At 42.8% G+C, this 141,491-nt stretch overlaps 8 protein-coding genes, 2 long non-coding RNA genes and 1 pseudogene across 12 annotated transcripts; 6 read left to right on the top strand and 5 right to left on the bottom strand.

Moving 5' to 3' along the window:
* The first annotated feature begins 1,870 nt into the window (after positions 1–1,870).
* On the top strand, positions 1,871–11,638 carry c23h4orf54 (chromosome 23 C4orf54 homolog). The gene is made up of 2 exons (XM_061031421.1): positions 1,871–6,408; positions 9,422–11,638. The coding sequence occupies exon 1, from the start codon at positions 1,886–1,888 to the stop codon at positions 6,386–6,388; it is 4,503 nt and encodes a 1,500-aa protein (XP_060887404.1). The 5' UTR covers positions 1,871–1,885; the 3' UTR covers positions 6,389–6,408; positions 9,422–11,638.
* A 2,267-nt stretch (positions 11,639–13,905) lies between these two features.
* Positions 13,906–17,235, top strand: trmt10a (tRNA methyltransferase 10A). The gene is made up of 7 exons (XM_061031413.1): positions 13,906–14,336; positions 15,000–15,168; positions 15,632–15,703; positions 15,999–16,073; positions 16,381–16,530; positions 16,615–16,720; positions 16,817–17,235. The coding sequence occupies exons 1-7, from the start codon at positions 14,182–14,184 to the stop codon at positions 16,987–16,989; spliced, it is 900 nt and encodes a 299-aa protein (XP_060887396.1). The 5' UTR covers positions 13,906–14,181; the 3' UTR covers positions 16,990–17,235.
* A 585-nt stretch (positions 17,236–17,820) lies between these two features.
* Positions 17,821–28,773, top strand: spata6l (spermatogenesis associated 6-like). The gene is made up of 13 exons (XM_061031412.1): positions 17,821–18,138; positions 19,590–19,727; positions 20,588–20,636; positions 21,325–21,366; positions 21,451–21,575; positions 21,674–21,766; positions 22,675–22,920; positions 25,076–25,175; positions 25,575–25,621; positions 26,554–26,669; positions 27,526–27,607; positions 27,941–28,028; positions 28,692–28,773. The coding sequence occupies exons 1-12, from the start codon at positions 18,091–18,093 to the stop codon at positions 28,004–28,006; spliced, it is 1,152 nt and encodes a 383-aa protein (XP_060887395.1). The 5' UTR covers positions 17,821–18,090; the 3' UTR covers positions 28,007–28,028; positions 28,692–28,773.
* Positions 28,774–31,680: 2,907 nt separating this feature from the next.
* Positions 31,681–45,923, bottom strand: slc1a1 (solute carrier family 1 member 1). Of its 3 annotated transcripts, XM_061032045.1 has the most exons (12): positions 45,613–45,921; positions 41,767–41,907; positions 40,172–40,264; positions 39,898–40,012; positions 38,827–38,869; positions 38,599–38,706; positions 37,093–37,277; positions 36,058–36,165; positions 34,746–34,868; positions 34,452–34,646; positions 33,053–33,187; positions 31,681–32,950 (listed from the first exon to the last, which is right to left on the bottom strand). In XM_061032045.1, the coding sequence occupies exons 1-12, from the start codon at positions 45,710–45,712 to the stop codon at positions 32,710–32,712; spliced, it is 1,587 nt and encodes a 528-aa protein (XP_060888028.1). In that variant the 5' UTR covers positions 45,713–45,921; the 3' UTR covers positions 31,681–32,709. The 3 variants fall into 3 exon arrangements, with proteins under 3 accessions (XP_060888028.1, XP_060888027.1, XP_060888029.1); XM_061032044.1 differs by having other exon boundaries at positions 34,452–34,868; positions 45,613–45,923; XM_061032046.1 differs by lacking the exon at positions 45,613–45,921 and adding an exon at positions 42,219–42,358 and having other exon boundaries at positions 34,452–34,868.
* Positions 39,377–40,013, top strand: LOC132958970 (uncharacterized). Its single transcript, XR_009666852.1, has 2 exons — positions 39,377–39,746; positions 39,781–40,013. It is a non-coding gene; the product is annotated as an uncharacterized LOC132958970 (long non-coding RNA).
* A 3,013-nt stretch (positions 45,924–48,936) lies between the features above and the next one.
* Positions 48,937–63,518, top strand: aco1 (aconitase 1, soluble). Its single transcript, XM_061030791.1, has 21 exons — positions 48,937–49,051; positions 52,170–52,302; positions 52,395–52,563; positions 53,685–53,822; positions 53,918–53,987; positions 54,394–54,577; positions 54,809–54,948; positions 55,058–55,229; positions 55,329–55,429; positions 55,612–55,728; positions 55,964–56,123; positions 57,062–57,197; positions 58,248–58,332; positions 58,493–58,649; positions 59,844–59,968; positions 60,066–60,170; positions 60,280–60,422; positions 60,750–60,897; positions 61,005–61,127; positions 61,943–62,128; positions 62,414–63,518. The coding sequence occupies exons 2-21, from the start codon at positions 52,194–52,196 to the stop codon at positions 62,528–62,530; spliced, it is 2,685 nt and encodes an 894-aa protein (XP_060886774.1). The 5' UTR covers positions 48,937–49,051; positions 52,170–52,193; the 3' UTR covers positions 62,531–63,518.
* A 4,335-nt stretch (positions 63,519–67,853) lies between these two features.
* paqr9 (progestin and adipoQ receptor family member 9) lies at positions 67,854–70,409 on the bottom strand. Its single transcript, XM_061031411.1, has one exon. It carries the CDS (start codon positions 69,550–69,552, stop codon positions 68,392–68,394), a length of 1,161 nt encoding a protein of 386 aa, XP_060887394.1. The 5' UTR covers positions 69,553–70,409; the 3' UTR covers positions 67,854–68,391.
* A 3,841-nt stretch (positions 70,410–74,250) lies between these two features.
* LOC132958794 (uncharacterized) lies at positions 74,251–74,601 on the bottom strand. The gene is made up of 2 exons (XR_009666834.1): positions 74,483–74,601; positions 74,251–74,440 (listed from the first exon to the last, which is right to left on the bottom strand). It is a non-coding gene; the product is annotated as an uncharacterized LOC132958794 (long non-coding RNA).
* A 3,393-nt stretch (positions 74,602–77,994) lies between these two features.
* LOC132958512 (leucine-rich repeat-containing protein 72) lies at positions 77,995–88,642 on the bottom strand. Its single transcript, XM_061031416.1, has 5 exons — positions 86,927–88,642; positions 82,945–83,198; positions 81,455–81,637; positions 81,304–81,381; positions 77,995–78,660 (listed from the first exon to the last, which is right to left on the bottom strand). Exons 2-5 carry the CDS (start codon positions 83,106–83,108, stop codon positions 78,468–78,470), a joined length of 618 nt encoding a protein of 205 aa, XP_060887399.1. The 5' UTR covers positions 83,109–83,198; positions 86,927–88,642; the 3' UTR covers positions 77,995–78,467.
* A 1,263-nt stretch (positions 88,643–89,905) lies between these two features.
* On the bottom strand, positions 89,906–119,732 carry frem1a (Fras1 related extracellular matrix 1a). Its single transcript, XM_061031354.1, has 37 exons — positions 119,534–119,732; positions 114,025–114,467; positions 110,727–110,821; positions 110,340–110,650; positions 109,544–109,740; positions 109,109–109,432; positions 108,891–108,999; positions 108,334–108,465; positions 106,914–107,258; positions 106,682–106,824; positions 106,152–106,348; positions 105,971–106,061; positions 105,726–105,893; positions 105,433–105,641; positions 104,955–105,048; positions 104,587–104,839; positions 104,274–104,477; positions 103,134–103,319; positions 102,842–103,038; positions 102,562–102,772; positions 101,665–101,809; positions 101,407–101,548; positions 100,665–100,860; positions 100,295–100,559; positions 98,860–99,280; positions 97,498–97,699; positions 97,272–97,416; positions 97,054–97,183; positions 96,898–96,970; positions 96,076–96,219; positions 95,102–95,307; positions 94,974–95,021; positions 94,713–94,892; positions 93,450–93,581; positions 92,448–92,563; positions 92,163–92,248; positions 89,906–90,453 (listed from the first exon to the last, which is right to left on the bottom strand). Exons 2-37 carry the CDS (start codon positions 114,265–114,267, stop codon positions 90,251–90,253), a joined length of 6,543 nt encoding a protein of 2,180 aa, XP_060887337.1. The 5' UTR covers positions 114,268–114,467; positions 119,534–119,732; the 3' UTR covers positions 89,906–90,250.
* A 3,391-nt stretch (positions 119,733–123,123) lies between these two features.
* On the top strand, positions 123,124–127,283 carry LOC132958908 (peptidase M20 domain-containing protein 2-like; annotated as a pseudogene).
* The last annotated feature ends 14,208 nt before the right edge of the window (positions 127,284–141,491 follow it).

Genomic DNA, 141,491 nt, shown 5'->3' with positions numbered 1-141,491 from the left:
TACTCGTGTAGTACGGCGGTTTAGAAAAACAGCCATTGTCTTGATTGAGACTTTAGACCTTTACGTACCTTTTGAAGGACATTTTAGATATGATGAGACTCAATAAGAAACACTTGATTGGCCCTTGAGGTGACATTTGCCTTGGGCAGTAGTGCTAAAGCTCTCTAAGAAATGGGGAAACAAATGTGAAACGGCCGTGCACAGAGATTATGGGATCGCCTGATTTTCTTCAACCGTTCCTGTTTCCATCCAGAAAAGTTAAATGAAATGTGACCTACTTATGAGCCACACACCCCCAGAGGCCCCTGGTGGCCCCTGGACTCCAGACCGGCCTCCCCTGACACAGACTAACCCCTGTGAGCGCTCCAGCAGTCAGCGGCGTGCACGGCGGCCCCCTCCTCGTGGGGGCTGTGTGTTGTTGAGGACTTGTTGTCACTTGGGTGTTTATTTGCCAGACGGTCGTCATCTGAGGTGTCACAAAAAGCCTGCGCGCATTCCTTCCCGTCTAACGTAGCTGCAATTTTCACATTTTGCCACGGTGCCTATATTTGACTTTGACGTGTATTTTTAAAAACAGCCAGTGAGCCGCCGGTCTGCAGGGAAACGTTATCCGTAGGTCAGGCAGAAACAGGTCGCTCGCTGTGCTTCATATGGACTCGAGTCTCCTACATTTGATAAATGATCAAAAACTTCTTTATGCAATGTTTGGCATTTAAAAAAATACCTAAAAACATTGAACCTGCTAAAAAATAATGTGAGAAATAGATGTAGCCTCTTGGTATCAGAAGCCCTGTTCAGTCTGATGTTTCAAGGCGCCATATTTACGCCGCTGGGACGTTTCTCCTTCAATCTGAATGTCGCAGAGGCGTATTGAGAGACGAAGTGAGAGATGAGTCACATACACACCCCTTTGTGATTCCAACACAAGCTGATGATTTGAGATGCAAAATACCAAGATGGAGAGGGTTAAATTCTAACGTGAGTCTTTAAAGTGATCCGTTGCCCTGCTAAGCGCTGCATTATTCATGTGAAAACCAAAGTGTGTCTATGAAAAGTCAACAAATTAAAAGAAAAGGAGGAATTATCTGTCTATAGGAGAGAAAAAAGAAACAGGAAATGAAGAGGAAGAGGCGTAATCGTCGGGACATGATGGTGATGAATGCTGGTTGAAGGGCCCCCAATTGATTTTAGCCTAGGGCCCATACAGACTCTAGAATCACCACTGGCAGTATGCTACCTGACGATGCAGAGTAACTGTCACTGTGAGTTTGATTTAAAGAAGTAAAAGTTCAGTATTTTCCTCTCAAATGTGCCGGAGGCAAAGTATGAAGTAGCAGATTCATACTCTATCAGACAAAAGTACAGAAGTTGCATTTTTGGACCTACTGTTCTTCACTGTTTAGAAAGTGTTAAATGTAATTGTCATGTGATGTACTAACATGAGATTATAACTAAAGTGAGTGTTTGCAGTTCATGACTCGTAATTAGCTGCACAAAAACAGTGTGAGTTCAACTTTCTATTTTCAATGGAATAATTTGAAGGGGAGTGCCCTCAGTGCTCCTATTGGTCCGCGAACCGCAGCTTGAGAACCATGTGGCCTAGACAGTAGTTGGTAATGTCTCTGGTCCTTTTTAGACTCGCGGCTCTGAGCTGCATGTCGCGGTGAGCTGGAATACTTGGAGCGCTTCCGTCTCATCAGAGTGTCTGTCAAACCGGGAGCGAGGCACCATCTCTGCCTGTGACTCTGAGGAGTGCCGTGGTTGGGTGGGTTGGGGGTATGGGAGGGTGGGGAGGGGGGGGGGGGGGGGGGGGCTGGAGGTCTCCATCTCAGCCGCTTCTCTGCAGTCACACACCGCATGTCCACTGAAACGTGCGGACTGAGCCATGAAGACTGAACAAAGCCGCGTGGCGGCACCGGCAGATCTCCGCGAGGTCAAAGATCTGCTCCGAAAGCGCGCGTGTCAAAAGGAGGATGCCCCGGAGAAGCAGGACGAACTCAAATATGTGGATTTGGACTTAGAGGACGTGGATAAGGGCGGAATAATTAGGGAGAAAGACTTTGGATCTAATGAAAGAAACCAAATGTCTGTCGGCGGCTCTGAAGCTCCGCGCGCAACAGAGCCAAACCACAAGTCATCGGTTAAAACTGAGGTTGAAACGAAGAAGAAAGACAATTCTGTAGTTGGTAGATGTTCTAAAGATCTCAAGGAGTACCCCTCTCATTCACAATCTTTACGAGATCATCCCTCTGTTACAGCAAAGTCAGAGGATTGCCTCAAATCTGAAGACAAAAGCGAGCGCGACATTGCGCAACAAGAGGAGAAGAAGAAGAAGACAGAGAGAGGAGAGGAGTTACGCTGCCTCCATGATGACGATTATCTGAGCGGGGGGAGTGAGTCGGATGATTTTGAGGAGGAGGATGATGTTAGTTTGGTGCTTTCGGACGACTGCGTCCCGTGCGTAACGGATGACGAGTCCCACTATATTACCACGCACGAGATCCAGCTCGCGGAGCTCTCTGACCATGAGGGGGATTACGATATCGGAGTGGGCTCCTCCGCCAGCTGGGACATCGAGGATGACAACCAGCAGGTGTACTCTTTTGTCGATTACGCCTCATTCGATGGTGATGGAGCGGCGGAGGGGCGCGCTCAGGACGCAGCAGCAGTCAGCACTCTGCTTGAAAGTGATCCGAGCGACGCGGCCAAGTTCACCAGCTCAGATGAGAGTGTGTCAAAGCAGCAGGGCAGTGGCAACGGTGCCGGGCAGATCCACCTGTCAATCAGAACCACTTCTCGAGCTATAAATGACTCCAGCAACGTCCAAGAACAGAAAAATATTCTTTATCATGCCAGGCGCGCTGGAGACATGAGCCGGTATGTGTTAAGGGGAGTTGATGGGAAGGCAGAGACGTTGTGTGACAGGGCGAAGTGTTTCATAGCCGCGCCCGGACGCTTACACTTTGGCCGCAAATTGAGGAGGGGAAAAGAGGTCACCGAGTACTCCAGCGGTGCGTCCAGTGCTGTCAGCGAGCTGGACGACGCTGACAAGGAGGTGCGCAATCTGACAGCCAAATCCTTCAAGAGCCTGGCGTACCCTTACTTTGATGCCATTAATTTCAGCACCTCCAGCGAGTCATCCGCATCAGAGCATGGTTTGGGGATTAACAGGTGGTCAACGTTTGTCGACCTGAAATATGGCAACATGTCACAGGGAATGGACCAAAGTGTAGTTTCACATCAGAACGCCACGGCCTCTTTTGAAATAGCCAAAAATGTGGGCAGCAGAGGGTACAAAGGTTTGACACTGGCAAGCATCAAACCGCCCACCAACAAGATCTTCACTCTGAATGGGACCCCCCACAGCGCGTCGAAAATCGAGCTGATGGGGAAACTCGGTCAGGGTCACAGTGGGGTGATCAGACTCACAGAGACTCTGAATTTTCGCTGTAATGTCAAATCGGGGATGTCTGCAGGAGAAAGGCGCACTAACTTTGCGCAAAATTCTGCAGGATCACGTTCCACAGATGAAGTTACCAACAGTTTGCCAAGCAGCCAGAGGAGAGGGGCCAGCAAGCCTGCCTCTAACGCCATGGAAGACACACACAAGAAGGCCATCTTCGCCTCCAGCTTGCTTAAAAATGTGATTTCTAAGAAGATGCAGTTCGAGCAGGAGCGCAAGATGGAAAGAGGGGAGATAAGTGAGCCGCATCAAGCGCCTTCCCCGAGCTTTGTGCACCAGGACAGCGACAGCCACAGGGGGAAGGGGAGCAGGGAGCTGCACAGACAGAGCTCCAGGTTTTCAGAGAGCAGCTCAGACTACACCATAATGTGCTTGGATGAATTAGGGGACATCATTGACAGCGGCTCATGTGATACTAAGAGCGATTCTCGGAGACGAGACGCGGCCGCTCCCGCACTAGAAACTAATTTAGAGCCGGCAAATGAAGCTGGAATCGATGCTAAAATAGGCGCATTGGAAGCTTCCAAAAGCACGCTGCTTCGGAGCCAAAATAGCGCATTCAGATGTTGGAAGGACGAGGAGGTAGAGTTTCAAAAGGATCATAAAAACCATAAAACTCCGGAGGAGAAGCTGCCTTCAGCTAACGACAAAGAAGGCGAGGGGGATCGGTACTCATCGGGCAGCAGCAAACTGATTAAAATGTCACATTTGTTTGTGCCAAGTATCCAACTGCTGCACAGTGACGGAGAAGAGGGGCAGCAGCTGCAGAACCGGAGTTACTCTCCATGTGAGGACGGAGGAGGAATAAAACCGCACTCTGACAACACTTTATTCATCGCGGACTCGAGGAGTGTGGCTACATCTAAATCTCCGGAGATAAAAATTAACTTGAGGAGCGTCAGAGACAATAAAACTGAGCCGTTCGGTGTCTCCAAACTGCGCGCTCCTAATATAGGCTGTAACCCAGCCAGCCTCGGCAGAGCAGACGACTCCAAATGCCAGGCCCTGGCTGCAGCTCTGAAGGGTGAGTGTTCAGACAAAGTGCCGCATTTCATGGTTAGAGACATTAGAGATAATAAAGGAAAGTTGCAGACGCCCATTCATCAAGTGAGAGACGTGCGCAAACTGGTGAAAAGCTCCTATCACTTTGTTTCTTTGGATAACAACGAGAATAGATCCGCTGCTGACAGCCACGCAGAGCAGAAGAAGCTAATGCCCTATCGGAATCTAAACTCTGTTTCCCCTATAGTGATAAAATGTCAGTCTGTGAATACAAACAGCAACGGGAAACAAGACATTTCTAAAGGGGAGCTGCTTGACTTCGACAGGTCGTCTCCAGAGGGCGCTGTTCTGCAAAAAGCAGCAGGGAGAGTACCCATAGATAACCCAAATAACTCCTCAGAGGGGGGCAGTGGATTGAGAATTGAAAGCAACATGGCTTCAAAGAGGCAGGAAAAACCATCAGATATCACAGATAAGAAACCTGAATCCAAGGTGGCGAACCAGGCGGCGTTCGACAAACTCCAGGCGGCAGTGAAAACCATGGAGCAGCTCTACGTGTTCGAAAGGAATGAGTGGAAGAGGAAGAACAAGCCCCGGCCGCTGACAGACAGCCATGTTCTTTCACTGCTCACCAGCGAGGACCATGAAGGACTGGAGGAGGAGGAGGTCAGAGGGTTCAACATGGACAGGACAGCCAGAAGAGACTCCTACCCCAACGCCGACAAGACGCCCCCGGCTGTAGCGGCGTCCCCAAGCCTGCCCAGGAGAGACGACAAAGTCTTTCAGACTCCCAAGTCCATGCAAACAACCGCCAACGCCACAGGTCACAAAAACATGTTCAGCCTCAGCTCCGGTCTTAAGCCCTCTGCGAGCACAAGGACGACCCATCCGCCGAATGCCGCCACACAAACGCCCTTCAACACGAGGAGTTTCACCCCAAAGTCGCCAAAGCTGCCCGTGTCCTTAAAAAGCAGCCAAACAAAGCGGAGTGGACAGGAAGGAGTCGAAACAAGGGAGGTAGAGAGGTCCTTGCAAGATCTCTGGGGCGCAGACAACGAGAACTACCTAACGATTCCGGTAAAGTCTCCCGCCAACACCAAGAAACCAGCGCCATCCGCTGATAAAACGTCGGTGTACACGTTCACCACCAAGACCAACCCAGCCACCCCTACAGGACAGGTGGGATCCACCACCAGGGGTCATGAAGAGTACAACCAGTCCCCAAAGAGAGCCAGCATCGTCATGGAGCCGCGACCGCCTGAGATCCCTCCTGCGACCATCTACCACTCTTTGCCGTTGGGCATGAATGCAAATCAGCCTCAGTTGTACTGCTTCTCCCCGGCAATCACTCCCGCTCCCACTCTGGACCCGTTCCAGGCCACGCAGAGGAAGATGCTCCTGGATCCCACAACCGGAAACTACTACCTGGTGGACACTCCCGTGCAGCCGACCACAAAGCGCCTCTTTGACCCAGAAACAGGCCAGTACGTGGACGTGCCAATGCCGCAGCCTCCTATGACGCCGGTTCCCATGCCTATCTCACCGTTGGCCCTCAGTCCAGGAGCGTATGGACACACCTACATGATCTACCCGGGCTTCATGCCGACGCCGTCCGTGATCCCGACGAGGACACTGGTGCAGTCGCAGATGTCGATGCAGTCGGAGGCCGAGAGCGTGGAGAAGGCTTCGTCGCAGCAGTTGGAAGGCTTGTACATGGAGAGTCCCTTCTACATGTCGACAGGAAAGTCTCCTCAGGTCGCCACCGGGTTTCAACCGCAGGCCGCCGCCACCAGCAGGCCAACACAGGGGTTCTCCACCATCCAGCAGCCTGTCATCAGCATCACCTCCCAGCAGGGTCCGCGGATCATCGCCCCGCCCTCTTTTGACGGGACTACCATGAGCTTTGTGGTGGAGCACAGATAGACGGCAGCCTACCTGGACAGGTGAGTAGATCCGAATGTTTATCTTTAAGGCAGGTTTGAGTGAACAGGGAGGATGAATGGTTGAAAAATGATCGTGTGATTTGTTCTTTGAGGTTTTAAAGGTCACATATGATGCAAAATCCACTTCTCCATGTTTCTCTAACTATAATATGTGTCTCTGATCTGTCTACAAACCCCCCAATGATGAGAAAAGTCCATCCTCTCCGTCTTCTGCCTGCTCCACTTTTCAGAAAATGTGTTCTCAAACAGGCCGTTTGGAGATTTTCCCTTCATGACATCACAAAGGGCAGTAACCCCTCCCCCAGATGGGTGACACTCCCACAGCTAGGTGTTTGTTCCGCCCTCTGAGTCTGCCTTCTCACCGTAAACAATAGGACATGGTGCGAGAAAGACACCCGAGCCCTCCCAGTGAGGGGGCGTGGTCAGACACAGCTCATTTACATTTAAAGGTACAGACACAGAAACAGCCTGTTCTGAGCAGGACTGAAATAGAGGGGTTTATAGACATGATCAAATACAGGATCAGAGTGGATTTAGAACAAGAAACTTCACAGACGGCAGAGTAATTTAAAATAACTCCACGATAAAATCTTGCTGATGCAAGACGACCGACTCTAACTCTACCAACTGAGCCACAGGCACAAATTTAAAAAACAAATCCTGCAGAACACTTAAAAAATACAGTAATTAAGAAATTAAAAAAACACATAATTAGACAACACAACTCTCATGCTGATTCAAAAACTGAGTTAAAAGGACTGCATGAACACATTTTGAAAAACGTATTCAAAAGTTAAAATGAGGTGGGGAGGAGCCGGGCCTTAAAGAGACATCAGCTGAAATTAAATGTTTCAGGCAAAGGCTGAAACGAGGGATTTTACTGACGCAAGTTTCAGATAAATAAGGAGGTTTTTGAGCTGAACATCTCCTAACGCTGCTCAATAGGTGTCCCTGACTCACATGATCGATGGTAAAAGTGAGTATAAGAGATGTCCTTTAACTTTCATCCCTCTTAAAACAAACACAGAAGACACATTTTACCTCTCCTCTAATTCTAGTCGTACTTCTGGGTTCCCTGATGTTGCTACTTTGTGCTAAAACTGCTGCTAATCTCTGCTGCTTAAAAAAAGTTTTCAAAAGTAACTGAAACATTAGATAATGCTCCCTCAGACTCTTGACGTAGCATGAGGAAGCTATTTAAAGTGCATGACAGTGTGACAATCCAATGTTCATTAAAGCTCCTTTAGATACTTCACTATTTACCTTTATTGCACCTTTTCAGAAACAAGTGGGTGATGTCACAGATAGTGCTTTCACACCTGCACAAAACCCCTTAGAGGACTCTGTTGCTTCATCCGCCACTTCTGCGTTGTTCTTTTTACATCACGTCTTACCTCAGGAGACCCCCCGGCCCCCTCTCCTGACCGACAGAGATAGAAGCAGTCCTGATCTAGAAATTTTCAGGAGTGCATGTGTGAGAACTGTTTGAGACAGCGTTCATGTTTAATACAGTCTATAGTGGTTACTTCTTTTCTCAGGGGGGGCAAATGCCACCTCTCGCTCCCCCTTTAGCTCCGCCCCTGAGTATACAGTGGATTAGTGTCACCCTCTTTACCATGTACCCTAAAGCCCTAGATGTCAGTGTTTTGTATTTTATTTATTCGTCTTTAGATGTCAGTCAACGAGTATAACAAAGGAGCGGACTCAGTGGGATTGTAAACTTTGTATGCAGTATACAAGTATGCATCACAGCGAGCTGGTTGGTGCATTCTGATATGACAGCGGTGATAAAGGGGATTATGCTGACATCTCTTCATTAGCTCGGTGTTTGAATGTGAGTGTGTGGCTGCATGTTGGACATAGCACTAGTGCGGGAGTAAAAAGGTCAAGCAATGGCAGGTATTTGTTATTGTATACACGGGGACCGCTTCAGCTGCTGCCGGACATCAAGAGGCCGCCTGTCAGGTCAGAGTCGCTGCAGGGTCGGCCGGCTTTTTATAGGAGCAGTCATTTAAAGACAGGGAGAGTGAGAAGCCAGGTTCCCATGGCCTCCGATCAGAGATTACATAAACACAACATGCAACCTAGCAGCAGGGCCTTTGGAGTTCCCCTTCTCATCTGAGCATGAGACACACCCCCTGGAATTGGAATGCCGCAAGTTTGAGAAATTAGCTTTTGAGTGGAAGTTATTCTCCCTCTTTTGTTGGAATAAACCGCAGACTGTAAATATGAATGTTTGAAGCCTGAGTGTCGTCACCCGTCTGTTCCTGCAGGGGGCGCTGGAGTCCCATCGATGGAGGTCTCCATGCTGGAAATGCTGTCTCAGTCTAACTTTCAGTCAACCTAACGACAGGCTGAGAGCTGGAGCTGAGGCGGGTTTTAAACCTCCAGACAAACCGTTACACCGCGCCCACCTGTCAATCAGGTCAGCTGCGCACCTAACTACGGATAACACGTATCATTCATGAAATCAAAATCGTGTCTTGTACCCAGCTCCTCCGCGCTCCGTGTCTGATTGGGGAAATACATAATCTCACTCCCGAGCACACAGCCAGCGCTTTTCTGCCCGGAAAAAACAGGGTCTAAGAGTCTAGACTCTTCTCCTCTGTCGCCTCCCGGTGGTGGAACGAAATACCAAACTCCATTCGATCTGCAGTGTCCCTCTGCACCTTTAAGAAAAAACTGAAGACCCAGCAATTCATGAACACCTACCTTCATGATGATGATGAAGATCTTTAGGATGGTTTTGATTCTGATTAGAACTCTCAAGAACAGCTGTCCATGTTGTGCTCTGCCTCTGGTCACTTCCTGTCAGCACCTGTGGTCACTTCCTGTCAGCACCTGTGTGTCCCATCAGACTTAAAGCTGTTTGTTTGCACTTCCTGACGTTGTATCCTCCTCTCTAGATCCTCGCTCGTGTTGTTCTTCGCTGTGGATAAAAGCGTCTGATAAATGAATTGTAGATTATTTGAAAGAAACTTATTGTCTTATTTGTTGTTGTTGTTCCCAACAGGGCTGATCTCTGAGTGGACGCAGGACATCTCTGCATCTTTGATCATGTACGTTTGTTTCTGTTCTTGAGCTGGAAGAGATGGATCAGAGGGAGGCCTCTTTACATCCTATTTCAGCTTTTCAAACTTGTATAAGATGTGTATAAAATGTGTATTTCCTGTTGTTTTTCAGAAGAATTCTTTACTTTAACTTGTTGAGTTTTTTGTATTTTGTTTCATTTTCATTTTTATATCGGCCTGATATCTTCACACATGAACTTATAATCATGAATTCAGTTTTTTAAAGATCTCCTGTGTTGGGGGATTTGAATCATGACAGCATTAGTTTGATCTGCCTGCTCCAGTTATAAGTTATTTAAGCATCTTTCTAAATATGAAACATGTAAAATGTGTTGAACATGTGTAGACGCAGACATCCTCGAGAACTCTCATCACGCTCTCTTCCTGCACATGAACAGGATTTTTATTATGCTTTAAAACTTGTTGTTACTCCAATCAAATGTATGAATGAGAGGAATTCGTAATGATTTGCTGTTACCGGGCAGGAGGGGCAAAGAGAGACCTCGAGGATGACTTCTTTTTACGACCTTTGTGTTTTCTGTCGAACTCTTTATTTTGACGTGTTTAAGTTTTGTACTTTAAATATTTAACGGACTCTGGATCTGCTGGACAGTCCATCCTTCTTCGATATTCAGTCGATCGTTTCTCTTTTTCAGAAACTTGATCCACCAACCCGACATGAAACGTTTATTTTTCATAAACACTGCAGTGACAGGAAATGACACTCGTGAACATTTTTTATGGATTGTCTAATTAAAAAATGTTTTTGCTAAAAGGTTAAAGTTTGAATTATTACAGTGGCCTTGGTTTGTGGGCTCTGCAGCACTTTGATAGTTTCTTTTTTTTGTTGTTGCTGTAGTTTTCTGATGTGCATGGGAGAGTCTGCAATAAATTACAAGAACTACGGTGGTCCTAAGCAGACGGATATCCAGACATTTTATTTTGTTCAGTTGTACCGTTGTTTTCTCATCTTGTTTTACTTTGTTACTTCACTTATACAGTTTTTTTTTCAATGCATGACAAAGAGCGAATTTATCGAGATCTCAAGAAAATGTCTGAGATTTACTTATTTTCCGAGGGACACCAGCGTTGTTATCCCAAGATAAAAAGATAAATAAGTGCCCGTCGTCTGGTGTTCTCCTTCAGAGTGTCTGCTTCTTTTTCCAATTGTTCCCAATGAGGAGAGGCCCAGCATCCAGTGTCCTTTTTCTGAGCGCTCTACCTTTTCCACTCAAAGCGCTTTTAGCTGAAAGTCTTTCAACTTTTCAGAAGGGCGCTGTTGAAGTCACTGGCGCTCTTTGCAAAAATAAATGATGATCCCTGTATTTTTGTCTCCTACTGATCGCGAAGTGTCCAAACATCCTCCTATCTCCGTGTCTGATCGGAGCTGTGATGGCGAGGCCGTCATTATAATCGAGCTCATCATCCAGACGAAGTAGGAGGGCGAGCATCCTCCATTTGATGCTCGTAGAGAAGGGGTAAAAATCTCAAATATAAAACATGCAGTAAAAAAGCAACAGAGCAGTAACGGTCAAACAGCGGCCGTTTTCATAGAGACAGGACGCACGTGCAGCGCTTTATTGGCAGCACACACATGCCACCTGGTAAAAAATCACCAGGTGGACACGGGCCCTTCGTCTAGATCTCGAGAAAACAACCGAAATCGACTAATCGTTGCAAAAATGAAGCAAAATAAAATGTATGGAAGCATGTCCACTTTGGGCTTCCATAAGAACTGCTTAATTTTTACAAGATGAAATTGTACAAAAGTGTAAATACTTTCTTCCGCAGGTCTCAGGGTTAGACCTTGTGTTGTTTAACGTCACCGTGTTGTCCCGGGACGTCTGCACCCGGACCGAGAGCGGACATTGTGAAGGTCACAGGAAGTAGATGGAAGAGAAAACAGGGAGGATGTTTTATGACTTTTATTTTGAAGGGACTTTTATGTGGAGTGAAACGGGGAATGTACAGATGGAGAAATGTTGGTTTGGAGAAACGAAAAGATGAAATATGGAAGACAAAGTTTTAATGTTTAACTTTGACGTTTTGTGCAAATGTACAGTCGAGGCTTACGTTGAGTTCAGGAACACTGCAAGGCGTGTTTCATGAAGTGTCCATGATTAATGTGTTTGTGAACATGTAATAAACCTAAAACCCTTTTTGCAGACCTCCTTTGTTTTTTCTTGTTGACTCAAGCGTATGTCTCACAACTTAAAAAATGTCAATATGTTGGCCTTTGTTACGGAAGCCCTGGATGGACATGCATCAAAAAACATTTCTTGTGATAACTTATAAACAAAGACTGTTTCTGCAGAGCGCTCCATCTCTGTGGTCTGACAACTCCCCAACAGCAGGTACTACATAAGTCTTACAACACAGAGAAAAATGCTCCGTGTCAAATGTGCTCTCCTTGTGATGTCACAGTGGGATTCTGGACAAAAAAAATCCCCTCCCCTCCTCTGGTATCTCCACCCATGGACTCCACCTCCAGACTAGAACAAAACTTTTGCACAGGTCGGCCATTTTTATTCTCACTAGTGAAGGAGTGATGTCTACCGGGAAAACTCAGGGGGGTCATTGCATTTAAAGAGACACATACACCACTGGTTTATACAGGGTCACAAACCTCCTCTGGTGCTTGATTCATGTTATATTTTGATCAAAGCACAGCACAGATGTTTCATTTAGACCACAGGGGACTGTTTGAAAAGTGGAGGAGGGGGAGAATATGTCCACTTTAATTGTTTGACAGCCCTAAAAACAATTTAAATATGTTTATGGTAAGCATCCTCTGCGTATCAGATTTAGCATTAACAAATTAGCCGCGTGTGTCTAAAACTGACTTAGCACCTTTAACGTTGGAATGTGTCCTAAATAAGCAGCCAGTGTCAGAGGCTTCTCTGCTGGCTGTGGGCCCGGAGGGTCAGGAGGGTATGTGTGTGTATGGATGTTTGCAGGATCGTGTTGCAGAGCTCTGACTGTATACATCAGAGGCATTTAATCCACTGCGTGTCTGCGATGCATATACTTCCAGAACACACACACACACACACTCTGAACTATGTAAATCATCAGCAGATCAGCATCAGACCTGCCTTCATGAGGAATATATTCAAAGCAAAAACTCAAATCTTAGCAGGTGTATTTATCTGAGTTGAGTCGTTTCACTTTTTATGAGCTGACAAGTCCAGATAAACATTTGATTTGAGATATTAAGAAAATTAGGCCTGCAATGCTTCTATTCAGTAAAAATGCCACTGCCAAAGGAGCCACAGGCCAGACCTGAACCCAGGGCGCCCATCCAGAGGACCACAGCCTATAAGCACATTGGGCGTGCCCACCAACCACCAGGTCACAGGCAGTGGTGATTCTATAGTCTGCTGGGGCCCTCCATCATAACCATCATGCCTGTGTCCCGACGCGTACTCCTCCTCCACTTTTTTCCTGTTTCTTTTTTCGCTCAGACAGTCATTAACAAACTTTGGTTTCCACATCAATCATGCATGCAACGCTTAGCAAGGCAATGATCTGGCCCCCTTAAGGAGTTTTTTTTCCCTAAATTGCATTTTGGGTCACTGCTTTGGTTTAAAGTTTGTGAGCCCTGATGGGCCCCCTACCGGCCTGGAGCCTCGAGCAGTTGCCTGTTGACAAGCAGCACCTCTGTTCACCGGCTCCCCATCACATTTTAAGAATAGGACGTACCTGTGAAGTAAAATGTGGCTCATACTCCATGGAATTAGAAGTTTTTGACTAGAAATTAGACAAATAGGCTAGGCTTGGTAAGATTTGAGTTTTTGCAGTGTTGTAATCATCTGCTCGAGATTCAAGAATTTACAGATTTTATGAAGAATTTTGTAAACATTTCCTCCCTGAGATAATTTGTTTTACTTTGAAAAACTAGACGTTTATGTTTAGTGTTATATTTCCTGTCACATACAGCGATACCATTTAAGATAAGATAAGATAAGATATGTTTATTGTCACTGTACAAGTACAACGAAATATTGTTGGAGCAAGCCTGTAGATGCCTAATATCAGAAATATACAAATATACAAATACTAAAACCAAATATTCAAATAAGAAATAAAAAGTAAAGCAGAAAGATAGCCCTACATGACATTTTATTAAATGAAGTAATCCAGAGGGAACAGATTACACTTCTGAATTGTATTATTTGAAAGGAAGGGTTGGTTTTAGAAAGCTCTGAGTTCATCCAAAACAGATCAAATGTTAACGATTTTTGGAATAACAGAGAGATTTATCCCCAGCAGGTATTTTATCACTACTCCACAAGAAAGTGTTATGAGAAGAAAAAATGTGGCCGAAGCAAAACCTCCAGGAAAGAAGGGACTGCTGCTGAAACTTTAGATAATGAAACAGGAAGCCTGTTATTCCGATTGTACGTGAACGCATCTGGAGCGGTCGAATGACGTCACGTCCGCGCCAGCAGCAGTATACATGTGGAAGTGTGTGTTGCTAAGTTGAACTGCTTGTGAAGTTTTATCCTCTCGGTTTGTGTGACAGTGTGTAGATAGATATCACCGCGTTGACGTCATTTAAAAAGTTTAATTCTTGATTAAATATAATACAAATAAATAACGGCGAGTGTCGTTTAAATGCAGCCAGTCAAGGCGAGCTAACATTAGCAGCTAGTTCATTTATCAACACAGCAGCAGCAGCAGCTTTGGTGAAGCCTCCCAGATGGCTGATGACACCGTGAGGGGTGAAGCTGCAGCCGGCGCGCAGACAGAGAGCAGTAACGGAGGAGCTGACGGTGAAAACCAAAGTCTGTCCAAAAGACAGAGGAAGAAACTCCTGAAGCAGCAGAAATGGGAGGAGGAGAGGGAGCTGAGAAAGTGAGTAAACACATGTGAACAATGTTTATCTAGTGGTGGTGATGCAGACCGGCTGGTACAGGGACCAATAGTTCCTACAGTGCAAAACTTCATTCAAATATTTGTCATGTTTTTCATTTTTCCAAACATAAAGGAGCAGTATGTAGCTCTGACACCTAGTGTTTAAAATGGGTACTGCAGTCTAAATTCTAAACATTGTAGAGAGCTGTCTCCCCCCCCCCCCCCCCTCCTCTCTAGAGTCAATGTTCATGCAGGTCACCATGTGGTGGACACTGAAGCTTCAGTGTTTATCCAGCTCTGCATCGGTCTGTAAACCTTTCTGTGTTCTAACCTCTCTCCATTTTTCAAAATCATCTCCAATATTGATCCTAGTTTGAGCACGTTTCTGCTCGTGGAGCTTATTAGAAACATGCAGAAGCTTTTTAGGTCGGGTACAATCACTTCTATCTGAACCATTTCTCTTGACCCGCTTCCATCGCTGCAACACCTGTTCACCTGATAACTGCTCTCATATCTGACAAACCGAGGGGTGTCCAAAATGGCCGTGTGTGGGGGGGGGGTGCCTTAAAACCGCAGACCTTCTCTGGTCCAAACAAATACCTCTTAGTTTAACTGTGCTTTAATAAAAAGAAAATGATAGTAATCGTGTTTCTCGTCTTGCAGGGAGAGACGAAAAGAGAAGAAGCAGCAGCGTCGTGAGCAGAGGCAGAATCAACCGGAGGAGGAGGGAGGAGAAGCTCAGAGCTTCAGGAAGCGTCCTCGCAGAGAGGTGACCCCGAGCTCCGTGAGGCTGGTGGTGGACTGCGGCTTCGACGACCTCATGCTGTTGAAGGTAAACGGCTCTCTCGAGGGGGATTGAACAAACTTTCAGCTGGCTGGTTTTACAAAAGTGCCATATCTAAGTTCATCTGTCATCACATTCTTTGTACGTTCATATTGTCTGCGAAGACATTATATTGGTGTCCCACTCTGTGAATGCACATTGTGATTCAGCGTTGCAAAAGCACGCCACAGTGGAAGCTCCCCCGCTGATCCCGTCTTGCCTCTCTGACTACCTCTGAAGACGGTACAGAGCGGGGATCAAATTGTCCGTCCATTATGTCTTACCCTAATTTCCCTCAGGGATTAATCAAGGATATGAAAATAAAAATTAAAAAAAATCAACTTTCTGATTGAAGGAGAAAACGTAACAGGGGCGTAAATATCACGTCTTGAAACTGCAGTCTGATCAGGGCTATAGAGACGTGAACTGAGGGACTCGCTCTCCTCACTGACGATAATCGTTTTGTGTTCAGGACGTCCGAAAGCTTCACAAACAGATCCAGAGGTGCTACGCCGAGAACAGACGAGCCTTACATCCTGTGCAGGTGAGAGACCACCCACCTTTTCTTTTCTTGAAATTCTTCAGGGGATTGTTGAGAACGTTTTACAGACAAAGAAAAGAAACATTTAAAAGGTATAAAGAAGCATGAAACACATAAACACTTACAAAGGTACTCGATATGGGGTTGCCACCTGTAACAACACATCATCTGTTAATTTCTCTATTCTAAGAAGTGTGGCTGTGCCTGACTCTTACATGAATCCCAGCTCGATCATAACTGAGTGACTGCAGATCAGAGGAAGTTCTCTGATGCTTAACGACTCCTCTTACGTCTCCAGTTTTATCTGACGAGCATCGGGGGGCAGCTGAAGCAGAGCATGGACGAGAAGGACAAAGGATGGGTGAACTGGAAGGTGAGCAGGATCCTGAATGACGTCTATGTTTGATTTTTTAATTTGACAGCTTCAGCTAAAAAAAAAAAAGTGGAATAATATTAAAGCAGCAGTGCCAGAGATATCGTCTTTTTCAGTTCTAAACGCTCGTCTCTTGTAACAACCTGAGTCCTTAATTACTGAAAATGCAACGTTACAGCAAACAGAGATTCAGGAGGCAGCTACAGTAGCCTGGAGGGTTCATCCTGCAGCAGACGTCTCAGTTCTTTTTCACCGTACTTCAACTGGTGTATAACTTTGTGTAATGTTCATGCTGCTGTGTGTGCAGGACATCCACATTAAAACAGAACACTACAAGGACGTAGTGGAGAAGGAGGAGCTGGTGTACCTGACGTCAGACTCTCCAAACGTGCTGGAGGAGCTGGACCAGAAAAAGGCCTACGTGATAGGAGGGCTGGTGGACCACAACCACCATAAGGTCCGTCTGCTGTCACAGCTGTAGCTCACTGTGTGTTGAGATCACTGCAGGCTGGTCGCTGAACTGTCCTTTTTTCTCCTGCAGGGAATCACGTTTGAGAGGGCGAAGGAGCTGGGGATCGAGCACGCACAGCTTCCTCTGAGCAGCTTTGTTAAGATGAACAGTCGGAAGGTTCTGGCAGTCAACCACGGTAAGGACTCATAACTCAGTCTGGGTAGCGACATCAAGATCTTCAATAAGCGCGAGAGACGAGGCTTCTGATTTTCTGTTTTCATTCCTCCTGCAGTGTTCGAGATCATCCTGGCGTTCCTGGAGAAGGGCAGCTGGAGGGACGCCTTCTTCACCGTCCTGCCTCGGAGGAAAGGGGCGGTGGCCGTCACCCAGGGTGAAGAAAATACTCTGAAAGAAGACGAAGAAAACTCTGACTCTGACTCTGACACACCAGAACAAACTGCCTGAGAGCCTCAAACGTAGCTCAACTTCAGAGTGTAGAGATGTTGATGCTGAGGCTGTTCTCTGACCAGAAATGTTTCTGTTCAAGCTTCTTCTTATTTTTTTTACAGATATTTATTGAAGATTTTACTTTGTGCCTCCTGTAATTACAGTAATATTTCAGTTTGAAGACATTTTTTTTCTTTTGATCAAATTGCTGCAAAATATTCAGTTATTACGCTAAAGAGAAATTAAATGTTTCCTTTATTTTTGCTTGTAGATGAATCTGTTCCGGTCGAATTCATTTAAAAGCTTTTAAGATGTCTGTTTCTAGATCATCTTTAACAAAATGGAATTATGCAAAATATTAATTAGAAATTTTCTATGAAGATAAACAGGGAACGTCTAGCTTTTTTTTGTAAATCCTGGGTGGAAACGGTGAAAATTAACAGAGACTTTCATTCTAGCTTTGCTATTGGGAGACAATCAGATAAAATGTATAATATTTTGAAGGATGGTGTAACAAAAACACAACAATAAAATGTTGTAAAAAGAAAGGAATTGGACCGTGGAGACTGACGGAAGTGAGGTTTGGAAGTATAAACAGATGTGAGGTTAGCAGGGAATCTCATGTTCTTCTACTCAAAGAGAACAAGGATATTTCATTTATCTTAAATGTATAAATGTTCCTGATGGAGGGTGAGAAGCCAGCCTCTTCCAAGAAGAGGCTCCTGCAGACGACCCTAGGGAGTCGCAAGACACAGAGAGGGAGGTTGTGAGATTCATTCCAAAAACATGAAAAATGACTTAAAATACTATATAATAAATAACTCTTTGAGTGAAGAAATAAAGTCATGAACTCCATCAAGGGGAAGCAGCTAACGACTTATAACCGTAAATGACTATAATAATAATATAATATAATAATATCTCGACCTAAAAGTTAACTTCTGTGTTTTGGTTGTGGCGGAAACGGTCTTCAGCTTCTCTGTCAACGAAACCCGGAAGTTGCAGTAACCATGGTGACACGGTAAAGTGACACTCAACCGGAGAAAATAGGCTGTAGGCTACGGTTAGCTTGTTAGTCCGTTTTACAAAGTTTGTTTTATTTTTTATTAAATTAATCAAATGTCCCGCAAAGCGCTGAAAGTTGTGGTTGAATTGAAGTTTAGAGCGGTAAGATTTCTTCTTCTACAGTTATTTTAAACCTAACCAGCTGATACAGACTGGGACCAACCAAACATCAGCAGACATTCATATCATTTTAATATTTTCTCACCTAGCAGTAAAGATAAATATCTTCTTGTTAAAGTAAATTAACAATGGTGTTTGACAAGTTATGGGACATATTTCGGCATGTAGATAAAGTACCAAATGTATAATTATTTAACAGCTTAGCTGAATTTAAATGTCAAGACGCTGTTTACCTGTAATTATTACCAGGTGGGTTAATTCAACAGCTGCTGTGCATAATTAGTCAAAAGAATGTATTGTATTTGATAATAGCTAACTGCAGCTTTGGTATTTTTAAGATTTTGTCATCTTTTTCAACAAACTGATGAACTTTTCACATAATACTCCAAGCACAAGCAGCATATTAAGATGACAAAATAAAAAGTAAAACAACCAAAATGACCAGAAAATAGCAATACAAAAATATATGACAAGTTGGAAAATATCAAAATTATATAGGCTACATAAAAAAAGGACTAAAGGGTTTTTTAAAGCCTTTTATAAATGCTACAAACTTTTGAGTAACTCTCAACAAATTCATATTTGTTAATAAAGAATGTACCAAAAAAGCTTCTCAGTTTTACAACCTTAGAAAATAATTTCCTGAGATTCAATTTCTATATGACAAATCGTGCATTCATTACTATCCAAATTAAATCTTACTCTTAAGGATGGAGAGACATTCTGTTTATTGATGGATAGCCTCTTGAGGTGAATCTTGTTTTTTGTTGTTTTCACTGCATGGATAAAATATTGTGAATAGTTTGGGAATTAACTTTTTTCGTAAACAGAGGAAATGACCGATATCTAGTTGTAATTATGGCCGAGATAAATCTTGAGAAGTTTAGATTCTGCTCCTGAATGCTCTGGATTTGTTTGGACCAGAGAAGGTAGGCGGGTTTTAAGGCACCCCCACACGGCCGTTTTGGACGCCCCTCAGTTTGTCAGATATGAGAGCAGTTATCAGGTCAACAGGTGTTGCAGCGATGGAAGCGGCCAAGAGAAGTGGTTCAGATAGAAGTGATTGTACCCGACCTAAAAAGCCTCTGCATGTTTCTAATAAGCTCCACGAGCAGAAACGTGCTCAAACTAGGATCAATATTGGAGATGCTTTTGAAAAATGGAGAGAGGTTAGAACACAGAAAGGTTTACAGACTGATGCAGAGCTGGATAAACACTGAAGCTTCAGTGTTCACCACATGGTGACCTGTGAGAACATGGACTCTAGAGAGGAGGGGGTGGGGGAGACAGCTCTCTACAATGTTTAGAATTTAGACTGCAGTACCCATTTTAAACGCTAGGTGTCAGTTTCATTTTTCTCCTTCAATTAAAAAGTATGACATGTCAGTAAAGATTTTGCGTCTAACCAATAAATGTTCTTCCACTGTTCTCAGGTTTCTTGTCCTGGAGTTCACCTGTCAGACAAAGATGATATCTACATCAGCATGTGCATCATGGGACAGTACCGTCAGTCTGAATGTCTCCCGGCCGTCTTTCCGCTGCTGTTTCATGAGAAGATGACGTTTGAAAAGGTATGTCTTTACGTAGGATGTGGGATGAAAATGCAGCGACACTACCGAAGATATGAATGATGAAGTTCTGGTTATTATCTATTGTCCAAAAGAAAATAGCGACATATCTGTATTATGTATTTGAATTTGAAGTTAACACAAAGTATTGGTAAAGACACACTTCATCCTAATAATGCCCCTATGCCTGACTAATAAGTTACATAACCATATGGCCATTGGTCGCCATCACACAACCAAAACAGCATTGTAGACCCAGGCTGTAAGCTCCACCCTATGGACCCCTTCTTGCCCCCACAACTTTACCCTGTAGACCGATGGACAGCACGAGCCAGGAGGTCATTGGGGTCGTCAAGTGGGAACCTCCATTGACTGGTGTTTCGCCTGATTAGTCCCACGACACCACAGGAAGGCTGGACAGTGAGCTCCAGCGTCCCAGATTCAGCCCCCCACATGCTAGCTCTCACCGGTGCCCACCCACTTCTTTATGTTACCTACCTAACCACACGGCCCAGACAGCGTTGCCACCTTCAACAGACCCATACAAGCTCCAGGTAGTGACAACACTGATACTTCCTACCCTAACACATGGCCTGTAAAGGCTGCCAAAGACAAAATGCAACTACTCCCGGTGCCAACGTTACACATGAAAAGAACGACAAAGAGAACACAAGAGAAAAGAGAAAGACACATGGAGAAGTCTGAAGAGAGATCCTTGAGAGAGGGCGGGGGAAACAGAGCCAGGGTGACTGCAAGTACTTACTAACAAGGATGTTAAATCCTACAGGGAAAGTCCACAAGCTGTTTAAAAAATAAGGAAGCTATGTTAGAAAGAATCCTAATTTGTTTTGTGCTATGTTTAGATTTTCAGACATGCAGTCGACCCTGGAGACATCGCAGTAATGCTCGAGTGTAAGTCACCTTAACTTGTTATAGTCATTAACATTAACCTTAACATACTTATTTTTTAAATTTAATTCCCAATGTCATAATCCTCTTAGACTTCTTAGCCTTCCATTCTTCATTTATACTGCCACATTTTATAAGATTTATTTCAGTTTTTATGATCTGAAATAATCATTGTGCCATGTGTCCCTGCAGCAACGTCCTTTGTGCAATAAAAAGGGAAAGTAAGTATAAAATGGGGCGCAAGTAGCTCAGTCTGTAGGGACTTGGGTTGTTAACCGGAGGGTTGGCGGTTCAAGTCCCAGTGCGGAGCTAGTCTGGAAATTGGTCTGGTAATTGGAGAGGTGCAAGTTCACGTTCTGAGCACTGCTGAGGTGTCTCAAGCCGCTTTGTAGAAGAGCAGACGGGATAATATGCAGGAAGCATTTTTGTATTCCTGGCGTTCCTGTCGTCCACACTTCCTTGCCGCTGAGGTGGAGGTCAGAGCAGGCCGTGTATGAATGAGGACGGCGGTGGTGGCTGGGCGTCAGGCGGTGGTTAGGGACGACACAGTCCGATGGTGGTGTCTGTGCGTCAGGGGCATAGGGTGGTAATCTTAAAAATAAAGAATGAAAATGTTATGAATCATAATGTTTAGTATGACTTTTATCATGTTTCTGCTGATGATCTTTTATTGACTCCCTTTCCTCTTCAGATGAGACGGTCAGAATTGATCTGGTGCAGCTGATTCCTCCAGGTAAACGTGTTTCATCATCATAGTCATACTTAATCGTTCCTCTTGTTTTATTTGTGTTGGATTATTTAATGATTGTGTTTGCAGCAGGCGACATTCTGGCCTGCTTTGAAGAAGACGCTCGACGTTTCTTGTTCCCGGAGCCCAAACTGCTTCCCTCGTTCTCCGGAGTGGATCGAGAGGTTCTGATGACCCGAGCGTCTCACTTTCCTGTTAGTGCTTAAGTATCTGCAGACACACCTGTTACCTGCTCTCATAGATGTTTGTAGTTTCATGTCTCTAAGAGGCGCATATTTCTTCTTTTTCTCAGGGTATCGCTCCCAGGCTGGAGTTTTCCAGCAAGACGACCATCATTGAGTGCTCAGCTGATGCAAAGATCAACGTTTACCCCAATGTGCTCCTGGTAAAGATTCACTAATGACCCTCCGATATATAGAGGTACTTATGATAGGACGGCAGTAGCTCAGTCTGTAGGGACTTGGGTTGGGAACTGGAGGGTCGCCGGCTCAAGTCCCGCTGCTGACCATGTTATGGAAGTTGGTTTGGTTGCTGGAGAGGTGCCAGGTCACTTCCTGAGTACTGCAGAGCTGCCCCTGAGCAAGGCATTTCATCCCAAACAGCTCTGGTGCGCTCCCTGTGAAGCAGCCCCACTCTGACATCTCTCTTGGCCACATTAAGAGGACCGGATTAGTTGCTACCTGTCCACTCCATGGATTCATATAACTCAAAGTGCCGCTCTTTTTTTGGCAACTTGTAGCTTTATTTTTAAGCACTTTTCAGATAATGTTTAAAATCAATACACATGAAATATTTCCTCAAATGTTTTTAGCTTATTTTTGTTTCTGCAAGTCAACTTTTTGTAGTTCCTGTTTGTAATATGATTTACGTTTGATGCTTTTCACTGGGATTATTAGATACTAAACATATGCGTACTGTATGTACTAGCCGAGATAATTGTTATTCTGGCAAACTAAATTTACTCTCAATCTGCAAATATGCTCTATGTTTCGTGTGCTAAATTATGCACAGGGAAGGATTTTTGAAACACAAAATGTCGTCATTAAGTCAACGCACCTTCTTTGCCTTTAAGAACTTTGGGTCACAGAGGCTACTTAAGCTAAAAAATGTATTATGGACGGGTTTTACATTAATCTCGTCATCTTAGACCTTAAATATGATCCAGAATTTATATGAAGACATAGCAAGAATGACCCGTAGAGAGGGTTGGGGTTATCACTTTTCATACCTGTGGTTTTATCAGATGGTCGATATATTAAGATATTGTTGTGAGATCCACTCTCTTATTTCCAGAGGCCAGTGATGAAGAGAATCAGGAAGCCCTCCAGCAGACCCAGGACCTCCTCTCCTCAGAGGAGACGAGGTGTCAGGACAAACAGGGACAGACTCAGCAGCGCCAGATCACCGTCACTCATCTCCAGATCTCAGTCCCTGTCTCCTCTGAGAGCTGGAAACAGTCAGGGTCTGACCCGGCTCAGTCTGGACTCTTCAGCACACAGAGGCCCGGAGACCTGGAACAGCACCAGCACCTCTCAGCCTGTAAGAGCAAACTACACGTCTTTATTTTCATGCTCTGCCAGCAGAGGGCAGAGCTGAGTCAAGTTTGTCTCCACACAGCTGTTACTTCACCTAACACCTCCTCTCTCATGCTTTGTGATCCTTCACATGTAGGAGCATCTGAGGGTCAAAGATGTGTCACATAATGTATCTTTAAATCTGTGTTTAGAGTAATACAGCAGATCTACAACCAGGTAACTCTCACATTTTCATGCAGCACTGGGGGCTGCCACGAGCGGAGGCATTATGTGTTAGGGTTGTCCCGCCACGCTGCTGTAGGGTATATCTTAAAACTCTGAGATTATCCTGTATGGACTCAAGGAGGAACTTTGTTAAGGGTTAAAGGTCCTTGTGATCGCTCGAAAAACATTTTCTCCAATACTTAAGAATTTATACACTTCTTACTACATAATAACACAGTGACGGTAAACATCATAACATCCAGGAAAACCACTTTTCTGGAGTTACCGTAGCAGCAGGTCGTCCCCACCAACAATCTAGAGGGACCTTCAAGACAAGAGAGCTGAGGAACGCCAAGGAAAATATGTGCTTAGTAACTGACTAAGTTCATGAAGATTTGCTGATAGTGACAAATATGATGTGAAAGCACAGAGAGAGAGAGAGAGAGATAGGAGCTCAAGGTGCCAGTTCCCCGAGTAGTCTAAGCCTACAGCAGCATAACTAGGAGCTGGTCTACACCAGCGCCAACCCTAACTATAAGCTTTGTCAAAAAGGAAAGTTTTGAGTCTATTCTTAAAAGTACAGAGTGTGTCTGCCTTCTGGACCCTGACTGGTAGATGATTCCAGAGGAGAGGAGCCTGATAACTGAAGGCTCTACCTCCCATAGTACATTTAGAGACTGTAGGTAGTGTCCCATTCTTGTAAACACAATATCAAATCCATTTTCAAATGTTGGCACAAACATTCACTTAAACTAAAGGTTAAACTAATTAGATGTGAATACTGAAGGAACGAACATTATTCAACTTTTAGCACCAAGCCTCTAACGACATATAATATCAGTAATATCACATAAATATAAAACTGTGTCACTGTAAGCACTGGTGTTTGTGAAAACTTCTTTTGCAATGTAGTATTTGCACATTAAGTGCTAACTTTGCTCTGAATGTCTGTATAATGAATAATTTAAATTCATTCAAAGAGCATTTGGGTTGCATTCAAGCTGTGATGGATTAGATTTTTTTTTTGTCTCAGTTGCCCAGGTTTAAAAGCAATACAAGATTAAAAGTTAAGCAATCCTTTTGTGAGTTTACCTCTCAGTCACCTGTCCAGAGCAGCCACTAGCATGTCATGTGACTGGTTTTATGTTTATTTGTTGTTACCTTGTAAGAGGTTAAAGGGATAACTGAGGCATTTATTATCCCTGCGTCCCACTCACTCTCTTATAAACCGTCAGCTGATTTTGCTTCTTTCCACTATCTTTATTTCCTCTCTTATGGCTCAGTCGTTAAAGCTGAAATCTTAGGAAACTTTAGAGGTCATCATTCTCCCTAGGAGTGGTACAACACTTATTTTAAAACCAAGCTAATGGCTTTTTGACGTCCTGATGAAGACTCAGTTGAGTGGAAACGCATAGACACATCCCTGGATTTTCATACTGCATCAGACTTTCAGTTTAGACGGTCTTTCTTCTCAACGATCTTTGTTTATAATCAGGAAAGTAATTTATTTATTAGCTAAATATCTTTATGCCTTTTCATGTTGGACCAAATGTTAAATATACTTTTCTGTTTTCTTGTAAGTCTTTTTGCAGACGTGCACTTGAAGGTTTGTTACTGTTTGAGTGTGCTCCTTTTCCCCCACACAAGCCCACCAATCAGCAAACACTCAGCAACAGTAGCAAAGAAAAACAGTCCTTTGAAAACGCAGAAACCTAAAGCAGAACTAGACTCACTGGAACAGCAATCGGCCATGACTGGATGGGGTGTGAAGAGGGGGTTAGAGACGGATATAGAGAAATTAATACAGACAGCCAGACAGAGTGGGGAACTACCAATAATAATAGTAGCATTATGCTAAATGCTAAATGGACTGTATAATGCTTTTCTTGTCTTCTGACTACTCAGAGTTGTTTCCTGTTTCCTTTCTGAATAATGTCTTCATGTTCTGCGTGTAGCTGATAGCTTCATGGCCTGGAGCCGGTCGGTCTGCCTCGCCCCGACGCTCTGCTCCGTTAACCAGCTCCTCCTCACCTTTGACCAGGTCTTCATCCACAGGTAAAATCATCCACAGGTTAACTCATCCACAGGTAAAATCATCCACAGGTTAACTCATCCACAGGTAAAATCATCCACAGGTTAACTCATCCACAGGTAAAATCATCCACAGGTTAACTCATCCACAGGTAAAATCATCCACAGGTTAACTCATCCACAGGTTAAAAAAAACTGCTCTGTTGCTTCTTATCACATTTTACAATGTCAAACAACTTCCCAACAAGTTACAGCAGCTTGTAATGTGTTCTGATAAAGTTATACTGCTGCTGATAAGACCAAAGCTGGTTAGTTTGATGATGATAACCTATATTTAAAGTTTCCTACTGTCCTCTAAACCTACATACAGTCAACTTTCTATAACCAGAGAAATATATCTCTCTGTGTTTTCTGCTGTTACAGTGAAAGATTCTCCGACTGTGAGAAGAAAATCGTCATCCAACGGTTTGGTAGGTATCATTTATTTCTGCTCTTTGGCCTGCAAAGTAAGGACTGCTTCTGAAATCCTCCTGATGTGGTCGTTCACACATGCACCTCTCAGCAGGAGACTATGGGTGCGTTCGAATTGTCATTTTCGGGTTCCTAACTGAGTGAAATGACCCGGAAGCATTTAAGTGGCGGCCATGATAAGAGCTGTTCGAATTCTCTAAAAGTTAAGGAAAGGTGGGTCAATGTTTCCTTTATAACCTCCTTTAGCATAGGATACACTGGACCATCCTTTACGAAAGGGGATGAGATATGACGCCCCACAATTCCTTGCGGCCGCAACATTTAAAGCGAGTTGCGCATCCGACCGTTCACGAACATTAACAATGACCGTAAAGGGGCTCAGCTCACGTAAGGGATGAAGGGATAAGAAGACATTTTTAGCCAGATGATGTTTTATTGAACATATTTCATTCACTTAAGAATGCTTTGTGCAGTTGTACATAAACATTAAAACATTATGTGTATCCTGCATAAATTTAACAATTAATTTCATTAACATGCCGATTTACTTCAGTCATACTTATTTTGATGTTGATTTCTGAGTGGACAGGAATGTGATGGTTTCACTTTTGTTACTTGTAGCCTGGTAGCCTATATTGCTTTTATTTCAATCACATTTCTCCTCAGGCAAGACATGACGCAAAAAGAGCGATTGCAAAAGTGGCAGATGAAGCAACAGAGTCCTCTATACGACGCTACAATGAGAACATACATTAATATCTGAAAGTGGAAGAAACAGAGAAATATTCTAAGGATAAGGATGACTATCTTAAATAAAATACAATTTAATAACTTAAATAACGCCCTTTAGCGAACTATTAGAAAAGGAAATTTCTCAAATGCAGCGCTGCAGATGCATCAATGTGACGATATCTCTGTTTTCATTTTGCAGGTTGGAGGGACATCAGAAGACGAGTCCAGCTCTTCAGACACACGGGACCCCCCGGACTACCACAAAGACCCCTCAAGACTGTGGCAGTCCTGCAGAGAACAGGCCAGGCAGAGGAGGTAAGTATAAGGAAGCCCCCCAGCAATGCACATCACTGCAGATATAGAGAAGGAAAAGAAGGCAAATATAAGATAACGATATATGCTGTATTTTTATTGGCTCAGAGGTCCATCATGGTCCAAAACATAATCTTTAATTCTGTACTTAAACAGGGATTAAAGGAGCAATATGTAACTCTGACACCTAGTGTTTAAAACTGGTACTGCAGTACAAATTCTAAACATTGTAGAGAGCTGTCTCCCCCCCCCCTCCTCTCTAGAGTCCATGCTCTCACAGGTCACCATGTGGTGGACACTGAAGCTTCAGTGTTTATCCAGCTCTGCATCGGTCTGTAAACCTTTCTGTGTTCTAACCTCTCTCCATTTTTCAAAACCATCTCCAATATTGATCCTAGTTTGAGCACGTTTCTGCTCGTGGAGCTTATTAGAAACATGCAGAGGCTTTTTAGGTCGGGTACAATCACTTCTATCTGAATCACTTCTCCTGCCTGCTTCCATCGCTGCAACACCTGCAGTGTTGTGGGGGAGATTTAAAACCGCTTACCTTCTCTGGTCCAAACAAATCCAGATCATTCAGGACCAGAATCTAAAGTTAGAAGGAGGACATACTGGCTACTGCATTGTTGTCAGAGAAGCCAGCACTTCAACATGTTTCCTTAATGTCTGATCATATAGTAAGATCACTTTATCATTTCACTCACTACACATCTTATTGATTGGACCTTTAAATAGATTTTGACTTTTATCATCTGACTAAGGTTTGACTACAAAGAAGCAGATTTAATTTCTAAAGAGAGTATTGATGAATGATAAATAAGTATCACTGACGTTCCCTGACTTTTGATTTAATGTTTAGTTCTCACAGAGAATGGGAGGAGGTCCAAGAGCGGGTTCGAGGACTCCTCACGACACCGAAAGCCGTACGCCGACTTGTCTATGTGAGTAAAATATAACATTATAGAAACCTCCGCATCAGCATCTTTTTATAATCTGGTGTCAGACTAGTTGCTGTTTCCAAGGCCACTACATGTCTCTTGATTGAATATGTAGAGTTTCTCCTGGCAGCCTCCTGGCAAGCCTAAGTGGGAACGCAGCAGGATATAATCAGGAGAATTCTCCTGGAGCGAGTGGGAGGGGGTGGTGACGTTTATTCCCTGTGATCGCTGCACGACCATAGACTGTCTGCACGCGATCTTTGGGATTTGTTGCACATGATTTCTTTTAATGATTCTAGAGTGGAAGGGACTATGCCTGTTTTCTTTCTGTTTCAGGGAGCGTCACACTCTGAGGTGGACGAGGTTTTATACAGGAGGTCCATCTCTCCAGGTCCACCATGAGGCTCCAGCCGGCTGTGGAGAGGTGAGGGTTTTTGTCCTGTTTGGTTACATTCTAACCCTCACTCTCTTTATATGGTACATGGACTTGATATATATTTCTTGATGATATTTCTTTTCTAGTCTTCTGACTACTCAAAGCTCTTTTACACCGCAGGTCCCACCTACACATTCACACACTGATGGTAGAGGCTATGTAAAGAGTTCATCAGTATTAACTCATCCATTCATACACACCTAGCAGAAGCAGCAGGAGCAACTTGGGGTTAAGTGTCTTGCCCAAGGACACATCGGGCATGTGGCTGTAACTCCTGCAGCCACATGTCCGTACGTCTGCGGTGTGTGAATGTGTATGAATGGATGAGTTAATGCTGATGGTCTCTTTACTCAGCAGCCTCTACCATCAGTGTGTGAATGTGTAGGTGTGACCTGCGGTGTAAAAGAGCTTTGAGTAGTCAGAAGACCAGAAAAACACTTTACAAGCTCAAGTCCATTTACCATTTACCTGGTGCCGAATATTAAATGGCGAACCTTTAACTATTTAATGGCTTTGACCAACAGGTTGTCACAGGTTGAACTTACTTCACTTGTAGGTCAAGTGTTTGTGCATTTACATAAATATTTTACACTTCTGCTTCTTCCCTGTACATGTGTGTGATGTCTGATTTCTGCTCCTTTCCTCCTTCAGGGAACGAGCCCCTCACCATGCCAACACAGCCCTGAGATGTCCAGACTCTCCTGATGTGTGTGTGTGTGTGTGTGTGTGTGTGTGTGTGTGTGTGTGTGTGTGTGTGCAGGAGAGAGGTTGGACAATGTTCACGCCCCCTGTGATGTCCGAGTAGCGTGTTGGATGTTAAATAAACCTTTTAGAACAGAAACTCAGCGTTTTATCTCAGGTTGAACAGTGAGACTTTCAACGACTTTGACGTCATAAGTCTCCGTCGTGTTAATCCATCAAGCTGACATTGTCGAGTCCTCGGGTAAATCAACCAAAGGCCATTAAAAGCTAATTGCGCCCGCGCCGATGCAGCTCTGTGTGAACTGCTGCCGTATATCAGAGAAATAGCTGCTCACTACTGCGGCTCTGTCAGGAACATTGTGACTTATCGCACACTGGCGCTGAAACAGAATCCTATTTTGGGTGTGATACTCCGTCTAAAAGAACAGGCGTTAGCGGCAGGGAATAATCTTCAGAGGTCTGCTTGGTCAGTTTTTACCAAAGTCTTTAAAGGGGACATATTGTGAAAAATCCACTTTCATAGTGTTTTTCAACATATACTTAGGTAACCTGAGTGTCTACTGACCCACATAATGTGAAATAAACCCATCCAGTCCTTTGTTTGTGGTCTACATAGTCTCTTTGTGATGTCACAGTGGGATTCTGGTAAAAAAAAAATACCCTCCCTTCCCTTGGTATCTCTACCCATGGACTCCACCCCCAGCCTAGAACAAAACTTTTGTGCAGGTCAGCCATTTTTATTCTTGCTAGTGAAGGAGTGATGTTTACTGGAAAAACTCAGGGGGGGTTCATTACATTTAAAGAGACACACACACCAAAACGGAGCGTTCTGAGAGAGCTGGTTTATACAGGGTCACAAACCTCCTCTGGTGCTTGATTCATGTTTTATTTTGACCAAAGCACAGCACAGGTGTTTCATTTAGACTACAGAGGACTGTTTGAAAAGGTGGAGAAGGGCTGTAATATGTCCTCTTTAAATAATGCTTTACTGTCAAAGGAGTTGCTGTCTCCAATGACAGTGAAGGTGTCACGAGGATGTGGGGATTTTCCAGAGGCCGAGTCTGGACTTCTTTAGCTGAGCCAAGCTGTGCTAACATGTCTTCTCTAGAATGTGTCGTTATATTAATCTAAGGGCGTTTCCACACCTCACCTGTTTGGTTTGCTAAAACTAACTCGAGTCTGTTTGCCAAGTTAGTACTGTTTTTTTTAGATAATCACAGTAATGATGTGGAAGCCTGTCAGTGGTGGTCCGCCCAGTCAAGACCGAGTCAAAATGCTTTTGATTCCAAGACAGAGACCTTTAAAAAGTGGTCTTGAAACCAAGACCAATCTCGAGTACTAAGACAGTAGTAGACACATTAGCTGATGTTCTGGAGGAAGATCTCACAAGTCTTCGTAGTTTTTCATGCTGGACCACTGACATAAACCGATATACTTAAGAAGCTGAATTTAAAGTGGCCAACCTTTTATGCAAAGCTTGCTCCTAAGAGTCGGAACATTAGCATGTCTACATAGCCGTCATTTCTTTCACAAACTGTGACACAAACAGCGAAGTAGAAGCGTGTAGTTTTCTCTTATAGAATGAAGATCATTGAGATTTGACCGTTTTGTTCTTACTGAATTATTCTCCTTTAGCACATTGTTTTACATGCTTCATTGAAATGTGTTTGATTGTTTTTATGCCAGGAAATTAGAAAGGAAAACCACCAGGAAAAATTATTTTACTGAAACAAAGAAACATAAGACCATTTTCTCAGGGCGTGACATCACGCTCAGGGTGGGAGGCTTCAAAGTCGTTATGGTGTCTTATCGTCAGTGTCCACATTAATGCTGTGTAAAAGCGATTGCCTTCATTTTTTTCTACATTTCTTTTGGGGGCCTTTTTGCCTTCAATTGATAGGACAGTGGATAGAGCTGGAAATCAGGGAGAGAAAGTGGGGTATGACATGCAGGAAAGACGCCACAGGGCCGCTCGCTTGGAGGACTATAGCCTCCGTACATGGGGGCACCACCTAACCCCTAGGCCATCTGCGCCCCCTGTCTTAATTTCAAAGCTCCCAGATTGATAAAACATTATACAGCCATTAGATACTGAAAATCTAGAGACACATCCGGCTACAGTATGAGCCAAAATTTTAATTTTAAAAACCTGCTGAATTGAAAACAAGTTGCTCAGATTTGCAATATCTACATTTTTTAAAGCTGGAACATAAAATTAAAGGCAGGGTTGGTAATTTTCAAAAACTAGCATGATTTTGAAACTAGCATTCCCTCAGTGCCCCGTCTGCACCCACCCCCTCCGCTCTGTGCTCCTTCATAGGCCACGCCCCCTCACTTACATGCACGAGCGCCGTTGCTCCAGAAGTGGACCTCAGCTCATCTCTTGCACTGTGTAGAAACTACGTCGTCTCGTGTCTCATTCAGGGGTAAGTAAACTCACAGTATAAACTCCGTCATTGGTGACGCGCTTTGAGTGTGGGCAAGAGGTAGAGAACGAGCAGGGAGACAGGAAGGCATGATTGGTTCATCAGATTGGTACCTCGTGGCAGACATTGGTTGAAGTTTTTACAGGCTTACAACTGATACAGATGACAGATTTTCTTTGTTCCTTTTTCAGAAAACATGAGTTATTAATGTCTGTCAAAAATCTTAAAAAAGTGGATCTGGAGAAAATTGCCAACCCTGCCCTTAATGCTTTCCACCCTGAGCATGACTGACATTATTGATTGTGGGACCATGCAGCAAAGGGGAAAGGGGACCTGTTGATAAATATTCAAAAACACTGTTTATGAATGGTGAAAGAGTACAAACAGAAACAAACCTCAGGGATACTGACGTTCAAGATGTAGCCAGACTGAGACATATTTCCATTTTATGTATGTGTGTAACTATCACATAATATAAAGTATATTCAGTGCCTGAATCACGACAGAAAGCGATTATTGATGTTTTATTTCAGCCCGACCATGGACCAACCTCACCGGCACAAAGCGTCTACACCATAGTTGAGCCCTTAAGCCGACAACACAGTGAAAAAACAGAAGCCAAACGAGAAGAAAAATAAATGATAAAACTCAGTCTTTCCAGTAATTACATTTTTATATCTATTAAGTTATGATTGAAACACAGTTGTTCGAGGAGGTCATCTCCCCTCCCCCCCACCCCGCCTAAACACACACACTGTTAATAATCATAAACGTCAAAATCAAACCAATGAATGTCGGTGATTCGGTTCTGAAAAATGTCCTCAGAGTTCACAGTGTTCAATGACTTCAGAAGCCTCGTTAACCGTTTCCCAGTCTCAGTGAAGTCTCCGTTAAAAAAACCTGCGTTCTGCAGCCAGCGGCGAGCATTTCTTTAACATATTGCTTCATGCATCTTCGTAAAAACGTTCTTTATATGTTTGGCACAGTTTAGACACACAGATAGATATACAAGCAGTGCATTATGGGACATAGACATTCGACACAGCCACACAGAGAAGATCATTTGAGAGAATAATAAAGGAGTAAATAAGTACTAAACTGACATTTCACATCAGGATTACAGTTTGAGTTTAATAGATATTTCTTCACACACACACACTCACACACACACGCACACACCTCATACACGCTACATAAACGTCCTCATGCACTCACACACAAACAGCTCTTCTTATGAGTGCGTCTTTGCAAGAAAAGCACAGCCTCACATAAAAGAAAACAGACTTTTCTTCATCTTGGCACATGTTGAGAGTAAGAAGGAAGCACTTTAATCTAGTCGTGGTTGTAAATGTCCGACATGAAGCGTGATCATCTTGGGTTAGCTTAATGGAGGCTGCTATTGCTGATGTCTGAGCTTGGATGGGAGCTGGATTTGGATGTTTTTTTTCCCTCTCACGTCATGGTGCTGATACATGAAGGAAGGGGGGTTTTACATCCGTAGCAGCGTGGCACTTTCTCTGCTCCTCTGAGCCGGTCGGAGGCTAAAACTGGGAGGTTTCAGTGAACGAGATCGCATCTGTCTTGTCGACGGTGAAGCCGCCGTTTACGTAGGATTTCTTCTCGCACTCCTCGTCGTCCAAAGTGGCTTCCAGAGCGAAGGGGTTGGCGACGTCCACGTCTGATGTCAGATCCATCCGCTCCAGTTCCCTCTTTGACAGTTTCTGGACAATTCCGGCTCCGTAAGCGTCGCCAAGAACGTTGATCATGGTACGGAAGCGGTCCCTGAAACACAACAATAAAACGTTTTTTAAAAAACTATTTCAATTTGACATTTTTAATTGGAAAAACTCTTGACTGAAGATTGACAAAAAGAAGACAACTTACAGCAGCCAATCCACAGCGACGATCAGAGTGACATCACTTGCAGGTAATCCAACAGCTGTTAAGACTATCACCATGGTAACAAGCCCAGCGTTGGGGACTCCTGCTGCTCCGATACTGGCAACTGTTGCTGTTATACTGAAACACAGAGACATCAATTTATAATCCGTTTTTTAAACCCAAACACATTAGTCCTGAAAGAAGCAGTCTTAAAATGTCTTGGTTTTGTTCTCTTTGGCACCCCCTGTGGTGGAATAGTCATTATAGGTTTGTTTTGTCACCTTGACTAAGGGCGCACTTATACTAAGCAATCTGTACCGTGCCTAACCATGCTTCACTCCTTAAGTCCAGTTTGTTAGTCCTAGTATGAGCTCGGTACACTTCCTTGGCCCTGGCACGCTTGGAAGAGGTTTGCTTCAGCACGGTACAGTTCATGCACGAGCACAGGCACGGGTACACAACGTGGACAGCCTTCATTCTGGAGAAATCCCAGAGTGTTTCTGCTGTATCTGACTCAAAATGAGACACTTAGTCAGTAAAGTAGCTGTCATGTTCTCTGTGTTGTTGTCCGATGTACGGATGCAGACTCGACTGCACATCCTTTTATTTTTATTTTTTTACATCTTTAAGTCCGTCTTTCTTGTAAACTGAAGCACACTTCATGATCATGTAAAGCCATGCATGTGTTGTATTATGACTTTATGTACAAGAGGAAACCTAGCTCAGGCCCGGTTAGTCCTGGAGCAGTGTGAGTGCAGGCCAGCGGGGGAATGAGGAGGGGGGACCATCGTGGCTCAGCACGGTACAGGACAACTTTGCCTAGAGTGAGTGCTCCCTAGAAGTTAACTGTGTCTCTTTCTTTGGTTTTAGAGGTCGTCTGCAGTTATCGATCCTCAGCGATGGTATCCATTAACTGTCAACTCACCAGTTGAAAACCTTAAACATTAGTGTCTGTCATGCCACAGGTCAAGGTGTCGTAAGACTCTTTCCAAAGCTGTCTTGTGTGATTTCATGGACTTTGATTCCTTACCTGCTCACTCCCTGGTGTTGTTTGTTTTTCTTGTTAGTTTCCTCTGCCTCGTACTTGGATTGTTGGACTTTGATCTTAACTTACCGTCATGTGGCAAACTGGTGCCAGCATCATTACACAATGTTCAATTATATCATTGTGTTATCTTTTTAAAGGTCTAAATGACTCGTCAGACGCCTACATCATAAACCTAAATGTGACCTAAATGTGGGCTGTTGACCTCATTCTTGACTTAATGTAATGTTTGTTTAATGTTTCTTGTTGTCATCAGTATTTCATGTTTCTATGTTTTCCAGTAAAGCAATGACTGGATTCAGAAATCTCAGTGTTGTGCTTTTTTTGTATCCTACATAGTTGTTCCTATCTCTGTACCTGATGGTGACGATCTGCCCCACATCTAGAGCGTAGTCGTTCAGCTGGGCGATAAAGATTGCGGCCACCGCCTCGTAGAGCGCTGTGCCGTCCATGTTGATGGTAGCACCCACTGGGAGGACGAAACGGGTGATCCTCTTGTCGATGCGGTTGTTCTCCTCGGCACATCTGAAGGTGACGGGCAGGGTGGCAGAGCTGGGGGACAACACAGGGATCGGTTTTAGGCCCTTATAGGTTTGCACACAAAATTGAGTTATTGATAACGTCGATGTTAAGAGTATTGTTACTGCTGACCTGGAGGAGATCATGAGCGCCGTCACCAGAGCCTGAGCCATCCCCAGCGTGAAGGTGAACGGGTTCTTCCTTACGATGATGAAGTAGATGAGCGGCAGACAGATTGTGGAGTGTATAGCAAGACTGAGAGACGAAAAACAGATTTTATTGAGAATTGTGTTCTTGCAAGGAATTTGATAACTTGGTTTTAAAGGGAATGTCTGTTGAACCTGCTTATATATTTCCACATGACAATGAGGCAGAGATGTGGCCCCAGTCACAGGACTTGGACTCGAGTCAGACTCCAATTCCCCAAATCTTCAAAAGGGGACATATTATGAAAAATCCACTTCTACAGTGTTATTGAACATATATTTGGGTAACCTGAGTGTCTACTGACCCAGAAAATCCAAAATAAATGCACCCAGTCCTTTGTTTGTAGTCTGCATAAGTCTTACAACACAGATAAAAATGCTCCGTTTCAAATTTGCTCTCTTTGTGACATCACAGCGGTATTCTGCTAAAAAGGTCTTTCCCGGGACTTGCCATTCTTTACTTGGTACTTGACCCGGGACTTGCCGGTCTTTACTTTGGACCTAGTAGTTATTTTGTTTGTGTAGTTGTGTAACTTTTAGTTGTGTTTTAAATATCCAGTTTGGATCCAACACAATATTTATGCAACTCAAAATGCACCAAAACATCGATGAAACACAGACCTGCAAGTCTGATATTTTAAAAGGTAACGTTACTGTTTTTGTTAATCGAGTCTGGTGGTTTGAAAAGAGCGATGAAACAGTTGTTTCTGGTTTTAATTAAGCATCTAACACTTTAACAAAAAGGTTTTTCTCTGTAGCAATACTTTCATTAGACACTTAGAAGATTAAAAATTAAAACACTTCCCGTTTACTATCATTAAAGTTACCATTATATGTCCTATGAAAATAAAACCACAAAAAACTCTTAACTTCACCTGCTGTACTTTCCAGTCCTACTTCATAAAGTGTATCGGGTTAGAGATGATGCTGCATTCAGGACGTTACAACAAAGTGTGCTCATGTCATCACAGGGACACTCAGAACCTCAGACTCACCCCGTGACCTGCGTGAATGGGATTTACTGTACGCTCTTTATTGGTGTCGCTCAGATTTAGAGGCATGAGCCCGGCTTTCATTACTGCATCTGCAGGTTGAGCAGTTTTAAATGTCCTTGGCCCTTATCAGCGCCCACACAGAGCTCAGATTTTTACTGTATCACTGGAGGGAGGACCAGCCCAAATGTCACCCATAAATCCCAGAGTGTGGAGCAGGCGGATCGGAGTAATGGGGCAGCTTACCCACTCAGCACCGTCACCATATAAAGACCCATCTTCCTGAAGATCTCCCAGTCCTCCACCTCGATGATCTTTGCAGCAATTAGGAACAAGATCCCCACCGGCATGTAGCTGGAAAACACATTCAGTAAGAGTCATTTTAGTCGTAAGACCTGAGATTCAAGCAATATTGAAAGCTTATTAGAAACATGCAGAGGCTTTTTAGGTCGGGTACAATCACTTCTATCTGAACCACTTCTCTCGCTCCGCTTCCATCGCTGCAACACCTGTTGGTTTGACCTGATAACTGCTCTCATATCTGTTAAACCGAGGGGTGTCCAAAACGGCCGTGTGGGGGTGTCTTAAAACCGCCTACCTTCTCTGGTCCAAACAAATCCAGAGCATTCAGGACCAGAATCTAAAGTTAGAAGGAGGACATACTGGCTGCTGCATTGTTGTCAGAGAAGTCAGCACTTCAACATAACATGTTTCCTTAATGTCTGATCATATAGTAAGGTCACTTTATCATTTCACTCACTACACATCTTATTGACTGATCCTTATACCATAGACTGTTTAAAACATGGACGTAGTCTTAATGACGTCGCCCATTTGTTTCTAAAGGAGACTTTTAATGCCCAAAGATGGCTGTGGCCATATTGGAAATGCTGTCCTAAACTCACTTTAGATCAATCTAGGAGCAGGCAGGTATGGAGCTGAGGCGGGCCTTAAGCCTCCTGATGGACAGCTCCAATGCGTCAACCTGTCAGTCAACTCAGCCATGCTCCTAATTATTCAAAACTCTGCTAGCTTAAATCATAAAAAGGATGCTATCTAAATTCATTCCAGTTTTTCCAACAAAGAAACAAGCTTTTGTACTAGGCTGTAAATTGACATGAAAGAAACCAGACTGGCTCTAAAATAGTGGGTACAGACTTAGTTTAGGTCCAAGTTCAGGACCATGTTTGCCTTGAAGTAGTTTAAAATCTTTAAAATATACGACCACTAATCCCCCATGTAGCTTTTGATTATCGTCCATTTGTAAGCCAATATACATACCACATGATGATCTGGACCAACTTCATGGTTGCTTCATTCAGGGCATCGAAGAACTCCAGGAGGATCCGTCCTTTTTCACCCATTTTTCCGATGACGAGGCCAAAAGCAACACAGAACACGATAAGCCCCAACACGTTGATTCCATCCGAATACGACCCGACGATTTTATATTCCTTGGTTATATTCTGCCGAGAGACACAACAAGGAATTGATTCATTCAGGGAACCAGCACCAGGCCAGGAAGCCACTCTCACAACCACATTATCTGCATCTAAGGACTCATTGATGAGTTTTTACAGGATGGCAGACCGCTGACCCGTGGCCACTTATGACTCATTATTGGGTCTTCTGATGTATTTAGATCGGATGGAGGTTTCCAGGTGTAGAAACATGAAACGTAAAGTGAGGCATGTGGATAAAACAAGGGAATCTTTGTTTTCATGTGAAGTGAAAGACCCCAACAGTTCATGCATGTTCCCAACAGAAGAACACAGCTGCAAATACCAATCCTCACTCCTAACCCATCCAAAAAGGCCGCTGGGTAAGCCACCCGAAGCCACGAAATATGAAGACGGAGTTACTCCTCAACCCTCAATTTTTATGTTAGAAACAACACATGTAATGTAAAGTTAGACTTTTTAAATAAGTATAAAAAGTATGTTTTGTACTGAACATGACACACGGCAATAGCCCCAAAGCCCCAAACTCATTTATTGGAGGGCACTAATTTTAGACCTTTCATATTTACATTGATGAAAGTTAAAAGATTAACCTTCTTAAAAGAAATCAGACGCTGACCTTTAATTTTAAACAAGAATCAAAGCTCTGTCTACTGAAAAAAGGTCAATTTGGGGGTTTTAAAGGTCACATATCCTCCTCCTCATCAACCAGTTTCAATAAGTCTCTGAGCTCCTCAAAACATGTGTGTGAAGTTTCTTGTTCTAAATCCACTCTGATCCTGTATTTGATCATGTCTATAAACCCCTCTATTTCAGCCCTGCTCTCGCTCCATGTCCTATTGTTTACGGTGAGAAGGCAGACTCAGAGGGCAGAACAAACACCTAGCTGTGGGAGTGTCACCCACCTGGGGGAGGGGTTACTGCCCTTTGTGATGTCATGAAGGGAACATCTCCAAACGGCCTGTTTGAGCACACATTTTCTGAAAAGTGGAGCAGGCAAAAGACGGAGAGGATGGACTTTTCTCATCATTGGGGGGTTTGTAGACTAGAGACACATATTAGTGTTAGAGGAACATGGTGAAGTGGATTTTACAGAATATGCGACCTTATACTAACCCTTGCACATGACGGCCATTCCTGATTTCTGACCTGATTTCAGCTTTGCATCCAAACAATAAGTTAGAGGATAGTATCTGGATTCATGCTAGAGGGGTATATAGATCATCACATTTTGATCAGGCTGCCCATATTTTGCAAACTGTGAGTTTGAATCTGTTGCTTTAAGGTGCTGACTGCTCTTGGTGAAGACTGAAACATGTTTACGGACCTCTACGACTGAGACGAGGGTGGTCGTGAGCGGGGGAATGGAGGTGGTTGTAGCGTTGATGTTGGACGAAGCTCTTGGAGGCTCCAGCTCTTTGCGCTTGGTCTTGTACTGAAGTGGAATTAATCACAGAGTTAAATTCACACGCATACCAAATAATAACCACCTCCTGATGGATGTTTGAATATCAATTAAATCAGAAATAAATAACGGATGTGAAAAGACTCTTACCTGCTGGAAACAAGCCTGCACCAGATTTTCTGGAAACATGTTTCTGTTGGAGGAAAAAGACGAGGCAGGGGATGAACCGAAGACAAAGATATTTATACAGGTTGCTTGATGGATCTTGCTCTGTGCATGTGGAAAGATGCCTTCCAGAAATCGAATTCAAGATTTTTCAGGGCAAATTAATTTAAAGCACATGCTTGACTTTGTTATAATCGAGGCTATTGTCTTTATTTAAGACGTGAAATACAGGATCAGACTCCACAATATGCTACAGACAAAGAAGTTCAGTTCACATCCATTACAGACCAGTTTGTGGTGTTTGTATTTATTGATTGAACCGGCTAGAAAAGGACCCGTTTGCTTAACTCGAGAACTAAGGCTGTTGGGGTGCCTGTGGTGAAGTGGTTAGTGTGAGGAGACTGTGGTCCTCCAGGCAGATGGCCCTGGGTTCAGGTCTGGCTTGAGAGTCGTCGTTCCCCACTATCTCTCTCCCTGATTTCTGACTCTATTTGTTTGAATTGAGTTATTTTGAAAAAGCTTTTATTAGGGTTTTTATTTTTAATGTTTGTACTATCCTAATCTAAGGGTATTTTCCTTCCTGTTTGAATTCAACCATGCTTTTATTTTGAAATACAGTAAAGCCCTTCTGGCAGATGGAAGGTTAGGACATGAAGTTAAGCACAGAAACAGGAAGTGGTTAGGGATCCCAAACTGAGGTCAAACAGCTCAAAGGAACGGTATCAAAGGTTAATGTGTGATGTCATAAGGTCAATGTGTGATGTCATCAGGTGGATATTTCTTTGGACTCGTCAGCTGAGCTGTCTGAGAGTTTGTTAAAGTGAAATGAGACATTCAAAGATGCAGCAGTGTCCTTCTTTTACATCACTGAGACTACAGGGAGACACTGAGGACGACTATCTACAGTGAGCCTGAAGGGACAAAATAGCATGCTAAAAGAAATGTAATGCTCTGATTGTGGATTGCGATTAATGCGTTAACCTGTTCGCTCAGAAAGAAACATGGCCTATAAATCAAAGATATGTGGTTCCTATGACTATGTGAGTCTGAGTTCACCTGACGAGGTCCAGGAGTGTGTCGACGGTTGTGACGTTGGGCGTCGTCCCCGCTCTGTCGATGTGATCGGCCGTCTGAGAGACGCCTGGTTTGATGGTCATCACCAAAATAATACCTGCAGAGAGGACAACACCCCTCAGTACAACACGTTACTATAACACCATCTGAGAGTCTGAACTGTAGAGGAACTGGAAGAAACTGTTGGGTTCTGTTCAGTAATTCTTAGAACTGGAGAAGTGAAGTGAGGGGAGGACGAGGGACAGAATCAACTCACCAAGAATAACGGCTATGATGGTTGTTGAGAAGTAATAAATTACAGCGCGCAGGCCAATTTTTCCTGACACCTCGGAGTCCAGAGCTGCAACACCTGTGTGGACAGAAACCAGATATACCCTATGTAAATATATCAGAGCGTTAAGAGAGTGAAGTCAAACTCCCTCTGGGTTTGTTGTTCTCAGCTCTGTGTTCACACTGACAGGAAGCTGCTTCCTTCAGCTTGTTTATGTTTCACTTAGAGGCTCAAACATGTTTCATACGTTGTTCTTTTTCTGAGTGAACCCGTCCTTCTGCAACAGTTGGTGGGGGAAGGAGAGAAGCCCCCGCCCACTCAAGGAAGCTGTGTCTAGAGGCGTAACAACAGGATGTCATCACAAGAAAACAATAAAAGGGGAACCAACAGACTTTCCAAAAAGAAGAAAATACTTTCTATGGAGTAAAAAAGGTAAAGGGACTTGAGCTTATATTGTTCTTTTCTCGTCTTCTGACTACTCAAAGATCTTTTACACCTCAGGTCACACCTACACATTCACACACTGATGGTAGAGGCTGCTGAGTAAAGAGTCCATCAGTATTAACTCATCCATTCATATACATTCATATGTTGCTGACAAAGCAGCGGGAGCAACTAAGTGTCATGCTCAAGGACACATCAACATGTGGCTGCAGGAGCTGGGGATAGAACCCCCGACCTTTCGGTTGAGAGCTGACCGACTCTACCAACTGAGCCACAGCCACCCATTTAAAAAGACAAACATGTAACAACCAAATCAACTTTGAGATGCATCATGGGGCGCCAGTGGCTGAGTGGTGAGTTTGTGTTCCCCATGCACAGAAGCTGTAGTCCACGAAGAGTCCGGGGACAGGTTCAAATCTGACCTCTGGCTACTTTCCTGAATGTCATTCCCCTCGCTGTCGCCCCGATTTCTGACTCTATCACCTGTCTTCCACGTATCGTTACTTGCAATTGATCTCAGAATCTTGTTTTCGGATTTTCAGATGGCACTCGTCTGCCGCTGTCGTTGTCCCTGCTGTTGAAACAGGACGGGGAGGAGGACTGTGGAGACGAGAGTATTTTAAGGCTGCTAAAGTCTGTCAATCCATCCTTCCATTTTTCTTCTACATATGGGGGGTCGGGTCACCTCGACAGCAGCCAAACATCTCTCTCTCCAGCAACGTTTTCCAGGCATTCCCAGGGAAGGGACGTACAATCCCTTCAGCAGACCTTGGACTTCACCAGCGTCTCCTCTCGGTTGGCGTGCCCTGGGCATATCTCCAGAGGACGCGCCCAAGAGGTATCTAAATCAAATGTATGATACGCTTCAACTGGCAATTCCTCTGGGAATCGCCATCTTAAAGTGGTGGAGGGGTTTTGGGATAGCTGTGAATGTGGGAGCTGCATTGTGGAGCCCCTTGGGTCTCCCGAGGCAAATTGGTCCTAGGGGATACGCGTTCCATAACCTTATGAAGCCATATAAATCGTGTGGAGGGCTACCCCCCTTGATCCAGACCAAGCAAGACATCTCACAGGCGACCTCTGAGACTAAACGTGTCGAGAAAAGGAGGAGGACAATATGTGACCTGTAAAGTTACCTGTTATCATGCTGGAAATGATGAGCGGGAGGATGACGAGCTTCAGCATCCTCATCAGGATCTCTCCTGGGAAACCAAAGTACTGTTTGTGGAGGTTTGAGAGTGACGCATACTCTCTGACCACGACGCCCAAACTGATCCCTGAAACATCAAGAAAGAGAAAACAGAGAGTTACACAGGCAACAATGATTGCTGCACATTTAAACGTCTGATGTCGATGCCCCTTCACTATTAAAAATATTCAAACAGGTTTTATGTCACTCAAAGGAATGAAACATTTCCTCTGCAGAGCAGTCAAAGTATTGCCGAGTTCAGTGAAATTTCATCTGTAGAGAATTAACGAAGCACAACACACACTGGTCCATATCTCACAGCTATAAACCAAACATGTATTCCACTCAATGATTTAATGGAGTCCACACCGTCATCTCTGTTATCACGCATACACAGACCCCCATTAAGATGCTTGTAAAAATCTGTGATGACACAGCAAACTCAGGTGGAATCAGTGTGTAGATTAAAGGTCCAAACTAACATCCCGCTGCAGATATATAAAGCCTGCTGTGCCTGATGTCCCTGTGTGTGACCCTGTATGTGTTCTCCTTCAGTTTACAGCTGCTGTTATAAAATAAAGACTCCCTCCTTGATTTTACAGTAGCAGACGGTAAACTGCTTCCTCTCAGCCCACTGACGATGTTTTGAAACTCAACCTTGAACTGAGCTGAATTAAAAAACAGTGACGGTGAGCCGGAAGAAATGTGGACCTCAGGGGAAACTGTCGCTGTTGTTCCTGTGACTAACTCAAGAGAGAGAGAGAGAGAGAGAGCGCAACCAGGGACAACAGGCTTTATGGCCCTTGTAAAAAATATTTATATATTTTCCTGCAGGTGAAGAGAAGAGGTTAAACAGCAGCCTCAATGTCTTAAATCTAAAAATGAATTTGTTCCCTCCTCCCTAACACCTTAACCCTCAAGCCCAAACTAACATAGAAACAACTGATTTTACTTCAATTGTATGAACTGCAAACAATCCAATTAGCTAAACCCTTTGCACAGCTTGTTCTCCAGCCTGAGGTCCTGCATGTGCACACTGGTGCTATTTCATTTCTGCTTTTACTTAAATGTTCTCTGATTGATCATGTGTCTTTACGGCAGGACATCAACCAACCAAGCACAGATTATTCTTTTTACGAGAAGACCTATGATTGGAGGACGAAAATGGTCAAAATAGGTAACGGGTGCAACATAAGACGTTAATTTTGGTAGGAAAAGAAAAAGACTTTCAATAAAAAGCAAGGCTAAGGTTGTGGTTCTTTTTGATCCAGTAGATGTCGCCCTTGAGCACCAGAAAAAAACCAAAACAAACTTCCTGTTTGGCCACTCCTCCTCCGTACTGAAGCCTCCGCTGTCCTTCAGAGACACACCTCCAACCCCTCTCCCCTTTGCACGAAGGAGTCAAGCGCAAGCGGCGGACAAAATTGTCCTTTGCTCGAGCTGCAATCCCCTGTGTCCTGCATTGTTGTGTTAGCATGCTAATGTTAGCTCTCTTTAGTTAGCTCGTAGCTTCACATTGCATGTAAATTGACACAGAATGAGCGTGATCTAAAGACTCTTACATGACATTTTAAATAATCAGTGAGTGTGTTCTTCTTCTCTCTAGTCCTTCACTAAAACAGTTTTTATACACAAGGGGAGGAGCCGGCCGTCCCGTCCATGTAAACACAGCTCTGACAACAACACAGCCAGCGGGACTCGAGCTTCTCACTCATTGTAGACAGTCATGACTCAGAGACACATTTACACAGGAGAGACTGGATTAATGATATATTTATGTGTCACATATTGCACATTCTTCCTTTAAGGCTGTATTTACTATCTGGTTGTGAAAAACTGCTAATAGTTCTGCTGTTTGCAAATATGTGAACGTGAAATCATAATAAACATTAATCAGATATATTCTTAAATACTCAGTTAAAAAACATTTTTTTTACTGCTTCGAAAAGAAACTAAGACTATTAAAAATCACAAACATGGAAATTCGGAATGAAATGACCCGTCTCATAACAGACCTCTGTGAGGAACTTTCATATTATGTGGATTTGGCGCCCCCTGTGGACAAAGCAGCATCTCTAATCTCTTTGCTGAACTTGTCTTGTACACATAGAAGCAGTATGCCATGTGTTCTGCATTCTGTGTTCAACAGTAGTATGTAGTATGACTGTCAGTCCTTGTGGTAATTTGGCAGTATGCCAGGCCAGGCTAAGCTGGTTTACTGTCATGGAATGAGGAAGTAAACAACAGTCACCTTTGGTCGATTCATCCCCAAGAGGAGCGCCCATTCATCTGTTTGTGGTGAGTCAGTTCAACTATAAAAGTTACACAGAGGCTTCAATCTTGATTACTTCAGCAGAAAACTTTCGGTTTGTTTTTCCTGCACACGCTAAATCCTGCTGATACCTGATACTGTAAATACAGCGCGGTCTACAAATTTGAAAATGGAAATCAGAACACTTCCCATGCTGAAAATCCAGTTCTAGATATTACATATTACTTTGTCAACAAGGGGCGCCAAATCCACACAACCAATTTTCTTGCAGGAGCTTTAAAGTGTTCCTTTAAAGGAGCAGTATGTAACTCTGACACCTAGTGTTAAAAATGTGTACTGCAGTCCAAATTCTAAACATTGTAGAGAGCTGTCTCCCCCCCGCCCCCTCCTCTCTAGAGTCCATGTGGTGGACACTGAAGCTTCAGTGTTTATCCAGCTCTGCATGGGTCTGTAAACCTTTCTGTGTTCTAACCTCTCTCCATTTTTCAAAAGCATCTCCAATATTGATCCTAGTTTGAGCACGTTTCTGCTCGTGGAGCTTATTAGAAACATGCAGAGGCTTTTTAGGTCGGGTACAATCACTTCTATCTGAACCACTTCTCTTGCCCGCTTCCATCACTGCAACACCTGTTGACCTGATAACTGCTCTCATATCTGACAAACTGAGGGGCGTCCAAAACAGCTGTGTGGGGGTGTCTTAAAACCGCCTACCTTCTCTGGTCCAAACAAATCCAGAGCATTCAGGACCAGAATCTAAAGTTAGAAGGAGGACATACTGGCTGCTGCATTGTTGTCAGAGAAGCCAGCACTTCAACATGTTTCCTTAATGTCTGATCATATAGTAAGATCACTTTATCAATTCACTCTCTACACATCTCACTGATTGAAGCTTTAATGTCTGTCTAAATATGTTTTGTAATACAGCACACAACTGACTTCAGCTGGATTAATAAAAAAAGACATGTTGATTTAAAGTTGTACGATGTCATGACACAGTCACAGCTATGGTGCAGGTAATGGTGATCCTGATAAACTAAACTAAACTAAAACTACATCGCAATAAGATCTGAACCCTTTTGAAGCCGTCCTGTTTTTAACACCTGCTGCTAGTCGGTACTTTACATCCTCCTCACAGAGCAGCATCAGCTGTCCCCTCAGTCTGGTCACGTTTGACTGAGACACATCCAGACACACAGGGGGAGAGGACAGCTAGGCTTTACACTCTGCACACAGCCTGCAGTATTTTTATGTTCATGTCATATAATCATGGATCAAACAGATGATTTCTTTAACACACATTTTGCTGTTGCAGTTCAGTCCTGCAGAGGGATGCAGATGCAGGAGAGGATGATTTATTCAGCAGTGACAGCAGCTGAGAGCAGAGCTGAATGGTGATACAGAAAAGGAAGGATGCACACATAAACAGCAGTGAAGATGAGTAAAAAAAAAAGGTTAAATCAAAGATGAGAACGTCTCATTCTCTCAGCACACAGGAGCAGGCGTTCAGCAGCGTCCACATACCGAGCAGCACAGAGATAATCGTGGCAATCAGAAGCCAGTTCCTCCTCAGCAAGCCTTTGAAATTCATGCCTCGTCGCTCTTTGTTCCCCATCATGTCCATGTAATTCTCTTTCTCCCTAAAAAAAGGGGAGAAATGACAACAAGGGCCCCCGTAGAGACACAAAGGAGTCCTGCAGCGGTCAGAGTGTCAGGAGCAGACGACGCAGAGAAGGAGGATGGAGGAGCCGCGGTGCTTCAGAGAGAAGAGGATGCAGCCGTCAGATGCTGCTGAAGGCAGGCAGAGTGTGAGGGAGGGAGAGAGAGAGTGTGTCTGTGTGTGTGCAGGGGACTGAGGGAGGGAGGGAGGGAGGCAGTCTCCTTCTCCCTCCTCCTCCACCCTTCCCCCACAACAAGGTGTCACTGACATTTCCTCATTTTTGAACACTGACTGCAGCCTGTGTGGTCGGCAGGTGCAGGAATAAGAGCAAAAGTAAAGGATGAGTCCAACATGTTTTTAATGTTGTATCTCAACACGTGTTTCAAAATCAGCACCCATTGTTTTCAGCCTTTCCTTCCAGTATTGATCAACTACCTTCACACTTTGCTGAGTCATGCATATTTGTAATGTAACATTTGTAATCAATTTTACTGCAAGTAAGCAAACCAAACCAATATGTAAGAAATCTACTAGAATAAAATCATAAAATGACCTAACTATATCACCAGACATTAAGGAAGCATGCTATGTTGAAGTGCAGACAGTCTGTGGTCTGTGAATTCTCCTGATTATATCCTGCTGCGTTCTCACATCAGCTCACTCTGACTTTCTGCAGAATCAACACGAGGAGGCTGGAGGAGAAACTTCGGATGAAGAGAGAAACATTCAGCTGTTTGTGTTCACACATGCAGCTCACCCGAAAAATTCAGGAGTTTTTTTGCACGTGTAAAAGCACTAATTAGTCTTCTTTTCTTCTGCTCTCTCAGGTGACATTTTTAGAGGACATTTATGAGACTTCACTCAGCCTCCTGCGGGGCGACAAAGCCTTTACACATATTTAATTTGTGTTTCCCTACACCTGGAGTCACATTTATCGTGGAGTTTTACGTGCACATTTTTAAAAATAAAATAGAACAAATATTACACCTGTTGGACTACTTAAAAAGCCTGGTTTCAGACCTTTTACTCACATTGAAAAGTGCTCTATAAATATATGCATTATTATGATTATTGTTTGAAAATTAAAAAAGGTTGCTGTGGACTCTCAAAGATCAGAGAGGGAAACATTTTGATATTACAACATTCTGCAATGCAAGACTGCTTGTTTTTGTAAAAAAAACATGAAAAAGGTGTCCTCATGATCCCTCTTTGGTGCAGTGGTTAGCGCTGTTGCCTCACAGCGAGGAGGTTCGATTCCCGTCTGACAGGACTCTGTGTGGAGTTTGCATGTTCTCCCCGTTCATGTGTGTGTTCTCTCCGGCTTCCTCCCACAGTCCAAAGACATGCTCGTTATGTTAACTGGTGACTCTAAATTGTCCGTAGGTGTGAATGTGAGTGTGGCTGGTTGTCTGTCTTTAATGTCAGCCCTGTGATTGGCTGGTGAACAGCCCAGGGTGTAACCCCCGCCTCTCCCCCAATGACAGCTGGGATCGGCTCCAGCCCCCCACGACCCTGAACATGAAAAGTGTTATAGATAATGGATGGTTTATGATGATGATCCCTCAGCTCATTTTTTAAACCAAAATTATTTGTTGAATATTAAACATTGAATCTGCTCCCTCTCCATCTCTAACATGTTTACATTTCTATGAAATGACAGAAATGAGGTTCCCTGAAGCAGGGCCAAATTAACACACCAACGTTCCCCTGTGCTTTCAAAGGCCCCTCTGGAAATCTGCCACCCACCAAACCCACTGACACTATAGCCCCCTCTACCACAGAATCAGAGAATGGGTATGATGGCTTGCAGTGGCACCAGCAGAGAGGTTAAAGCAGAGCGAGATCTAACCTGATTTTTTTGCCGATTAACTTACTGGTCTGGGACCTCTACAGATCTAAGGCCCCCGGTTTAATGGTTTATCCGGCCATGCACTGAAGTGACGAGCTTGCCATTATTCCTCTTCTTGCAGCACCTTTGCTCACAGGTTTCTCCTTAAGTATCTGTCGTGTCTCTGCTGCCATCTACTGGACCATCCTGGTACTGGTGTCTGTGACAGATGATCCCTCATGAAGGTCTTCTTGCTTGCGTATTTCTCTTTTCACTCCACTACAGAGGTTATTATACTTGGATGATAATGCATACATTCTTTGTTTTACACCATCTGTTCAACTTAAGTTACATGACAGAGTTATTCTGATGATTTTAAACCTGCACCCAAATTTAATTCTAAATAACCAAAAGGTGTAAAAAGATTTAGAATCACAGCAGCAGACTGATTCAGCCGACAACTTCAAATATTTGAGATAATCTGCAACAAAATCTTTCAAAGTATACCTCTTGAAAAGTGATCAGGCGCTAGTGTTAAGTGTGACAACATATCAAAAGCTCAGATGCTGTCTCTCTCCTACATTTACAAAACAGCGATTTGAGCTCGCAGAAACTGGTTTAGTTTTGTTGGTCATATTTTGAATTTCACATGAGATTTTTTTGTGTAACACAGATTAAACAAACTATTAACTATCAAGCGGTGAACTCCTGTGTTGAAAAATGAAGCCGATGCTGAAGTGCAAAGTCCTGCAGTTCCTCGAGTGTCCACTAGAGGTTGGCTTCAGAAGCACAGGAAGTCACATACACACCCATTCAAAAAAGCCTGTTTTTACAGCAGAGATTAACATGTTTACAGTCTGGTTAAAAAAAACCAAATAGTTCTGATTAGCTCATGTCTCGATCAACACACACTGTCATCATCATCATCATCATCATCATCATCATTTTGATGACTCATCAGTTTTGATTTGATGAAGGATAAGAGTTATTCACAATAAAGCATGTAGCAGGTGGGCGCGGTGTAACAGTTTGTCAGGAGGTTTAAAACCCGCCTCAGCTCCAGCTCTCAGCCTGTCGTTAGGTTGACTGAAAGTTAGTAGGAGACAGCATTTCCAGCATGGAGACCGCCATCATTGTTTTTTGGTAAACAGTGTTAAGATTTCATATTTTCTTTTTGGCATAATGTGCTAATTATTGTTAAATATTCAAAAAAGAATGTAATATAATAATGCAATACATTTTATATCTAAATATACATTTATATATCCACTACCTCTGACCATTGTTATTGTTGCGTTTACATTTGTAGTTTCTACTTTTATTTTGAAACTCTGACCGGTGGTGTGTGGTAATTGTAGTTCTTTGACGACGCGGAAGTTATTGCAGCTGCAGGAGGCTGTCTGTATGAGATTATCTCTGACAGTGTGTCGATAACACACGGCCGTGCTCTGCGGTGTCTCCTCTGCTGCTCTGAAGTAAGTCATCTAAATTATACCGAACTAAATTAACTGTTTTATTAATTATCGTTGATTAGCATGACGAAGCTAGTTAGCGTAGCAGAGCTTTCATGAACAACACTGAAGTATCAAGCTAGCTAACTTTGACTGCTCCTCTCATTTAAAATCTTTATTCTTTTACACTTACTTATGTTGACATGTTATACTAAATATCCGGTATTAATTACAGTCTCTAAGCGTATCCCAAGCTTTTAAGTCTCCGTACTAACCTTTAAAGTATGTTAATGTTGAAGTTTGACCAGGTTAGCTAATGCTAACTTACGTCACAACATCAGGCCATGTCAGGTTAAAGATTTAGAAATATCTTACTGGTTCCTCAACAGAAATGTTTTATTAGAATAAACACACTCAGAGTATTCGTAGTGAGGATGAATCAAGCCTATGGGATGATTTGTTAAAAAATACTTTACCTTTGAGGACTGTAATAATTATAATAATAATTGTATAATAATAATAATAATAATAATTGTATAATAATAATTATTATAATAATAATAATAATAATTATATAATAATTATACTAATAATTATAATTGTATAATAATATAATAATAATAATTATAATAATAATAATAATTGTATAATAATATTATAATTATAATAATATAATAATAATAACTGTAAACACATTTTATGAAATTCAACCGAACAAAAAAACAACAACATCCTGACAAGCAGAAAGTACGTTTAAAACATACAACATGGCTGCTAAAATTAAATGATATCACATGTATTTTTATTCACAAAATTCAGGAATTTTCTGTTGACAGAAAACGCCAACAAAAATAAAAATTTAAATCTCTTCCTTTTATTGTTACCTGATGTGATGTGCAGTCACTAGATTAATTTAAACTTTGCAATTTATACATGCCCCTGAGCTATTGGCATGATAATGTATAACATTAAATATTCATATATGTGTATCTATGCAAGATTACAAAGCAAATAGCATGTTACTATGTAGGATTATTTCCTCTCTTTTCCTGCATTAAGCATGTCAAAGTAAATCAAAGCTGCTGTTTGTGTGCATGTGTTATATCACAACATAGTAATGTCAGTATCATAAACTGACCTTTGAACTTTGCAGCCAAGCTTCAACCTGCCTAGTATGTGGATATTCAGGATGTGTGTTCCCCCTGTGAAGTGTTTCTTTATCATTGGTTCACCCTTCACACAGATAACGTCTCTCGAGGAAACAGATTTCACTTAGGCTTCTGATTTCCCTCTGTGTATGTGTTGAGCAGTTAAATGCTAAGCTGCATATTTTTGTGTTAAAAGTGTTGAGAGATTGCTTAAGAGTTGGTAGTTATGCAAGGATTGGAAAACGTGGAACAAGAGTTCACTAACCCTCAGGCGGGTCTACCAGCCCACGTGGACTGCAGCCATAAAGGTTTATCTATTTCATCACTGACTATGGATGAGCTCCAGATTGTAAACCAGACCTTTTTTCTTAAACATGTTTAGCCGATGTAAACAGACGCTACAGCCTCTTAGATTTTTCTGAAACATGTGCAGTAAACATGTTTCAAATTCAGGTAAGATTCTGGAGACAATTTTCTCGTTTTTGTTTCTCTTTTATTTACCAGTAAGAGTACCAGTACGTACAGGTCAAGAGAGAAGCATTAAAAAGTTTCACATAAAACAATAATGAACAATGAATAGGTCGTATTCAGCAACAGAACATGTGCATTCAGTCAGTGTTTAAATAATCCTTAATCCTGTTTATAATCTTCAATGCTTTTTAACATAATCTTGTTTAAAGTGACTCTGGAGCTCGTAGAGGAGGGAGGAACAATAACTTTAAAAGCACTTTGACCAAAGTTTGAGGTTGGACACACGTGATTGGTCCATGTGACTGAAGGTTGTGTCTCCTAGAAGTTCAGTAGAGGTTAGAGAATGTAAAAAAGAAGGGATTCATGTAATATGGTTTTATAAAAGAAAACGTACACCATCTTAACGTTGTAAAAGAAAAGCAACCGACTCACTGATGAATGAGACTTTTTTGGTAAATTGGTACAAAGTATCCAAAGTTTTAAGGGAGAAGATGTATACGAGGAATATCACCATAATAGGTTACTTGTAAAGTTTTGCTTGAATTTCTTTTTGTCTTGAACAATGTTACAGCCTCCTTAACCAAAATAATTAAATGTACATGTAGAATTGCATGACAATGTTTACATTTAAATATCTAAATTAATTAAAAATGGATTAAACCCATGTTATATATAGATTTTTTTTGTTGAGTACTTACCTCAAATATTTCGGACAGTTATCAACACCAGAGTAATCTGTAATTTTAGAGTCGTAACGGGACGTGTCTTGTCGAGGCGGCCGTCGTGATGAGCCGCCATGACTGACATAATGTTTATCGTTGACATGGAAACACCTCTACAGGAAGAAGTGGGAATTGCTACTGAAAGCTGCCGTACTGTTGCTGTACCTGTATGTGCTGCTTTGATAAAAACTTCATGTCAATTAATGGATACATCATCGGTAAACATATTCTCTTCCTCGGGTCGGTTTCACCTGTTCGTCTTTACTACGTCAACGCAGCATTCATTTTCACTGGGGGGGAGTCGCAGTCGCAGAGAGAACTCCCATGATTCCCCACCAGCCTCAATGCCATCTTTTGTTATTGTAGTAATGATTGAGAGCCCCCTGGTGGTGGAATCTTCATATTGTATCTTTAATCTATCGACCGATATTAGCATATCCAGTGACTATTGGTATCAACTAATTTAATCTTAGCTATGTGCCAATATTACTTGATTTATTCACCAGTCAGATATCATTTCATTTGAGTTTCATTGTATTACACTAGCAGTTCTCTGTCACCAGCAGAGGGCGCTATATGGACTACAACAAGCATCATCACTCTGCAGAGTGTCAAGCGGTGATGCACGTACACGCTCAGTTACTGTCAAGTTGAGTGACCATCTTTGAAATCAACAACATTTGAAACCTTCAGAGCAAGTAGTTGTCAAGTCATTTAGCAGTGGTTTTTCATTAGTCAACCTCTTGTATTTATTGTGTGGTATTAAAACAAGCTTACATTTGATCTTTTTTCTTCTTCTAGATTAGTTCTGACACATAGAGGAGGATGTCTGCGACTGTGAAGAATCCTTTTCAACATATAGTTGAGCATCTGGACCCAGATGAACCAAATCAGCAGTTTTACAATCTTACCAAACTTGGAGACCCCAGATATGGTGAGAGAACTTATTTTACGGTCTGTGTTTTTGAGTAGCTTGAGTGGTATTTTATTGCTGGGCGTTCACTAAATATTCTGTCTTTTTCCAAGACCGTCTGCCCTTCTCCATCCGCGTCCTTTTGGAGTCTGCCGTCAGGAACTGCGATGAGTTTCTGGTGAAGAGCTCAGATGTGGAAAGCATCCTTAACTGGAAGGAGACTCAGACTCAGACTGTGGAGGTCCCGTTCAGACCGGCCCGCGTCATCCTGCAGGACTTCACGTATGTCGATGATACATTTATTTACTTACAAACGTCAGAGTGTTGCTCTGTAGTTTGACAGCAATTGAAGAAACTTTTACAAACACCCTCTTTTACTAACAGAACTGAATGAATCAATTTCACACATAAAGTTCAAAGTCATGGAGTGTTTAATCTGTGAAAAGAGCTTTTTAATGTTTTCTGTGACTGTGGAGAAGCTTTATCTTGATCGAAAACCCTGAGGGTAGCCTCAACCTTCAGATTACAGATTTATAACAGGAATCTGTGTAACAAACAGGGAACTTGGAAGACGATAGCATTAGGCTTTCCGAGATCTTCAAATATCAATGATATTGAGGTTTTAATTGTGGGAAATATAGGAAAACCTTGTATGCAGGTTGAACAAGTATAGACATTAAAAGTCAGAATATATTTGTCCCTCCTCCTTTGATTAGGACTTTCATGAGCGAGCAGAATGAACAGAAACGTGCTCAAACTAGGATCAATATTGGAGATGCTTTTGAAAAATGGAGAGAGGTTAGAACACAGAAAGGTTTACAGACCGATGCAGAGCTGGATAAACACTGAAGCTTCAGTGTCCACCACATGGTGACCTGTGTGAGCATTGACTCTAGAGAGGAGGGGGGGGAGAGACAGCTCTCTACAATGTTTAGAATTGTGACTGAAGTACCCACTTTAAACACTAGGTGTTAGAGTTACATACTGCTCCTTTTAAATATGTATTTTTACATACAGTGTTGCATAACTATTTTCTTGAACTGAGCAGAGTGGCAGCAGTAAAAATACAGTTTTTTACCAGTGGAGTCTGGCAGCTTTGAAGAGATTGATGTAATAACTGTTTATGGTTAAATAAATGATCCTCCTCTTTAACAAAACAATCGCTCTCTGTAGGAATCCTTTCTGCATTGTTGTCTGTGGAAAAAAACATGAATTTGAAGAGGACAAACTTTGATTGAGCTTTTTTTTGAAAGATCATGTTGCAGCTTTTAAAGCCTGTTTCATGGATGCAGACTGAAGAAATTCCCTACCTTGTACATATGAGTCATTTAGACCACAATATATATATACAATTTTTTTTTTTTTTTAAAAAGCCCAAGTCCTGACTCTGACTCTCCTTGCAGTGGCGTCCCTGCTGTCGTGGACTTTGCCGCCATGCGTGATGCGGTGATGAAACTTGGCGGTGACCCGGAGAAGATTAATCCTGTTTGTCCAGCTGACCTCGTCATCGATCACTCCATCCAGGTGGACTTTAACAGAAAGTAAGAGCATGTTCAGATACAGTATGAACAGCTCACTTTGCTCTATGTGACCCTGCTACATTTTAAACTCACTGGCTCTTTTTTTCCCCCTTCAGGTCGGACAGCGTTCAGAAAAACCAGGACTTGGAGTTTGACCGGAACAGAGAGAGATTTCAGTTTTTAAAGGTATAAAATCTGAACAAACCCCACAGTGTGAGGCAGGGCTGGAAATTAGCACAGCAGCAGTGACGTGCAAAAGTAACGTCCTGCTTCTTCTGCTCTGACTTTATGAGCAGAGACAGGTAGTCCTAAATGAGACCCACAGGCCCCGCCCCCTCCTCGTCTCAGTCTTTACAGTGATAGGCTATGTGCTTAAATTTCTTTACTCTGTGTGTCTTTAATTGAGCGCAGCATGGATTACAATCTCTATTATTAAGTGGCAAGTAAAAAAAGAGTGACAGGTAGAGTTTTGAATCCACCAGTCACAGTGGCAGGTAGGCAAAAATGTTAATTTCCAACCCCTGGTGTGAAGTTTAAATGTGTGGAATAAAGAGATGTGTTGATCATGAAACATGTTGTCTGTCCTTCTCAGTGGGGCTCGAAGGCGTTCAGAAACATGCGAATCATTCCTCCGGGGTCAGGAATCGTTCACCAGGTCAACCTGGAGTACTTGGCTCGAGTGGTGTTCAAATATGAAGGCTTCTTTTACCCCGATAGCCTGGTGGGCACCGACTCCCACACCACAATGATCGATGGACTGGGAGTCCTAGGATGGGGTAAGAAAACAAAGTCTGTCTTTGTGTGCATCATCCTGTTCTGATTTATTTTTGGGGCTTTTTGTGCCTTTATTGGAGAGATAGGACAGTGGATAGAGTTGTAATTTAGGAAGAGAGAGTGAGGGGATTGACATGCGGGAAAGGATCCACAGGTCGGATTCAAACCCCACTCTGATCTCTAAAAGGTTTTTTGTGATCGTCGATTATTAAGAGTTTTGTTAAATCCTTCAGGTGTCGGAGGAATCGAGGCGGAGGCTGTGATGTTGGGTCAGCCGATAAGTATGGTGCTCCCTGAGGTGGTGGGATACAAGCTGAGTGGGACCCCCGACACGTTCATAACCTCCACTGACATCGTCCTCACCGTTACCAAGGTACTGAGAATCAGATTTACAAACTCTAATCGTGCAAAATGAGACATTAAGATATCAAATGTACACAGAAAACGTTTGACTTGACACTGTCTCCTCGCTCTCCTCACAGCACCTCCGTCAGGTAGGCGTGGTGGGGAAGTTTGTGGAGTTCTTCGGCCCCGGTGTCGCTCAGCTGTCCATCGCTGACCGAGCCACCATCGCCAACATGTGTCCGGAGTACGGCGCCACCGCCGCTTTCTTCCCCGTGGACGACGTCAGCATACAGTACCTGGAGCAGACCGGTGAGCTGAAAGCGAGCGTATTCATAACTTTATCTTAGACTCCTCTGATTTATCTCAGCATATTATATTCCAGGTTGTATGTTTGTTTACGGTCTTTAGGGCGAGATGCGGAGAAACTGGCCTACATCACAAAGTACCTGAAGGCGGTGTCGATGTTCAGAGACTACAACAACGTCTCTCAGGATCCAGATTTCACTCAGGTCACTCTCTCTGTTATGCTCCACTTTTAGAAACTGCTCTGACCTGTGAATGTGTGTGAATGGATGAGTTAATACTGATGGACTCTTTACTCAGCAGCCTCTACCATCAGTGTGTGAATGTGGAGGTGTTTTACCATATTTACAACATTTCAAAGTGGTGTGACTGTCTCTGTCTCTCTCAGGTTGTGGAGCTGGATCTGAGTGCCGTTGTTCCCTGTTGCAGCGGTCCCAAACGACCCCAGGATCGAATCCCCGTGTCCGACATGAAGACCGATTTTGAATCCTGCCTGGCAGCAAAGGTAGAAACGAGCGAAGATATCCTGTGGTTCACCACGCATCTCAAACAATATGTGAACTGATAATTCACAATTTAAGACATTTTATACACTAAATGGATAATTCATGAATCTAAAAAATGAGAATACAAGGGGTAATTATTATTTTTCTTTTTGGCCTTTTTTTTACATTTTTTGTAAAGACAGGACAACACGTCCACATAACAACTCACCTTCTTTCTTTCTGTGACATTTTCAGACGGGTTTCAAAGGTTTCCAGGTGTCTCCTGATCGTCACAACTCGTCCGTTCCCTTCCAGTTTAACGAAAAAGAGTTCACGTTAAGTCACGGCTCGGTGGTCATCGCCGCCATCACCAGCTGCACCAACACCAGCAACCCGTCCGTCATGCTCGGAGCAGGTGAGTGTACAGGTCATCTGTTAGGCTGAGTTACACCTCAGAAAGTGTCTCCTCCTCTGCTCTTTGTTCTTTTTACGCTCGCAGAAAAAACTCTGATGTTTTCTTTCTGAGCGTCACGTGTGAACACAAACAGCTGAATGTTTCTCTCTTCACCCGGAGTTTCTCCTCCAGCCTCCTTGTATTTATTCTGCAGAAAGTCAGAGTGAGCTGATGTGAGAACGCAGCAGGATGTAATCAGGAGAATTCACCTGGAGTGAGTGGGAGGGGGTGGTGACGTTTATTCCCTGTGATCGCTGCACGACCATAGACTGTCTGCACGCCACCTCTACCATCTCCGTGCTCTAATGAACCTGCTGCATTATGTTTCCTGTTCTCCAGTATGTTCTTCTCCACTCTTTAGTTCACATTGAGATTCTGTTCAACTACACGTAGCATTGATAGAAAGACACATATTCTCATTATAGTGTCGTATAGAGGACTCTGTTACTTCGTCTGCGTCGGTCATTTTACATCATGTCTTACCTCAGGAGACCCCGCCCCCCCTCCTGTCTGACAGGGTTAGTCTCCCGCTGTGAGGTGCATGTGTGTGAACAACCAGGTCAGAAATTTTCAGGAGTGAATATGTGAAAACAGCGTGAATCTGAAACGACCACTGCTGTTCTCTCTCTCTCTTTTCCTTGCAGCAGCTTTGTTGAAGATCTGTCATTTGTTTTCAAGTTTTTTGTACTTTTGGATACTACCGATCGTTAAAATAACTGAGACTATTCAGCTTTAAAAGACGTGGTATTGAAAAGTGTTTGTCAACCTTTCATTCTCAAGTCTGTGTGTCAAGACGTAGAGGAGCTGTGATCATCATGCTGGTGCAACCCGCAATCCTGAAGGAATATGTGATGAGAGAGATGCATGCTAGTTATTCACGGTCCGTGCTCTTCCTCCAGGACTCCTTGCTAAGAAGGCGGTGGAGTGCGGCTTGAGCGTGAAGCCGTACATCAAGACGAGCCTGTCGCCGGGCAGCGGGGTCGTCACCTATTACCTGAAGGAGAGCGGAGTCATGGACTACCTCTCCAAACTGGGGTAAGCTGCTCATCCTCAGGACAGACTGAAGGTCGTGAAAGTGAAATGTTGTAGATTTAAAAGAAAAAGAATCTTCTTCGCGTTTTCCCTCACGTCAGCAGGTGGAGTTTGCTCTTTCGTCTTGATTACAGCTCATAAAAACGGGCAGTAGGCTCTACTTCGATGTGATTTAAAAAACTTTAAGTCCTTGAATAAACAACCAGTCTCTCAGAGGTCATTAATACAGTGATACACGTTAATAAAGCAGCTGTGTCATACCTTCTATTTTCATAAAACAGCTTTTTTACGTTTTGCTCCGAGATGTAAGTGTTAAAGTGTGACTCTGTTGAAGTGTAAAATATTCTAACTGTCGAGGTGAAGAGGGAGCTGAGCCTGAAGGCAAAGCTTTTGACTTACTGGTAGATCCAACCCTCACCTGTGGTCATGAGCTTTGTTGGGTAGTGACTGAAAGAATAAGATCAAAGATACAAGCTGCCAAATGAGTTTCCTCCAGAGGGTATCTGGACTCAGCCTTAGAGAGAGGGGGAGGAGGTTAGACACTCAGGAGGAGCTCGGAGTAGAGCCGCTACTCTAGATCCTCCTGGACACCTCCCATTGGAGGTTTTCCGGGCACGCCCAACTGAGAGTGAATCTCGGGGTAGACCCAGAGCTCGCTGGAGGGATTAAACATATTCCATCTGGCCAAGGGGACGCCTCAGGATCCCCCAGGAGGAGCTGGAAAACGTTGCTGGTGAGAAGGCCTCTTGCCACCTTGACCCGAAGATGGATGGAACTATGAGATACAGTTAATCCCCGACTTTAAACTAGTGGAAAAACTACAAATATAGTGCAGCATAGTTTTTACTTCAGCATACTTCAGAGTTTCCTTGAGAACCCTTGACGAGCTGAAGGATTATTTCAGGGGACCGGGGGCGACCGCGGCACGTTTACTGAATGTCTGCTGGGTAGAAAACATCAGCATTCACAGTTGTCACAGCCCAGCAGTGAAGACACTACGATAAGATACTGAACTAAAAATGTAAACAATGTTCTGTCTGTGTCTCCTGTTAGCTTTGAGGTGGTCGGCTACGGCTGCATGACGTGTATAGGAAACAGCGGGCCGCTCCCAGAGCCGGTGGTGGAGGCAATAACACAGGTACCAACCAGCTGATCTTACATGTCTCCCCTTCATCAGCTCTTCTTCCTCCTCTTCCCTTCCTTTCCTGTCAAGCTTTAGACGTAAACATTAGACCTGAAGAATCATAAATCTGGTCTTTCTTCCTCTGTGGTGTTTAGATGTGTTTCTTGTGTTTCAGGGCGATCTGGTCGCAGCAGGAATCCTCTCAGGAAACAGAAACTTTGAAGGCAGAGTTCATCCAAACACCAGAGCAAACTACCTGTCTTCTCCTCCGCTCGTCATCGCCTACGCCATCGCCGGCACCGTCAGGATAGACTTTGACAAAGAGCCCATTGGTGAGAAGTGAGACACAAAGACGAAGAGCTTCTCTCTCTCACTGATGAAACGGTGATTCTATCCTGAATGTGTCCGGAGATAGTTCACAGATGACGAGAGAAAGTTCTCATGAAAGGGTTTTAGCAAGAGTGATAACAAAGAGGATCATGAAGTACTCCTACATTAACACTAGGGGGGGGGGGGGTCTATCACAAAATAGATGCAAACTTGCAGCATCAGAGAGCGACCTGATCATGTGTCTGTGTAAGTGTGAGTCCAGAATGAGTAAAGGGTCTCGAGCGTCACGCCGTGGTCGTCTCTGTGATGTCAGCAGCGTCTCCTGGATGTCTACATTTAACATGCAGAGACACACAGACTCTGCATGCACACTGTCTCTGTCACTGACGGTGATGTCAGTTTCAATTATTCGCGAAAAACGAGAACTTTCTGTTTGTATTAAACGACAGAAAAGTAGAAGCATGACGCGCCTCAGGTCTGATGAGCGCCAACCAACGTCCTGCGATGAGACTACTGCACATGCGCACATGTTATAATGATATATTTTGCAGCCATGCTCTGGATACTTCCAAAAGGAGAATCCTTACATATGCAGACTCACAGATAATGTGCAATTTTTTTTTATTCCGAGATCGGACACTTGGTAGAGTTAGAAATCAGGATGAGAGCAAGAGAGGGAGAGTGGAACGACATGCGGGAAAAGAGCCACAGTTCAGATTCAAACCTGGGCCGTCCACTTTGAGCACCTCAGGGTGCAAGCACTAACCACTAGGCTACCAGGACCCGCAGAAAGTTCACATCTGAGCCCTCAGGCACTTGAAGAGTTGATAATGGAGCGGTGTGTCTTTGGGGTTTAATGAGCGGTCGTGATGTGATCGAACGAACTCGACTTTTATAAAAACATCTCTCAGAAATATAAAAAAGACTCGGCTCAGACACAAGCTGTCTTTACCTCTGAGTATGGCAGGTTTATTCTTTGATCCTTAACTGTTTGATTTAAGCCACGTTTATCTCTGCATCTTCACAATTAAAAAAAAAAAAAAAAAAGGTTTAGTTAATTTTATCTGAACTACAAACAAACATACATGAAGGAGATGAGCAGAAGGATTCATAATGAAAGGAACAGAGATGACATCGTCCTGAGGATGTCTCACCCCTGATTAACTCGACCCTCTCGTCTTCTGTTTCCTCTGAAGCCGTTAACTCTGAGGGCAAAGAGATTTTCCTGAGGGACATCTGGCCCACACGAGAGGAGATCCAGGCCGTGGAGAGGACCTTCGTCATCCCGTCCATGTTTAAAGAAGTCTACGAGAAGATAGAGGTGTGTTGTGACCTGTCGTCTGATGTGAAGAAGTATTCCTGCAAGGGGTCATGGAGGTCATGTGTGTTCTGACCCGTGTATGTTTTTGTTGTTGCAGAAAGTGAACGAACGCTGGAACTCTCTGGTCGCTCCGTCTGATAAACTCTACACCTGGGACTCCAATTCCACCTACATCAAGTCTCCACCTTTCTTTGATGGTTTGGTAAAAAACAAAAACAAATCTACACATCTCATCTTATTTTAAATACAACAACCATCCAGATTTCCACTTTCAGAAACTCTGACTGGTGTTTATGTCCTCTTTGTTTCAGACCAGGCAGCTCCATCCTCCTAAATCCATACAGGACGCCTTCGTGCTGCTGAACCTGGGCGACTCGGTCACCACCGACCACATCTCTCCTGCAGGAAACATCGCCAGGAACAGCTCTGCAGCGCGCTACCTCACCAGCAGAGGGTGCTAACACCATTTTATACCTGAAGATTTTCTCTCTCAGTTAATTTAGAACGAGTCACAAGAGCTTCAAATAAACTGGAAGACCCAGACATGTCAGTTTTTGAGACTTTGAGACAGTTTTACTAAACAATCTGCTGTGATTGGTCAGTCATTTCACTTCAGTCATGAAGTCAGCTCGACCTTATTTGGATGTATTTATCTATAATGGGTATTTATGGTGTCCAGGACAGGAAATCACTTTTGGTTTTCTGTGTCAAGCTGTAACCTGCAGAGTTAAACCTGCATTATTCTCATGCTTTCTGCTTCATCGTTGTCTTGTTTTGACAGTTTGACCCCTCGGGACTACAACTCGTACGGCTCACGGCGAGGAAACGACGCCGTCATGGCCAGAGGGACGTTTGCAAACATCCGCCTGTTCAACAAGTTCCTCAACAAGCAGGCGCCTCAGACCATCCACCTACCCAGCGGAGACACGGTCAGCGCACGACCCCCTCTCTCCTCCTCTGATTATGTTTACGCTCCGTGCAGAGCGCTCAGTTCAGAGGCTAACGATGTCTCGCATGTTTCCGTCTTTGTGTGCAGCTGGATGTGTTCGATGCTGCCGAGCGGTATCAGCAGTCCGGGGTCCCTCTGCTGGTTCTTGCGGGGAAAGAGTACGGCTCGGGCAGCTCCAGAGACTGGGCAGCAAAGGGTCCGTTTCTACTGGTGAGGAGACTCTTCATGGTTATCATGAGCAGTAGATTTTATAAAGCAAGAATCACAATCATGTCTGTTTGTTTTGACTGAGAAGATGTTGATAGAGAGGAGTTTGTGAACACTTCTGCGCTCACTAGTTTCTTCCACCTCGATGAACATCATTCATGATGGACAATCTGCAGAAACTATCCTACTCCCCCTGATGATCAGATGTTTCCTGCTTTGGTCCGGTCTTTCCTTCTTTGCAAGACGAGCAGCTTGTAAGCCGTCACATTATGCAATTTTCATTTCCTTACTCCCCATTTCCACATACTGTAGTCCATGTTCGCTGTGGTACATCAGTCTTTCGCTGCCACTCTTGTCAATGTTTCCACATCACGCACCATCTGCAGAGCGTGCCAGCAGCGCCACTCATTGCTAAGAAAATTGAGTTGGGGGAGATGGGAAAAGATGCAGGGAGGAAGGATTTCTCCTTCGTATTCCTCTTGTTCCACCCTGAGGTGGAGGTCGGAGCAGGTCGTGCATGAATGAGGACGGCGGTGGGTGTGGACTCCGATGGTGGAGGCTGGCACAAAGAAACGCACAGAGCATCCGTCCTGCTCCATGTATAAAAACACAAAGTCTCTGTCACATCGGTCGTTGATTCGAGTCCGACCTGCGACCATTTGGTGCATATAATCCCAAAACTCTCTTTTCCCCAACATCTCCTGTCTTTCCTCAGCTGTCGTATCAGAGAGGGCAAAGGTCAGAAAAATAACTCTGGTAAGGATGAGAAAGCGACGAGTGAGAGACTGAAGCATGTGGTGTTCTGTTGTTGCCTTTAGGGTATTAAGGCCGTTATAGCAGAGAGCTACGAGCGGATCCATCGCAGTAACCTGGTGGGGATGGGAGTGATTCCTCTGGAGTATCTAACCGGAGACACGGCCGACAGCCTGGGCCTGACGGGACGAGAGCGCTACACCATCATCATCCCCGAGCCGCTCACGCCGCGCATGATCGTCGACGTCAAGGTGCGTTAATGACGCTGTTAAACATTGTTTTGTAATCTGATATGACATCTGATATGACACCTGAAGGTTTCTCTGTGTGTGTGTGTGTGTGTGTGTGTGTGTGTGTGTGTGTGTGTGTGTGTGTGTGTGTGTGTGTGTGTGTGTGTGTGTGTGTGTGTGTGTGTGTGTGTGTGTGTGTGTGTGTGTGTGTGTGTGTGTGTGTGTGTGTGTGTGTGTGTGTGTGTGTGTGTTGTGTGTGTGTGTGTGTGTGTGTGTGTGTGTGTGTGTGTGTGTGTGCTCTCACAGCTCGACACGGGGAAAACATTCCAGGTGAGGATGAGATTCGACACGGACGTGGAGCTGGCGTATTTCCACAACGGAGGAATCCTCAACTACATGATCCGGAAGATGTCCGAAAACTAAACCCAACAAACGTGCCGAGTTCAGCGGAACAGCAGGAGAGTCGGGCTTCTGATCCTCGGCTGGAGTCCAACACGGCGTCGCTGTTTTGAAGAAAACTGTCTGAAAATAATCCAATCGTTGTCGTGAGTTTGGAGCAGAGAGACATTTATACTGTAGCTGGATGACATCATTTCCTCTTTTCACTGAGAACGCTGCTACTTCCTGTGATCACAACAAACTGAAATATGAGCGCCCTCAGAGGCAAGAGAGACGAAAACATCTACTGGTGATTCAGTTTCTAAGACGTTAAAAGATCATATCCACATCCAGGCGGGGGGGAAGTTTCCCATGATCATATTCCTCGTTGTCAGTGAAGAGAGGGTGCCCTTAGTGAGCCTTTTGATTTTAGGATTTTTAGGATCGGATTTTAGGATCAGGGAGAGAGTGTGGGGAACGACATGCGGGAAAGGAGCCACAGGCCGGACTCAAACCCAGAAGAAGACCACAGCATCCACACATGGGGCGCACGCACCAACCACTGCACCACCAGCGCCCCAGGAAGGTCACTTTTAAGTCGAAAGCAAAAGAAAAAATCCTCCTTAGAAAAAAGATCACCAGAACATTTGAATCTCTCTTGCCTCTCTGGACTAGAGTACTGAATCTATAGAAGATATATAAATATATTTACTTAATCTATAACGTGTATATTTTCAGTGAAAGGTATGATGATGATTTTAACTCCTTCCTCACGCTCGATAAACGTTCTCACATTCCACACTTCATCGTGAAGTGGTCTTTTTGTCTCCGTCTCAAGTTAACGTTAACGACTGCCTTACTTTATAATCTGACTGTGTGCGCGCCGTCTTCTTCTTTTTTTGTCCTCAAATGTTAATTATTAGATCGCGGAGAGAGACCTGATCATGTGTCTGTGTAACGTCTCATGTTCATCACACTGTGTGAATGCTTTCAGCCACAGATGACTGACACTTCAATAAAATGTGATTCTGTTCTTGCCTTTCATTTCTTTTTCTTGAACTTTGGTTAACTTTAATTTATTTATAGAGGATGGGATGAAAATAAACGACCAACACTGACTAATCAGGATTCTATATTTGGATGCTTTTATTGTTAATAGAGTGGAGAGTACGAGTCTTTAAATAGACCCATCAGACTCTCGGTGTGTCTCCTGAAGCTGGTTTGATCTTTGCTCTCACTGATACAGGAACACTTTCAGAGAAGGAAAGTCAATGTTTCAAACAATAGAAGGAGAAACAGGACGAGATCTTTGATTTCATTTCATTGAAGACTGAAAACACTTCTATCCAGTCCTCATTTTAAGGTTCATGTATGAATGTTTGAAGGATATATATGGTATAAATGTATCAATCAATCGATCTTTATTTATATAGCCGTGATTTATTACCTCAAGACACTTTACAAAAAGAGCAGGACTATAGTCTTTATCTTAATAATAATAAACTGATATTAAAAGCCGAATCAGTTGGAGTCAGGAGAGTCCACAGCAGCAGGCCGTCATCAGAAACGATCCAGAGGAACCAATGAGACGAAGGACCTGAGGAACTACCAGGAAGATATGAAGTGTGTATATGTATGTGTGCATGAATACTCATATTCAACGTTTTTTTCCGATATGGGTATGTATGTGGGTTTTTTTTCACAGAGGTATGAATGATGTTTTTTTTCCGTCGTGTGTATGTATGCATGTTTGTATGTATGTGCATATGTATACACATACATTTGTTAAAAAGTATCATACATTCATACAGAATAAAGATAAATGTGCATGAAGGGAAATAAATCAGAAGCAAAAAAATACTATTTCTCTGCATAATTTATTCAATAAAACTTTAAATCATTCATATTAGTGCTTATTTATACATCAATTAAAACAACGGAGGGTTTCATGTTTTTCAGCATTAACAGACAGACGATAATCATCCTCCTTCTCTTCTTATTCATACTTTAAATGTGTGTAAATAATATCTGTCGTTCTTCAGTCAGCCCTGAGTGCTTCTTTAGATTCAGTCTAAAACACTGTTTCACCATTTACATAAATCCAGTTTAGATCAGATTAAACGCTCTGTCGAGGTAGAAACATCCCTTTAGCATCGAATGCATCGTCTTATCTGAACATGAAATGTGCTGATTAATACAGTACTGCTTGATCAACCCTTAAAGGATCATTTCAAAGATTTAAAGTGCACCATAACATCATGATCAACCAACGTCTCAATATGTTCCTCATCACAGCGTTGTATGAATCTCTCCTGTTCAAGTCGAAGCATGTGCAGATATGATTAACACTGGTTATCACAACATTTCTGAAATTACACAGGGACCAACATCAGTCAGCAACATTTAAAAACAGATGCAACTCCATCTCTGACTTCTCGACACGATGAAAAATCAGGAACAATGTGACAGAAAAACATTCAAATCACACAAAGAAATCATCATATGGTCCATTTTCAGTGTGCAAATTAATCGAACAGATTTTAATATTTTTAAATTACTCTTTTTCTTTTTAGATCATCTTAAATAAAACAGAAGCTGCAGCTAACAGTGACTCAAGCTAGCAAGCTAATAAAATTACACAAATCTATGAACTCTATGAATTTAATGAGTCTGCAACTGATAATATTAATATTTCTTTCAATGGGTGTGTTAGAAAAAAGGCTCAAGTACTGAAAATGTCCACAATATATTTTGCTATATTTTATCAGATACTGAACGTTAGCTTGCTGAGTTAACTAGCTACTCTCCGTACAGCGCTCTAATTTACATACACAAAGAACACGACAAACATGAAAACGTACAATTTGAAAAAGCCATTTAAAGTCAATTTCCTAACAAACTGGATTAAGACAACTAAACACAAGCTTGGCCCTTCGTGTGAAAGTTCATCCTACAAAACTGAGACCAAAGGGTTTGAATTCAGGGAGCAGAATTAGGCCCTGTGTCCACATGGCGTTTTTTTCTGAGCGCCAGCAAGGTTAGTTTTTCAAATGTTTTCAATGAGCAGAGAACGTTGGCAGGAGCAGGAGACCGCTCGGACCAAAAGCTAAGCGTCCAGTGTTTTTTTTTTTTCCGAACGCTCCACCTTTTTTGTGCGACCGCTCCCGGCGCTCAAGTTGAAAACCTTTCAACTTCTCAGAAAGGCGCTGTTGACGTCACCGGTGCTCTTTTGCAAATGTAAGATACTCCCCATATTTTTGCCGCCTACGGGTTGTGTCTTGTACCCACACCCCTTTGCTCTGTATCTGATCGGGTAAACACGATCTAAAATATAAAACATGCAGTAAAACGTAACAGAGCCTTGCCGCTCATACAGCGGCCGTTGTTAACAGACTGTTGTCATAGAGACAGGACGGACGCAAGCGCTCCCGAGCACACAGCCAGAGCTTTTGTGCCTGGAAGAAATGCCCGGTGGACACAGGGCCTTACATCAAAAAACAAACACAAAATACAGGTATTTTTTTTACACATTATTGCTGGTAAAATACCATCCCTACAGCGCGGGAATAACACATCGACAACATTGCTGTATGGAGATAAACGCTGAATTGCGAGATGGTGAATGTTAGTCCAGGTTAGTGCCTCTCGATTTCAGTTCATCCCCATGATCCAGACAACCCAGAGAATCCTTGAATTATAAGTCATGCATTTAAATATTTTTCATAAAATACATTTTCTGTTTATCTGGTTGAAAAAAAATCTACAAAAAAATAACGTATGACCGTCACCTCGTTTTAGACGACATAAAGTTTTATTTTTTGTGTGGAAAGTTATTAAAACTACTGATTATTTTGTTTTAAATATTTAAGGATAATATTAAGGGGCTCTTTATGTTTTATTCATCTCACTCATATTTTTTTATTTATTAAACATGGCCCTGATAGCCTCTCATACAACTCATTTTGGTCTCGGTTGAAAAACTGATGCAACTGTGAAACAGTTTTCAGTATTTTCTTCTTTTTTTTAGGGCAATGCTTATTCTAATATTATATATATATATATATATATATTCTAAATATTCTCCCAGATGGTCAGAAAATCACTTCATGCTAAAATTGGCCACAATAAAGTGTTAAAAGTCAAGGTTTTTCAGAAAATGCTAATTAAAAAAAACGTTCTATTTTTTCCCATATGCGTGGCCCAACTAGACTTCCCAACTTCACAAATAAAAATGGAGGATAATAAGAAATCTAATTAGATAACTGCTGGCCACTTCCTGGATCTGTAACTCCCAGGTGATGGTAATACTCAAAGGTACAAAAGACTACGTTAACCTGATCTATCTGTAAGTGCAAATCTGTCCAGGAAGGTCCTGATAATGTAGTACGACAAAAACTATTGCCACGAACTTCACTACCACTACCTCAAACTATGGCTTTTTCTCTAAGAGATAACTGAACATGAAATGACAAAGAAAGCGGCCTCTGGTTACATCATCCATATTAAAGTATGTTCACAATGCAGGTCTCTAAACTGGCCTTGATGTCTTATAGTCTTATCGTTTTTGGAATGCTAGATTTTACAATCTGTGCACGCAGTGTGTAGACTACCTGTGTGAGCTGCAGGAAAATTCAGTAAGCTTTCCATAGTGATTAGAAAATGTTGCATTACATTTAATCTGAATTATAGCACTTTACGCATTGTGAACATAATCTGAGGAACTTTCCATCAGTGTTATGGAAACCAAACATACAGCAGATGACAGCACAATGACACACATTTCACATTTAAATATCCTGACTGAACCCGTCAGTAGGACATCATCACATGCCTCAGAGAAGTCCCCGGAGGTTAAAAATCAAGCATGGCTTCTTAATAACGGGGCTTTACCCCCTGAAAGTGCTTCACTGATACGTGCTCTCAGCTATTTCTGAAGCTTCGTCAAGGCCACCACACTTCCTGTAACGTGGGTCACAAAGACAGAGAGAGGAAATTAAACTGCATGATCGTTCATTTCAGAGCAAGAGAAGTTAGGGTTAAGGAAAGTCACACAATGGATTCTACGGAGGACAATTGAGGCCTTCCAGGGAAAATGTATTCGGGTACCAAGTATAAAATCTGACTTTGATGAAACATTTCTTTTTACACAAAACGATTTTCTTATACACAAGCCAACTAATCCGAAAGTGGAGTTACCTTCATATAATCTCTTCTTCAATCCTAGAATTCAGATTTATTTTGCTTGAATTTATTTTCTTCATGACTATCTATTTTTTTTTTTTTAAACATAAAATGTAGACTTCCTTCCTTTTTTAAATTTTCTTTCTTAACAAAGTTAAAGAAGGTACACAATTGAATTCATTTAGAATTCTGATTTAAAACATTGAGTTCTGAGCACAACTTTTTTTCCACATTTGGCCCTAATCCTCTTCCGTAGTTTTCAGTCACAACCACAGCAAAAACAGAGTTTGAAGTCAGAGAAAGGGGAAGTAACAGGAGGAACTAACACTGACAACTGACAACACTTTAAGCCAACATTTAAGCCACTTTACCCAAATGGTAAATGGAACTTGTGTTCCCCTGGGTACCAACACCTTTCCTCTGTCATGGAGTGAACAACACCTAGAGGTAGTTTTATCATCAGACGCCCTGGCAGATTTCAGAATATCCACGCAGCCAGACAGCCATCCATTGGTCTGCTCCAAATATAATCCTCTCATCTCCCTTTGTCCCAAATTTACCCCATGAAAGCTTGCACAATGCTCTCAAAGGGTTTAAAACATGCAACAGACATGGAATCAGGAGGGGGTTATCGTGATTCTTGTGCACTTCTTCTAGTGGCATGGCTCTGAATAAACGTGCAAACTTCATTCGCAGTAAAGGCGATTCAAAACACAAATCTGTGATCAGTGACATTTCAGGTGCTTCTTGGGGTATTCCTCGGCCAGCTGGTCTCTCTCGGGTCCGTAGATGCAGTTGGCCTTCCAGGAGAACCACACGATGATGGAGATGATGGTGGTCTGCAGGAGGAGCATCACCCCGTAGGTCGACGCAACAGTAGGTCCAGGTAGGCGTGAGAGGGTTGCCGGCGGGAGCAGCAGAGTCGGGCTGAGCAGGATCGCCCTCACCTCAGCCTTGATCATGTGGAGCTCGTCGAGGATGGACAGGAAGGTGCAGCAGTGGAACCACTGGTGACTGTGACCCCAGATGTCGAAGCGACCCGGGGCAAGTCGCTCAGGAATCTTGCTGATGTTGAAGACGGCTGACACCACCAGCCAGAAACAGTGACGATAGAAGAAGGTGGAGGTGGAGTTGGAAGCGGTGAAGGAGGAGGAGGTGGAGGAGTAAGGTGATCTGGTGAGAAGGCGGTAGAACACCGGTGTTGAAGAGACGAGGAACGGCAGCAGGAAGACGAGGGTTCGGATGACGTAGCGATGCTTCCTCCACCTCTGACGAGTGTTGCAGCAGGACAAGATGCAGATGATTGCTACCATACACGCACTCGGGATGTAGAAGGTCTCAAAGAACACACTGAACTCTGGGATTGCATAGGATGATGTGACAGCCTCCCCGGGTTCATGTTCCAGGGCCATGTGGGATCCATTGTGGTTTCCCGTCTCCACTATCCCTGCCTGAGGGTGGATGTAATAGTAGTAGGCCAAAGATGAGCCGACTGTGTAGGCGCTGATGGTGCCGTAATCCACAAAGAAGCAGACTTCTCTAACCACCAGAGACATCGAGTTAAGCAGATGGGCCATGCTGCTCGCCATGAGCAGACAGAACACCCCGATAAAGTAGGTCCAGAACGGATAGAAGAAGGGGGCGGCGCCATGCGGTGCGCCTTCCCAACCGAACGCCTCCACGAAATAGTAGAAAAAAACGAAAACTGGGAGGAAGTGCGTCCAGAAGTTCCCAGTTTCATTGGTCGGCCTGAATGCGGATAACAAGCAATCCCTCAGGCTGTAGTTTGGGAAACGGTAGCCGGTCAGAATGAAGTTTTCTTTGACCCGAGGCGGCACGTCCGTGTCCCTCAAGAGAGGTAAAGGCTGACAATCATTTAGAAGCATAATGAAAAGTCTATTTAGGAATCTAATCTGTCCTTGAAATATATTTGTATTGCTTTTCTACCTATTTTATTTAAACACTTTATAGATCATTCAATTGTTTTATATCTTATTTCTGGGTAGATAAGGCATCCATTGGTCGCTTCAGTGGACTTTTGACCCCTGCTCTAGGCCCTTTACAGCTGATCCATACAGCAACACTAGTGTATTATCTGGTAGATCCACGGGTATCCGGAATCCTAGAGCCACCTGCTTGATTAATTTTGCATTAAAGGTCAAAGGTCAGAAAAAAAAAACCTCAAGCACACAATCCTGGTTATTACGCTCCCTTATTTTGCACATAGGTCTGTCTTCTTCTCTTATCAGCCCAGAGCACATTCACGTGTCTTCGTCTGCATAGTTCCGTCAGCAGCAGCAAATAAAAAACGGAAGGTCACTTAGTGCTGTGTTACAAGGTTGAACAGGACGTCGGTGGTTGTTTCCATACTGCAGAGATGTCCGGTAAGCTCTGCGGTATGTAGGTCATGCCGTTGTTCAACACTATATCAGGTCCCGGACCATCAGCCTGAATCTACGTCGGACTGTCAAATCATCCAGCCCCCATTCTGAGCACCGAGAGGCTCCGCTGAGAAGAAAAAAAAAACCCACCGGGACGAGAGAAAGAGAGAGAGAGAGAGAGAAGGTGCCGGTGTGTAGTCCCATAAACACAACGTGACGTTTAAAAACCGGGAATTCTTTTACAAATATCCCGGGTAAAAGGCCAAAAGATAAATAAATAACAGCCAGCCGGCATTTCAGTTCAACACTGAGGAGAACCGGAGACTGTTTGACAGGTAGCGGCTCAGTTGTCAAGTTACATGCGCGAAAACACCGGAATTCCGGCTGAGAGTTTCAAAATAAAACGCAGCCGTCCTTCTAAAGGTCAGAATGTTAGATTTCAGCTCATCATGAGCTAAAGTGAGATAAAGTGAGGTATTTGCTTTATCGAGATGATTATATATTTCTTAGCTATTTTATTCATTAATTTATTTTTGGATTAAATATGTTAATATTCTGTATTTGATTAATTTAATTAAAAGTCGAGCAACAAACAAAGTGAATGAAGTTTCTGAACAATGAACATGACAGAGTGAAATATTTACATAATGAATAAGAAGTTTACCAGACATTTTTTTTATCTTATTAATTTTTTTAGCATTGCAGCTGGACCACAGCATGACACTCGTGGACTTTTTTGGGACATACCTGACCATTTTCCTGATACTTCAGGCAAAAAAAAAAGACATTGCCTTGACAAAACACTTTCCTTCTCACTTGAGGCTCATCGTCTTTGTCATTTGCATTGAATATGATTTGATAAAAAATATACATTTCAATTGGTTTATTTGCATTTTTATTTATTGTAATTGAAGTTGAGTTTGTTTGTAATTTCTCAAACATTATTACACTGACATTTTGAACACATTTAAAACGTTTTCCATAACACATTAAGAAGGAAAGAAACACAATCCCTTATTTTGAAGCACATAAACGTAGTTTCCGGTCTCGTGCTGAACTACTTTTACTCTTGGATCTCTCTGACTGTCCTGAGCCTTATAAAAACACATTATAAGGCTGTGCGTATGTCTTTCCTTTTTACAGTATAAGTTAACAACAAAATGGAAATAGTCATTAGACATTTTAATAGAAGTTGAAAAACTACAGGAGTAAAAGCATGCCGTGCCGTGCCGTACTAAAAGTGTTCTCTTTATCTGCTTGAAATGCACACTCCGTCCCCGTTGAGTAATCTCTCTGGAAGCCTGGCTGTGTGTTTCTCTGTGTCTCTTTACAAAGTGCTTTACCGTCTACTTGTTTTACTGTGAAGAGGTTTACTGGACAGACACTTTAGTGCAGGTTACACTTTAACAATAACCCAACACAAATAACTTCTACAATTTCACAAGACTGACTCTTACAATGTGTAGCCTAAAGGCTTATAGATAGATAGATACTTTATTGATCCCGAGGGAAATTCAAATTATATCATATTATAGCATTGTTATTTATTCGGCCTGCTTCATATCCGCACTTTGTATTTAAAGGCCCTATGATTGTACCATGTGTTTATAAAAGTTTACTTATTAAAAACCCTAGTTTTAGTGTAGTCTCCAGTTTGTGTTTTTTATTTCATTATAGCTTAAGGAGTTATATTTTGGCGTTTCTGTTCGTCCCCTATATTGTATAAGAAGATAGTTTAAAGTGTTAATCAGTCAGATAAGTACTGAATGACATGATAAAATTATCAATCATCAGACATAAAACATAAGCACTTGAAACTTCTTTAGAAAGCTTTAAATGGGTTGTTAGTCTGGAGGTTTTGTTGTCTTTCATTTAAAGCTAAGTCTAGTCACATGTATCACATCCTGTTATGGGTTTATATAAAGGTTAACAATGATATAATCAGTTGTCAAGATCATTTCTTTAAAGGCTCAGTTTGCTGCTTTAAACAAACAGAATGTGGCTCCTTCTATCAGGTTCATCAGTCAACCCTACACATCCATCTTCCCATTCAGCCTCCAGCTATGACTGCTGTGGCCAGATGTCAGGAAGTCTTTGAAGCAGCAGTTTTTTTTTTGCAGGATGGGGTGGAGGAGGGGGTTGTGAGGGTTAGTGGCCACTTTCCAAATTCCCCAGAGGAATAAGAAGCAGGCAACACTTGAGCGCGAAGCAGACTGGGAGAGAGCCGCAACATGCCTTTTTAATTAGTGATTGACAGGCACAGACGGTTTTATGGCTGTGGAGCCACGCCTGTATCTACGTACACATTATGAACACACATGGCGGAGCAGAGTTACAGACCCTCACAGGGACTCACATTGAGGCGGAAACATTATACAGGACAGGACAATGTTTAGGTCTTGATTACACGCCTGTCCTATTTCTATGGTTTAAAACTCATTTTTTAATATGGTAGAAGACTATGTGATTACTTTCCTTTAACGATAAGTCCAGAATCTTTATACTCATGGGAACTATTTCAAAATGTTTTGAGGTCTAAATGAATAAACTAAAAACGGGCTGTAACAGCTGCAACGCCATCCGTTGGGGCACTTCCTCCCGATCAAAGTACGCCCAATAAAAGTTCTTGTATTTGTCACTGACAGGCTCAGATTGTTGTTCTTTGTGTCTGACAACATCACAGAAAGGATTGTACAGAGATGGATTATATTTAAAGGGTAGGAGGCTTTTCTCAAAACCGGAAACAGCCAGAACTTCACTCTTTGCAAAACCCACCAGACTTCATTGAAGAAAACATCGATTTAACCTAAACGAGCAGGAGTTGCTGGTCTTCCCCCACCATGACCAGTTAGCGGGTTTTGTTTGTGTTTGGGTGTTTTGTTTTTTATTGAGTATAATCAGTTTAGACACCAAAGTAACCCAATGAAACAAACTGAAATATCAAAGCAGGGGTAGACCAGCAACTCCCTTTATTTTCAAGGTTGTTGCAAAGCTGGAAATCAACCAGACTCCATCGATAAAAAGAACATTTCTACCTCGAGGACCAGAAGCTATTTGTTGACAGTGGCCTCATTACGGTGGTGTTGTTTGTTTCACAAATATTGTGTTGGCTCTGAACAAACCATTTAAACTCACACAAGAGGACAAACACACTAATGGATGCAGCTGTAGACGAGCAACCCTCAAATGACCATGTTGGTTAATGGAGTTTGGTTGCTTTGAAGAGAGTGACACAACAGCTTGGTTCCTTTTACAAAACCATCTTCTCCTTTAACAAAAAGGTCCATAACTCAGTAGGGATCCTTTCTGTTATGATGTCAGACACTTACAGAACAACAAACTGAACCTGAAGTGACAAAACAAGAACTTTTAGTATCCCGATATATGTATAGAAAAAAGGCCCAGGGTGTAAAAAATATTGAAAATGACCAATCACACGGCCTTTGGATGTGTGATTGAGATGCAGCAATATACCCAAATTACCTTTCAAACTCCTGGATCGTGTATACTTTCATTGCAGCTTCTGTCTCCGGCAACTTGTCCCACTTACATAACAGTCTTTATTTGAAGTGCCGGAGCCTTGTGTACCTGTGTAAACAAGTCAAAGACTTGTTAGAGCAGAAACAAATATGTAGCAAGTCCTTCACTTCACAGCTGGTGTTTGCAGAGGATAAATATGGCCCTTTAAATCGACTCCCTCCAGCCAGAGAAATGATAAACCCACAGTATCATCATGTTTTTATTCAGTTTCCCTCTAAACACTGGACTTTTGCTAAAGGCCTGTACACGGACGGCGTTAAAGATAAAACCTGCAGAGAGAAAAAGGAGGTAACAAGAATGATTATTAGTTATCAATCAGCTGTTTGAAAATGAGAGCTTTCATGGAGGGAGAGCTGCAGAATCACGCAGCTCAGCCCCAACAAGTTAAAACGAACTGATTCAGCTGATGACTCACTGTGTTTTATCGCACACATAGCAGAGCCAGAAGTGGAAATACAGAAAATGACTCAACTCAACCAGAGACTGCACAACGTTCTGCTGCTACAAGTCGACAAATCAAATCTGTTTTGAGTCATTTCTGAAGCAATTTTGTTATATTTTCTTCTCTAGTTAAAAAAACCTGCTTCCATTTTTAACAAATCAGTCAAGCCATGTAGTCTCCAAGGTGTAAAAAGTAGAGCTGTCTGCATTAATTAATATCGATTAATCTCATGCTATTTTGTCCCTTCAGGCTCACCGTAGATAGTGGTCCTCAGTGTCTCCCTGTAGTCTCAGTGATGTAAAAGAAGGACACTGCTGCATCTTTGAATGTCTCATTTCACTTCAACAAACTCTCAGACAGCTCAGCTGACGAGTCCAAAGAAATATCCACCTTATGACATCACACATTGACCTTATGACATCACACATTGACCTTATGACATCACACATTGACCTTTGTTACTGTTCCTTTGAGCTGTTTGACCTCAGTTTGGGATCCCTAACCACTTTCTGTTTCTGTGCTTAACTTCATGTCCTAACCTTCACTCTAAGGGCCTTACTTTATTTCAAAATAAAAGCACGGTTGAATCCAAAGAAGTAAAGTACTCTCAGCTAAAGACAGTACTAACATTCAAAATAAAGGCCTAACAAAGTTTATTTTTAAATGCTGAATAAGGGAATTTCAAACATGCGCTTAAAAATCTGATTAATTGCGATCAACTTTTGAAATTAAGTGTGTGGATTGAACTCAAGAAGTGGCAACATGTCGCTAAGTTTGCTCCACATTTAGACCCGTGTCATCAACTACATGATCTCGTCTCCAGCTGCCTCTACAGCCTCTCGTTGGCATGTTTAAATAAATAAGAGTTGACCTCATAAACCAACAGTTTAGTTAGGAGCAGGGTGTGGCCTCGGGACTATTTGGGACACGTGGCCACAAATTGCTGCTGACGTAAAACCTTTGAACTATAAAAGAGTTCATTTACGATGCTTGGGTTCAACAAGGCGGAGGATGAAATAATCATGTCAGAGAAAGAAGTGAAGCTCGGACCAAACTCAGACTCCTGCTGCTCCTTAAACATTTGATTAGTGTTGTAGTCATGAAAACACTCACCGAGACCAAGATATACCAAGGACTAGAGTTCTCCAAGACCGGCAAGACCAAACCCTTTACTTGACAGACTTTTAACTGGAGGAATGACTTCTATTTCATCAATTACAGCCTGTTCTTAAAAGGGCTACTGGCGTATTTCTCAAACTTTTCATACCTATTATAAACCGGCAACTTATGCAAGACATCTGGCACAAGATTAAAGGTCTCATATTATTTAAAATCCTCTTCACCATGTTCCTCTAACACTAATATGTGTCTCTAGTCTGTCTCCAAACCCCCCAATGATGAGAAAAGTCCATCCTCTCTGTCTTCTCCCTGCTCCACTTTTCAGAAAATGTGTGCTCAAACAGGCCGTTTGGAGATTTTCCCTTCATGACATCACAAAGGGCAGTAACTCCTCTCCCAGGTGGGTGACACTCCCACAGCTAGGTGTTTGTTCTGACCTCTGAGTCTGCCTTCTCACCGTAAACAATAGGACATGGAGCAAGAAAGACCGAGCCGCCCGAGCCCTTCCAGAGAGGGGGCGTGGTCAGACACAGCTCATTTACATATTTAAAGGTACAGACACAGAAACAGCCTGTTCTGAGCAGGGCTGAAATAGAGGGGTTTATAGACATGATCAAATACAGGATCAGAGTGGATTTAGAACAAGAAACTTCACACACATGTTTTGAGGAGCTCAGAGACTTATTGAAACTGGTTGAAGAGGAGGAGAGTATGTGACCTTTAAATTAAAGTACAATATAATTCAACCAAAGTTTCACTGCCGGGCCTGAAAAAGAACATTTGAGTCTTTGAACTAAACGACTGCGTGTGTGTTTATTGTAATTATTACCTGGAGTTTGTGAACAGTGCTGATCCCACGACTCATTCCACAGGAAAGCTGGCTCGAAACCTCAAGATAAACACACACACAAACACAAACGACCACCACACATGCTCAAACGCTCGAGGGCGATCACAAAAGACAAAGGCTGTCTGATCTGTTGAAGGAAATGAAACTCTGACTTCCTTCCGAACATTCAGCAGCAGACAATACACTTCACCTACACACACAAACAACACGCATTCAGTAAATATTATGAGATTGAAAAGTGGACACACAAACACAACACTCACTAGTGACCTAGATGTCATGCTCCTATAGCCTGAGGCCAGGGCAAGACGGAGACAAAACCAAGACTCATCTTGTGTGAAGAGGACGTGTCACTCATTTAGACCTTAACACCTGGAAGGTTGCAGCCGTAACCGGGGGATAAAAATCAAACGAGAAATTATTTGTTCTCTTAGAAAGAGGTGTTTTCCTTCTAATCACAGTGATGGTGTGAGAAAATAGCCGATAAGTGGTGGTCTTGACCGGTCTGAGACTGAGACAATTCTACTACAATTCTACAATTCACTTTTATCCAAAGCAATGTACATCGCTCAAGACAAGACTGAGTAAAAATGCTTTTGATTCCGATACGAGACCGAGACCTTCAAAAAGTAAAGTTCCCTCCATGAGTGAGTACCTATGTGTAAACGCACTTGGCATTAAAACCGGATTCTGATTTGGCGCTTCTTAGGACATTAAAGGACGTCTTTTTAGACTTCTGTTTAAGTGTGTATGTCTGTGGAAGGATTTTTAGCTGTGCTTGATGCAGATATCTGTTTACAGAGATTAGTTAAAGCCAAACCGTTGTTAGATAACAGTCTGTGACAGCATTACAACCGATACATTTTCCCCCTCTGCTCCACAGATACCAGAAGCACTAAAGCAGGGAGTTGAGCAGCAGAGGAAGGAACTGAGATTAGATCAAAAGAGTAACATGAGGAGGACTGATATGAAACAGAGGTTAGAAAAAAAGGGTTTCAAACTTAACAAAGCATGAGGAAAGACGTCGGCAAACACGCTGTAGGAACAGCAAATATTCCTCCTCAGTTATTTTATCTTAAGTAAAGTTTCCTAAACCAGGAAGATGACGTCAATCAGTCACATGCACATGTTCAATTAAAGGATCCTGGAAACTGTAAAAAACCAAACATCACATCAACTGTTGTAAAAACAAAAAAAAAAAAAAAAAAAAAGGGACCACATCCACGAAAGGATTGTGCTGCTTTAGCGGGCGCTAAATCTGTGCAAATTAGAGACAAAGATGGCGTCCACAAAGCTCGTGCAAAGAGTGAAATGTGAGCAAACTGCCCTTCTAACCAGACAGCATCCTGGGTGCGCCCGTCTCATTTGCATCCATGAAAATTAGGGTATTTTAAAAAGTGCAGAATTTCCCTGTTCCTATGCAAATGAGACTTGTTGTAAAAACGTCTAATTCACAAAGACCAGCGCTCCCTGTCACAGGAAGCTACAGTGGGGCTAACAGTGTGGATCTGTCCAAAGAGGGCAGAGGGGAAAGATTTTTAAGTTTGCTTACCAGCTTTAAGTTTGGCATGTTGTGCAGATTTTGTGATTCCAGCATTCGTTTAAGGTTTATTCTGACCTTCAAAATAGTGGAAAACTCTTAACTGAAGGTCAACCTTTTAGTAATTTTTGGATCTTTCTGCAGCACGAAATCAACATTTTTGTAAACTTTTTAATAAAACTTCCTGAACATTTTTGTAAACTTTCTTCAGAAATGATCAGAGACCTTTAAGATTTTATTGTAAACTTTAATGGACTATTTTTCTACCGCTACATTGTGTGTAAGAGCGACTGTAAAGACTGAAATCCCCCCAGTGGGGAATAATAAAACATTTCTGATTCAGAAACAGCACATCGGTAAATCTGTGAAAAATAATCTCTAAAGTATTTTAGAGCCAAACGCGACGTCGTTAGATGTTTTAATTTTGCCCAAACAACGTTTGAAAACTAAAAAAAAATGTAATTCACCCCGATGTAACATCAAGAAAAGCAGCATTTCATTACATAAGAGAACCTAAATAACCCAGTAACTTTCCGCCCATCAGGTTATTTATCGTATATTTGTTGCAAAAAGTAAATAATTACTGAACACTTTTCTAAAGTTCAAAGTTTCTCCTGACGTGGTGCTGATAGATCAAGCTGTAAATCCAGAATATGGACCCCAGTAAACTGTGAAAAACAGCCACAGTGCCCCTCTGTGTCTGTTTAACTTTGCCTCCATCTAGTGGACAAACTAGGGAACTACATCAGGGTGTTGAAAATGATGCACTCGACAGGTAGAATAATTCCTTTTTTTATTTAACAGCTTTATAAAACATTTGAATATTTAACTCAGTGTAAACATGAAAAAGCAGATAAAGGAGGGACTTTAAGAGGGGGGGGGGGGGGGGGGGGGGGGGGGGACCGGTGGTTCAAAAACTTCACTATAAACTATTCATCTATGATAGTACTTGACTTTTTCTGCGTGTGCGTTTGTTTCTTTGACGAGTCCTCCTTCCTCCGTCTCCGCCTCTGTCTGCTCTGCTGAAGCCTGTAGGTTTTTCTGGCCTGGGCTCGCTCCTTCTCCAGGACCTCTGTGTCGTCCAGGATCTCCAGGCCTGGAATCTGGCTGATGACATATTGTCTGAAAGGGCAAAGGAAACAAGACACACCTTCAACTTGATGCAGGTGGGGCGCTGGTTTGGTGCTTTGTATTTACATGCTGGCTAATTTTCAGTTTTAGTCCTCCAAATCCGTCTTGGTCTCAAGACCCACCAGGGTCTAGACTCCATCCAGGAGGGTATCACCACCATCACCAGGGTCTAGACTCCAATCAAGGGGTTATCTCCACGACAACTAGTGTCTAGACTCCATCAAGGGGGTATCACCACCAGCACCACCAGGGTCTAGACTCCATAGGAGGGTATCTTAACCCGCTGTCGGCCTCTCTACCCCTCTGACTTCATGAAGTCATCATGACGCAGTCTAGTCGCATATTCAGTCAAAAGATGACAGTTTTTATATTTCCTACTTTTTCATGACTAAAAACCTGAAAAAGGCAGCACAGCTTTATGACAGCACCCTAAAGCTGTGCATACACCGGACGATTACATTTTTAGTTGTACGTCTAATGAACAAGTTGGTATGTCAGCTTGTTTGTGCGTCGTTAGTCGTTCAGTGGACGCTTCTCATAATCCTATCCCCTCTTCCTCAGTGAGACATCAGCGGAGAACAGACCTCGTGTGAACAATGGGTGACGTTTTGTTTGTTTTTGCATCTGCTGAGCGCAGAGTCCGAACAAAAACAGAGAGGGAACATTGACAGGACAATAAGCAGCAATGCTGAACGGCTCTCACATTACCAGCTTTACAAATAGATTCAGTGCACAGAGCTGGTTTTACAAAGTCGATGCACCTGCTGTGGCATTATGAAAAGACTGCTGAGTCATGCATCTGGAAACCATTAACGTGTTCTTTAAGTACACGTAGGTCTGTCTCTACAGACGAAATGAAAAGTCACGAGTGTGGGTATTATCACGGGCTACGACTTACATTTTAATCTCATAAGGAAGGAGACGAAAGCAGCTTTCTTTCACTTGAGAAACATCGCAAAGGTTCGGCTGTTCCTTTCCCAACACGGTGAAACACACATTGTTCACGCTCCTCTAATCCATTCAGAAACTACGATTAAAGGTCCAACCAGTAAGATGTGTAGAGAGTGAAATGATAAAGTGATCTTACTATATGATCAGACATTAAGGAAACATGTTGAAGTGCTGGCTTCTCTGACAACAATGCAGCAGCCAGTATGTCCTCCTTCTAACTTTAGATTCTGCTCCTGAATGATCTGGATTTGTTTGGACCAGAGAAGGTAGGCGGTTTTAAGGCACCCCCCAACACGACCGTTTTGGACGCCCCTCGGTTTACCAGATATGAGAGCAGTTATCAGGTCAACAGGTGTTGCAGCGATGGAAGCGGGCAAGAGAAGTGGTTCAGATAGAAGTGATTGTACTCGACCTAAAAAGCCTCTGCATGTTTCTAATAAGCTCCACGAGCAGAAACGTGCTCAAACTAGGATCAATGTTGGAGATGCTTTTGAAAAATGGAGAGAGGTTAGAACACAGAAAGGTTTACAGACCGATGCAGAGCTGGATAAACACTGAAGCTTCACTGACCACTACATGGCAACCTGCGTGAGCATTGACTTTAGAGAGGAGGGGGGCGGGGGGAGACAACGCTCTACAATGTTTAGAATTTGGACTGCAGTACCCATTTTAAACACTAGGTCAGAGTTACATACTGCTCCTTTAAATTGGAACTACCACCTCGGTTGAAGCTGCTTCACAATCCCTCCTTGTGTCTGTCAGGATTGATTTTAAAGTTCTGTTACGGTTGGGTTCTATATTAATAATAATTGGCCGTTTTATAATCCTCCACAGCCTCTAAGATCCTCTGCAGCCGGCTCTCCATAAGTCAATCTGGAGCTTAGCTTTTTTTAACTATACAACTGAACTATGGAATGCAAAATATGCAAACTCTGTGAATCAGTTCACCGATTAGCCGGGCCAGAGCCAGAAAGACTCACAAGTGCAGCTCTCTGCACACTGCCTGATCCCCGAGGAGAAATGTAACAAGCTCTCTTCATGTGTTTGTTTGTTTATATCGCTGTAAATTGAAGTGAGAACGCAACGAGAAGAGCGAGTGGGAGGGGGTGGTGACGTTTATTCCGTGATCGCTGCACGACCATAGACTGTGTGCACGCCACCTCTACCATCTCCGTGCTCTAATGAACCTGCTGCATTATGTTTCCTGTTCTCCAGTATGTTCTTCTCCACTCTTTAGTTCACATTGAGATTCTGTTCAACTACACGTAGCATTGATACAAAGACAAATATTCTCATTATAGAGTCGTGTAGAGGACTCTGTTACTTCGTCTGCCACTTCCACGGCATTCTTTTTACATCATGTCTTCCCTCAGGAGACCCCCCGCACCCCCTCCCGTCGACAGGGATAGTCTCCCGCTGTGAGGTGCATGAGTGAACAACCAGATCAGGAGGATTTCAGGAGCAGTCCTCCTGAAATTCTCTAGATATTTTCAGGAGTGCATGTTTGAAATCAGCTTTACTGTCATTTTAAACTTTGCACACTTTGAGTCTCTGCTGTGGTTTCGGGTTTGTCCGCCATTCGGGAGCCCCCTACTAGCCTGGGGCCCCAAGCAGTTGCCTGCCTTGCCTGTTGACTAGCAGCGTCTTTGATTAAGAGAACACAAAGTGCTCCTTGGTGCTCACCTGTAGTCTTTGTACTGGGTCAGACTTCCTCCATTGAAATAGCTCGGAGCTGCCTCGTTGTTCATCATACTGAGGATTCTGAAAGCAGAAAAGAAGCGGTGAGGAATAAATGCTTCCTGTCCAGAGATGTTAAAACAGTTCCCTGACTTACTTTATGTTGGGGAACTTCCGTTTGATTTCCTCCACGAACACGGGCAGGTTGTTGATCTTGTTCTTGTTGATGCACACTGTGGTGACGCTCGGCATGTACGGGAACTTGATGTGCGACGTGTAGTTGTTGCAGTCCAGGATCAGCGTGGTGAGCTTCTCCAGACGTCCCAGCAGAGCCGGGTTCCAATAAGGACTCAATGAAGGAGAACACACGGACACAACAGATACACAGAGCCCCTGACACGTCCCCTGACTCGGGCTGTTAGAACACTCCGATATGAAACAAGTTAATCAACCTGATTTTGTCGCAGACGCTCACTCTGTTAATCAAACAAAAATAAACATTCTGTGTGAACATAAATGACCTCCCTCCAGATTTTCACAAACCGTTGTCTCTTCATTTGCTCATCGATCATCAAGTGTTAAAATGAGAAAGAATTGTCCGAGTTCCCTCTTGTACATGGCGCTCTCTAGTTAGGACGATTGATTTCAGACACAAGCCTTTTGGGATTCGCTCTAAACACTGCAGTGCTCCTTCAGAAGCTCCGCCCCCTCATCTTAGGACATGCATCAGCAGGGAAGCAACTACGACCACTAAATGAACAATGACAATGAATACAGCAGAATCCAGAGAGCCTCCTGCCCGAGGCCAAGTTATTTAAAGAAAGAGAATTGCTGTTTGAGGTCAGAGCGTTGCGCATGTGTTGCTACTAAGTTGGCTTGAATCTTGTTGTGTGGCTGTCTTTAGACACTTTGTATGATGACCTTTCACAGACCCCAGGGCTTTGACAGTAAATGATTATTGGATTTAAACCGCATTGCCTCCGTTTAAAGACAGAACAAACATGTTGTTTGTCAGAACACAAAATCCTGTTTTCTGGATGTCCGTCGATTAGTTTCAGCTCATCATGGCAGGCAAACGTCCCCTTTTGCAACCGCTTACCATATTCCATCTTCAGAGAGGATCACCGGCTCCACCCTCCCCAGACTAGAGGACATCTACAGGACACGCTGCACCCAGAAGGCCACAGCCATCATCCGGGACACTACACCCCCCCCCTGTCGACTGGGTGCTGTACACACACACAACCAGACTCCAAAACAGCTTCTTACACAGAGGTCACAGCAGCGACCCCCCCCCCCCCCATGACTCTCTGCATCATAGAAGCCTCCTTTCCCCACTCCCCCGGAGCCCCCACCTCCCCCTTCCTCCTCCATACGCTGACTCTCTGCACCACACAGAAGCGTCCCCTCCCTGGACTCAGAGCTGGACTTGTACAGCTCTTATCCTCCGATCTCTCACACTGTTTCTGTCTGCACGGCCTGTCAGAGTGTGCAGCCCAACGTCCATCAAAAACCGACCAAGGTGAAAACGGAGATAACTGTTTCGATGAAGACAGGGGGAATAAAGCAGAAAAAACAAATAACCACTTGATCAGACATGTGCTTCCCATTGCTCTCGCGGTTGTTGGGTTGTTCATAAAAGGATACTCCTCCAGCAGATTGTTACTCAGGTCCAGCACCTCCAGGCTCTCAGTCTGTGGTAGAATAGTCTCATAGGGGATTTCTGTCAGGCCCTTGTACGCAAAAGAAAGCCACTGAAAGCTTGGGGCTTGGCCGGTTTGACTGTGTTGGCCTGAGGATTGATGCTCCATGAGAGAAACGTCGGCAGCGTAACCTCTTCAGCTCCAGCTTTTACGGTTGAAGAGTAGGAGAGAATTCAGATGAATGTGTCATGATCAAACCTGGAAGACAGAAGAAAGAACATCCTTTGAGTGGACCTTCTAAAGGCTTACAGTTTTTAGAGAATCTTCCTACAAAGAAAAAGGAAAAAATTTACAAATCTATAAAAAAAATAAACAGCCAGGCCTTTATTAGATGGGTCAGCTGAAGAGAGACAGGAAACGTTTGGAGGAGAGAACGGGGGATGACCTGCAGCAAACGGCCGAGGTCGGACCCAAACCCATGGCCGCTGTGACGAGGACTACAGCCTCTGTACATGGGGCGCTAGCCACTAGGCTATCGGTGCCCTCTTATTTTTATATTTAAAATACTTTTTTTTATGCATTTATTAGAGAGACAGGGCAGTGGATAGAGTCAGAAATCAGGGAGAAAGAGAGAGAGAGAGAGAGAAAGTGGGGAATGACGTGGGAAAGGAGCCCCATGTCGGATTTGAATCCTTGGCTGCCCGCTTGGAGGGCTACAGCCTCCGTACGTGGGGCGCATCATGCACTAACCTCTAGGCTATCAGCCCCTGCCCTTTTATCTTAATGGATGCATAAATAGCTTACCAAGTGCATCACATGCTGTGCAGCTTTACAGCTCTATTCCATTATCTACAATCTTCAAACCCATTGGCTGTCATCTGACGACCGTGTATAACCTCGGGTCGCCACAGGCCCGTTACTCAGGGTTTCTAGTTTCAAGATAAACAAAAGCCCCAACCAAGACTTATCCCCCCCATCTCTATTTTATTACAGACCACATGTTCTACCTCCTTTGCTTTGGGGTCGTCAGGATACCAGATCTTTAAACACTCACATGGAGCAAGCAGGAAGACTAGTTATATTCTCTCACACATTCATTCTACTTAGCCCCTCCCTCTCTACCATTTCTCTCTCTTCAGCAGTCAGTTTGTCATTTCAGTGCGATCGCTGCGACCCTCCTCCTCCGCCCCGGTCACCTCCATTCCAGCTCGGCAGAGTTCAGATACAGCCTCAGAAACCCACTCATCACATCCTGCATTCTTCTATCATCACCACCACCAGGGTCTAGACTCCATCAGGGGGGTATCCTATCCTCCTGTCTGCCTCTCTACCTCTCTGAGTGCATGAAATCATCATGACGCAGGCAGATTTGTGGGGGGGGGGGGTTTAAAGCTACAGTACTTTTTGGACACTGTCACTAATTGGGGGGCAGCAGTAGCTCAGTCTGTAGGAGCTCAGGTTGGGAACTGGAGGGGCACCGGTTCAAGTCCCAGTGTGGACCAAAGTATGGAAGTTGGTGTGGTAGCTGGAGAGGTGCCAGTTCACTTCCTGAGCACTGCTGAGGTGAGCAAGGCACCAAACCCCAAACTGCTCCTTCATGTGCAGCCCCCTCACTCTGACGTCTCACTGTTAGTGCATGTTCACACAATCCTGAAGTCCTCAAGTTTGGGAAAGCCTGCATCACACTATCTTAAAGGCAGGGTTGGTAATTTTCTAAAACTAGCATGATTTTGAAAGTAGCATTCCATCAGTGCTACGTCTGCACCCACCCCCTCCCCTCTGTGCCCCCTCACTTACATGCATGAGCTCTGTTTCTCCAGAAGTGGACCTCAGCTCATCTCTTGCATTGTGTAGAAACTACGTCGTCTCATGTCTCATGAGTGCGGGCTGGTGCAAGTTTTTACAGGCTTACAACTGCTACAGATGACAGATTTTCTTTGTTCCTTTTTCAGAGAACATGAGTTATTAATTTCTGTCAGGACCTAAAGACAAGTTCAACCAAAATCATGAAAAGTTGATCTGGAGGAGATTATCAACCCTGCCTTTAAGCTTTGCCAAACACCAGAACCAGCCACACTCACATTCACACCTCCGGGCAATTTAGAGTCACCAGTTAACATAACGAGCATGTCTTTGGACTGTGGGAGGAAGACGGAGTACCCGGAGAGAACCCATGGATGCACAGGGAGAACATGCAAACTCCACACAGAGAGGATCCTGTCAGACGGGGATTCAAACCAGGAACCTCCTCGCTGCTGCTGCCACCCCGGTAGTTTCTTCACCTATTACAAACAATTCAGGCCCTAATGTTTGATTTGTATATCTTAAAATAAGATGTTTATCAGGAAACGTGGCTTAAGAAAATAAGTGTAATGACGTATTTATCAGAAGAAGTGCCAGAAGCCCAGGAGGCTTTGTCCCGGCAGCAGAAGCCGGACAGAGGTCCACCAATCTTCAGCGAGGTGATCGGGCACTACTACCACCCGACGTCCCTGACGCCCAGCCACCACCATCGGACTGTCTCGTCCCCTAAACCACCGCCGTCCTCATTCATGCACGGCCTGCTCTGACCTCCAGCAAAGAAGTGTGGACAACAGGAACGTGAAGAATACAAAGGAGAAATCCTTCCTGCATCTTATCACATATGCTCTTTTGGAAAGCGTCTCCAGATAACACTTGTTATGAATTGGCGCTTTACAAATAATGATTGATTGAGAAGAATTGATTTGAGAAATCCCTCACTCGTCACTGTTTTTTTTTTTTGTTTTTTTTAAACATTTATTCACCAAAACGTGCATACACACACTCACACAATAAAAAAGACATACAAACAAGAGGGGAACTGTGGTACGATACAGTTTTACAAGCAGATTTAGACAAAAACAAACAGACAAACAAAACAAAAGGAAAAGGGTCAGTAAATAAAATGAATGAATTAGAAAGAGGGACAAAATTAGTAAATGAGCAAACAGGATTGCCAAACTCGTCACTGTTTGTTCTCTGCACGTGTTGGATGGTCATCTTTGTCCACACACAGACTTAAACACCGACGTCTCCTTACCTACACGTCAACTTTAGGTCTACTTCACTCAGACCTCCATCAGTCAGAAGAGCACAAGGACTTAAAATCTTTGATCCTACAGCCTTTTCTTCAGAACTGAGCTGAGACTTAACAAGCTGCTCTCGTTGGATGACTTTAAGAGGATGTTAAGCGACTTGAGGCGGACACATGTGGCTGTAGATGTTCTCGCTGATGTGTTTGTGTCCTTTAATGTCTAATGATGTATCTTTAGTATTTGTATGTGTGAAACTCTATCTCGGCCAGGACGCTCCTTAAAAGAGATTTTTAATCTCAACGAGGTAGAAGAAGAAAGATGACGGGTTAACAAGCCGACAGTGACCACGTATAAACAGAAATAAACACAAAAATCAGTGAAGAAACACAAAATGTTTCAGTCAAACAGAAGAGAGAATGAAAAAGCTCCTTACAGCCGGCACAAAGGGCTGAAAGAGAAACAAACACAAAGGTTCAGACTGTTTTAAAAACAGGGCTGCTCTTTATGTCAAAAGCTTTAAAAATATAACGAGTGATTGGAGCCGGTCTTTTTCACCACACATGTCCCGGAGGAAGAGACACAGAAGTAAGAGAGCAGCTGCTAATCAATTAGCACATTAGCTCTCAGCAAAGGACTCCATTTTAGTCAACACAAGGGGTGAAACATCAGGGAAAGTGCGACTGTATCAAAAGTTTCCCCCTAAAGACTTTCCCCCTGACTGACGGATGATCCGGATACTTCTTAGAAAAGTTAAGGTTTCTGTTTTTAGTTTTTACTGTAGTTAACACGTTATTAGTCGCCTCAGGCTCCGCAAACACAGTATAAGAAGTCATCAGGCTGGTTTTTGAAACACTAAAGATGTAAGAAAAGACTCAGCACACACGTAGTACACATAAGTATGTGGTCGGTGCGAGGAGGAGGAGGACTCACCGAGCTGAAGAGGATCCCGTGTATCCTTTCAATGCATGAAAAACCTCTGAGGAGTTCTTACAGCTCGTATAAAAAGCTCTCTTTCATGGCCGGTCTGTAGATCACATGATGGGGATAATCACGTTGCCGCTTAACCTTGTGGTTCGCAGGACCCACTGGCCCAGATCTCCATAACAGCAGCGGATTCTCAGAGAGAGAGAGAGAGAGAGAGAGGACAACAACAACACATGCTTATAAACCGCACAGAGGAGCATACATATTTATCATGCCTGCTGTCAGAGGCGCTGCTTGTCAACAGGCAAGGCAGGCAACTGCTTGGGGGCCCCAGGCCAGTAGGGGCCCCCCCAACGGCTGACAAACTTTGAAACCCTCAAACTACCTCAAATTGTGCAAATTTAGCAACGACAGTAGGAAAACTGCCTAAGGGGGCCCCATCTGACAGCAACTCATTCTCAATTCCCTTCTGAGCATCGCAGCATTATTCCTGTGAAAACCAAAGTTTGCCAATGAAGGAAAATGAGGATGAGTTATCCGTTATAGGGGTGGAAAAAGAAAGAGGGAAATTCATTGGAAGGGGGCCCCCAATTAACCCTTGCCTTGGGCCCCAACAGACCCTAGGATCGCCCCTTGCTGTGCCCAAGTGACAGCTCGGGCGTTGGTCAGAGACGTCTGCACGTTACAGGAGTGAGAAATACTGAGCAGAGAGAATCACTCCCATGATTCCCCGCCAGCATCATATGTCATCTTTTGTTGTTGTTTTACTTGAGAGCCCCCTGGTGGTGGAATGTACATACTGTGCGTTTAACATCTTCGCCTCAATACAAGACAGACTTAATTATTTTTAAGCATGTCTTTGGACTGAGGTAGGAAGCCAGAGTACCCGGAGAGAACCCACACATGTACAGAGAGAACATGCAAACTCCACACAGAGAGGCTCTTGTCAGACGGGGATTCAAACCAGGAACCTCCTCACTGTGAAGCAACAGCGCTAACCAAAGTACAGCTCTATTTAACATCATGAAAACAGTAAAATAATCCTGCTGGCAAAAATTTGATGTTTTGACCCCATTATCAGCCAACAAACAACATCACGATTTCAGAAATGTTCCCTCCCTCAAGTCCCAACAAATATTTTCATCACATTAGCTTCCAGATGTGGAAACCAAACAGAACTAATCTACAACACTGTTTGTCTGTTAAGTTGTGGTCATCTGATTAAACACAAATTAAATTAATTAAAATAAACAGGATTTGCAGACAGAGCGAGCGCTGCAGGAGCAAAATCAAAACATCAAATTTGAAAATGTAATTTCTGGACATAAAACTTCCTGACACAGCGAGAGAATCAAGAGGTCTAACCAGATTAATTTATTAAATAAAAAGCTTCAACTGTTGGTACTTTTTAAAATCTCAATTTACATGACTGATTTTTCATGTTGATCAGTTTTCAGCCAAACAAATACAAATTTCCAGTCGCCGACTCTCATTATTTAAAGGTCACATATTCTCCTCCTCTTCAACCAGTTTAAATAAGTCTCAGAGCTCCTCTAAACATGTGTGTGAAGTTTCTTGTTCTAAATCCACTCTGATCCTGTATTTGATCATGTCTATAAACCCCTCTATTTCAGCCCTGCTCAGAACAGGCTGTTTCTGTGTCTGTACCTTTAAATATGTAAATGAGCGGTGTCTGACCACGCCCCCTCTCTGGAAGGGCTTGGGTGTCTCGGGCTTTCTCGCTCCATGTCCTATTGTTTACGGTGAGAAGGCAGATTCAGAGGGCAGAACAAACACCTAGCTGTGAGAGTGTCACCCACCTGGGGGAGGGGCTACTGCCCTTTGTGATGTCATGAAGGGAAAATCTCCAAACGGCCTGTTTGAGCACACATTTTCTGAAAAATGGAGCAGACAAAAGACGGAGAGGATGGACTTCTCTCATCATTGGGGGGTTTGTAGACAGACTAGAGACACATATTAGTGTTAAAGATGGAGAAGTAAATTTAGCAGAATGTGACCTTTAAAATTAAGTACCAGTCGTTGCAAGTGTACTAAAGTTAGCAGCAGCTCAGCTCACAGACCCCAAAGCCCTGCAGAAGAGAATAGGAGAAACAGATTTTAAAATCAAACCGCCTCATTTAGTGTTTTTTACTGGTTTTTATGTTTGGTAGCAGAAGCAACTGATGAGATAATTCTTGGCCCAGTAAACTTGAGTGTGATTAGATTAAAGAACGAATCCTTACCTTAAAACGAGCCGGCAGCTGCTCAGCTCACAGCCTCCTTTTCACATCACGTGCCCTCAAGAGAAACAAATCTGAAAAACCTCAGATATTTTTAAGATGAAACCGCTTTATTCAGAGTTTTTGACCATTTCTAATCCAGGGCTGTTTTGAAGAGGATGAGACCTCCGCAGATTAATTTTGGGCTCCTGAATAATACGCAGAGGTTTCATTAGAAATTGTGAATGATGAAAACTTGTTTTGTAGTACTTGAAATCGGTCTTGGTCTCGGGACCACTTTTTGAAGGTCTCGTCTCGTCTCGGAATCGAAAGCATATGTACTCGACCATCCCGATTGGCTATTTTTCCACGCCATTACAATGATTAGAAGGAAAACACCTCTTTCTAAAAGAACAAATAATTTTAAAACATTTGTAGTTTGATTTTTATCCCCTTCTTATGGCCGTAACCTTCCCGGTGTTACGGTCTAAGTGAGTGACACGCCTGCTGCACACAAGATGATTCTTCAGTGATATTTATGGTCTTGGTCTTGTCTCGGTCTCTATCCGTAAATGTCTTGGTCTTGACTCTGTCTCAGAGCACTCTGGTCTCAGGTATGTCTTGGTCTCGGGTATGTCTTGGTCTCGGTCTTGACTACAACACAAAACAATTTTGAGACTTTGTAAAGTTTAGAATCTGTCATGTCGATGCGGCTGCAATGCTCTGTGTGCAACATGGCAGCAAAAAAAACCAAAAAGTGCAGAGATTTGTCTGAGAAGATGTCGACTCGGGGTCGATGATTTTATATTTTCCACTTTTAGAGAGTCATCCCTCAAATAAATCTTAAAAAATATTCTGTGATCTTTACATGTAGACGAACAATTTCAGTGGTTAATTAAAATAAATGAGTGTAAACAGCGTCACATAGTACCTAGCTTTTTTTTACATGATAATTGTCACATTATAGATTCATTATAAATGATATAAACAGTTCCAGAGAAGTTCCTGTTGATCTTATTGGAAAGTTATTGCGGTATAAACGTCCTGAGGATCTGTCGCTCCTCCTCTGTAACAACACAGTGGCTCATGGCTGTGATGTTGTGTTTCACGTTCATGTCTTCACTGAACACACAAAGCGATGGCCTCTGCTCGTCTTGCAGTCTCTGATTTGCCACTTTGCTCTCCTCCACACGAGGACGCACTTTTTGTTGCCCTTCATTTTTGAGCGAGGCGGGGTCTTCCTCCAGTTGGTGTAGCTGACCGACTCTCCGCCCGCCCACTCCCAGCGTCCCCTGCCCTCCCGGTCGTTCAGGCCTTAAAAACAGGAAATAAGTCAGACTATCAGAGTATGAACTGTACACCGGGAAAATCATTTTTAATGATGCTTTTCAACTCAGTGGAGTAGATCAAAGGAAAAATGAAGAATGTCAGATAGTCCCAAATGTCCCATGGAAGCAGCAGCACACATTTTTAGGGTCTAGCAGCACTCCCTGAAATGAGACACTAAGCCCTAACGTCCAATTTCCACACCATCCGTGCTACAGTTTAGCTCAATCATAGTTCTGTTTCTAGAACGTGATTTTGTTTGATTAATTGTTCATTCAGTGCCTGTTTTCATGTTTTGTTGATAAAGTGACCAGACGAGAGCTCAACGACAGGCTGGGAGCTGGAGCTGAGGCGGGTTTTAAGACTCCTGACAAACTGTTATACTGCGCCCGCCTGTCAATCATGTCAGCTACACGCCTTATTGTGAATAACTCTTATCCTTCATCAAATCAAAACGGATGAGTCATCAATAAATTCACCCCCCGTACAGTGTGTGTCGATCAAGACATGAGCTAATCAGACCGACCGTAAAATCCGGTGTATAAGGCGCACTTTTAATACCTATTTTTTCGTCTTAAAAGTTGGCTGCGTCTTATACACTGGTGCGACCAATACATCAGTATAAAATACTGAAACACGCGCCGTCATTACAGCGGGACAGCAGCCACTATCACTGCGACCTGATGCGATTAAAAACACATCCCCATTCCCCGTGTATTGAAAGCTGAGTGCACACTATGCTGGGAAAGACGGCGACACAGACCAGGCTGGCTGCGCTACTTTTCTCCCTCACGAGGTCTTAATCATGCATTTACAGAAAACAGTGGTATATTGTTCCGTAAATAAACATTGTGGAGTGTTCTTTTGATTGAAAGAGTTCTATATTAAAGTTAAAGAGTGACCAGCGGAGTCGGGCAGCGTGACTCACAAGCTAGGAGTCTGTGCCTCACAACTACCGTACTGTAGCTAATAGGAGCGCAAACTCCCAAAAGTGAAAACAGACTAAAAGAACGACACAGCTGCACAGAAACTGCACGTTGTAGACATCGCTCAACACAATATAAATCGTCACGCAGGAAGACAGTTTAAACTTGTTTTCTCTCTAAGAGACCTTCAAAACAGGATGCGTCTTATATACCGGTGCGACTTATATTCCGGATTTTACGGTATTTGGTTTTTGTACCAGGCTGTAAACATGTTAATCTATGCTGTAAAAACAGGCTTTTTGAATGGGCGTATGTGACTTGCTGTGCTTCTGCAGCCAGCCTCTAGTGGTGACTCGAGGAACTGCAGGATTTTACACTTCAGCATCTGCTTCATTTTTCAACACCAGAGGTTTCCGCTTGGGTTAGAGCAACATTCAAGAGCTGAGTGCTTTTTTTAAATTAAATTACAAATATTTATTTGAAAGGTTTAAGATTAAATAATGGCTTTACCATAAATAAATGGCATGTGTTTGTCTTTATTCAATGTACTTACTTAGCTCCATGCCTTTCTGTTCTACTTCAAAGATTAGTGTTGTTAAACTTAGTGATGTTTTTTGATTAATTATTTATCTCCTCTTCATTACCTTCTATGGTGAGAATTATATCCTCTTTTGACCATTGGACTGGGGACGCTTGACATGTTTTTTTCTCATCCAGTAAAATAGTCTATAAACAAATCCATGTTGTGAAGGTTAAATCAGAGGCACCCACCGATCCAAAAGGGTTTTCTCCCACTGAAGTCCCACATCCAGTCCATGTCGGCTTTGGAGAGAACGCTTGCTAGAGTGCCTTTATATCTAAAATCACACAGACAAGGGAAGTTTTGTCTTCTGAAGGATATTTGGTCATGCAGATAATTTGCCGATTACACGGTTTTTATGGGTAACAAGCAATTCATCAGAAACATGCATGACTGTGCTCTCAGTCTAAATTTATCCTGTAGTCTTTTTTTTTTTTTTTTTTTTTTTTTAAACATTATTCCTTGTGAAAGTGTACCTCTCCCTGCAGGCTCTGCTAGCTGTGCTCCATGTGACCTTGTTCTCAGTGCCGAGGACGTAACAGCGGCCTCCATGATAGGTCCAGCCCTGCGGACACCTCTGAGCGCCCACCATCTGTGATTCAAGTTTCCAAGATTCAAGGTTGTTTATTGTCACTCCGGGTTATACAAGTACAATCATGTGAGAATCCTGTGCCAGGAGGCTCCTTTGACAAAGGGTACGTATTCAATATAAAGACATAAAATAGAATCAAATAAAATAGGATATAAAAACAAAACAAAGAATCACAATAAGAACATACAGGCTGATTACGTACATCTGAGGATTCAATGGGAAATAGTGAGATAAGGAATTCATAAAGATGTTAAAAAGCAAAGAGAATGATTAACTCGTAAAGCATCATCTAGAAACTATTCATGTGGTGTTCCTCAGGGTTCTGTCCTTAATCCACCACTTATTAGGCCCTACTCGTTAATGCTTACAGGCATCGTTCACAGAACTGACTTTAACTGTATGCAAACGACACCTAATTCTACAATACTGTTAATCTTAACGATAAGAAAACAATTATTCTCTTAAAATCTTCATTTTGACATCAATTAAGTTTCTATCAACCAAGCTAAGATGTAGATTATTGCGCCAAAGGGGGAAGAGGAAAATCATCATCTTTCTAAATCAGCTGTAAATGGGAAATGGACTTGATCTTGTATTTTTCTTTTCTAGTCTTCTGACTGCTCTTCTACACTCCAGGTCACATCTACACATTCACACACTGATGGTAGAGGCTGCTGTGGAAAGAGACCATCAGTGGTCATTTTAATTTTTGTTACCTCATTCATAACAAAATTACCACTGAAGAACAAAGGGAATTTCAATATCTAGCACATGTTACGTTGCATGTAAAGAACATTAATAAAACACCAAAACTTAGGCTATGGTCAGACATTTTCCTTCTCTCAGAGAGGCAAAGAAGTTTCCCTCGGCTGTCGGGATGTTATACCTGATCACTCGGAGCCCATGGCCTCCAGGAGACACCGTCGCAGTGAAAGAGCTGATTTGTTGTCTGGTTGAAATGCAGGAGTCCCATCAGTTCTGGCACACAGGGCTTGGGTATGGAGTTATCAGCTGTAGCCTATAGGATGTGCAAAATCACCAGATGATTAATTCAGTGTGGTTTTAACTGCAACACAAGATTTGATTTTCCTCAACAAATTAAAATTACAAATAAGAGGTAGCTGCATTGTTTTGAAGCTGTGCAGTCTTGGGTAACATATCAGATGGTCAGGTGTCATGGTCAATGGTAGAGCACAGGTCACAACAATACCCTAGTATACTGATGAAATAAAGTAACATGGGAAACTGAAGGCCCTGTTTTTTTTTACAGATTGTCTTTGTACACTGTTATTCTAACACTAATATGTATCCCAAGTCTGTCTACAAACCCCCCAATGATGAGAAAAGTCCTAGTCGTCTTCTGCCTGCTCCACTTTTCAGAAAATGTGTGCTCAAACAGGCCGTTTAGAGATGTTCCCTTCATGACGTCACAAAGGGCAGTAACAAGAAACTTCACAGACATGATTTGGGGAGCTCTGAGACTTATTTAAACTGGTTGATGAAGAGGAGAATATGTAACCTTTAAAATAATAATTAAGATATTGTAATTATTTTTAAAGCTAAAAGTTTTGTTATCATGTTCTGTCCTATTTGTTGTTACCTAACCTCATATATAAACAAAAACAATTCAGCCCGGTCCTTCCAACACTAATTTGTTCGTATTGTTTGTTAATCAAAGTGTTGTTTTCTAAGCTCTCATTAATCTTTAAATCAGAGACAAGCCTATTACAGATTAAAAAGTTGAACAGAAATTGGCCACCATGAACACAACATGAGGCCTAAGACACCAAGTTGGAAATCCACCTGATTTTCAAGGAACTCCATGAGCTCTGATCGGAAATATCCTGGAAAAGAGAAATAATCTTTGCCAACTTCTCAGTAAGTAAACTTTCCAGGAAGCAGAGGACCAGCAGGAACGTTTTGTGGGGTTCTTGTGTTTCCTGGGTTCTGATTATGTTTGGGTTAAATCTGTTTGTTGGGTTGTTTTTTTGCCGCTGTTTATGTTCTTCTGTGTTTGGGTTCTTTTGCCTTGTTCTTTTTACTGCCAATTTCCACATACTCCATGAGCGCCGTGGCCATCAGCGCCGCACTCTGCGCCGCACTCTACGGCCCCCTCTACAACAAAGTTTTTATTATTGTTATAACTTACGATTGCTCGTGCTGGTCCAGGTTTTAGTGGTTTCGAGGTCTTTCTTCGAGGATCTGACGGAGATATTACTGCTGCTGTTTTCTGCTTCGCTCCTCTGCTCACCACGCGGATGTTTGCCTTCCTTCCCTTCCTCGACGCGGAAGCGTCGTCTTCTACTTGCATTTGCATGATCCCGTGATACTGGAATCAAACAAACCACCTGCGTGAATACTTATTCTGCAGTTTAACAGTGATGTCAGGTCAGTATCTGCTGCCGCTTACCGTGTAAACAACGTCTGTCCCGTTCCGAAAAACTGATGACGGTGCAATCTGGAAGAGGAAACACAGAAACAGTTTTTAAGTTTAACAAACAGAAAAATGTCAGAAATAGAAGAGAAAAGATGACTTACAGTCTTTGGATTGTTCCGAACATTGAGTTTCTTTCTTGTGACATCAGTTGGAGGTCTGATGCTATCTCCCCGGCTCCAGGTGAAGGACTCTGTGCCGAGCGGCAACTTCTCCAGCTGAATGGATCCGTGTTCTGGGTACAAGCCTGAGCGGATTTCTTTACCTCCTAGAACTGGAGCCCCACGATTCTGGGTCAGCCTGCAGCGACCTGTGGAGATCCAAGATTTTACAAGGTTTAGCACGTTTGTGACAGGTCTGTTATCAGAATAATAAATACTGAGTCAATGGAAGCGGGCAAGAGAACTGGTTCAGATAGAAGTGATTGTACCCGACCTAAAAAGCCTCTGCATGTTTCTAATAAGCTCCACGAGCAGAAACGTGTTCAAACTAGGATCAATATTGGAGATGCTTTTGAAAAATGGAGAGAGGTTAGAACACAGAAAGGTTTACAGACCGATGCAGAGCTGGATAAACACTGAAGCTTCAGTGTCCACCACATGGTGACCTGTGTGAGTATCGACCTTAGAGAGGAGGGGGCGGGGGGAGACAGCTTTATAGAACGTTTTGAGTTTGGACTGCAGTACCCATTTTAAACACTAGGTGTCAGAGTTACATGTTAAATTTCTCGGTAGAGTTAAACACTTTTTTTCCTTTTTTAGCATTTATTTATGATTTATTTTATGTTTGATTATGGGTCTTTTATGTATTTTACCTTTTAATTTTCTTTTTTATATTTAATTCCATTGTTTCTTTATTTTATCTGTCTCTATTTAATTCCTTATTCTTTGTGTATTAACTCTTTTATTTGGACCTGAGGCGTGATTATTTGGCACCATCTTGTGGTTAAACATTTCTAAAACACATTTAACCACATCATTGAGAAAACAGATTTGAAATGTTTTTCTCACCAGTAGCCATGAAAAAAAGCTCCCATCAGCTTATCAAGAATACTCATTATTATTATCTGAACAACTACCTGACTCTTTGATGGTGACCTGAGCCGTGTCGATCCGCCCGATCACAGTCCCGTCAGGAGAGACCAGCAGCACCTCAAACTTCTCCTCAGACTCCTCCAGGTGATCCTGAATGATCTCAGTCTGCCAGATCCTCTTCGACACTCCTGCAAACACAGAAACATCACAAATGAGTCATTGCACGATTCCCTCTCGCTTCGTTTTAGCAGTACTCGTAAGTAATAACAACAAGGTGGAGATGTTTGAAAGCATTAAATATAAGACTGGGTCTATGTTTGCGGGTCTCTCACAGGGTAAAAAAAGACTTAAACTGTCTTCCTGTGTGATGATTTCCATCGTGTTCATGACTACTCAAAGTGCTTTTACACTGCAGGTCACATCTACACATTCACACCCTGATGGTAGAGGCTGCTGGGTAAAGAGATCAGTATTATCTCATCCATTCGTACACATTCATACACCGCCGACAAAGCAGCAAGAGCAACTTAGGGTTAAGTGTCATCCAAGTACACATCGAACATGTTCCTGCAGGAGTTGGGGATCGAACCCCTGACCCTCCAGTTAAGAGAGGCCCGACTCTACCAACTGAGCCACAGTAATTTGAGACATCTCATCCCATAGGACAGCAATGGCAAAGGCTCGACGTCAGCTTGAGTCCATTTTACGCTGAAGTCACTTTTCATGCATTTTTGAGCGGCGGCGCCTGAAGCAGCGTATCTCAGTGTGAACTTACATCTCTCGAGAAAGCTCCTCCAAATCCACAGAAAATCTCCACGATGGGTGAACCAATCTCAATAAAGGTTTCTATGTTAATGAACTCATACCTGGATCAAACTGAATGAGGGAAGAAGGACTGATGAGGAAGTCTTTCCCAGCTGTCCCCGTCACTTCTTTTACCTAAAATGAAGCACAAAGCGTTTCAACCTGTTCAAACACATCGATTCTTAGGTGACTGAGACGTTCAGTATATCTATAAATACCTTGATAGTGACATATGAAGACTCTGCTAAGTTTCCTTTTCTATTGATGTCCACTGAGATGGTTCTCTGATCCTCACACACAGAATACTGCGCCTGAGAAAACTCCACTGTGGACCAGCTGAACTCCAGTCTGTGAGGAGGGTATCACACAAAGTCAGGACCCCGTTGATTCAAGACATCATGACAGAAAAAGTGATTTCAGGATGTGTTTGTCTTACACGTGAGAGGGCCCTGTGTTCCCTAAAGGATCCGACACTGTGAACTCCAGACTGTCTGACAGAGACTGTCTGTCCGGGTTTATGATGTACACGATTGACCTTTTGTTCAGCTCCGTCTGAGGGAAGCGCTGCGGGACAAATCCTCCTGCAACAGCAAAAAGAAACATTTTTAAAATCCAAACTAAGCTGTGATGTAGACACAGACTGAACGTATTTCTCTACTAACCTGTGGTGATGTTTTCGAGATAACCAAAGTACGGCTGTCGAATGATGCAGAGTATCAGCTCCTCGTCTCTGCTGTCTCTGTCCTCGGCCTTCAGCTCATGAGACGACAGAAAGATCCCGTATCGTCCGTCGTCTAAGAGCTCTGCTTTCCAAAGTGGAAGCAGCTTCACGACCTCAGGTGAAGATTTGTCCAAAGGCTTGATCTGAAAAGTGTTCACAAAATTCAAATAATGGTAGACACCAAAGAAACAATATGTACATCTCTAATGCCTCGACTTCAGTATCTGCCTACACAGAGTCGCCATTCGATATTTTAACAACAAAAATCAGCACAGCATTTAAGTTAAGTTAGCTGTAGGCTATTCTACTCACCCTTTAGAACATTTATTCTTAAACTGTGGTATGACTGGGTCCCCTATGTGGTACTCTGATAGTTTTAAATTAAAAAAAAAAAAGTTGTGCAAATCAAATGGTTGACATGCAAAGCTGTGATGGCAAGCGGAGGAAGCAAATATGATGTTTTGCATTTGTGGCCTTGATTCGATATTGTCCAGCGGACACGTCGAGCAGCGCAGCAGAAACCGAAGTCAACGATAGTGAACCCAGCACAAGTGCAAGAGACCAGGTTAGCAGTGCCAGTGAAGCTTCGGCACATGCTAGCAATACATGATGCAAAACAGTACGAAAATATGACTCAAGTGTCATCCAGTTTGGATTCTTTTGGAGTGGCACAGAGAACGAGGCCGCAGTGTGTGGTGTACGGTCATTTATAAATAATATTCATATCAGGAATAAAATGGCCGCCTGTGTAAACTGTAAATGATGTTAAAAAGCCCAACGCTACTGTACTTGGGCATAATGGTGAGACTTGGAGAGTCAAATATTCTCTGAGGCTGTACTCAATCAGAAAAAGTTTGGAAACCACTGCTTTAAAGGAGCAGTATGTAACTCTGACACCTAGTGTTTAAAATGGGTACTGCAGTCTAAATTCAAAGTGTTGCAGAGAGCTGTCTCCACCCGTCCCCTCCTCCCCCGAGTCGATGTCATTGTTTCTTAGGCATTTTCATATCTGTACAGTCTTGATTATAGCCTGTATAAGTGACTCTAACTGACTGTCAGGGCCCTCTGGTGACAGCAGGAGGTACTACAGGTAGGCAGCAACAATGATAATATGATATGCCTCAAAATATTAAAAGATTTCAGCATTTAAAGATGTCTAATACCATAGCAAACATTGAATACTGGGGCATTATAAATTTGCGATATGATAAATGAAAAACTAATTTTTAGACAGGTTTTCTTGTGGAGTTGTGACTGAACCACAAAGTCTTTAAAATCTATTATTACAACTTTAATCACCTACCAGTATAGTAAAGAACACAGGCGTTGTTTGTAATCTCCCGTCCAGCAGGAAGCCTCGATCGCTGCTGTCAGAGGCAGAGAAGGCGAATCTGTCGATCTGCGATGGTCCTCCATCATGTTTATACGTCACCTCCAGCTCCTGCACGTCTCTCTGGGTGAAGTTTGATCCTGTGGTCAGTGGTGGTCGTCCTCCTAGAATCAGGCTGCCGTACTGAGGAGGTTGCAGGAGCATGAAGGTCAGGTCGTCAGGAGGAGTGTCAGGGTCAGATAAAGTCAGGCAGTCTGGACCCAGGATCATGGAGGATCCTTGTGGGACTGAGAGGCCAGTGTTGGAGGTCAGCGACGGCAGCACGCGGTCCACCATCTCCACCGTGATCTCAAAGGATCCGTTTCTGCTCATCTCGCCGTTACTCACCACAAACCTGAAGAAACAAAACACAACCATCTATGTGCAAAAATTCAAAGTCTGCGTAAACGCGGCTTCTCCCACGTCCTCCTGTTAGCTGTAGCATTAGCTGCATGTAATGCTCGGTTCTAGCCCCCCTTGATAAAAAATTGTCAGTTCGGCGTCATTGTCAGTGTGAGATCACTGATCTAAGCCCATTGGCTCGTTGTGACAAGCCCTGCAGCTCATGTTGAATTTCCGAGACACGTGCTGAGCAACTGACCAATAACGACAGAGCGGATCGGCAGACCAATCAGAGCAGACTTGGCCCACGTGGGGTCTAACAGTGTGGGCACAGCAGAGCGTAGCTGACGGACTCAGAGCGTAGAGGGAGCAAGGAGGAGCAGTACATGAAAACAGACACTTTTTTTGGACTTTAGCTATTGTGAACGTACAAAAGTAGGTACATAGATTAAATATACAAACCCCAAAAAGGGCATAATATGGGCTCTTTATTCTCAAAACCAAATTTGAAAAATCTCCCCTCTACCCCCTCTTTAATCTAATGTCCGTCCTTTTAAAGCAGCATTTAAAGAGACAGCAGCTGAAATGAAGCGTTTCAGGCAGAGGCTGAAATTATGGATTTTACTGACCCCAGTATCAGATAAATACGGAGGTTTTTGATCTCGTTAAGCTACTCAATAGGTGTCCGAGACTGACATCATTGATCTCCTTTAAGGTAGCCGAAAAAAAGATGGCTTCAACAAAAAAAAAGGGCCTAGGTTTGAAAAAATACCAGAATTTTCTTTTCATTTCCTGCACTGCAGAGACTGAAATGCTGATGCTAGCTGGTCAAGCTGGACTAAGTTCCCACAACGGCAGGGGACACCGGTGGAGGAGGGTTTGGTGGACTTATGACATTTTTAAACATGATTTAAAAACATTGTCATATTATGTTTACCATGTATTTATCAAATCCAGTTCTTGCTCAAATAAATAACATAGATCTGTTATGTGATGGAGCTAGCTGCATGTTAGCTTCAGGACTCACTGAAAGGTTTCTGTCGGATCTCTCGCTCGGTTGTCATGAACATAAGCCACCAGGTTGGCAGCTACGTCCATCTGGCTGAAGGTGGAGATGGTCAGCCCGGGGTGTTTGATGTACTCGATGTGTCCGTGAGCAGGAGGGTTGGTGACGACGTACATGAGCTCCTCGGGTTTGTCTGTGCCGTCCGTGGCTAACAGAGCGTCTGTGGTGAGAACAACACGATCCCCTCTGTTCACGGTCACCGGCTTCACAAAGACGGCGATGTTTCCTGGAAAAAACATGGACGATGCGTCAAAACTGGAACCACATCAGCGTGAAATCTGACACAAACGTGTGTCAAATGAAGAATCTGAGAGAGAAATTCCCCCCGTACCTTTTTCCAGATCTTTGACAGAGATGTGAAAGTGCTGCGGAGGTGATCGATTCTGTCCGTCAGAGAGGTGGAAAACAAAGAAGTCCTGTGTTTTGGCGCCGTGCAGGCCGGTGTGTGTGTAACGCAGGAGGTTCATGTCCACCATCTCCTGGGTGCACTTTCTCCCCGCTGTCAGGGTCGACCAGCCCTGACCTTCCTGAGACACGATCAGTCACAGTTAGTCGTACAACAGAGACAGCTTTCTGTTGACAAAGATCTACAGATATCAACAGCACAAACAAAAACACAGAAACAGACGATGGAATGTCCTACTGTCTGTTTTTCTGTGGACAGGGACAGAAAGGGGAAAAACACTAGCCCTATCCAGACTGCCGTTTCAAGTCAGGATAGACAGAGACAAAGCGCAGCGCCCAGCGGTTTTTGTTCTGAACGCACTCCCCTTTTTGAGCGGCCGCTCTGAGCGTTGTAAATCGAACATTATACAACATACAGTAAAAAGTAACGGAGCAGAGTCGGTCATACAGCGGCTGTTGTCAAAAAAACTGTTGTCATAGAGACAGGACGGACGTGCAGCGCTTTTCTGCTTGGAAAAAAACAGCAAGTGGACACGGGGCCTTACTGTAATGTTTGCTACACGCTCCGTGAAGAGAAGGGGAACAAATGAACGATTCAGTACGCTTCTAGAGACGACAAATCAAAACATTGATTGTATTTCTTTAAACTCTTAAGGTACTGCACTCACCTTTAGCTGCAGCAGTCCCTGTACAGGAACGCTCTCAAACATGTATTTGACCTCTGAGGAAGGCGTGTCTCCGTCCTTGGCGAACAGAACAACACTGGATATGAGGCGCGCCTCTCCGGGCTCCACCTCCAGCCCGTTGTTCCTGAAAAACAGCAGAAGAAGAAGAAGAAGAAGAAGAAGAAGAAGAAGAAGAAGAAGGTTCTCTTCACATTTAACCTTCTGACTCGCTGTGAGCGGGAAATGTGATGAGGGTGTTACCTGATGACTCGAGGCTCCTCGTCATTGACCGGCAGGACTTTGACCATCACCTGTCTGTGGAGTTGATGTCTTCCATCAGTGAGCTGGATGGTAAAGATGTCGTCCATGTTCTCCGAGTCGTCGTGCTGGTACATCAGATCCAAACCTGAGAGCCAAGTTGGATTCACATTTAAATTATTTAACACACGACTGCACGAGAAGTTGAATCAATTTCCCACGGTACTGCCATTCTCGTTCGCACCCTGGTTACACATCGCATCGACTACTGCAACTCCCTTCTCTTTGGTCTCCCTCTCAAGTCCCTCCTCAAACTTCAACTGGTCCAGAACTCTGCCGCTCACCTCTTCTCCAGAACGCCCCACAGTTAATCTCATCACTCCTGTCGTCCTTCAGCAGCTTTAAGGCTGTACTTCTCTAAACTCCTGCACATGAACACACCTGCCAGCACTCTCAGGTCTTCTTCTTCCATTTAACTTCCTGCACCACCCGCCCGCCTGTCCAACATGAGGTCCAAGAGAGCCTTCAGCCGCTCTGCCCGCCCCCCGGCCTCTGGAGCTCCCTCCCACCACACATCAGTAACACTGACTCTCTCGATTTTTAAATCTCATCTCAAGACACATCTCTGTAAACTGGCATGTTCAGTCTGACCATTCATCCATCCGTCCATAACACCGACATGTGAAAAGTACCATTTGTCGGGGCGCTGGTGGTATGGAGGCTGTAGTCCTCCAGATGGGCGGCCCGGTTTCGAATCCGACCTGTGGCTCCTTTTCTCGCATGTCATTCCCCACTCTCTCTCTCCCTGATTTCAAACTCTATCCACTTGTCCTATCCCTCCATTAAAGGCACAAAAAGCCCAAAAATAAATGTGTAAAAAATAAAGAAATAAAAAAGTACCATTTGTCAGATCTGTCATTGTGAAGTCGACCATAAGGACTGATGGACTTGATTCCCGTTTCTTGTGGACTGTCTTCTCGCTGCCGTGGCTGACGATGCTGCCGTGCTGCGGGGGTTTGACCACACTGAAGCGCAAGACGTTTTGTGGGACATCCAGATCCATCGCACGTAACACAGACGAGTCCAGCTGCTTCATCTCTCCCTCTCGTACCTGCACAGACAGGTATCAGTGAATATGAAGTATTGTGAACTAAATATCGAATTAGGCATTAAAACTTACCGTGAAGTTGCGAGCCTCAAACTCTGGGACCTCGTCATTCGTCGGGGTAATAATGATGTAGAAGGGAACGTGTGCGGAGCTGTGTTTGCCATCAGATACGCAGAGCATAAATTGGTCAGCTGTGGGCTCCATCCTCTGGTGTCTGGACTGCACGTAGTTCACGTGACCGTCCATGATGTCTTTGTACGAGAAGGAAGCTGCGATGAAAAAAGGTCAAAAAGAGAAATAACTTATCACCAGATTAGTCGATGACAACAACACAAATATTACTGCACGCTCTCTCTATGCTTACCTATGCTGATGCCGGTGTTGCTTTTCTCGAAGCCGGGACTGGGCAGGACGTTTTCGATGTATCCAAACTGCGGCGGAGAAATGAGACTGACCACGAGCTCGTCCAGGACCGTGTCCACGTCAGACACCTTAAGATGGGACGTAGTTATCGGGGCGGAGCCACCTTCCTCCACCGTAAAGATGTCTCCTACGAACACAAGATAAATAAATAATTATTAAACATTTATATTTCAGACAACTCACGTTTGTATATGTTTAAGTATTTATCGCAGCAGCAGAGCATTGTTTGTGTTTAGCGTCTAGGCTCCGACCAAATCACTCCTCCCAGTTTTATTTTACATGCAGAAATTTGAGGAGTGATGGGGGATGTGAGGGATGATATTTTAAAGAGGACATATTATCCACTTTTCCACCTTTTCAAACAGTCCCGTCTGGTCTAAATTAAACATCTGTTCTGTGCTTTGGTCAAAATATAACATGAATCAAGCACCAGAGGAGGTTTGTGACCCTGTATAAACCAGCTCTCTCAGAACGCTCCGTTTTGGTGTGTGTGTCTCTTTAAATGTGATGAGCCCCCCCCTGAGTTTTCCAGGTAGACATCACTCCTCTGTAGCGAGAATAAAAATGGCGGACCTGTGCAAAAGTTTTGTTCTCGGCTGGGGATGGAGTCCATGGGTGGAGATATCAGGGGAGGGGAGGGTATTGTTTTTTACCAGAATCCCACTGTGACATCACAAGGAGAGCAAATTTGAAACAGAGCATTTTTCTCTGTGTTGTAAGACTTATGCAGACCACAAACTGGATTGGATGGGTTTATTTCACATTTTGTGGGTCAGTAGACACTCAGGTTACCCAAATATATGTTCAGAAACACTGTAGAAGTGGATTATTCATAATATTTCACCTTTAAACCCCAAGTCAGAGCCTAATGGGGGATACTGGTGGGGCTGAGTGAGAGTGCAGTACTGGTGCAGATCAGAGCTGGCGTGGGAGAGAGGAGGGAGAGACTGGAGATCCTGCAGCTTAAATAGACCGCTAACCACAAGGAGGTTATAATGACGCATGTCATGTGTGATATCAGTGCAGCACGCGCCAGCTGCCTCAACTATCTCGCAGGCGTCGGCTCATATTTCTGTCTCACCCGTAGAAAGTGAGGGTGGTTGGCTGTCAACAGGAAACACAGTGATCTGGAGGTCGTAAACGGGCAGGCTGTCTCGTAGTTGAGTCGTTCCTCTGATCCTGGACGGATTTCCTTCAGTGCAGCATAACCCAGAGTTTTCTGTTTCTCCGTCGGAAATAACAAACGTGATGGTGTCGTGGCGAGGAGTGAGTCCGATCTCCAGACCTAAAACCAAAAACAAATAATTCACCTTCCGAGGCAAACGCCGTTGCATTTATTGGATCGTCCTCTCTGCACGATATTCACTTTATAAATCAAGGTGTGCAATCTGCACCTGTGTGTTTGTAGCTGATGATCTCTGCGCTGATGTCGGCCTGGATGAAGCGGTCCACGATGACGCCGTTTCGGAGAATGACACCGTGATACGGCTGCCGGGCGATCATGAAGGCCAGACTGCTGTTGTCGCTGTCTGCGTCTGTAGCGTAGATATACTCGGCTGTGATGACGACTTGCTGTCCCTCTGCACAGCTCAGAACCAGTTTCAAACCAGGAAGCAGCACCGGGACCTCGTCGTTGATGGGCATCACCTGGAGACGAAAGTCACAAATGATTCATTCACGTACCAGTTTTATCTAGAGAGAAGAACAAAGTGTGGACAGGACGATGTTTTCTGAAGGGAGCCCAATATTTAAACGTTTTTACCTTCACTTGCAGGACGAAGCTGACGGAGTTGGTTCCGTCTGATGCAGTGAAATGAAGGTTGTCCTCTAAAGTCTCTGAGCCATCGTGAGCATACCTGTTAGACAAAAATGGCGTGCACTGAGAGATGTATTGAAAGACAATCCCACAGTTGACAGGCAGTTATCATGCTAGTTTCCGAAAACATTACCAACCCTGCCTTTAAATATGGAGAAACACTACCATTTTTTTAAATCTAATTTGCTTTGCTCGTTTTACTTTATATAAACCCTTTTTATGTTAATTTCTGGAACATGCCGGTAAAATAGTTCCAGGCCCAGAAATTGGAACGCTTAAGATGCTCTTTATCTTGCACATTCTGCCCTCTAGTGGTCAACATAAGCAGGTGGCTTTGAATTAAAATCTGTCTCCAAATGTATTCTGATATACTAGTTTTAACCCATGTGTGAAATCAAGGATTGAGTACAGCAGGATGTCTGACCTCACTTTAAGGCCTTTCAGATCTTGCACAGAAAAAGCTCGGCCCGGTTTGAGATGGAGGCCTCCCAGCTGCAGAGCTCCATGCTGGGGCTCCTTCTGAAGCTCCACCTGCAGGACTTCCTCCAATGAGTCCACGTCTGACAACAGGAGGTGGCCAGGGCCGAGCTGACAATCCCCTCCCTCGTCTACAGTCAGAGCGTTGGTGATCACCTAAAAGAGAACGTTGATATTTGATGTATTTCCACATCTGCACAGTGAAGGAAACAGGATTAAAATTATGTGATTTCTCTCCACCTGCGGCGGCTGGTTGTCCACCGGCACCACAGTGATGTTAAAGCAGATTCCAGTGACCGTTTTGCCCAGGTGGTTTGTTACAGAGAGAACAAACTGGATGTACTGGGGGTAAGGGCCGATGTCCATGATGGGAGGCATGTAGGCGATTTTCATGAAGTTCACTGCATGCTGAGGCAAAATGACAACATGTGTAAATGTGTAAATTTCAGATAATAAATGCGTAAATGTGTTAAATAAAAACGTACTTGTGTGAAGAGTCTCAGCACAGGTGCACTGGGGTCTTTGGTAAACTTGGAGATGCTGTCGACCAAAAACAACCTACCCGCATCTGGACTGCTGCTCGTGAAGAAAACAACAGCACAAAAATCAGACTGAATATTTTCTTCTGTTGAGAATTCCCTCTGTTTCCTGCAGGTGAGCACTTACCTGTGGGGGCCGGTGCAGAAAGGTAGAGTAGTAACCGTATACGTGAGCTCACTGTCCGGAGACTCCTGGTCCACAAAGTGGAGCTGTTGGCGTGTTAAATGGACCACTTCTGTTTCTTTGATCACCAGACAGCGGCTGGAACCGGGAACCTCTTTAGGGGGTTGATCTGGAACTGGTTCGATGTGCACAACCACAACCTGCACAGCAAAGCGACGGAGATTCTTCAGGTTTTAGATGGATAATACAGAATAGATGAACCTTGTTTGCACTGCAGCGCTTTTATTCTAAAAATATTTAAAGGCAGAGTTGGTAATTCTCAAAAACTATGCAGATGCAGAGCTGGCGAAACACTGAAGCTGTGACATGGCAACCTGCATGAGCATCCACTCTAGAGAGGAGGGGGCGGGGGGAGACAGCTCTCTACAATGTTTAGAATTTGGACTGCAGTACCCATTTTAAACACTAGGTGTGAGAATTACATTTTAACTTATTTTATCAAACTATCTTAGAGATGTGTCACTGCTACACACCTGAGGCTCTGACAGGTTCGGGGGGTCATTGAAATCCGACAGCACCACCTCAAAGGAGTCATCGAACACCTCATTGCCCAGATGTCGATAATAAACCATCGACTGCGACAGGTCTTTCTGCAGGAAGTGGCCGACAGGATAACCTGGATCAAAACAACAGAAACGTCACACTACGTGGTTTAAAAAATCTTTAATCAGAATTAAAAATAAAATAAAAGTCCTTTCGTCTAACCTGTGAGTCCTGGTCCAGGGATCTTCATGACCTCTCCGGCCTGTGGGAGGCGGGTTATGTTGTACAGGATGTAGTCGTCGCTGGAGTCCATGTCTGACGCCTGCAGGGTGGAGCCTCTCAGTAACACCGTCTGACCCTCGGACACCTCCAGCAGCATGTTGGTGATGAGGAACGGAGGGCTGTCGTCCTTCGGCAGGATCTTGATAGGGAACTTGTGTCGGGTCTGGTGGGGTCCGTCCGTGATTCGGAAAACGATGAAGTCTTTTGTGGAGTCACTGTCGTCGTGGTGATAGCGAACAGCGCCCGCTTTAATGTCCTTGACGGTGAACATGAAGCCCTTTCCACCTGAGACATTTAAAAAAGAAAGTCAGGTTTGAGGGTATTTCATTCCAAATCAGCCCCTCAATATTTCACAAAAATAATCTAAGCAGGAACAGCACAAAATATCCTAAAACTTAAATTCTACAAACTTTGCATCTTTCAAAGACAGAAATTCTTTAAAGAAGATGCAATGCAGTAGCTCACTCTGTGGGGACTTGGGTTTGGAATGGGAGGGTCCAGGTGCAGATCAAAGCTAGAAATAGGTCTGGTAACTGGAGAGGTGCCAGTTCACTTCCTGAGCACTGCCGAAGTGCCCTTGAGCAATGCATATTTGTGCTTTTTTTTTTTTTTTTTTTTTTTTAAATGTTTATGGGTTTTATTGGTTGATATTTCTTTCTCTTATCTGCCCTGATTGATTGAAATTTGAGGTTTCAGGTTTTTTATCATGTTTTAGTGGGTTTAAAATAGTTTTCCTTCTCTCTAATGTGTTGTTTTGTAATCTTTGTGTTAAAAAATATGTCATTATCCAACTCAAGGACCTTAAATAAAAGTGTCAACAGAACTTGAAGCTGAAATCACAGTGAGTTAGGCAAGTTAGCACTGAGGAGGCTGAATGCTAACATTAGCTGTAGTCCAGCTGTAGCTAATAACTTGTGAAGTATCTTATTTTCCTTTAAATATGGTCCAATGTCCCTCTGGATTTTTATTGCGTTGTCTCTTTTCAGTTTCTGATCGATCTGTGAGAAGTGAACTCACAAGAAAAATAGTTCAATTATCGACGCTCCTGCAACCTGCAACTTGCAGCTTCACAACCTAACAGCTTCAAACCATGAGGATGGCATGAGCGGAAATGTTGTCACCTTGCAAATTGGACCTCCATGTGCATCCTTGGCTGATTGTGTTCTGTAATTATAGCCAGACTTTCAAAATAAAATGATTTACGACAACAGCTGGATATAATACCGGTTGATCAGAGCGATCACAACAGATTAACATGTTTGCAAAAAAGCAGGACAGATTTTGTTAGATTTTCAAATGGATTCCACAGATGTCACCAGTCAGGTGTATCAGTGTTCAATGGCAGTTTTTGGGTCCTTACCTCTCACAGTGAGCCGCCCATGCTGCAGACCGTCCACAGTGATGAGACGCACAGCGTTCAGGTTGTCGTTGTCCACAATCTGTAGTTGTTCCCACAGAATCGGGCGGGACTGACCCTCTAACAGACTGAGACCTTTAAGACAAAGAACAACGAGGAAGCAAAGTATAATCTTCGACCGCTAATATATCTGTGGCTTGCTTCGATGAAATCTATCATGGAGACCCTATCTCCACCCATGGACTCCACCCCCAACCTAGAGCAAAACTTTTGCGCAGGTCTGCCATTTTTATTCTCATTACAGAGGAGTGATGTCTACTGGGAAAACTCAGGGGGTGCTCATTGCATTTAAAGAGACACACACACCAAAACGGAGCGTTCTGAGAGAGCTGGTTTATACAGGGTCACAAACCTCCTCTGGTGCTAGATTCATGTTATATTTTGACCAAAGCACAGCACAGATGTTTAATTTAGACCAGACGGGACTGTTTGAAAAGGTTGAAAAGGGGGATAATATGTCCTCTTTAAAGAACTTTGTGCATTTGACCGAGCTGCCTTACCCATGTTCCAAGACACTCTGGGTGCATTTGTATCGGCATTCCTCACAGACATATGAACCGTCATCGATTGGCTCCTCTCAAAGAAAAAATCATGAACTTCAACTTCCACCTGTGGAGGGTAATAAAAAAAGACTTTAAAAAACCACTGAAGATACCATCAGAGCCTCAGGTGTGTAGCAGTAACACATCTCTAAAGGCAAAGAAAGAGGAAGTGGTACCTCGTAATTCCTGCGTTGTGTGTGTGAGGAGTTGGGAGGTTGGTAACCGATGAGCATGTCGTTGAGGTCGAGCCACGTGAAGGAGGAGATTGGTCGGGTGTGATCGTACAGATGGGTGATGAACCCGTCCACGGGCGGTTTAGTGATGTTAAAAACCAGACGCTGTTTGGGAGTTTCCTCGTCTTCGGCGTCCAGCGTAGCGGTTGAGAGCGGAGTGAGGATGAACTGATCCACCTCCAGGATGAACATGGACATGAAGGATGGTTTGGGAGGCTGGTTGGGCATCGCACCGATTATCTGTACCGGAATCCAGGCCTGTTCAGACTACACAAAGACAACACAACGAATGATGCTTCTGATTTTTCTGGCTCTGCTAATTCTCAAAACTTACATTACCATTGACTGTAAAATATATATGTAAAAAAGCCAAATTACCTGATAGACACTTCCACTCCGGGTGTCCTTGAGATCCAGTCTGATAGCGATGTAATCTATGTCTGGAGACGGAGGATCTCGGTGCTGATACTTCAGACCCATCATCAGGAAATCATCACAGGGAATTTTGGTGAACTTCACCAGCTTCAGACCCTTCAGGCAGTCCTCTGATTTACACAGCGCTCTTTCTTTGTTATCTGAAAAATGTACAAAAGAGAGATTATACAAATATGACAGCAGGTTTTTGTGTTCTCATCTTACCTTAATGTCAACTTTGTCACACATTTGGTCTCGCTAACCTTACAGGGAGGCAGAAAGTGGTCAATCAAGCCAGTTTTATAAGAAACGGCATTCCTCAGGGCTCTATTCTTGGTCCACTACCACTTACAATTTAAGTAAACAACAATATTCTGACAAATCTGTACTATCACATGTTTGTTTTTATGCAGATGATGCAATTCTGTTGTCATCTGATTCCCCTCAGAGCTCCTCCTCCAGAGTCGGCTTTTTCAAGTTACATTCTTCTTGCAGTTTGCTAGTTACAGAGCAGCTATTATTGAACCACATGCTTAGGATTCTTTAACGCATGTTTTCTTTTTAGCTTGTCTATGACTGTTAGACCCTTTAGACCCTTTGGACCCCTTAGATTCTGTATCAGTCTTGTTACAAAAATGTGCAGATCGGGCTTGACAGCAGACTCCCGTTGGAGACATATCTTCAACATTTTAACCAAAAGAAAAAACATCTCAAGCTAGGTTTCTTGTATTTCACTAGCAGCTGAGCATGTTTCTGTTACCTAGCTGCTGACGAAGGGGAATAAAGCTCTCTGGCTCGTCCCCTCTCTTTGTGGCTTTCTCTGGCTCTCCGGTGACCAGCTGACCATGAGCTGGCAGGTGGGTGTCATGGTTACTCAGATGGATGCTACACTCCAGACTGGACCTCCTCTCGTAGTTGAAGGACACAACGTTGCCATCCACGGCGTCAGAGAGGCCGTAAAACTCAGGAACCTGCAAGGGTTTGGGCCCCAGCTTTATGATGCTGCAATCGGGTTCAATGACTTCCACGTGGAGAGAAAACACCTCCATGTACGTCTCCGTCTCTGAGAACCTGGTCAAAAACAAATCACGTTAAGATATAGGGACCACATTGGTGACAAGAGAAGAAGAGTTTTCAGGTGCTGTACCTGTATAGTCGTAGCTTAACAGTGTCCTCCTTCAACAGCGGACAGCCGTTATGGACATATTTTACCTCGTCAGTCAGATAGTGGCAGTCAAATACCTGGGAAAAGAAAGGAGATACTTTTATAAATTGTGGACATGCTCCAACCATTTTTTTAAGCTGGCTGCTGCAAAAAGATCGGAAATGGCTAGGACAAAATACAGAGCCTCTAACTTTGAAAGAAATGGTCCCCTTGGGCCGCCAGAAAGGCTTGCACATTCATTCTCAAACTTTAGAACAAGTACCACTGGTGGTAGGCGGGTTCCCTCTTGTGGTACACTGGGAGTCTCTTAAAAGGGTTAGGGTTGAGTCTTTATTAATTTTTTTAATGAAGATGTACAAATCAAATGTTTGACAAGCAAAGCTGTGATGGCAAGTGGAGGAAGCAAATATGATGACTGTTACATTTTTATTTATTTGTGGCTCCAAACATGGAAATATTAGAAGGAAAAGTGCAGTAGATGCGTCGAGCAGCACAGCAGAAGCTGAAGTGAACAACAGCGATATATATCGATGTGTCTTTTATTAACTGTCAGTTGCACAATGTCAACATGTACTACCTGTTTGTGAAATTAAAAAGTAATATTATAAAATAAAAATGTTCCTTAAATAAATATAATACTCTGTGTGACAAAATAAACACAGCTGTGAGTTTTGTGATGCAGGTTTTTTTTTTTTTTTTTCCTTATGAGATCAAACTAATGAAGCATGCTTAAGTGTGTTAGTGTTTCCCTCTCATGTAAAAACAAACGTTTGGAGTATAATCCTTTAAACTTTATGTTTCTGCGTTTGAGCATGAGGAATGACTCATGCTGGATGTTCAACAGACGACTGTGTCTGTCAGCGCCGAGTCATTAGCGAGGAGGCGGACTGTCTACCTGAAAAAACAAAGGAAAGAGGGGTCTGTCTGCCCTCGTCTTTCCCAAAATACCTCTTCTTTTAGTGCCAGCGCCGTGTAGAGCCCCCTCCTCTCTTTTTCCACGTGAACTATGAGAGCGGCAGAGAGGAAAGTAGAAATAGGGCATCAGGGTTAAAACGGCGTGCCTCGTTTTTAAAGTTTTTAAGAAATAATGTGCAACATTTTCCACACACAGAAATAAGATATATCCTGTGTAAATGTGTCTCTGAGTCGACTGTCTACAATGAGTGAGAAGCTCGAGTCCCGCTGGCTGTGTTGTTGTCAGTGCCGTGTTTACATGGACAGGACAGCCGGCTCCTCCCCTTGTGTATAAAAGCTGTTTTAGTCAAGGACTAGAGAGAAGAAGAACATACACACTGATTATTTAGATGTTAGTAAGAGTTTTTAGATCACGCTCATTCTGTGTTCATTTATGTGCAATGTGAAGCTACAAGCTAACTAAAGAGCGCTAACATTAGCATGCTAACACATCAATGCAGGACACAGCTGATTGCAGCTCAAGCAGAGGACTATTTTGTCCGCCGCTTGCGCTTAATGGTGCTTAATTATGGTACGTTCCATTTGATAACCAGAGGTGTCAAGTAACTAAGTACAAATACTTCGTTACCTTACTTAAAGTAGAAATTTTGGGTATCTATACTTTACTGGAGTAATTATTTTTCAGCCGACTTTTTACTTCTACTCTTTACATTTTCACGCAATTATCTGTACTTTCTACTCCTTACATTTTAAAAATAGCCTCGTTACTCCTATTTCATTTCGGCTTGTTTTCAATTCCAGCTATTCGTCGTTCAAAAAAACACAAAAAAACCAAAACCTATCCAGATAAATCGTGCCATCTGGATAGAGTGAATTTGACCATACAATGGTAATTGTTACTAAGCCTGCCCTGGGTACACCAATTTCTTGTCCAGTTTTGTTATCTTACATCCGTTGCCCTCACAGATTCCTGCAGTTAAGCTTGGATGTACATTTACATTCCAGTAAAGGCTATTGATAACATGCCTCTGAAGTTTGACTTTTTGCACCATTACAATACTTATAATAATAAATAATAATAATACATTTATTTATAAAGCGCTTTAAATCAAAGTGCTGTACAAAGCAATACAGTTAAAATACAGGAAAAAACATACAGAGAAATCATGACTCATACTCAACAGTAAACAGATGGGTCTTTAACTTAAAAAGCTTTAAAAACCTCAACAGAACAAGCCTGCCTAATGTCCAGAGGTAAACTGTTCCAAAGTGTCGGTGCACGGAAAGAAAAAGCCCGCTCACCAACTGTCTTCTTTCTGACCTTTGGGACAGGCAACTAGTCATCGTATCTTCTGCTCCATGAAACACATGTTAATGCTCAGTAGTACACATATGTGGTTCTTTAATGTATTTGCATTGTACTAAAATGTGTTCATTTTCAATGGGCATAAATGCGGCTGAAACAGGTGCATCCCACATTTTTCAACATTAACATTTTAATATAACATTATAGTCATTATGGCCTTTAGAAAAAAATGTTTTTGGGGAGGTGGGGTCGTGCACTGTAGGCCTCTGTGGCGCGGCCTAAGCTTTTGTCCTTAATGGCATTTTTTTTCCCTTACATTACTTTTACTTTTATACTTTAAGTAGTTTTGAAACCAGTACTTTTACACTTTTACTTGAGTAAAAAGCTTGAGCTGATACTTCAACTTCTACAGAAGTCTTTTTCAACACTAGTATCTATACTTCTACCTGAGTAATGAATGTGAATACTTTTGACACCTCTGTTGATAACTCCTTCATGTGAGCTCGAGTGGAGGGGGGTTGGAGGTGTGTCTCTGGAGGCTTCAGTATGGAGGAGGTGTGGCCAAACAGCAGTTTGTTTTGGTTTCATGCTGGTGCTCAAGGGCGACATCTACTGGATCAAAAAGTTGCACATTCTTTTTTTTAAATGATCTCTTCCCCCCCCACCCGCAACTACCAGAACCACCGTGAGGGGAAGACGACAAGATTTTCCATTCAAGCCAGTATTTCTTTATATCTCTTGTTATCTTTAATCTTAGGTTAGTATCTTCTTCTTGATTTTATGAGCTTTAATCGGCCATGGGATCTTCTTGTCCGTATACATTTAGGTAGTGACTTAAAGACTTTGCTCAAAGGGTGAAAAAATAAATCAAAGAGCTGTTGTCGTTGTAACCAGAACACTACACTAATAACATAAAAACATGGTCTCCTGCATGTTTGCTGTCAAACAAAGCTGCAGGTGAATAATGCCTGCCGTCTAACTACTCAACTTCTTTTCACTACATGTGTCGAGAAGCCTGGAAGCACTGAGGATGTCATTGGAGGAGGGTTCTTCCATTACCTGAGGCATGAGCTCCCCCACTCGTTGAGTTATTGGCTCATTTAACACCACCTCCACCTTGCATGCATCCTTCTGACGGGGTATTAGGAACTGCAGGTCTCCCTCCTGGAGGTAGGTCGACTGACCCCGTTTCACCTTTAAACCCTTGTTGACCTTTACAAGTGAACCCCGGACGGAGCAGGTCATTCCCAGCAGAAGAACAGAAAGCAAAGTCCAGGTGAGCGTTTGACCCCATGAAACCATCGCTGCTGGTCACAAGCTGACAAAATGAGGGGTGAGGGCTGGCTCCAAACTAAAGCAGGATCACTTCAAGAAAGCTCTTCAGCCGGAGACGCTGTTTCACCCAAAGGATGTCTTCTTCATTCTCCGGAGAAGGAGCTACATCTTCCTCTTTCAGGGTGACATTAGTGTGGCCTCCATCAGTTCACATCACCCGAGTGGATCTGCAAAAATAAACACATTTTAGTTTGGGTGAAGTCTCACTCCTCTTACCTATTTGACGGCCCAGACATACATACCACAAACATTTCAGGGAGCCCTAATGAAGAAGAAAAACAAATGTAAAAAAAGTTATTGATGCTGCATCCATTGATTTTATTAACCGTGTTTATATTTAGCAAAGAATGAAGTCCAAACAGAAGAGAGTTAAAATGATTCTGGTGTTTCTTGCTGCTCTTTAAAGTCTACCTTTTTTCCTCTCCCATGCATCGTGTCTGAGACCACCTCTTCAAGCAGACTCGGGCACGGGACCTGAGTACGGTACGTTTGTGTTCACACTGATCAAATGAACCAGACTTTACTCAGACCCAGGCCCTGGTCCCTAGTGTGAAACCACCCTAAGCAACATTTAGCAAAGTGAAAATCATTCCGGTGCAGTGGGAATCCCGTGACCCCCAGGAATCCAGAAAAAATGTCAGCCTCTACCCAAAACGTCTGAAGCTAATGACTTATTAAACAGTTAAGGCAGAGAGTTTTTAGGGTTTGGCGCACAAACTACCACCACGGTTGAGTAGTAAGTTGGCTTCTAATTATTTTCTGCAAGAACTATTTACTAGTGCTCGTACACACAAGGATGACGCCTTTACAAACGTCTCATGTTTAATTGAGACCGTTTCCCCGAGCCACAAATTTATTTATGATAAAGGTTTTTTATATTTATGACTTTGTTCTTTGAAGGGGAAAACCTCCTTTGTCAATACTCCATCTTTGAGCCAACATTTCCATTTCTGTAAGAGAGCAGCCAATAACACAAGAAACAACTCGGCCTGCATGCACAAGCATGAATGAGCTGCACCAATACACACAACCAGGACGTACACTTCATTGTTTTTCTAATTATATACAGAGAACAGCAATAATCAAGAGTTTCCGCCAGCTCCAGGCGTGTTCCAGATCTGTATTTATAGATTTTACAACCTGTCCTGCGCGCAGTTTGCCAGGAAATATGTTCATTACGAGCAAGTAATGTCCCTCCCCTCAGGCTGCACGCGCTCTCTCTAGTAATGGCAAGATGCCTTTAAGTGACCTTTAACCTCTTTATAGACTCAACCCAAACATGCGTCGTCCCACTATAGAAAACATTAACTCTGTTGGAGCTGCTTTAATGATTACAAGCAGTATAAGACAAACATCCTATAAAATCACAACCTCAGGGTGCTTTAAATTATCCCCGCTCTCATCATAACCTGTTTTCTCCGTTCTCTGCAGGGTTAAATGGAAATGACAGTAACCCCAGTAACAGTAACATCCAGGCAAGTTTAGTTACTGTGAAGGTTTATTATTTTATTCTTACTAATGATATTGGAACAACAGAAATTAGGAAGTTTCCTTTTCAAAGTCAGCTAAATTTAAAAACAATACGCTCAATATGCCCTCTTATACCGTCGTGTGGATGTGTTTCAGAGCTGTTTTGTATTTGAAAACAGGCCTCACATGTCATCCTGCCACATTCCTTCAACACTTGTCTATGACACCTCTCACAGACCTCACACAGAAAGCACCTTGGACAGAAAAAGGAACCTTATAATCAGCCTCTGCATCGGGGGGGAACACGTCGCAGCTTGTCCCTGTGAACAATGCTTGTGTTTAGGAAGCTGGGAAGATCATGTTCAAGGAGCTGAGAGCAAAAACTGGCTTTCGAAATTGTCACAATACGGCCAATGCTCTACCACATCAGACCCCATCAGGTGTGCTGGAAACGTACTGCTTCACTTCATCCAACGATGAATCTCAATTATATGATTTAAATCCAACTTTGAGATTATGAGTCTCGTTGTAAAAGCTGTAAAATCAAAGCCTGCTATGCTGAAGTTAAGGCTGTTGATTTACATCCTTCCTTCATTTTACAGGTATGTGGTTTCACCTGACACCAATAACATTTCCTGCCAATGACCTCTAGTAACCTCTGGTATGTGCTTTTCAGGCAAGGCGTTATCAGGATTCTGCATTGATGAAACACGAGGAAAACTTATAAGCTGCACCAATTGATTTTGTTGTCCACTAGGAGGCAGTATAACAAACGTACGGACAAAAGTGACATATAATATTCCTTTGACAGTTAAATGCAGATATTTGTTTTCCTCGTTATCTTGGGATTAAGAAGCTTTTTTTCTTGTGATAGTGTGATAATTTACAGGAGATCTAGAAAACAAATAGAAGGCTGAACACTGATAGGGCTTAATTTTCTGAAAACACCTCATTGCTCTTGAAATGGGAGAATGTTTACTGGATGTTTTTATGTTTTAAAGGAGCGATATGTAACTATGACCCCTAGTGTTTAAAATGTGTACTGCAGTACAAATTCTAAACACTGTAGAAAGCTGTCTCCCCCCCCCCCCCCCTCCTCTCTCGAGTCGATGCTCTCACAGGTCACCATGTGGTGGACACTGAAGCTTCAGTGTTTATCCAGCTCTGCATCGGTCTGTAAACCTTTCTGTGTTCTAACCTCTCTCCATTTTTCAAAAGCATCTCCAATATTGATCCTAGTTTGAGCACGTTTCTGCTCGTGGAGCTTATTAGAAACATGCAGAGGCTTTTTAGGTCGGGTACAATCACTTCTATCTGAACCACTTCTCTTGCCCGCTTCCATCACTGCAACACCTGTTGACCTGATAACTGCTCTCATATCTGACAAACCGAGGGGCATCCGAAACAGCCGTGTGGGGGTGTCTTAAAACCGCCTACCTTCTCTGGTCCAAACAAATCCAGATCATTCAGGAGCAGAATCTAAAGTTAGAAGGAGGACATACTGGCTGCTGCATTGTTGTCAGAGAAGCCAGCACTTCAACATGTTTCCTTAATGTCTGATCATATAGTAAGATCACTTTATCATTTCACTCACTACAACATCAGTGAGCAGAGAGTGGCATGCAGCTCTGTGAGTAATGAGATGAGCAAACTAAAGTCCACACTGAGTGTCAGAGCTGAGATTAGATCACATTTTAAAAGATAACAGCGTGTGCAGCATTGTGTCTGACTGAATGAACGCCTGTCCCTGATGTTTACTCTCTGTTTAACAGCACAAAGGCCTCCATGATCTGTCCTGTTGAAGGTTTGGATGCCCCGCTGACTGATGGGAGACTCTGTAGGGAGGCTAGAGTGGGAGGTGGGAGTGCTGGGAAAGGTCCTAATGTTAATCCGCCTGCAGCACTCTGAGGGTCCCGTCTATGTCTGCTGCTGATCCTCTTCCTGTTTGGACTCAGCTTCGTGTTACAGTCGCCATACAACACAATGTCAACACAATGCATGCTGGGAAGCTGTCTTATTTCCTGTTCTTATGGATACGGACCACCAACCTCACCTTGAGTTAACCCCACAGGTCAGGAGTGTTTTCTCTGCTGACATGTTCGCAGGAGGAGGCTCAGCGTCTGCTCAGTGTCTAATGACAGAGCAGGTTCACATTCCCATCAGCTTGTGCTGGTACAACATGCACTCCCTGATCCTGAACTAAACCAAACATCAGTGCTAGTGGTACGAAACCCCTCTCTCGAGCTAATTCTTACAGGGGGTCCCTCTTTAAAAACAGTTCTGTAAAGTTGTCTGCAGTTTTGGATTAAGTTTACCAACTCATCGTCCACAACATTTTTAAAAAGGAGAAACTTTAAAGTCAAATGTTTTCACTTTTATGGTCATGCTACTTGCTAACAGAGGATTGGGAAATCCAAGCAAATGTTTTGTTTCAAGTTTCTCTGTTACCAAAAACAAAGAGAGCCGAACATCCAAAAGTTTAGAACCAGTCTGTGAAATACTACAATCAGGGATCTGGTGCCAACAGGCTGCACCCTTCTGGGCATCACCCAGTGGTTTGTCGACTACCTTTGGAAACCTCAAGTTCAGTATTTATGCTGCTTCCATCTCACTTTTTTTGGAGCCAGAAGTGACCACATTTGGACAAAGAGAGGGTGGAGAGGACTAAACAAAACCTAAGTTATCGTAGCCACAGAGAGTGCGACCCTGGCTAATTAATTAACGGATTATTCGCTTTTCAACAGCTGGGTTTTCCACACAGTGATCTATCTGTGGTGCTGGCTGAAGTATCAGCAACGTTTGACAATTCTGACATTTCTTCATCTTTCTTGGTAAAAGACATTAAGAAGTTATATATTTGGAGGGTTTATCGGAAGCAGAGACGCTTTGAAATATGAGATTGGAGTATTTAACCAGCTGGACGAAAAAGACCATGTGCTTTCTGTTTGTTTACTCAAACTCCGACGAAGAAAGAAAACAAAGCCTGAGAATAAAATAATAATCAAAAAGTCATCAGGGTCAGAGAGCATCCCATAACTCAACGCTTACAACAAGTAGGCCCTCCAAAAAATAGAGACGAATTTCCGCCCTGTTTTTCTCCAAAACCACAAACACAGTGATGGATGCGAAGCAGACACACAGCTGTGGGGGAATGTGATGTGTCACATAACAAGTGGCTTCGCTCCACAGCTGGGAGCGTCTGGTACCATTCATTCACAGCAGCGGCTTCTTCTTCTAATCTTAATAATGACAGGGTCCTTAGCAGCTGGCAATTTTCACAGAAAGACAGAGAAGAAGAAGAGGCTAAAAACATCAGCGGAGAACTCTGACTGCATTCCCTAGTGTGCATCAGAGAGTTCAAAAAAGATGTAAATGCAGGAAACAAGAGCAGACGGGTGGGACAAATGTGTTAACAAACAGTTTTGTGTGGATAGAAGAGTGTGTGCAGGGAAGTTTTGCAAAGATATTCCCTTTAAATACAACAACAATGATGGTTGTTTGTGTGTTTAACATGTAAAGAAAAAACAGATTTCACTTATTAAACAGGAGCATACTGAACTCTATGATGTGTACTGTGAGATAATAAATATGCTAATGTATCTCCAAATGATAGTTCATGATGCTAAAGGGAAAAGAGAAACAGACAGTAAGGCGAGAGATACATACAAACTGTGCAAATCAAAGATGAAGAAGATTTGATCATCTTTCTGAAAAGAAAATCTCCCCAGCAGAGACCTGCACATACATTTGAACATGTCCTTACCTGATCTGCTAACATCTGGCGCTCTTTCCTCTCTACCTGTGTCCTCTCCTCTGCTTTGCTTTCAACTGCAACAACCTCCCCAACGTCTCGATGACAAACTCCTCCCACAGGGGAGAGCGAGAGATGAGTGGAGAGGGAGGAGAACGAGGAAGAAGAGGAGGACGAGAAGAAGAGGGGGGACGGGCTCTTCCTCCTCATGTAGGATCAGCAAAAACCTAAAAGACAAACACTGGGCTGGGCTGTGAGATCAAAGTCTGGTCCAAAGTGCTGGTGGTTTAAGGAACAGCTTTGTCATTATTGTTCAGAAATGAGGAAAGATAAAAGAGCAAACACGGCACTAATGTAAGGAAACACCAAAGGGACGGAAACTAGACTTCAAGTGCTTTGAAAAAAGGGTAAAAACATTTCAGAAGAAGAAAACAAAGAAGATTTAGTCAACTCAAGTTGCAATTTTCCAATTTTTTTTTTTATTCCCTGTCAATTCCCTTTTAATTCTCAACAAGAGAATCATAAAAATATTATTTATATCAATAATAATACATGAAATAACGCATCAAATAATGTCACCATGTCCTACAGCGGCTGTTGACTTATACCGTAAACCTTCAAATAAACGCCCCATCTAAATTTCAGCCCAGTCCTTTTTACTATTCTAGTGTTGCTGCAGGTTTTGACAAATAAAGGCAGGTGTCATTTCATTTAGAGCCCCCCCCCCCCCCCCCCCCCCCCTTTTGCATTTAGCGTTGAATAGTTCGCGGATTAATATACATTGTAATAGTAGTCCTTCTAAAAGCTTGTGCTGTTACTAGAAGTTTTACGGTAAGCTAACTCGCATCAGTTGAACTGAGGGCTAGCTAGCTTGTTAACATATTACACAGATTAAAAACAACTTGTGGATTCCGCGATGTTTTCATTATGTAATTAGTTGATACAATATGCTGTTAGCACAACTTATTATTTATTACAAAGGTTTAACAAGAAATAACGTACCATTGTATCCGGCTAAGCCTGTGTTGTCGACAGACGAGACAGCGGTCAAATCAGCCGCCGCTTGAAAAATGATGCGTGTCTATACCGGGGTTTACGGTACAGGAGCTTGGCGCGCCCAAAAAGGAGAAATGCAGCCGCGTATTTTGACAACTTGTCAAATAAGAAGTGTAAAATAATGTAAAAATTAATTACAAAAATTGTAATAGTTCTCTACATTTTAAGATGCTTTAACTGAAAAGTTTTTGAGAAAGATTAAGTTTAATTCTGCTCAAATTGCATTGAGAATCTTTGATATTTTAGTCATATTGATTATTTTATTTTGAAAAATCTTTGACAGGCGACAAAGATCTTTCAATGGGTTATTGTTCCTCGTGTCCCTGGCTGTCATCCTGAGAATTATCAGCAGATTTTACTGTATAGTTTTTGAGAAAAATGAAGGGAAATTCTGCTCAAATTGCATTGAGACGCTTTGATATTTTAGTGATTTTGATTGTTTTATTTTGAAAAATCTGGAACAGGTGACAAAGACCTTTTAATGGATTCTTGTTCCTCATGTCCCTGGCTGTTATCCTGATAATTTACAGCAGACTTTACTGTATAGTTTTTAAAATAATTACAGGAAAATTCTGCTCAAATTGCATTGAGACGCTTTGATATTTTAGTGATTTTGATTATTTTATTTTGAAAAATCTGTGATAGGTGACAAAGATCTTTCAATGGGTTATTGTTCCTCGTGTCCCTGGCTGTCATCCTGAGAATTATCAGCAGATTTTACTGTATAGTTTTTGAGAAAAATGAAGGGAAATTCTGCTCAAATTGCATTGAGACGCTTTGATATTTTAGTGATTTTGATTGTTTTATTTTGAAAAATCTGGAACAGGTGACAAAGACCTTTTAATGGATTCTTGTTCCTCATGTCCCTGGCTGTTATCCTGATAATTTACAGCAGACTTTACTGTATAGTTTTTAAAATAATTACAGGAAAATTCTGCTCAAATTGCATTGAGACGCTTTGATATTTTAGTGATTTTGATTATTTTATTTTGAAAAATCTGTGACAGGTGACAAAGCTCTTTTGAGTGAGTATCATGCAACTTAATTACACGCAAAACAAAATAATTCAATGCAAAAACTCCACATTCAAAAAGTAAACTTAATATTTATATACAGGTTGGCTTAAGGGTTCTTCAAGGTTTCATGGTAAAGAGATAAATACAGCAGATTTGGCAACGCCCTTCACAAGTAATGACCACTACTATGAAAGAGGAAAAAAAAAACATGCACACAACTTTTAACAATTCTAAACAAAACTCAGGAAATCATTTATAAGACACGTCACTCAAATAGAAGAAATGACACATCAAACACAAACTGTTCCTGCAGCAGTAGCATCAACTTCATCAGCTTATTCTACAGACATGAGAGGTATTAGCACTCAAATACCGCACTTCAAAACAAACAGTAACAAACAGAGTTACTGAAGGGGCACCTCATGAAGCTAGCGGTTAATCATTCTACCTTACCTGCAAATGTTCTAAATCTTCACAGCAGGTACACACACCTACACATTCACACACTGATGGCAGAGGCTGCTATGTGAAGTGACCATCACAAGTAGTTAATCCCTTTCATAGACATTCACACGCAGAGGGAGCAACTTTGGGTTATGTGTCCTGCCGAAGGACAGATTGAACATGTAGCTGCAGGAGCTGGGGATTGAACCCCGACCTTCCAGTTGAGAGTCTCTACCAACTGAGCCACAGCCGCCCAAAAACCATTTGACATGCATCCATTTCAGTCAACGGTAAGACTGCTACTTTGAGCACTGCCAGTCATATTCGCTGGTTTGAATGGCGTCCAATCGATGAATTGTTTCAACTTCTAAACTCATTGGCGCCGTCATTGGCTGGGGGAAGCACACCAGCTCCCCGCCCAGAAAAGTCCTGACTCAGCCAAAACATCAAAATCCAGACAGAGGACAGAGTCTCTGCAGACACAGTCACCACCACACATGTATGGAGGCCCAGAAGTGATGATTGAGCGACATCACTTTGGTATAAGTCTATTTTATTTTCTAATATTCGATGAAACTTTTGCAAACACATACCACACTATTGTTGAAGGAAAGTACTTGCACTTGTTTTATTATCCACTTCAAGCTCTGGACCAAAGAAAGTCACAGCTGGAGCGCACCTTTAGACTGTTGTGTAACACCATAACAAACATCAGCTGTTACCTGACAGCACAATGTTTCCCAGGAAGCAGCGCCGCAGGTCGATGTCCGAGCATGAAGAGAGAGGGGCAGATATGATATCTTTTGTTTGTTGTTTTAGGCACAGCTCAACTCTGAAGCCAATCAAACTGCTGCTTTGAATCTGAATTTGACTCTCACTGCCTTGGTCACTTATCATGTTTAGGTTCACCTTAACCAGGGACATAACTAATCTCATAAATTGTAAAGAAAGTCAAAGTAAAAAGTAGTTTCAGTTTATAATGAACAAAGCCAGAACATTACATGTATTGTTCCTAAATGTTGTATTTTTGATAGTGCTCTCCTGCAGGACCCCACCTCGTAGATTGAGTGTCCGTCTAAAGAGGACATGACGTTCAGACGGTTACCTGAACCTCTCTGTGCCGAGTGTGACGATCTGTCCGTCTGGCATGGTGTAATGCAGTGGTTCTCAAACTATGGTACGTGGTACGCGGGCTCCCTGTGGTGGTACGCAAAGAAATCTCCACAATATAAAAAAAAAACCTGTTCAGCATAAAACAACATTTTTTATTTTTGTCATACTCTTATCTTATCTGTCTTGTATCTATTGAGTTGTATTAATATCAAATGTGTTTCCCCCTCTAAATTAATCTACTTTTTGTAACAAACAACTTTAATCTGCTCAGTTTATCCTCACGCGCACAGACATAAACAACAACAGGAGTACGCCTCACGTTTTGAAAAGTTCCTCTCGATGTTCCGTTATAGTTCAGTCCTGAAACAACAGCAAGCAGCTGTAGGCCTACATCAACAGATATTCTGTTATTTATTGGAGTTCAGTACAATCAGCAGCAAGCAGCTGTACATAACGGAGCCAGGAGAAGCTTCACTTTTTGATGCATGTACGGACAGTCGCTCACCCTCTCGCTCTCTCTCTCTTCAACATCTGCTGTAACTATGACAACCACAGACGCCAGTTAACATTAGTCACTCTTTAAACTGTGAATGTAACACTATTATGCGGCTGTATGGTTCAAAGATGTGCTGGAGAACACCCAGGACCTCCCAGTACAGGTCAAGGTGAGGACTGGTTCAGAAGGGTTAGACCAGGGACAGGTGTAACACTCAGTATCTGCTTTCTGACTTATAACCAGCAGGGGGCGACTTCTCTGGTTGACTGTTCAGAAGTCTGATTTATTCCCTCAGGAAACATTCTCCTTTTGTGTTGCACAATTAATTGAATTTTATCACGATTGGGCTTTCCCACAGTTAAAGAAACATGATTGACAGTGGTTATTATCAACATTTAAAATGCATGCTTCACCTGTCAAAAACTCAATGTGGTCAATCATGAAAATATTTTGACCAATTACTAACATTTAAAAGTTCCAGAGTCCGCCAGCTCGTTTGAGTTGATGCGCAGTGAATCAAAGGATGCACTGGATGGACGCTTTGTTGGACAGGGAAGACGACGCATTTGCAAGTCACATCTGAAGGCGCCTTCGGCACTGCTGCATCTTTGAATGTCTTTTCACTTTAAAAAAACTCTCTGATAGCTCAGCTGACGAGTCAAATGTAAAAGCCGCCCTTATGACATAAACTTAGTTTTTGATCGGTAAAGATCTGTGATAAAGTTGATGTCATAACTTTCAATCTGCAAGAGTGTCCTGACTTTATTTCAAAATAAAAGCAGAACAACAGGTAAAGTACTCTCATTCAGTACAAACATTCAAAATAAAAGCCTAACAATTTTTATTTTTAGTACAAAATAATGAAATTTCAATCACACGATTAAATACGTGATTAATTATGATTAACTTTTTTAAATTAGCCATTAATCCGGTTTAAAAAATGCATAATTAGACATCACTAGTTGTAATATTTTGTAGCTCGTGTACACAAAGACAAACACTTTTTGCAGGTTAATTACACTTTAGTAATACAAAATGTATTTCAAAATACTCAATGACACTTTAAAGAGTTACATGAATACAAAGCAAAGTAAAGGAAACAAAGTCAGAATCAGAAAAAGGTCATTAATCCCCAGGGGGAAATAAATTCAGAATAGTTACAAACTCCTGAATTAAGTGTTCAGTAGATGAAAAAACATCTGGACAAGTAAGCAAACAGATAGCCTCCTGGTCCGTTGTTTACTGATCTTCTACAAATAAAATATTTGAATCGTAATGATTATGTCCACAGGTGACAGTTCTGGGGACTCCAGCTGAGGAGGATGGTGGAGGGAAAATAGACCTGTTAAATGAGGGGGCTTTTGATAACATGGACGTAGTGTTCATGGCTCACCCCCTGCAGGATGACGCTCCCTATCTCCCCCTAGTGGCTGAACATGAGTAAGTTTTAAAGAAATAGTTCAATATTTTCTAGTGTTTATGTTTGTTTGGTGCTCATTTCTAAATGCAGGATATTTATGCATGGGATTTGTTTTTAATTCACAAACTTCTGCAACACATTGAAGTGAAATGTTACCAATGTTTTTGTGCAATTTAGATTCAGGAGTTTGCTTTCAACGTTTGATGGATTCATTCCTCCCTTACACATTTGCCTCATGTAAAAAATGTTTGTTTAAAAGTTTGGGTACTTGACCATGATGCCTTGCTCTTTAGTCTTTCTTTTGATGCTCTTACTGTGTCATGATTAAAACATGGATTGTATGGATGTTTTCTGCCGTGTGTTTTTCCTCCAGCGTCATTATAAAGTATCACGGGAAGGCGTCTCACGCCTCGGCCTACCCCTGGGAGGGAGTGAATGCTCTGGACGCGGCGGTGCTGTGCTACAACAGTCTGTCTGTTGAAGCCGGACTGGAGAGTTCACGGTGAACACATGATGAGTCTGTGTCCTCAGGTGTGTTTCTCTGAGGAGTTCACTGAGCTCTGGTTTAACTGTGTCATTCAGGTATCATAAAGCACGGAGGAGAGAAACCCAACATCATCCCTGCCTTCACTCAGCTGGAGTACTATCTGAGGACTCCATCCCGGGCCGAGCTTCTTCTCCTGAAATCCAAAGCTGAGGGGTGTTTCAGAGCAGCTGCTGAGGCCACTGGATGTCGGGTATAAAACAATTCAAAACATGAAGGGAGATCTGCAGTTTGTGCAGACGTTGAACTCTTTTTGTCCTCCTCAGGTTGAAGTGGAGTATTCGAAAAATGCTTTTGACAACATATTGAGGAATAAAACTCTGGAGGATTTGTACGAGAACAATGGAAAGGCTCTGGGGATGGAGTTCACCACGGATGAAGAAGTCCTGAACAACGCTTCTGGTGAGACTCATTTAAAAAAAAAAAAATGAGCCAATGCGCTTTGAGATTGTAGAGCCCCCTCCTTCCTTGTTCCTCATCCATGTCTTAACAAGCCACAGAAAGGAAAATAGAATCAGGGTGTCGGGGTAAAAACGTCTACATGTCTGAGGTTCATCTTAACCATTGTTCAACCGAGGTTCAAGATCACAGAGTCCAGTATGAGCTCAGATGCAGAGAGGGGACGTGGTCAGAAACAGCTCATTTGCATTTAAAGGTACAGACACAGAAACAGCCTGTTCTGAGCAGGGCTGAAATAGAGGGGTTTATAGGCATGATCAAATACAGGATCACAGTGGATTTAGAACAAGAAACTTCACACACATGTTTTGGGGAGCTCTGAGACTTATTGAAACTAGTTGAAGAGGAGGATAAACTGTGACCGTCTCTCCTGTCTTCAGGCTCCACAGACTTTGGAAACGTGACGTTTGTTGTTCCTGGGATCCATCCGTACTTCTACATCGGCTCTAAGGCTCTGAACCACACAGAGGAGTACACCGTGGCCTCTGGTGAGACAAGCTCATGATCCTGGTTCTGTTTAATTCTCCTTCTTTATGAATAATGAAAACAGCTTGAGTCTTTGTAATACTGTAACCCTCGCCCTGCTGGCTGCTTCTCTCATGAAGGTGTGAAGGTGTGTATGGTTCATTGCTGCCTGCGCTTCAAAAATAAGTTTAGCCGTTGTATTTGTCTAATTACTAGTAAAATAAAATCTCATTGAGCTTAATATAATCCACATTCACCTAAAAATGGTCTCTTCTTCTAAGAGGCTGAAACTTTGTAAATATGAAGAATAAAATCATCTTTAAAATAAACAAAAAGTGAACCCTGCAGGAGCTCCCGTCTCACAGTCCTGTTGTAGTCTCCTCACTCAGCTTAGCCTTTACTGTTTCTCCTGTGTTTGTTTCAGGCGATGACAGAGCTCAGTTCTTCACTCTGCAGACGGCGAAGGCTCTGGCCATGACGGCTCTGGATGTGCTGCTGCGACCCGAGCTGCTGCAGAGGGTGAAGCAGGAGTTCACTGAGGCCAAAGAGAAGGAGGAGAGGACACTGAGAGGAGGGCACACAGAGCAGACATGAGGAGGCTGCTCAATCGATAGGATGCAGGGAAAATCAAAGTTCTGATTGGTATGATTGTGAAAGCGGGCATGATTATTCATAACTGCTTGATGAACTGTTAATTTGTAATATGTGCATCATGACTAATTAAATAGACCAAATACTTAAAACACCACCACATGTGAACACTCACCCCAAAGTACTCGTTGTTTTCAGCAATGATTTCTTAAATATTCCTTCCATCTTCACGTCTCAGGGATCTCAGATTGAGTCTGTTACGAGCTTCACATGTCTTTGTGTTTTTTTAATGGATAAGTCTCTCATACTCCTCATATTCAGCAGTCGGTAAAAAAGTTCAAACTGAAACTGGTTTTTATTTCAGAATCAAATCCTGCCTCTCTATTGAATCTAAATACAGACTGGTCGCTGGCTCTTTTATGTCTATTCTGGACGACACGGATTGTCATAGATTAATTTTTGGGCTTTTTGGGCATTTATTGTAGAGACGGGAAAGTGGATAGTGTCGGAAATCACGATGACCTTTTCTCCTATGTATGTATAAATGAATACATACTGTATGGAGGAAATGAAGTGTAGCTGGAAATCAGTTTACTTCAAACTGAAAATGCAGGGGAGATGACACCTAAAAACCCATTAGGTCCATTTCATTTGCCCTTGTAATCCAGTAATTATAATATTTTAGAGTGATAACAGTAACAGGCCTCTTCACACTGCAAATTATCTGGCACTTGCCAAGATTTAAAATCTTCTTTTTAGACAGCATAAATAATTTGCCTTGTTTTCAAAGTTATTTACTTATTTTTAATTTGTAATTTTACAGTATAATCTTAAATTGAGCATGAACTTTTATGTCTGTTTTAGTCAAGGAATCTTAAAACGGAATGAATAACTTTTAAAATAAGCTAAATTAGTTCTTTCACCAAAATAAAACTTGTTTCAAGATTCAGTAACAATTCAAGTTGCTTGATTTAAGAATCACATATAAGACAGACTAACTTCAACATGTTGAAACAAAGAGAAACTACACAACCTTATGATACAATTACACATTTTCAATAGAGATGCAACAGGCTGATGTTCAACTATCAGATCCTAATCTGGTGTTTAAAATATAGCTGATTCTGTATTATTTTAATTTTTTGTCTGTTTTTCACATGTGCTATGATATTTTATATAGTATGTCGGTGACCGACAAGCAGGCTGCTCCCCCTTTTTGATCAAACCCCTTATGGCAAAGTAGTTGTGTATCAGAGCAAAGGTCATGGGGTCACCACCAACATCATCAGGGTTCATCATCTAGGGGTCATTATTGAAATATTTTAGATGAAAGCTATATTTTAAATAAATAAACAGAAAGTTTGAACTGATGGTGGTAGAGGAGAGATCATGGGGTCAATAAAATGAATAGGACTCAACCTCTAGGTGTCATTAATGTAGCAAGCAATTTTACAAAGAATCAGATAAAAACTACTGAAGATACATTAAAGTTTGACCTGAAGGTGCTAAAGCAAATGTCATGAGGTCACCAAAATACATTGGATTCATCCCTTATAAGGACTTAGTAATGTGCAGTCAATTAAAAAAACAAAACAAACATGAAAGCTATGCCAGATATTGTGCCAACACGAAAACTGCGATGGTGAGGGTAAAACCATTAAAAAAAAAAAAAAAAAAAAAACATGTTGAAAGAAAACATGTTTATTTATACAAATGTGATAAAAATCACATCATTTTAAGTTTTCCAGTGAAAATGAAAATTGTGATTGTTAAGCATGGGTGCGCAAACTTCTTCTTGCGTATGAAGATTAAGCAGGACTTCGGTTTTTCTCTTTAGCCGTCAGGCATATTTATTGTAGACAGGCGATGTGAGCTTTATCATTAACACTTCTCACTCGGGAGGCTGATAACAGACAGTACCTTCTCCGTTAACAAGTTCAATACACAGGGCGTGATGACGTCACACGCTTCCGTCAACTACTTCTTCTTCTCTTGTGTCTAACGGCGGATGCATGATGGGAAGGGTTAGGTAATTATTTTTCTAATTACTATTTTTATACTAAATGACTCCCATTTAACATACATTTTAATGAAGATTTTAAGGGTAAATGTGGTATTTTAAAACATATTTTTAATATTTTTTGTATTTTTTTTAGTATTTTCTGCGCATGCTCAGTTCATGATTTCAGTCATTTGCGTCTAGAGTGGTTGAAGCGATTTCCCGCTTTGAAAGAAAAGAAAACGCTGAAAAACTTGTGGTTCAATGAGGGGAACAAAAATTCAAGGTAAGTACGTTAACCTACTTAACCCAGGAACACCTTTTTATTCAGAGACAAAACCGGTTAACACAAGTAGCGGCATTGTAATGCACGAAGGCGGCTGGTCGCAAGCTATCTTAGGCTAGCTTAGCCTTCGTCCGCTGTTGCTAACATTAGCTTACTCCGGCTGTGGATTTTTTTTCAGGTAAGCGTGTTTGAAAAGCGAGCCGGAGAGCTCTGATAACCCAACACGGACGAGTTCGAGGACACCATTGTCGGTGTTGGAAGGTAAATCATGTTTTTCATTCATGTTAACTGATTAGCTGAGCAACATTAGCATCTGTATTTGTCTGTATCTTTTGAAAGGGAGATTGTTGATGTAATAATTAATGTTAGTGTGCTGTTAGCGGGATGTCACCAGTGTTTAATCCTTAATTAACCACCCTCACCCCCTTTCTTAAGTTATGGAAATATTTGGCAAAAAAGGGCATCAATATATTTACAATCTGTAATCAGCAAAGTAACCAATTTATCATGTAGTACGTAGCCTGACAGTGTTTAAATAAATGATGTTTATCATGCAGTCCTGGCTGTGGTTTCAGTATGTCAGTCAAGATGTGTAGTCTAGGAATAAGGACTGGTTTTAAGGTTTTGGGTCTAGTTTTAATATCGATTTAGTTTCATTTTAAGATGAGACCACTTGTATCAAGATACAGCTTAATCATACTATACTTAAACTGAGTCATTTTTACTTCAAATATAATTTTTATTCAATGTTTTTAATCTGTAATTTGCTACAATTAAGGGGGGGAAATAATTATTTGCTTATATTTAGTATATTTCCCTTATTATTGGGCTGTATTAAGTTAAATTTCAAGTAATTTAATCTAAAAATAAGCATTTTCAACTTATTTTTAACACTTTGAATACTTATCTGGGACTACTTATTTCTAGATTTGAAAATCTTATTTCAAGATTTCTTATCAAGTAAAATGAACTTGCTTCATGGACAGATAATTTCACTAGTTTTAAGTAGATACTCTTCAAATTTAGTGCTTATATCTTATATTCAGTCTACCCTTATTTGCAGGGCATGCAGTTTTACAAACATCCTCTGGGGGGCAGTATTGCATTAAAACTATTCCTGTGATTGAAAAAGTTAAAGAGAAGACAACAGCTTTAAAATGCACTAGAGGTGGCCGGTCATTAAACATTAAGACCACCTTGTTGATAACAAGCAGAGAACCCAATGGGAGAAAAATAAAACTATCCCTCCTTTGCAGGCCAGCTCAAATGATAGATCTTTACCTTAACTTGCGTGTTTATTCAGCATATTATTATTAAAAAAAGAGAGAGCGAAAGAGAGACTGTCTTTCATCTTCTGATCACACAGATTTCACTCCAACATGTCAGATGATCCCAAGCTCAGCAACAGAATCTGATTTCCAAAAGTACGTCATGTTTTTTGCCTTCAACAAAAAATAAATCTTGACACTGAAATATCTGAGTCATCACGTTTTAATATGTGGAGGTGAAGATGAGAAGAGTTACAACAGATGGAGAAGTGGAAAAGTAGAAAAAGGTCCATGAATGAGATTAAAGTGAATATTCATGCATGTAATTAAACATTTTAGTCCAATCAGAAGATTTCATTTCACCATGAAACCTTGAAGATGTGACTCAAATGCATAAAACGTTACTGACAGCACCTGTTTGACTGCATGATGATCATTTAATGAGTGTTAATAATCAAAAAAGCCTTACTGCAACACAGAAAGAAAACAAAATAAGAAAATAAAAACTTTCAGGTTGTCTAGAGAGTCCGACATAACACGACAAACAGAGCCCTAAAACATCTGCAGAAAACATTTTGTTGAGTTTGACCGAGTGTTTCAATTCAGCGTCTCTGTTCTGAACAGATCATGAGATGTATAAAATGACGAAACAATCTCTAGCTGATGCGTTCCATAGTCCGGATCTCTACATGACATTTTTAAAAGATCCCAAATGGTCCAAAAGCCTGAAACACCTTCCACTTTTGATTTCACTGTATAAATGTATTCTGCAGGTCTTAAACCGTGACAGGAGTGTGGTAGAGCATGGACCCTGCAATCCTTTAAATGTCCAGCAGGGGGAGACTGCGCTGGTTGCAACAAAGTCTAAAACCCCTTTGCCACCAAAGTGAACTTGGGGCTAGTTCCCGGCTGGTGCTGGTTCAGAGGTGGTTCAACTTGCAAACCGTCTAAGAACCAGTTTGCTTTTCCACGGGCAAAGGCCGCAAAACAGCCACATCATTACATCACTGAATACGCCTCTGATTTTCCAGCACCACTTGCGTGCTGTCTTCAAGCAGAACAACAATGGAAGACTACAGCATCTCGTTTAAAATACTGCTTCTGGCTTTGCAAACCTACATCGGCATTCAAACACGATGGGTTTGTTCTGCTCGTCAGGATTGCTTTGGATGGTGATTACCTTTCAGAAGACATGGTTTATTTTAGACATGATGACCCCACCCCCAGCCCCCAACATAAGCGCTTCTTATTACTTCTTATAACAGCAAGGAGTTGGAGCTACTCTGAGACAGTTTTTTTCTGGATCGGAGCCAATTCATTGGTAGTCGATACACAAAGAACCGGTTCTACATGAGGCACTGGCTCTGAAACAGCCCTAGTAATCTCTCTTCACATGGTGCTGCGTGTGACGTCTTTGTTTTTTACGCATGCAAGTCAGTTCAGGACCAAAACCAGTTCTCACAGGAGTCTGATACAGGCCACGTTTTAAAAAGTGAAGTGAGCAGCCAAACAATAATAATGAGATTTGAACAAGAAATCGTGATGTAGTCTTTAAGCTTGCAGAGTTAACGCAGACTTATTAAAGTCTCCATCCTCAGAACCATGAACAATAGCCTGGTTAAACTGACATGGTGCTTTAAAGTAATCTTTCAGTTAATATACATGAACCTCTGGGCATTAATAAACCTGAAGGTGACTTGTACTGACCCTCTCTCTGTGCTTCCTCTCTTTGCGTTCCTGCAGGGTGGACAGGTAGTTGACGGCGGCATACTCTATCACCGACAGGAAGACAAAGACGAAGCTGACCCACAGGAGAATGTCCACAGCTTTAATGTAGGACACCCGCGGCATGGAGGCGTTCACTCCAGTGATGATGGTGGACATGGTGAGCACTGTGGTTATACCTAAAACACGACGAGTTCAGAAAACAGTCTTTATTTGATATCTCTGATAGCTTAACACGAGCTAACAGTCAAATAAGGTTCCATATGAGAGGTGACTTCTGCTGGTCAGCTTAAATTCACATCTGATGTGAGGGAAGGTAAATTAATGTTCCAGCACAAGTTTATCACGAGTCATCAGAATACTTCAATATGGATGTTTCATGAAGAGAACAGGTGGTCCAATAGAAAAAATAAACTACAAAACGACACGAGAAGGACTTGAAATGATGCTTTCCTTATATTTTTAATTAAAGAATTTCATAAATTAGCTTTTTACTGTTCAGAGTATGCAACATGTAAGACGAAATAAAACTAGGATCAATATTGGAGATGCTTTTGAAAAATGGAGAGAGGTTAGAACACAGAAAGGTTTACAGGCCGATACAGAACTGGATAAACACTGAAGCTTCAGCTCATGTTGCACGCCCATTAACTTCTGTAGCACGCCCACGATATGCCGTAGCCTGCGGTAGCACAGTAGTGCTAAGGTGCTAATGTTTATGCTCCCCTCGGACGGAGCCAGTGGCTGCATTCCCAATATGGTAAAAGAGGCGGGACATTTCCGAGAAGCGTGCTGAGCAACTGACCAATAACGACAGAGCGGATCGGCAGACTTGGCCCACGTGGGGCTCTGCAGTGGGGGCTCAGCAGAGCGTAGCTGACAGACTCAGAGCGGAGAGGGAGCAAGGAGGAGCAGTACATGAAAAAACACTTTTTTCTGACTTTAGCTATTGTGAACGTACAAAAGTAGGTACATAGATTAAATATACAAACCCCAAAAAGGGGTTATAATATGGGCTCTTTAAGATGCATAATTTTATTAGTAATCAGTATGTTACCTTCAAACTATCAGTAGAATTCAAACGCCAAACACTGCATGTGATATCTGATGATCCTTTCAGCTTGTAATTTAATCAACATTTAATGTAGTTATATTTGTGCAGTTTAGTGTAATTATGTATACATGTGCTCTAAATTTTAGCAGCACCTTTATCTACAATGAATAAAAATAACAACAAAACATTGTATGAACCACATGTATATCCAGAATCTCCATCATGATCTTACTACTTTTCATTAAATTCACATTATAACAGATTTTAAATGTTTGTTTACTTCTGTATTTCTGGCAAAACACCAGCCATGCAACTACACCTTATCTACAGTGTAGTGCCTCTACTCTAATAAATACTTTGACTTCATAGTTACATCTCATTAATTTGAAGGTAGCCTGTGAATACTATTAAACACAGTAAGATTTCAAAAATGCAGAAGAAACTTTTATTAACATGAACGGCGGTGGCGTCCTGGTACTGCTGGTACTCGGACACCAGGTCGTTCATGTTGCTCTCAGCCTCGGTGAACTCCATCTCATCCATACCCTCGCCGGTGTACCAATGGAGGAAAGCTTTGCGCCTGAACATAGCTGTGAACTGCTCAGAGATGCGCTTGAACAGCTCCTGGATGGCTGTGCTGTTGCCGATGAATGTGGCAGTCTGAATAGGACTCTGAAAGGCCAATCCTAAACAACATTGTGTGTATGGGTTTTCTCCTGGTGCTCAGGTTTATCCCTCAATACAACACACGTCAACCTATATGACTGAAATACATACAAAACTACAACAGGCTGTGTGGGCGATATACAAATAAACTATATGATGTACATTTAATTTCTAAGAACTCAAGGTTATATATATATCAATGCTGTTTTTTAGTTCATTAATATTTCACAACTGATGTCAAGACAATGCTTTAATTTTTTAGAATGAAATAAAACAATGTCATAGGTGACAATATAACTGAAGGCAGCGAGTTGACTCCAAGTGTCATCATATACATCATATGTAAAGATAGAAAATGTGAGACAAAATGTATTAGGAATAACTATAAAATGTTTAATTATATATATATTACAGAATACAATTATATTGTGTCTTGTTGTTAAGTCTTAATCAATTGTTTGTGGCCACCTCCTCCCACATACACATCCATAGGGCCCCATTGTACCAGGTCACCCTGAAATCCTGGCTGCACTAGTTTCCTGTTAGGGGCTGGTGACAGCATAGGGTCAAGTGAAAAGTCAAATAACTTGCTTTTATGTTGAGATAACAGTCTAAAGAAGATAAAAATGACATATTTTGATGTTTGGTGTACTTACTTAAAAAATGACAGACTTTGATATACATACATTTTGAATTTTTGTTTCAATTTTCAATTTCCGCCTAAACTACGTGTGTTTAAGTGTGAAAAATTCAAAAACTGAAAATGGTATTGATAAAAACTTTGCATAATTGTAACTAATAACTATCTGTGAACATCCTGTCCAAATTTGGTGAAATTCTGATTCCCAGAGATACATGTGATAAGGCTAGAGCTGACCCTTTTGGAGAAGCCCTAATTTGACCTATTTTTGTTTTTTGGTAAGATGCATAAAACATCCAAAAAAAGTTATTTTGCAGAAAAATATTTTTATACAACTATCCGTTTCATAAACTAGACATGTTCAAGTTATGAAAAAATATGGTTGTGCTTTGTTCTACCTCGGGTAGGGGTATCTGAAGTTTTAGGGGCCCAAGTTCCTCTACTATACGGTGGTGAGCCTATTGGAATGACAGAGAAGGAAAATTGTTATACCGTATTGGTCCGAATATAAGACGACCCTGATTATAAGACGACCCCCGTTTTTCAACACTCATGTGATATTGAATTGGATTAATTGAATCAATTTTTAATCTAGAGTTAAAGTCCCGACTGAAATCACTACTTTAAATTAACAACAGAAAATATAACAAATGTCTGCATTATTATAAAACCTTTCCCCCTCTATTTAAATAATGATTTCACTATTTAAATGCGTCTTTATTGGTTTATTTTTACTTTATATTCTGTATATTACTGTCTTTCATTTGTACTTTTCTTTATGAAGGCTACTGTATGTTATTTAGTTATTTAATCTGCCTCTTACTTGATTTACATTGTGATATTGTTTTTTGTTTACCTGACTGTATATGCGCATTACTCTTCTTGAATAAAGAAGAGGAGGAACAGAGGGATGTTTAAAAACCCCAAACAAACTCCTGGGATCATCCTGACTTTGAATAATATTCTGATATTTCTGTTTCTGATCTTGTTGTTCCTCTCAGAGAGCTGCAGAAAGTTGCACCTGGTCGTCTGCTGTAACAGTCTGAGCTCTGATTTGTCTGCAGAACCACAGGAGCCGTCAGGACCCAGTGAAGCCGTCTCACTCTGACGCTGAGGAATGTTTTATTTCTCTGACAAAATGTCCTGTGTGAACTGTTATGAGCCTCGGCGCTGCACAACACTCAACAATAAACCACTGAGCTGATGCACCGGCTCAGTGTGAGCTGAGAGAAGACCTGCAGACACGTGCAACATGGGTATGTCTGCAGGCTTTATTTCATGTTTGATGGAGGTTAAAAGTCGCGACCATCAGGGCAGAAAAAGTAGACAGTTTCTGTTCAGTAACAATAAGTTTTACCTAAAGTAACACACCCACTTATGGAGAAAAAGAAGACAGAAATAATAAATCAAATAATGCAAGATACAGTGAAGGAATGGATGAAATTAATTAGAAATCAATATTAATCCCAGTTGATGAATGAATAAACAAATATATAGATAATACAAAAACAAACAAATAACTTCCTATGTAGATTTTTCTTTTACCTACAAGTCTCTGAGTTTTAACTATTTACTTTTTAGATATTTTGGGATTTATTTGAAATACAGAAGCTTTTTACCACTTTGGATTTCAATCTGCATCTCCAAATAAATGTATCACACCATGCAAGGTATCATGAAGAAGACATGTCTGTGAGAGCCACTTCATGATTATTAAAGATGGAAAATAACTTCCAACTACGTTCGTACATTAAAAGACTACGAATGGTAAAGTAAACGGAGTTAACCACAAAGTTAGTTATATAAAGAAAAGGGTTTTGAGGTAAAAAGACGGTCATGTGTTTGGACTCAGTTGATTATTTTAATACAGTAAAATCTGCTGACAATTCTCAGGATGACAGCCAGAGACATGAGGAACAAGAATCCATTGAAAGATCTTTGTCACCTGTCAGAATAAAATAATCAATATGACTAAAATAATCACTTTTTCCACGTCATTTTCTGGTTCAGTTCAACTTTATTTATTCTTTTTGAAATTGGATTTTTTTTATAGTCGAATTAAGAATTCGTGTGTTAGGGGAACCGGAGCACCCGGAGTAAACCTAGATAAGAGAGACAAGGATTAAAAGGTAGAAAAGGGTGTTGGGGTTGTATCAAGTCAACTTTGGTTATATTCTTTAATAATTATTTCTAATTATTAATAATATAAATAAAATATCATTAAACTATGTTTAATCTCGTTTTGGGGCACCACCCTGTACTCAGGGAAATATAACCAAAATATCACTCAAATCAGTCTCAGATTAGTTATTTAATTACTAATATTATTAATAATTAATAACTATATTTAATAAATTGAAGGCGTGAAATCCGTACACAAAGCCTTCGCACCCAGCTTATATCACAATGCAAATACACCAGTAATCACAAACAACTGCTCTCTTAAATTATAACAGAATTTATTTAAACAAAGCAACATCAATCCAAAATCAATGAACTTAATCCAACAAATAACTATTATAAACTAATCTAAGCAAACAAACATTACCAAGCAAGGCTTGTGGAAGGGGTGTGAATGTGTGTGTGTGTGTGTGTGTGTGTGTGTGTGAGAGAGAGAGAGAGGGGGGAAGAAGAAAAGGAGGAGATCACTTCGTCCCACGTGGTCGCTCACGATGGCGCACTTAACAAAGGCCTGGGTATATGCGTGCGTGTGCGTAAGAGAGAGGGGGGGGGAGGGTACTCCGTCCCGCGTGGTCGCCTTTCCGATGGCGCACGCCTAACAAAGACCTAATGTGGCCTTAATGTCTGCAAGGGACCGAGTTCGGCCCTACACGATATGTGTCTCTGAGGCGTCTGGATAGCCTTGAGTGTATAAATCTCTCTCTTTGTGTGTGCGCACGTATGGCCTATGTGCGTAATGGCGCGGTGGGGGAGTTAGTCTCCCGATATACGTCTACCCGAGAATATGTGTGTGAAAGAAAGAGGGGAGAAAATGGGAGGAAAAGAGGAGCGTAGAGGAAGAGAGAAATGCGTGCCTGAAGAGGCCGGATCACAGTCTAACTCCCGCGTCACAACTCGGAGTAATTCCCTTCATTCACAGAAACAAACCAGTGGCCGAATTCAAGTTAATACGGCTTACACTGGTCTTTCTGATCAGAAGAATAATACCCGGTTATAACGCTGTTACGCTGAACACATATAGGACGCAGCGGTCCGAAACAACAACAAGAGTTTTAAGTCGGTAAAACTCAGGACGCAGCGGTCCAACAAAGATAAAAATGACAGTTTCTGCACAAATCAAACAATTGTTAAAAACACTCTCTAAAGCTAATTCTGCCCAGACCTAATTAAGCCTCACTTGTGGATCGCTTTGCCTGCGATTGGTGAAGGAAAAGGGAGTCCGGCGATAAAAACAGATCTTCTGTCCGTCCTGGTGTAGAGGCGTCTGATGGCGGCGAGGGTTCCTTACGGCAAGAGCGGCTTCGTTGGTTCTCCGTCGAGGGGAAAGATGTCCGTTTATGTCCTTTCGTGCAGGACGGAATAAGGCCGTTATCTTTCTGATTAACTGTTATAGCCTAACACTCTCCGAGAAACTGAGATGCGTTCACTGGACAATCCGAGCTCGGAATTTGGAACACTGCCGGCCGCGGATTACCTGCGCGCCAAAAACTTTAAAACAAAGGAAGTTTGTTGCAGGAAACAGGAGGTGAGCTTGTATCTCCGAGCACTTTAAGTCGGCGCGTGGAAAGAGGATGAACGAGGGGAGTCTCAGAGTTTTATCACCTGGCCGCCTTCCTGTGGGGTCTCCCTCAGGTTCCGGTCCCCCCTTTACGTCACACGTAGGTGTGAAGTGCCGCAGGGAATTCTGGGATAAAGAGTTCTTTTAGGCCATCTCAGTAAATAACTCAAAGTCCATGGTTTGACTGTCCTAAGCCTGCGTGGCCCAACATCCCCCCTTTGTCCTGAAGAATGGGATTGCGGGTCACAGTCTTTAGGGCAAATAGGGCCAACAGTCCATGTGTTAGGAGACAAACGTTCAAATAGTTAGTGAGCAACAGTCCATACATTTTGAGAGGCATTCGGTCTGGGCAGACACTGAGGCAAAGTCTGGGCAGACTGTCTAATTATGTCTAAAGCTAGGCATACAACATAACCAGGCATTAGCAAAGCTTTGCTACTCAAGGTGCATTCTTTAACAAAACAAATGAAACAAACAGACAAGAGGAGGAGAGAAAGAGAAGAGTATCAGGTGTAGATTTGTGAACTCCTAGCCTGGGCAGGAGTAAGCCTGTGGGAAGGTGTTTGTGGCATGTAGGTGTGTAAATGTACATGTACATTATGTGTCTCCCTACCAATGTCAAAACACAAAAACAGGGACTAGGAAACATTCATGTCGGGAGAGTGACATTGTTGTGTTTCCAGAATGGAGGCTATACCCCACTCCTATGTGGAGTCAGAATCAGGTTCTCTGTAAGCGAGGGAGGCCCCCTGACCTACCACCTCTTTCATGCGCTCCAACTCCCTGGCAGAACTTGCTTCCTTAGGGAGCTCGTAGGAACTCCGGTTATACCTACCCTTCTGTCTCAGGCTACGGCCATCCCGAGAGTTCCGTTTGGATCTGGTAGTTCTCAGTTCTCCAGGCTGGAACCTACTCTGTGGTTGAGTCCCACGTTCACCCCCCTGGCTCTGTTCTCTATTCTGCCAGTGATGTGGTCTCTTGTTGCCCTCACGTGTCACGTGACATAAGCGTGTCTGCCAAACCACCTGTGCGAATTTCTTGATCTCTTTCATACTAAGCTGATGTGTACGACTATGCAGGGTGACATCTGACCGCACGCAGCCATGCAGATTGTGCATGAAGATGGACTTGAAAGTTTGGTTCTCTTCCAAACCTGGAGCCTCACGTCCCTGGAAATATGCAGATCTTAGGCGCCAGTAATAATCTTTGGGGGCCTCGTGCTTCTGGTGCAGGACACTGAAAGCACTAAGAAGGGCAGATGCAGGGTCAATGTAGGTGGAGTATTCCTGGCGCAAAGCATTGCAGAGCGCAGAGTACTGGTATCTGATCTCAGGCTGAAGGGTAGTCGTGAAGTTACGGACACTCTTGGAAGTTGTCTTCCAGATCAGCCTGAGTTTTTCTCTTGTGGATGCATCAGGTACATCACTGAGACACAGGTTAATCGCTCTGAGGTAATCATCGATGCAGCGGTCTGAGTTATCTGGGTCAAACCGCTCTACATCCTGTGCCATAGATTCAATGAGCCTTATGCGCATTCTTTGATCTCTGGGTAAAAGGGAGCCATCCGAGTCATCTGAGGTTTGGATATTCCTCAGCTGTAAATCCTGCGATGGGAACCTACAGGTAGCAGGAGGGGGCTGGGTGTTATCTCTGCCTCTGGGGGCTGAGAAGTCACCCCCCTTCCTATGTGGTGATTCCAACCTGTGAAGGTGTGAAAGGGTGTCACAGCTGTCAGGGAACTGGGGTGTTTCCCCAAGGAGGGGGGCTCCACAGTCAAAATCAGGGAAAAATAGACTTATTTCCTCAGTCCTTTGGTTGTCCTGGCTGCTCGGTTCTTTACTGAGCTTTTTCAGCAGGGTTGTTTGATCTCTTGAGGGGCTTGGTCCAGGATCGGAGTCATATCCTGACGATATGTCTTGCTCCATGCTTACCTGTACTCCCTGAATTAATTCAAACATGTCCAACACTTTCTGCTTGGCAGTTTGTAAGTGCTGACTAACAGATTTGTTTCCTTTCTGCAAGGATCGGACCTTTGGTGGGAGTGTCCCCATGAAAGCACGGACACTCCTAGCCGTAGTCTTCCAGATCCGTTTCAGTTTTTCCTGTGAGGATGCATGAGGCAGGTCAAGGAGACAATGGTCGACTTCTCTAAGGTAGTCGTTAATACTTGAATCTGGGCTATCTGGGTCAAAACGCTTCAGATCTTTGGCCTGAGGTTCTATCTGCCTGGTTCGCAGACCCTGACCTGAAGGCTGGCGAGGGCCGTCCGAGTCGTCTGACGAATTGTAAGCCCTGTGGTTGTCACGGTAGTACGGTTGCAACCGTGGCGGGGTTTGTGTTCGGCTCAGACGTGGCCGTCTATCGTGGGACAGGTAATATTCGGTGCCCGATTGGACCCGTGCCTCCTCCCTATCTCTAGGGGGCGTGAAGTCCCTCTTCCTGCGGGGTGAGGGTTCTCTTGGCTCAAAGCGTATTGCAGAACGCGGGGGCCTTGGGGCATTTCCCCATGACGGTGCTTCATGGTCTGGGGAGGCGTGGCACCCTTCATCTTTACTCACCCAGCTCTTTACCGGGTAGTCTGAGGACGTGTGCGCTTTTGTGCCTGGGTCGACCCGGCGGTATCTTCCCCTCTCCTCCAGATCCTTCAACATGTCTGTCTCCCTCCTCCATGTGCTTGGTTCAGTCTCCCATCCTTCGTCTGAGGTTTCCTCAGCTGACATGGGGGCTGCAGTACTTATCTGCCTATCCTGAAATCTGGGTACCGTGTCACTTCGTTTCTTCTGTTCGGCCATTTTGCTGCTTTCATGCAGTGTTTTATTCTCCTCCTGCAGGGCCTTGCAATTTTCCTGCAAGGTCTTTAGTTTATCCTGCAATCTTTCGAAGTCGTCCCGCAGGATCTGTCCTTCTTCTTGTACCCGGGCTAGCTGTGCCCGGTGTATCTCATTTTGCACATTTGATTTGCGCTGATAAAGGAGGAGAATTTTGCCTA

This window comes from Labrus mixtus, chromosome 23, assembly GCF_963584025.1.
Source record: "Labrus mixtus chromosome 23, fLabMix1.1, whole genome shotgun sequence".
Lineage (NCBI taxonomy): Eukaryota > Metazoa > Chordata > Actinopteri > Labriformes > Labridae > Labrus > Labrus mixtus.
Note: the sequence above shows the minus strand (reverse complement) of the source record. Positions and strands in the feature narration are given on the sequence as shown.

Bases quoted from the DNA above. Each gene is read 5' to 3' on its own strand.
- c23h4orf54 (XM_061031421.1), top strand. From the start codon at position 1,886: ATGAAGACTGAACAAAGCCGCGTGGCGGCACCGGCAGATCTCCGCGAG.
- trmt10a (XM_061031413.1), top strand. From the start codon at position 14,182: ATGGCTGATGACACCGTGAGGGGTGAAGCTGCAGCCGGCGCGCAGACA. The intron at 15,169-15,631 runs GTAAACGGCTCT...TTTTGTGTTCAG, and splicing joins ACGACCTCATGCTGTTGAAG to GACGTCCGAAAGCTTCACAA. The intron at 16,074-16,380 runs GTGAGCAGGATC...CTGTGTGTGCAG, and splicing joins AAGGATGGGTGAACTGGAAG to GACATCCACATTAAAACAGA.
- spata6l (XM_061031412.1), top strand. From the start codon at position 18,091: ATGTCCCGCAAAGCGCTGAAAGTTGTGGTTGAATTGAAGTTTAGAGCG. The intron at 21,767-22,674 runs GTAAAGATTCAC...TCTTATTTCCAG, and splicing joins TTTACCCCAATGTGCTCCTG to AGGCCAGTGATGAAGAGAAT. The intron at 26,670-27,525 runs GTAAGTATAAGG...TTTAATGTTTAG, and splicing joins GAACAGGCCAGGCAGAGGAG to TTCTCACAGAGAATGGGAGG.
- slc1a1 (XM_061032044.1), bottom strand. From the start codon at position 45,712: ATGGACATGATGGGGAACAAAGAGCGACGAGGCATGAATTTCAAAGGC. The intron at 40,013-40,171 runs GTGAGTTGATTC...TCCTCTCTGCAG, and splicing joins CATCATAGCCGTTATTCTTG to GTATTATTTTGGTGATGACC. The intron at 38,707-38,826 runs GTAAGAGTCTTT...ATTCCACTTCAG, and splicing joins TGCAGGCTTGTTTCCAGCAG to TACAAGACCAAGCGCAAAGA.
- aco1 (XM_061030791.1), top strand. From the start codon at position 52,194: ATGTCTGCGACTGTGAAGAATCCTTTTCAACATATAGTTGAGCATCTG. The intron at 54,578-54,808 runs GTAAGAAAACAA...TAAATCCTTCAG, and splicing joins ACTGGGAGTCCTAGGATGGG to GTGTCGGAGGAATCGAGGCG. The intron at 61,128-61,942 runs GTGAGGAGACTC...TGTTGCCTTTAG, and splicing joins CAAAGGGTCCGTTTCTACTG to GGTATTAAGGCCGTTATAGC.
- paqr9 (XM_061031411.1), bottom strand. From the start codon at position 69,552: ATGCTTCTAAATGATTGTCAGCCTTTACCTCTCTTGAGGGACACGGAC.
- LOC132958512 (XM_061031416.1), bottom strand. From the start codon at position 83,108: ATGGAGCATCAATCCTCAGGCCAACACAGTCAAACCGGCCAAGCCCCA. The intron at 81,382-81,454 runs GTAAGTCAGGGA...TTCTGCTTTCAG, and splicing joins CGGAAGTTCCCCAACATAAA to AATCCTCAGTATGATGAACA. The intron at 78,661-81,303 runs GTGAGCACCAAG...TTGCCCTTTCAG, and splicing joins ACCCAGTACAAAGACTACAG to ACAATATGTCATCAGCCAGA.
- frem1a (XM_061031354.1), bottom strand. From the start codon at position 114,267: ATGGTTTCATGGGGTCAAACGCTCACCTGGACTTTGCTTTCTGTTCTT. The intron at 105,894-105,970 runs GTACGTTTTTAT...ATTTTGCCTCAG, and splicing joins TGCTGAGACTCTTCACACAA to CATGCAGTGAACTTCATGAA. The intron at 104,840-104,954 runs GTAAAAACGTTT...TTTCGTCTCCAG, and splicing joins GCTTCGTCCTGCAAGTGAAG to GTGATGCCCATCAACGACGA.